The sequence below is a fragment of the Salvelinus alpinus genome, chromosome 1 (assembly GCF_045679555.1).
Source record: "Salvelinus alpinus chromosome 1, SLU_Salpinus.1, whole genome shotgun sequence".
NCBI lineage: Eukaryota > Metazoa > Chordata > Actinopteri > Salmoniformes > Salmonidae > Salvelinus > Salvelinus alpinus.
Genome location: NC_092086.1, coordinates 18,808,943 through 18,945,795, shown reverse-complemented (window position 1 = coordinate 18,945,795; position 136,853 = coordinate 18,808,943). Strand labels below are relative to the sequence as shown.

Sequence of the window (136,853 nt, the reverse complement as noted above, 5' to 3'; positions counted from 1 at the left end):
GTTGTTATTGAGTCAGTTGGACTAGCTCCATCCACAGCTACTGTTGTTGTTGTTGAGTCAGTTGGACTAGCTCCATCCACAGCTACTGTTGTTGAGTCAGTTGGACTAGCTCCATCCACAGCTACTGTTGTTATTGAGTCAGTTGGACTAGCTCCATCCACAGCTACTGTTGAAGTTGTTGAGTCAGTTGGACTAACTCCATCCACAGCTACTGTTGTTATGAGTCAGTTGGACTAGCTCCATCCACAGCTACTGTTGATGTTGTTGAGTCAGTTGGAATAGCTCCATCCACAGCTACTGTTGTTGTTGAGTCAGTTGGACTAGCTCCATCCACAGCTACTGTTGTTGTTGAGTCAGTTGGACTAGCTCCATCCACAGCTACTGTTGTTGAGTCAGTTGGACTAGCTCCATCCACAGCTACTGTTGTTGAGTCAGTTGGACTAGCTCCATCCACAGCTACTGTTGATGTTGTTGAGTCAGTTGGACTAGCTCCCTCCACAGCTACTGTTGATGTTGTTGAGTTAGTTGGACTAGCTCCATCCACAGCTGCTACTGTTGTTGAGTCAGTTGGACTAGCTCCATCCACAGCTACTGTTAATGTTGTTGAGTCAGTTGGACTAGCTCCCTCCACAGCTACTGTTGATGATGTTGAGTCAGTTGGACTAGCTCCCTCCACAGCTACTGTTGTTGTTATTGAGTCAGTTGGACTAGCTCCATCCACAGCTACTGTTGTTGTTGTTGTTGAGTCAGTTGGACTAGCTCCATCCACAGCTACTGTTGTTGTTGAGTCAGTTGGACTAGCTCCATCCACAGCTACTGTTGTTGTTGTTATTGAGTCAGTTGGACTAGCTCCATCCACAGCTACTGTTGTTGTTGAGTCAGTTGGACTAGCTCCATCCACAGCTACTGTTGTTGAGTCAGTTGGACTAGCTCCATCCACAGCTACTGTTGTTGAGTCAGTTGGACTAGCTCCATCCACAGCTACTGTTGATGTTGTTGAGTCAGTTGGACTAGCTCCCTCCACAGCTACTGTTGATGTTGTTGAGTCAGTTGGACTAGCTCCATCCACAGCTACTGTTGTTGAGTTAGTTGGACTAGCTCCATCCACAGCTACTGTTGTTGAGTCAGTTGGACTAGCTCCATCCACAGCTACTGTTGTTGAGTCAGTTGGACTAGCTCCATCCACAGCTACTGTTGATGTTGTTGAGTCAGTTGGACTAGCTCCCTCCACAGCTACTGTTGATGTTGTTGAGTCAGTTGGACTAGCTCCATCCACAGCTACTGTTAATGTTGTTGAGTCAGTTGGACTAGCTCCTCCACAGCTACTGTTGATGTGTTGAGTCAGTTGGACTAGCTCCATCCACAGCTACTGTTGTTGTTATTGAGTCAGTTGGACTAGCTCCATCCACAGCTACTGTTGTTGTTGTTGTTGCGTCAGTTGGACTAGCTCCATCCACAGCTACTGTTGTTGTTGCGTCAGTTGGACTAGCTCCATCCACAGCTGCTACGTTTGACTAGCTCCATCCACAGCTACTGTTGTTGTTGAGTCAGTTGGACTAGCTCCATCCACAGCTGCTACTGTTGTTGAGTCAGTTGGACTAGCTCCATCCACAGCTACTGTTGTTGTTGTTGAGTCAGTTGGACTAGCTCCATCCACAGCTACTGTTGTTGTTGTTGAGTCAGTTGGACTAGCTCCATCCACAGCTACTGTTGTTGTTGTTATTGAGTCAGTTGGACTAGCTCCATCCACAGCTACTGTTGTTGTTGAGTCAGTTGGACTAGCTCCATCCACAGCTACTGTTGTTGTTGTTGTTGAGTCAGTTTGACTAGCTCCATCCACAGCTACTGTTGTTGTTGAGTCAGTTGGACTAGCTCCATCCACAGCTGCTACTGTTGTTGAGTCAGTTGGACTAGCTCCATCCACAGCTACTGTTGTTGTTGTTGAGTCAGTTGGACTAGCTCCATCCACAGCTGCTACTGTTGTTGAGTCAGTTGGACTAGCTCCATCCACAGCTACTGTTGTTGTTGTTGAGTCAGTTGGACTAGCTCCATCCACAGCTACTGTTGTTGTTGTTGAGTCAGTTGGACTAGCTCCATCCACAGCTACTGTTGTTGTTGTTGTTGAGTCAGTTGGACTAGCTCCATCCACAGCTACTGATGTTGTTGTTGTTATTGAGTTAGTTGGACTAGCTCCATCCACAGCTGCTACTGTTATTGAGTCAGCTGGACTAGCTCCATCCACAGCTGCTACTGTTATTGAGTCAGTTGGACTAGCTCCATCCACAGCTACTGTTATTGAGTCAGTTGGACTAGCTCCATCCACAGCTACTGTTATTGAGTTAGTTGGACTAGCTCCATCCACAGCTGCTACTGTTATTGAGTCAGTTGGACTAGCTCCATCTACTGATGTTATTGTTGAGTCTTGTCTCTACGCTGCCAGCATCTCTCTGTTCTCCTTGTTCCTGGCTGGTCTTCTCTCTTGAGAACAAAGAAACCATGGTCAGGGACTGTATCTACAATGTGTCTCAGAGTAAGAGTGCTGATCTAGGATCAGGTCCCTCTGTCCATATAATCCTATTAATACATGACCTAAAAAGGCCAAACTGTTCCTAGATCAGCTTTTACTGTGAGACTGTCAATACTTACCACCATAATGATTGAGGTAATGTAACAGGGTAGACAGTACTACTACCACCATAATGATTGAGGTAGTGCAACAGGGTAAAGACAGTACTACTACCATCATAATGATTGAGGTAATGTAACAGGGTAGACAGTACTACTACTACCACCATAATGATTGAGGTAATGTAACAGGGTAGACAGTACTACTACTACTATCATAATGATTGAGGTAATGTAACAGGGTAGACAGTACTACTACTACCATCATAATGATTGAGGTAATGTAACAGGGTAGACAGTACTACTACTACCACCATAATGATTGAGGTAATGTAACAGGGTAGACAGTACTACTACTACCACCATAATGATTGAGGTAGTGCAACAGGGTAAAGACAGTACTACCATCATAATGATTTAGGTAATGTAACAGGGTAGACAGTACTACTACTACCACCATAATGATTGAGGTAGTGCAACAGGGTAAAGACAGTACTACCATCATAATGATTTAGGTAATGTAACAGGGTAAAGACAGTACTACTACTACCACCATAATGATTGAGGTAGTGCAACAGGGTAAAGACAGTACTATTACCACCATAATGATTGAGGTAATGTAACAGGGTAAAGACAGTACTACTACTACCATCATAATGATTGAGGTAATGTAACAGGGTAGACAGTACTACTACTATCATAATGATTGAGGTAGTGTAACAGGGCAGACAGTACTACTACCACCATAATGATTGAGGTAATGTAACAGGGTAAAGACAGTACTACTACTACCACCATAATGATTGAGGTAGTGCAACAGGGTAAAGACAGTACTACTACTACCATCATAATGATTGAGGTAATGTAACAGGGTAGACAGTACTACTACTATCATAATGATTGAGGTAGTGTAACAGGGTAGACAGTACTACTACTACCACCATAATGATTTAGGTAGTGCAACAGGGTAAAGACAGTACTACTACTACCACCATAATAATTGAGGTAATGTAACAGGGTAGACAGTACCGTTACCTGGCTCTGTCTCAGCTGGTTCTGGGACCTCTGGTAGAGGCTCAGTGGGGACCTCTGGAAGTTCTACATCTTCACCCTGCAGCAGTAGAGGGAGACAACGGTTACACAGGTTAAACAGGACTTGATCAGGTCAGGTCAGACCTGGGAAACCAGTTCAAGTGCAATTAACTACCAGGTGGAAAAGAAAACCAGAAGTGTTTTGGTCCTCCATGGCAGGTGTTGTTTCACCACCCTCTTCCTCTTCCTCCTGGTATTATACCCAGAGGAGACTGATGTAGCTCAGTATGATACACACCTGAGTGATCGTCTCCAGTTCAGATAACAGCCAGAGGAGACTGATGTAGCTCAGTATGATACACACCTGAGTGATCGTCTCCAGCTCAGATAACAGCCAGAGGAGACTGATGTAGCTCAGTATGATACACACCTGAGTGATCGTCTCCAGCTCAGATAACAGCCAGAGGAGACTGATGTAGCTCAGTATGATACACACCTGAGTGATCGTCTCCAGTTCAGATAACAGCCAGAGGAGACTGATGTAGCTCAGTATGATACACACCTGAGTGATCGTCTCCAGCTCAGATAACAGCCAGAGGAGACTGATGTAGCTCAGTATGATACACACCTGAGTGATCGTCTCCAGTTCAGATAACAGCCAGAGGAGACTGATGCAGCTCAGTATGATACACACCTGAGTGATAGCCTCCAGCTCAGATAACAGCCAGAGGAGACTGATGTAGCTCAGTATGATACACACCTGAGTGATAGCCTCCAGCTCAGATAACAGCCAGAGGAGACTGATGTAGCTCAGTATGATACACACCTGAGTGATCGGCTCCAGTTCAGATAACAGCCAGAGGAGACTGATGTAGCTCAGTATGATACACACCTGAGTGATCGTCTCCAGTTCAGGTAACAGCCAGAGGAGACTGATGTAGCTCAGTATGATACACACCTGAGTGATAGCCTCCAGCTCAGATAACAGCCAGAGGAGACTGATGCAGCTCAGTATGATACACACCTGAGTGATAGCCTCCAGCTCAGATAACAGCCAGAGGAGACTGATGTAGCTCAGTATGATACACACCTGAGTGATCGTCTCCAGTTCAGATAACAGCCAGAGGAGACTGATGTAGCTCAGTATGATACACACCTGAGTGATAGCCTCCAGCTCAGATAGCACAGCATCCTCATCCTCCTGAGTCAGGGAGCCTGACAGCATCTCATCTATTTGCTGTAGGATCAACCAGAGCAGAGCATGTCAGCTGGGCAGCAACAGGCAGCAACACACACTACACTGAAGAACTTGGGATGGATTAAGAGTTAGGACTGTAAAAAGGGGTATATCAAATTGATTGATGACACCATGGGAACAGAGAATCTCACCCTCTGGTATTCTATAGCATCCTGGGTCTCATCCATGATCCTCTCCACGTCCTCTAGTGACATGGCCTGAGAGGACGAGACAGGGACAATGTCAAGTTAGGAGCAGAAAGTCTTCTAGTTTACTTATTCTGTGTGTGTGTGTGTGTGTGTGTGTGTGTGTGTGTGTGTGTGTGTGTGTGTGTGTGTGTGTGTGTGTGTGTGTGAGAGAGAGAGAGAGATTAAACATTTTCTCTCTTAAAGAGAATAATTCTCTGAGCAGGTTGTGGCCAGACAGACAGACAGACAGCCAGACAGACAGACAGACAGCCAGACAGACAGACAGACAGACAGACAGACAGACAGACAGACAGACAGACAGACAGACAGACAGACAGACAGACAGTGTAACCCAGGATACGCAGCAGCAGTCACACCACTAGGCTCGCTGTAGTCAGGGATTTGGAACCTAATCCTTTAATCTTCAAACAATGTGCACAGTGACGCTAGTTAACACACAGTCTGTTTTTCTGGGGTGCAGATCACAAAAAAGAGGTTACATGCCAGTGGAGGGTTGATTCATGAACACTTAGGACACTGAGCTGAACGTCTTACACCTGTGTGAGTGTGTGTGCATGCCTAACCATACGTGAGTGTGTGTGCATGCCTAACCGCACGTGAGTGTGTGTGCATGCCTAACCATACGTGAGTGTGTGTGCATGCCTAACCGCACGTGAGTGTGTGTGCATGCCTAACCATACGTGAGTGTGTGTGCATGCCTAACCGCACGTGAGTGTGTGTGCATGCCTAACTGCACGTGAGTGTGTGACTGTGAATGTGGGCTTATTCTGTCATGTGATTCATTTGTATTCTGAGGAAGAGCAGATTCCCCCCATAGAAAACCGCGGACTAAGAAGCGAACCATACCCTACCTCATGCATACTCTTCAGACAGTCATTTCCAACCTTCAGCCCCTCAATGACTTTCATCTCGATCTGGACAAACTCAATGTCTTGAACCTGTGAAAACATATCAGTACGTTAAGTAAGATAGCGTTCACCATACAGAACATCCAAGATATACCCAGCCAGGACACCTTTTAGAAGAGAAGTTGGCTGTGCAAAACATTACATCAATGTAGTTACGTTGTATAAAAAGTCCCCATCGGACCCAAGAAGAGCCTCAGCCTCACCATGCGTTCCAGGTTTGATATCTGCTTCTCAGTCTTGTCTAGCAGTTGATCCTGATAACGCTTCTTCTTGAGAAGAACCAGTGCCTTCCTACGGAGTGGAAGAACAACACACTGCACAATAAACCAAGTCCTAACATAACTGTTTATTTTGCTTATCATCAAGCAGCTAGTCATGCATTGATCAGATTCAGTCAGTACACAATTCAAAGGTCAGATTCTGGTGATATACATGCATTGGTGATTTGACTAGACTTGATAAAGCTTCGTAGTCCCAGCTGTTTGCTAGTGTAATGGGACATTTAAGATGAATAACGTTCATATGCAGTTAAGTGGTTTAACACAATGTATTCTACTTTTTCATTCTGTAATACACCGGATTGTATTTGAGCAAGGTTGAATGTTATGGCCAGTTCTACGTGCTGATAGTGTGGGAGCCAGTCTAACGGTGCCAGTTCTATGTGCTGATAGTGTTGGAGCCAGTCTAAAGGTGCCAGTTCTACGTGCTGATAGTGTTGGAGCCAGTCTAACGGTGTCAGTTCTATGTGCTGATAGTGTGGGAGCCAGTCTAACGGTGCCAGTTCTATGTGCTGATAGTGTGGGAGCCAGTCTAACGGTGCCAGTTCTATGTGCTGATAGTGTGGGAGCCAGTCTAACGGTGCCAGTTCTACGTGCTGATAGTGTGGGAGCCAGTCTAACGGTGCCAGTTCTACGTGCTGATAGTGTGGGAGCCAGTCTAAAGGTGCCAGTTCTATGTGCTGATAGTGTTGGAGCCAGTCTAAAGGTGCCAGTTCTATGTGCTGATAGTGTGGGAGCCAGTCTAAAGGTGCCAGTTCTATGTGGTGATAGTGTGGGAGCCAGTCTAACGGTGCCAGTTCTATGTGCTGATAGTGTGGGAGCCAGTCTAAAGGTGCCAGTCAGTTCTATGTGCTGATAGTGTGGGAGCCAGTCTAAAGGTGCCAGTTCTATGTGGTGATAGTGTGGGAGCCAGTCTAACGGTGCCAGTTCTATGTGCTGATAGTGTGGGAGCCAGTCTAAAGGTGCCAGTTCTATGTGCTGATAGTGTGGGAGCCAGTCTAAAGGTGCCAGTTCTATGTGCTGATAGTGTGGGAGCCAGTCTAAAGGTGCCAGTTCTACGTGCTGATAGTGTTGGAGCCAGTCCAAAGGTGCCAGTTCTATGTGCTGATAGTGTTGGAGCCAGTCTAACGGTGCCAGTTCTATGTGCTGATAGTGTGGGAGCCAGTCTAAAGGTGCGAGTTCTACGTGCTGATAGTGTGGGTGCCAGTCTAAAGGTGCCATTTCTATGTGCTGATAGTGTTGGAGCCAGTCTAAAGGTGCCAGTTCTACGTGCTGATAGTGTTGGAGCCAGTCTAACGGTGCCAGTTCTATGTGCTGATAGTGTGGGAGCCAGTCTAAAGGTGCCAGTTCTACGTGCTGATAGTGTGGGAGCCAGTCTAACGGTGCCAGTTCTATGAGCTGATAGTGTGGGAGCCAGTCTAACGATGCCAGTTCTACGTGCTGATAGTGTTGGAGCCGGTCTAAAGGTGCCAGTTCTACATGCTGATAGTGTGGGAGCCAGTCTAACGGTGCCAGTTCTACGTGCTGATAGTGTTGGAGTCAGTCTAAAGGTGCCAGTTCTACGTGCTGATAGTGTTGGAGCCAGACTAACGGTGCCAGTTCTATGTGCTGATAGTGTGGGAGCCAGTCTAAAGGTGCCAGTTCTATGTGCTGATAGTGTGGGAGCCAGTCTAAAGGTGCCAGGTCTACGTGCTGATAGTGTTGGAGCCAGTCTAACGGTGCCAGTTCTATGTGCTGATAGTGTTGGAGCCAGTCTAAAGGTGCCAGTTCTACGTGCTGATAGTGTGGGAGCCAGTCTAACGGTGCCAGTTCTATGTGCTGATAGTGTGGGAGCCAGTCTAAAGGTGCCAGTTCTACGTGCTGATAGTGTGGGAGCCAGTCTAACGGTGCCAGTTCTATGTGTTGATAGTGTTGGAGCCAGTCTAAAGGTGCCAGTTCTATGTGCTGATAGTGTGGGAGCCAGTCTAAAGGTGCCAGTTCTATGTGCTGATAGTGTTGGAGCCAGTCTAAAGGTGCCAGTTCTACGTGCTGATAGTGTTGGAGCCAGTCTAAAGGTGCCAGTTCTACGTGCTGATAGTGTGAGAGCCAGTCTAACGGTGCCAGTTCTACGTGCTGATAGTGTTGGAGCCAGTCTAATGGTGCCAGTTCTATGTGGTGATAGTGTGGGAGCCAGTCTAACGGTGCCAGTTCTATGTGCTGATAGTGTGGGAGCCAGTCTAAAGGTGCCAGTTCTATGTGCTGATAGTGTGGGAGCCAGTCTAAAGGTGCCAGTTATACGTGCTGATAGTGTGGGAGCCAGTCTAAAGGTGCCAGTTCTATGTGCTGATAGTGTGGGAGCCAGTCTAAAGGTCCCAGTTCTACGTGCTGATAGTGTGGGAGCCAGTCTAAAGGTGCCAGTTCTATGTGCTGATAGTGTTGGAGCCAGACTAAAGGTGCCAGTTCTGAGGACACTGGTTATTATTGTTGTAACTGTAGACTGTGTGAGTCACTGCCTTGTCTTATGTCTTAGGTCATGTGTTTAGAGAACATATGTGATTAGAAATGGATGTAAGGGCCTGCTCAGAAACGGCTCGTTATTTTTGCTCTGCTTCTGTGCTGGAGGCGTCTCCCTGTTGCAACGTGTATTAACCCAGTGACTTCAACAACCGCGCCGGTCTTCATTTCACCTGGAAACACCCCATTACAACAAGACAGAACAAACAGATCTGGGACCTGGCTATAGCCTAGATGATGCCTGAACAAGTGAAGTATCCAGTCTCACTCTTTCTTTCCATCCTTCAGCAGCTGCTTGGCCAGACTCCTCTCCTTCTCCAGCTGCAGGGTGACTCTCTTCTGGTAATGCTTCAGTTTATCTCTCTGCTGTTTCAGTTGCTGGAGAGTTGAACATACACAACGGGACAATCAGACACCGTCTCTTTTCTGAACATTGTTTACCATGTAGATAGCTAGCTACCTACAATATAATTCTGCCATGAAAATAGTTAGCTGGCTACAGTCCCTAGCTAGTTAGCTATAAATACCTGTCACACCGTGTCATTTGCAGGCTCAGACACTGCTGATGCGATCACAACTGGCTAATCTAATAGTTAGCTGGCAACTGTTGATCACTTTGAGACGTCATGTCACAGTTTTAACAACTGTGACTGTCCCATGATCGCGCCTGGGTGTTGATAACTATCTAACGTCAGCTAGCAGGCATTGTTAGTGTGTAGATCAGACAGCTAGCTAACGTTAATCCAGGCCAGCAAGCTAGCTAGCATCGATACTATTGAAACAGGCTAGCAACAACAACTGACCAGAATCGCTCGGTCTTGTTCTGTAACTCGAGAAGGGCGACTCTTTCTCCCGAAAACGTTTCCCATAACGTAGCCACATCCCCGCCACGATCCTCTACTTTGATACAAATGCTATTTTTTCTTGGGGTAACATGTTTTTGTCATGATGCTTACAAGTCGTTGTTCTTAGCTAACACATTTTGGTAACGTAATTCGAAGCCACATCCTGTCCGGGTTTAGTACGGCATCCGGGACGGGTCCATGTATTCCAATGACGTATGTAAACCCTGGATTGCGCATGCTATGTATTGGCACTGAGAGCCTTTGAAACCACCTGTCGGCTATATTGGCACTCCCCAGTGGTGCACCCGATTAGCCACCAATCGCCCCATTAAAAGGTGGAAAAACCTTGCGTAGGAGCAGTCATCCATAGGACTGAATATAATTCTACAGTATTTCAATTAAATATATCAAGGAAAAAATTGTTGTAGTGGGGACACTTTCTAAGTCTTAGAAATAAACGTTATGTTTCACTATATTGGATCGCTCCAATATATTGGTATCCATCCGAGGTGAGGATTTACAGATTTACTCCCGTGTACACCTGTGTCACGGATGGATTCCGCCCCTATATATATACACCCGACACACGTTCTCTTTCATTTTCTCGGCAGACGTCCGTATGGTTTGAGGTACAAACTTTCTGAAGTTCGCTTGGTAAGTCAGTGGTAAGTGTAATATCTTGCGTGGAAGTATACTCACTAGTGGGAGGAGTGTGTCGCGTCCCCATGGGTGTTGTCCACAATGCTTGAGGGGTACCGACTCAATTCCGGCCCCTGTCCTTCAGGGGCCTTCGTGTCACCACGGTGGGCGACCGTAGTTTGTGACGCTGGACCTGAGGGATGCATATTTCCATGTTCCTGTTCACCCATCTCATTGGCAGTACCTCCGATTCGCTTTCGAAGGGAGTGCTTACGAATTCATGGTTCTTCCCTTCGGCCTCTCCTTGGCACCCGCTGTCCTGGCACCTCTCACTTACCGAGGGTTGTTGATCCTCAATTACCTGGACGATTGGCTGATTTGTGCACCAACCAGGACCCAGGTCCTGTCAGACAGAGACATGCTCCTGACCCACCGGGCTGGGTATTACTGTAGACGACGAGTCGTCATCTGATGCCAACCCAGAGGGTGGCCTTCATTGGCATGGAACTGGTCCCCACCAGAAGGGTTCAGGCGATCTTAACCTGCTTCAACCACTTTCGTCAGTGGCGGATGGTATCCGTCCTAACCTGCCAACGCCTGTTGGGCTTGCTGACGGCGCCCTCGTTGCTGACTCCCCTGGGCCTGTTCCATCTCCAGCCTCTTCAACGGTGGTTCAACTCCCACCGGCTGCACCCAAAGCGCCACCGTCACCGCCAGCTGTGGGTGACCTCACAGTGCCTCAGGGCATTGTTGAGGTGGCGCTGTCACTCCTGGAGATGCTGAGGATGTGCCGCCGGGAGCTGGTCAGCACAGACACCTCCCAGTTCGGCTGGGGGGGTGTGACCAAGGGCAGGTCGGCCAGCGGCTGTTGGCTACCCACTTGGAGCGGCAGGCACATCAATACACTAGAGCGCCGAGCTGTACTGCTGGTCCTGTGGTCTTTCCTTCCACATCTGAAGGGAAGACATGTCCTGGTGAGAACGGACAACACCACAGTGGTGGCTTACATCAACCATCAGGGTGGACTGAGGTCGCAATGCCTCCATCTTATCATTCAAACAGAGATGTCTCCATGGCAACCAGTGCTTATTTCCAAACTGTTTGTATATAATGACAATAAAATCTCAAAACTATGCTGTTATTCTTTTGTCCATTATTGAATTGTTTATTATATATGCTTAGCTTAATTACTGTTTATTAGTAGTTGCCATAAATCATAAATGGCATCATACAGGGTTCTCTATGGAACCATTTTGGCTCAGTGAAGAAGAACCTCTAGAGTTCTGAACAAAGACGGGTTCTATATAGAACATTTAGAGGTTCCATATATGAAGCAAGCGATGGGACACTTTGGTTTTATAAGGAACCTTTTTTTTCTAGGTGTATGGTGACACCATTTACCAGAATTCAGCCCTACTCTTAAATATTTGAATGCCGTCTACCATTACGCCCTTCGTCTTATCACAGGCGACAGTTTTCATATGCATCACTACATCCTGTATGAAAAGGTTGGCTGGTCCTCGTTGAAGTCCTGTAGATCACTTCACTATTCCCTTTTCTTTTTTTTTACTACACAAGTATAAAAACATGAGATACCAAACCTGTTCACAGGGTTGGTTAACTCTGGAGGTTCCTCGGGCTCCACCAAATTAGCTAAATCCACCTTCAGTTTTAAAGCTGCAATATGTAACTTTTTGGGTGACCCGACCAAATTCACATCATCGTGTGTGTTACGGATCTGTCATTCTCATTGAAAGCAAGTCTAAGAAGCGGTAGATCTGTTCTATGTGCACTATTTCTATGCTTCCTGTTATGTTTTCTCTGAAGATCGGAATTAGAAGGGCCTTATATGTACTTAATATAGCAAGAAATGCTGAGTGCCTTAAAATATAGAATGCTGTGTGCCTTACAATCTATAATGCTGTGTGCCTTAAAATCTATAATGCTGTGTGACTTACAATCTATAATGCTGTGTACCTTAAAATATATAATGCTGTGTACCTTAAAATATATAATGCTGTGTACCTTAAAATATATAATTATGTGTACCTTAAAATCTACAATGCTGTGTACCTTAAAATCTAGAATGATGTGTACCTTAAAATCTAGAATGATGTGTAGCCTTAAAATATATAATGATGTGTAGCCTTAAAATCTATAATGCTGTGTACCTTAAAATATATAATGCTGTGTACCTTAAAATCTATAATGCTGTGTACCTTAAAATATATAATGCTGTGTACCTTAAAATATATAATGCTGTGTACCTTAAAATCTAGAATCCTGTGTACCTTAAAATATATAATCCTGTGTACCTTAAAATCTACAATGCTGTGTACCTTAAAATCTATAATGATGTGTACCTTAAAATCTATAATCCTGTGTACCTTAAAATATATAATCCTGTGTACCTTAAAATATATAATCCTGTGTACCTTAAAATCTAGAATGATGTGTGCCTTAACTATAACTGTGGTTCCTGTTTTTGCAGGAACAAGCTTGTATCGGCTTCTAGTGGTTCCTGCTTTTCTATAAATAACAAGTACAAAGCCTCCCCGAGCCGGCTCGGCTACCCCAACAACATCAACCTGGTGGTGGGCCGGCTACCCCAACAACATCAACCTGGTGGTGGGCCGGCTACCCCAAGAACATCAACCTGGTGGTGGGCCGGCTACCCCAACAACATCAACCTGGTGGTGGGCCGGCTACCCCAACAACATCAACCTGGTGGTGGGCCGGCTACCCCAACAACATCAACCCGGTGGTGGGCCGGCTACCCCAAGAACATTAACCTGCTGGTGGGCCGGCTACCCCAAGAACATTAACCTGGTGGTGGGCCGGCTACCCCAAGAACATTAACCTGCTGGTGGGCCGGCTACCCCAACAACATCAACCTGGTGGTGGGCCGGCTACCCCAACAACATCAACCTGGTGGTGGGCCGGCTACCCCAACAACATCAACCTGCTGGTGGGCCGGCTACCCCAACAACATCAACCTGGTGGTGGGCCGGCTACCCCAACAACATCAACCCGGTGGTGAGCCGGCTACCCCAACAACATCAACCTGGTGGTGGGCCGGCTACCCCAACAACATCAACCTGGTGGTGGGCCGGCTACCCCAACAACATCAACCTGCTGGTGGGCCGGCTACCCCAACAACATCAACCTAGTGGTGGGCCGGCTACCCCAACAACATCAACCTGGTGGTGGGCCGGCTACCCCAACAACATCAACCTGGTGGTGGGCCGGCTACCCCAACAACATCAACCTGGTGGTGGGCCGGCTACCCCAACAACATCAACCTGGTGGTGGGCCGGCTACCCCAACAACATCAACCTGGTGGTGGGCCGGCTACCCCAACAACATCAACCTGGTGGTGGGCCGGCTACCCCAACAACATCAACCTGGTGGTGAGCCGGCTACCCCAACAACATCAACCTGGTGGTGGGCCGGCTACCCCAACAACATCAACCTGGTGGTGGGCCGGCTACCCCAACAACATCAACCTGGTGGTGGGCCGGCTACCCCAACAACATCAACCTGGTGTTGGGCCGGCTACCCCAACAACATCAACCTGGTGGTGGGCCGGCTACCCCAACAACATCAACCTGGTGGTGAGCCGGCTACCCCAAGAACATCAACCTGTCCACTAGGTGTCAGACTACACCACTTTTGTTACTGGCATGTCTTTCTTTGTGCTTCATGCCAGTTCATCTCTGTTTTACCACTTGGCTAGATACGTCAACTACACAGTGCTTGACACCTGCACTTGTCTTTTCTTACTATCAGTGACTGTGCTAATAGCTGCTTCATTGAGGGAAAGTTGTACTTACTATGACTGTAATATATGGTTGTATCACCTACAGTGGGGAGAACAAGTATTTGATACACTGCCGATTTTGCAGGTTTTCCTACTTACAAAGCATGTAGAGGTCTGTAATTTCTATCATGGGTACACTTCAACTATGAGAGACTGAATCTAAAACAAAAATCCAGAAAATCACATTGTATGATTTTTAAGTAATTAATTTGCATTTTATTGCATGACATAAGTATTTGATACATCAGAAAAGCAGATCTTAATATTTGGTACAGAAACCTTTGTTTGCAATTACAGAGATCATACGTTTCCTGTAGTTCTTGACCAGGTTTGCACACACTGCAGCAGGGATTTTGGCCCACTCCTCCATACAGATCTTCTCCAGATCCTTCAGGTTTCGGGGCTGTCGCTGGGCAATACGGACTTTCAGCTCCCTCCAAAGATTTTCTATTGGGTTCAGGTCTGGAGACTGGCTAGGCCACTCCAGGACCTTGAGATGCTTCTTACGGCGCCACTCCTTAGTTGCCCTGGCTGTGTGTTTCGGGTCGTTGTCATGCTGGAAGACCCAGCCACGACCCATCTTCAATGCTCTTACTGAGGGAAGGAGGTTGTTGGCCAAGATCTCGCGATACATGGCCCCATCCATCCTCCCCTCAATACGGTGCAGTCATCCTGTACCCTTTGCAGAAAAGCATCCCCAAAGAATGATGTTTCCACCTCCATGCTTCACGGTTGGGATGGTGTTCTTGGGGTTGTACTCATCCTTCTTCTTCCTCCAAACACGGCGAGTGGAGTTTAGACCAAAAAGCTCTATTTTTGTCTCATCAGACCACATGACCTTCTCCCATTCCTCCTCTGGATCATCCAGATGGTCATTGGCAAACTTCAGACGGGCCTGGACATGCGCTGGCTTGAGCAGGTGGACCTTGCGTGCGCTGCAGGATTTGAATCCATGACGGTGTAGTGTGTTACTAATGGTTTTCTTTGAGACTGTGGTCCCAGCTCTCTTCAGGTCATTGACCAGGTCCTGCCGTGTAGTTCTGGGCTGATAACTCACCTTCCTCATGATCATTGATGCCCCACGAGGTGAGATCTTGCATGGAGCCCCAGACCGAGGGTGATTGACCGTCATCTTGAACTTCTTCCATTTTCTAATAATTGCGCCAACAGTTGTTGCCTTCTCACCAAGCTGCTTGGCTATTGTCCTGTAGCCCATCCCAGCCTTGTACAGGTCTACAATTTATCCCTGATGTCCTTACACAGCTCTCTGGTCTTGGCCATTGTGGAGAGGTTGGAGTCTGTTTGATTGAGTGTGTGGACAGGTGTCTTTTATACAGGTAACGAGTTCAAACAGTTGCAGTTAATACAGGTAATGAGTGGAGAACAGGAGGGCTTCTTAAAGAAAAACTAACAGGTCTGTGAGAGCCGGAATTCTTACTGGTTGGTAGGTGATCAAATACTTATGTCATGCAATAAAATGCAAATTAATTACTTAAAAATCATACAATGTGATTTTCTGGATTTTTGTTTTAGATTCCGTCTCTCACAGTTGAAGTGTACCTATGATAAAAATGACAGACCTCTACATGCTTTGTAAGTAGGAAAACCTGCAAAATCGGCAGTGTATCAAATACTTGTTCTCCCCACTGTATCTAGTACATTCATCTTAAGGTAGCTAACTATAAGTCACTCTGGATAGAGTTACTCATATGTAATGATATGTAGTATTTGTGCAGTATAATATTGTGTAATCTCTAAATGACTGTATATCTTATACAGACAGTGTGTGTGCGCAAAATAGACAAACACAGAAACCTTTTTTTTTTAATGTAATTGATACACCTGGTCCAATACTTTAACAAACTTATAAAATATACAGCAGTTGACAGGTTTCAAACAAAGAAGAAAAGCATGACCACAACCAAGAATTCACACTGTACAATGATGGGTTGTCTGACTGTTAAGGGCCCCTGCAGTACTGTACAATGATGGGTTGTCTGACTGTTAAGGGCCCCTGCACAATGATGGGTTGTCTGACTGTTAAGGGCCCCTGCAGTACTTTTCTTTGACCATGTCTTAACCAATTATATGTACTGTATAAATCTATGGTCTTAACAGACCCAGGTGCATGCATTGTGCTTATAGCACATCTCACCAAATGTATATTTTGTCATTCAACATGGAACTGAAGGGATGGATGAATTGGGAGAATGACTGCCTTACTGTAATTCTGATTTCATATCAGTCACATTGTGTCTTACTGTGATTGTGTCCAACTCGTAATAAACAAACAAACATCCAATAAACGTGACACGAGTGATAATACTTACCAGTAATTCACCATCAACACCATTTCAGTTGTTGATGGTTTACTCTCCTCCTATCCAGGGAATGTTTAACATGCTAATGTACAGGCAGTAGGCCTATAGTCTAGAACCTAATTGTAATATTACTGTAATTCAGACGGCGCATCCCAATGCTCTCTCCATCTTCCTGAAGTGTGAACTCATTCACTACTCCCTACAAGTTCAAAAGCATTGGATTGGTGTAGAAACGGGTTAGAGGGACAGTCATTTCCTTTCTAATCCATGCAGGGAAGTGAACAAGTGAGAGATTATTGGAACACAGCCACAGATTCAAGTGACACAATAGTGAACCAGAGCAATATTCAGTTGAGATGCCAAGCTACGGGAAGCCCTCGGTGTTGTCCTGAAATGAACTGGCATGGAACCTAAACTGAATATCGCTTTGTTGTATTCCTTTCAATGATTCACTGACACAATAATGAAACGGACTGATATTCAGTCGGGAATCCAGGCTAGAATTGAGCAGGACACAGCATGCAGGATGACACAGCATGCAGGATGACACAGCATAGGAGAACAGAGAGAAACAGGTCAGAGGAAATAAAGGCTTTAGAAACATCGTCATGCATCCTTTCTCCTCAGTCCCCCTTACACATACATATAGAGTACACTCTTAGAAAACAGGGTTCTAAAAGGGTTCTTCGGCAGTCCCCATAGGAGAATCCCTTTCGGTTCCAGGTAGAACACTTTTGAGTTCCATGTAGAACCCTCTGTGGAAAGGGTTCTACATGGAACCTCAAAAGGTTCTACCTGGAACCAGAAGGGTTCTACTCGGAACCAAAACGGGTTATTCAAAGGGCTCTCCTATGTGGACAGCCAAAGAACCCTTTTAGGTTCTAGACAGCACCCTTTTCTCTAAAAGTATAGACATCACATGAAAATTATCTGTTTTCCAGTCACATTTAAAAATGAGTCCATTATATTTGCCATTCCTTGACATCAATGAATAACCTGAAAGTTAAGTGACAATACAGTATCCGTTTTCATCAAGTTTGACTCATCATTCTGAGGGAAGACATTATGAAGACTTTGGGTTGTGTCAAATGTGTAAGAGCTGTGTAGTCAAGTGTAAGAGGAGCTGAATGCTAGACTGGTTAGATGACACTTTGTAATAGTGATGACAGGTTGGGGAAGACTGAAGAGAGTTCATGTAATAACCATTTAACAGTCTATGGCTGTGAAGGAAATCAATCTGGTTATTTGTTGTCCCCTGAAATCCATCGAAGGTGACGTCACTCGCAGGAAAAAATATAAATGTTCAACTTGGTCCATAACAATCATGTCTTCTGATCTGGCTCGAGACGAACACTCACATTTGAAGAAAACACATAACTGAAGTGTCGGTGTGTTTGGGGAGAGATGCACTTTACACTCAGGGTTCTATGTAGTCTCCTGGTTTCTACACGTACAGTACAGGACTTTGAGAGCGTCAGTGTGTTCCTGAGCTGTTGTTGACCCCATACCTCCTGCATTTAAGTAACAGATGGCCAGGAGAGCAGGGTGAGACATCCATGGACAGGGTTATCTGTAAACTCTGCTTCCTCAGTACAGTGGTAGTCCCAGACAGACCCTTCCTGAGGGGGACCGGTAGGCCATAGTTGGGGGCTATACCTGCTGGAAGTTTGTCCCAAAGTGTCTGATCTGTGCCTCAGTCATAGACAGGTAGGTGGTTCTCATTCTGGGAGAATACTGTAGGACGAAGGAACAAAATACACATTAGATCCAATAACTGTGTGAAAGAAAAATTGTTTTTCTATCAATCAAACTTTGAAAAAAATTGCAGAAATTTTCAGACATTTGTTTTGATTAGGAGGTGCTAGGTGGTGGGTAGGTTAGAGAGTTGTGTGACTCAGTGTTCTGAACTACAGGGTCACGGGTGAAGGGCAGGCAGAGGTCAAAGGTGAGTGGTGTGTGGCCGAGTTTTGGGTTAGTGGCGGGAGGGCACATCACATGAAAAGTTCCACTCACAGGTTAACACACTGAGGGCACAACATCGCCGGAGGTCAGAGTTCACACAGCTGAGGTTAGAGGTTACAGAGCTTAGAGAGGTCACATTGTGGTCAGGACCAAACGAGCTGATTGGTTAATAATGGTCAGTCTCATTCCGGAGGTGTAGGGTTACAAGAGCAATAATTAGAACTAAGAATTAGAACTAGAACTAAGAATTACAAGTAAGACTTAGAACCACCTCTTATTAGATGGGCGGAAGGAGAATGAGAGCGGTACGACAAAGGAAAGTATTCTCCTTAACAAAGGAAAGGGTAGTGTAAAGGTACAGTAAGGTTGTGTGTAGTGCATCCTCCTTAACAAAGGAAAGGGTAGTGTAAAGGTACAGTAAGGTTGTGTGTAGTGCATCCTCCTTAACAAAGGAAAGGGTAGTGTAAAGGTACAGTAAGGTTGTGTGTAGTGCATCCTCCTTAACAAAGGAAAGGGTAGTGTAAAGGTACAGTAAGGTTGTGTGTAGTGCATCCTCCTTAACAAAGGAAAGGGTAGTGTAAAGGTACAGTAAGGTTGTGTGTAGTGTATCCTCCTTAACAAAGGAAAGGGTAGTGTAAAGGTACAGTAAGGTTGTGTGTAGTGCATCCTCCTTAACAAAGGAAAGGGTAGTGTAAAGGTACAGTAAGGTTGTGTGTAGTGCATCCTCCTTAACAAAGGAAAAGGTAGTGTAAAGGTACAGTAAGGTTGTGTGTAGTGTATCCTCCTTTACAAAGGAAAGGGTAGTGTAAAGGTACAGTAAGGTTGTGTGTAGTGCATCCTCCTTAACAAAGGAAAGGGTAGTGTAAAGGTACAGTAAGGTTGTGTGTAGTGCATCCTCCTTAACAAAGGAAAGGGTAGTGTAAAGGTACAGTAAGGTTGTGTGTAGTGTATCCTCCTTAACAAAGGAAAGGGTAGTGTAAAGGTACAGTAAGGTTGTGTGTAGTGCATCCTCCTTAACAAAGGAAAGGGTAGTGTAAAGGTACAGTAAGGTTGTGTGTAGTGCATCCTCCTTAACAAAGGAAAGGGTAGTGTAAAGGTACAGTAAGGTTGTGTGTAGTGTATCCTCCTTAACAAAGGAAAGGGTAGTGTAAAGGTACAGTAAGGTTGTGTGTAGTGTATCCTCCTTAACAAAGGAAAGGGTAGTGTAAAGGTACAGTACGGTTGTGTGTAGTGCATCCTCCTTAACAAAGGAAAGGGTAGTGTAAAGGTACAGTAAGGTTGTGTGTAGTGTATCCTCCTTAACAAAGGAAAGGGTAGTGTAAAGGTACAGTAAGGTTGTGTGTAGTGTATCCTCCTTAACAAAGGAAAGGGTAGTGTAAAGGTACAGTAAGGTTGTGTGTAGTGTATCCTCATTAACAAAGGAAAGGGTAGTGTAAAGGTACAGTAAGGTTGTGTGTAGTGCATCCTCCTTAACAAAGGAAAGGGTAGTGTAAAGGTACAGTAAGGTTGTGTGTAGTGTATCCTCCTTAACAAAGGAAAGGGTAGTGTAAAGGTACAGTAAGGTTGTGTGTAGTGTATCCTCCTTAACAAAGGAAAGGGTAGTGTAAAGGTACAGTAAGGTTGTGTGTAGTGTATCCTCATTAACAAAGGAAAGGGTAGTGTAAAGGTACAGTAAGGTTGTGTGTAGTGTATCCTCCTTAACAAAGGAAGGGGTAGTGTAAAGGTACAGTAAGGTTGTGTGTAGTGTATCCTCCTTAACAAAGGAAAGGGTAGTGTAAAGGTACAGTAAGGTTGTGTGTAGTGCATCCTCCTTAACAAAGGAAAGGGTAGTGTAAAGGTACAGTAAGGTTGTGTGTAGTGTATCCTCCTTAACAAAGGAAAGGGTAGTGTAAAGGTACAGTAAGGTTGTGTGTAGTGTATCCTCATTAACAAAGGAAAGGGTAGTGTAAAGGTACAGTAAGGTTGTGTGTAGTGTATCCTCCTTGACAAAGGAAAGGGTAGTGTAAAGGTACAGTAAGGTTGTGTGTAGTGTATCCTCCTTGACAAAGGAAAGGGTAGTGTAAAGGTACAGTAAGGTTGTGTGTAGTGTATCCTCCTTAACAAAGGAAAGGGTAGTGTAAAGGTACAGTAAGGTTGTGTGTAGTGCATCCTCCTTACTAAAGGAAAGGGTAGTGTAAAGGTACAGTAAGGTTGTGTGTAGTGCATCCTCCTTAACAAAGGAAAGGGTAGTGTAAAGGTACAGTAAGGTTGTGTGTAGTGTATCCTCCTTAACAATGGAAAGGGTAGTGTAAAGGTACAGTAAGGTTGTCTGTAGTGTATCCTCCTTAACAAAGGAAAGGGTAGTGTAAAGGTACAGTAAGGTTGTGTGTAGTGCATCCTCCTTAACAAAGGAAAGGGTAGTGTAAAGGTACAGTAAGGTTGTGTGTAGTGTATCCTCCTTAACAAAGGAAAGGGTAGTGTAAAGGTACAGTAAGGTTGTGTGTAGTGTATCCTCCTTAACAAAGGAAAGGGTAGTGTAAAGGTACAGTAAGGTTGTGTGTAGTGTATCCTCATTAACAAAGGAAAGGGTAGTGTAAAGGTACAGTAAGGTTGTGTGTAGTGCATCCTCCTTAACAAAGGAAAGGGTAGTGTAAAGGTACAGTAAGGTTGTGTGTAGTGTATCCTCCTTAACAAAGGAAAGGGTAGTGTAAAGGTACAGTAAGGTTGTGTGTAGTGTATCCTCCTTAACAAAGGAAAGGGTAGTGTAAAGGTACAGTAAGGTTGTGTGTAGTGTATCCTCCTTAACAAAGGAAAGGGTAGTGTAAAGGTACAGTAAGGTTGTGTGTAGTGTATCCTCCTTAACAAAGGAAAGGGTAGTGTAAAGGTACAGTAAGGTTGTGTGTAGTGTATCCTCCTTAACAAAGGAAAGGGTAGTGTAAAGGTACAGTAAGGTTGTGTGTAGTGCATCCTCCTTAACAAAGGAAAGGGTAGTGTAAAGGTACAGTAAGGTTGTGTGTAGTGTATCCTCCTTAACAAAGGAAAGGGTAGTGTAAAGGTACAGTAAGGTTGTGTGTAGTGTATCCTCATTAACAAAGGAAAGGGTAGTGTAAAGGTACAGTAAGGTTGTGTGTAGTGTATCCTCCTTGACAAAGGAAAGGGTAGTGTAAAGGTACAGTAAGGTTGTGTGTAGTGTATCCTCCTTGACAAAGGAAAGGGTAGTGTAAAGGTACAGTAAGGTTGTGTGTAGTGTATCCTCCTTAACAAAGGAAAGGGTAGTGTAAAGGTACAGTAAGGTTGTGTGTAGTGCATCCTCCTTACTAAAGGAAAGGGTAGTGTAAAGGTACAGTAAGGTTGTGTGTAGTGCATCCTCCTTAACAAAGGAAAGGGTAGTGTAAAGGTACAGTAAGGTTGTCTGTAGTGTATCCTCCTTAACAAAGGAAAGGGTAGTGTAAAGGTACAGTAAGGTTGTGTGTAGTGTATCCTCCTTAACAAAGGAAAGGGTAGTGTAAAGGTACAGTAAGGTTGTGTGTAGTGTACAACAGAACACTTACTGTTTCTAAATGTCTGCGAGTAAAAGAAAAAACAAAAATAAAGTTAGAAGCAAAATATGAGTTAGTTGTCCGGTTAGGATTGTAAAATAACAAACTGTTCTTTAGGACAGCATAAAGAGATATGTGAGGTTCTGGCCTATAGCCTATATGGTAGATGTAGAAAAACCAAAAGGCCAGTATGACTGGCACACAAAAAGGTTTTTGTCTCTGTCATTTGTACAAAAATAAAATATTTTTACAATATAAGATGGACAACTGCATATTGGCAACGGCTTAAAAACATCCAGTGGAAAATATAACGCTTCATAAATAAATAGGTTCCATTTATCCACATAAATCCACATCTGAATTGGATCTGTTTAAAAGACAGCTTCCTATCATCTAGTCCCACTTGTTTCCTGATGCCAGAGACTGACCCTGTGTGTCAGGGGTAGCATCTAGTCCCACTTGTTTCCTGATGCCAGAGACTGATCCTGTGTGTTAGCGGTAGCATCTAGTCCCACTTGTTTCCTGATGCCAGAGACTGATCCTGTGTGTTAGCGGTATCATCTAGTCCCACTTGTTTCCTGATGCCAGAGACTGACCCTGTGTGTTAGCGGTATCATCTAGTCCCACTTGTTTCCTTATGCCAGAGACTGACCCTGTGGGTTAGCGGTATCATCTAGTCCCACTTGTTTCCTGATGCCAGAGACTGACCCTGTGTGTTAGCGGTATCATCTAGTCCCACTTGTTTCCTGATGCCAGAGTCTGACCCTGTGTGTTAGCGGTATCATCTAGTCCCACTTGTTTCCTGATGCCAGAGACTGATCCTGTGTGTTAGCGGTAGCATCTAGTCCCACTTGTTTCCTGATGCCAGACACTGATCCTGTGTGTTAGCGGTAGCATCTAGTCCCACTTGTTTCCTGATGCCAGAGAATGATCCTGTGTGTTAGCGGTAGCATCTAGTCCCACTTGTTTCCTGATGCCAGAGACTGATCCTGTGTGTTAGCGGCATCATTTATTAAACAGAGGCTGACAGTGTAGCTGTTCAGTTGTAATAACACCACCACTGGGCCTCTCCTCTCATGGCAGGGTATACAGCACACCCTGTGTTCTGAACAAATGTACAACAACAAGCACTCTTGTCTTGACTTCTGTGCAGACTTAAGTGCTCTGTAGTTTCGCTTGCATGTGTGTGTGCATGTGTGTGTGTGTGTGTGTGTGTATGTGTGTGTGTATGTGTGTGCATGTGCGTGTGCGTGTGCATGTGCGTGTGTGTGTGTGTGTGTGTGTGTGTGTAAGAAGAGACTAAGTGTTCTGACTCTGACGAGTTTGATTCTCTCCCTGCACACAGCAGCACTAGAACAATGGTTCTGCTTCACAGCAACATACTGTAACATTACCAGTCAGGTCATACTGTAACATTACCAGTCAGGTCATCCTGTAACATTACCAGTCAGGTCATACTGTAACATTACCAGTCAGACCATACTGTAACATTACCTGTCAGGCCATACTGTAACATTACCTGTCAGGCCATAATGTAACATTACCAGTCAGGCCATGCTGTAACATTACCAGTCAGGCCATACTGTAGAACATACTGTAACATTACCAGTCAGGCCATACTGTAACATTACCTGTCAGGCCATACTGTAACATTACCAGTCAGGCCATACTGTAACATTACCTGTCAGGCCATCCTGTAACATTACCAGTCAGGTCATACTGTAACATTACCAGTCAGGTCATACTGTAACATTACCTGTCAGACCATACTGTAACATTACCAGTCAGGCCATACTGTAACATTACCAGTCAGGCCATACTGTAACATTACCAGTCAGGCCATCCTGTAACATTACCAGTCAGGTCATCCTGTAACATTACCAGTCAGGTCATCCTGTAACATTACCAGTCAGGTCATACTGTAACATTACCAGTCAGGTCATACTGTAACATTACCAGTCAGACCATATTGTAACATTACCAGTCAGGCCATCCTGTAACATTACCAGTCAGGTCATACTGTAACATTACCAGTCAGGTCATCCTGTAACATTACCAGTCAGGTCATCCTGTAACATTACCAGTCAGGTCATACTGTAACATTACCTGTCAGGCCATACTGTAACATTACCAGTCAGGCCATGCTGTAACATTACCAGTCAGGCCATACTGTAACATTACCAGTCAGGTCATCCTGTAACATTACCAGTCAGGTCATACTGTAACATTACCAGTCAGACCATACTGTAACATTACCAGTCAGACCATATTGTAACATTACCAGTCAGGCCATCCTGTAACATTACCAGTCAGACCATACTGTAACATTACCAGTCAGACCATACTGTAACATTACCAGTCAGGCCATACTGTAACATTACCTGTCAGACCATACTGTAACATTACCTGTCAGGTCATACTGTAACATTACCTGTCAGGTCATCCTGTAATATTACCTGTCAGACCATACTGTAACATTACCAGTCAGACCATACTGTAACATTACCTGTCAGGCCATCCTGTAACATTACCAGTCAGACCATACTGTAACATTACCTGTCAGGCCATACTGTAACATTACCTGTCAGGCCATACTGTAACATTACCAGTCAGGTCATCCTGTAACATTACCAGTCAGACCATACTGTAACATTACCAGTCAGGCCATACTGTAACATTACCAGACAGGTCATCCTGTAACATTACCAGTCAGGTCATCCTGTAACATTACCAGTCAGACCATACTGTAACATTACCAGTCAGCCCATACTGTAACATTACCAGTCAGGCCATCCTGTAACATTACCAGTCAGACCATACTGTAACATTACCAGTCAGGTCATACTGTTACATTACCAGTCAGACCATACTGTAACATTACCAGTCAGGTCATACTGTAACATTACCAGTCAGACCATACTGTAACATTACCAGTCAGACCATACTGTAACATTACCAGTCAGACCATACTGTAACATTACCAGTCAGGTCATACTGTAACATTACCAGTCAGACCATACTGTAACATTACCTGTCAGGTCATACTGTAACATTACCAGTCAGACCATACTGTAACATTACCAGTCAGACCATACTGTAACATTACCAGTCAGGCCATCCTGTAACATTACCAGTCAGGTCATCCTGTAACATTACCAGTCAGGTCATCCTGTAACATTACCAGTCAGGTCATACTGTAACATTACCAGTCAGACCATACTGTAACATTACCAGTCAGACCATATTGTAACATTACCAGTCAGGCCATCCTGTAACATTACCAGTCAGACCATACTGTAACATTACCAGTCAGACCATACTGTAACATTACCAGTCAGGCCATACTGTAACATTACCAGTCAGACCATACTGTAACATTACCAGTCAGGCCATACTGTAACATTACCAGTCAGGCCATCCTGTAACATTACGTGTCAGACCATACTGTAACATTACCAGTCAGACCATACTGTAACATTACCAGTCAGGCCATACTGTAACATTACGTGTCAGACCATACTGTAACATTACCAGTCAGACCATATTGTAACATTACCAGTCAGACCATCCTGTAACATTACCAGTCAGGCCATACTGTAACATTACCAGTCAGGTCATCCTGTAACATTACCAGTCAGGTCATACTATAACATTACCAGTCAGGTCATACTGTAACATTACCAGTCAGGTCATCCTGTAACATTACCAGTCAGGTCATCCTGTAACATTACCAGTCAGGCCATACTGTAACATTACCTGTCAGGTCATCCTGTAACATTACCTGTCAGGTCATACATTACAGTAGCATCTCTCTATGGTCAGTAGCAGGTTAGCCTCTCTCTAGGGTCATTAGCAGGCTAGCATCTCTCTACGGTCATTAGCAGGTTAGCCTCTCCCTAGGGTCATAGCAGGCTAGCATCTCTCTAGCATTAGCAGGTTAGCTCTCCCAGGGTCATTAGCAGGCTAGCATCTCTCTACGGTCATTAGCAGGCTACCATCTCTCTAGGGTCATTAGCAGGCTAGCATCTCTCTACGGTCATTAGCAGGCTACCACCTCTCTAGGGTCATTAGCAGACTAGCATCTCTCTATGGTCATTAGCAGGCTACCATCTCTCTAGGGTCATTAGCAGGCTAGCATCTCTCTACGGTCATTAGCAGGCTAGCATCTCTCTACGGTCATTAGCAGGCTACCACCTCTCTAGGGTCATTAGCAGACTAGCATCTCTCTATGGTCATTAGCAGGCTACCACCTCTCTAGGGTCATTAGCAGACTAGCATCTCTCTATGGTCATTAGCAGGCTACCATCTCTCTAGGGTCATTAGCAGGCTACCATCTCTCTAGGGTCATTAGCAGGCTAGCATCTCTCTACGGTCATTAGCAGGCTACCATCTCTCTAGGGTCATTAGCAGACTACCATCTCTCTAGGGTCATTAGCAGGCTAGCATCTCTCTATGGTCATTAGCAGACTACCATCTCTCTACGGTCATTAGCAGACTACCATCTCTCTAGGGTCATTAGCAGGCTAGCATCTCTCTAGGGTCATTAGCAGGCTAGCCTCTCTCTAGGGTCATTAGCAGGCTAGCATCTCTCTACGGTCATTAGCAGGCTACCATCTCTCTAGGGTCATTAGCAGACTAGCATCTCTCTATGGTCATTAGCAGGCTACCATCTCTCTAGGGTCATTAGCAGGCTAGCATCTCTCTATGGTCATTAGCAGGCTAGCCTCTCTCTAGGGTCATTAGCAGGCTAGCATCTCTCTACGGTCATTAGCAGGCTACCATCTCTCTAGGGTCATTAGCAGACTAGCATCTCTCTAGGGTCATTAGCAGGCTAGCATCTCTCTACGGTCATTAGCAGGCTAGCCTCTCTCGAGGGTCATTAGCAGGCTAGCATCTCTCTACGGTCATTAGCAGGCTACCATCTCTCTAGGGTCATTAGCAGGCTAGCATCTCTCTACGGTCATTAGCAGGCTACCATCTCTCTAGGGTCATTAGCAGGCTAGCATCTCTCTACGGTCATTAGCAGGCTACCATCTCTCTAGGGTCATTAGCAGGCTAGCCTCTCTCTAGGGTCATTAGCAGGCTAGCATCTCTCTAGGGTCATCTGCAGGCTAGCCTCTCTCTAGGGTCATTAGGGTTAGGGTTGCATCAGAGCATCAGGCCAAATAATGGCACAAGGGAGAAGAACTTGTACTGTTTTGTCTGTATTTCAGTCCATGACCAGCAGAGAGCAGTCTTTCACCATAATGTGCAGTGGAAGGGCCAATCCCAAATCGACCCCACAATAAACCCTAGTGGAAATCTGAGAGTATTTGAATTGGTATAAGCAATATGATGAAACGTCCAGATAGCCTATCAGATAGCAAGGTGGATCACAAGTGCATAGGGCACAGGTTTTAGGGGACAATTTAGGACTGGGCCAGACGCTCTTATCCAGAAAGATTTACAGGAGCAATTAGGGTTAAGTGCCTTGCTCAAGGGCACATCAACAGATTTTTCACCTAGTCAGCTCAGAGATTTGAACCAGTGACCTTACGGTTACTGACCCAACACTCTTAACCGCTAGGCTACCTGCTGTCCACAGGAGGTTTCTGTCAGGCTGTGGATACTGTATGGCCGACACAGTGAAGGCAGCAGGGTGTCTTGGAGAATGTCTGTGGTCCTTCAATACAATATGTGTTAGTGTTGATGCCATTATCTAACAAGGGACCTGTCTGGCCTCTGGCTCTACACACAGTAACTCTACATGAGTGTGTCTGTGGTCCTTCAGTACAATATGTGTTAGTGTTGATGCCATTATCTAACAAGGGACCTGTCTGGCCTCTGGCTCTACACACAGTAACTCTACATGAGTGTGTCTGTGGTCCTTCAGTACAATATGTGTTAGTGTTGATGCCATTATCTAACAAGGGACCTGTCTGGCCTCTGGCTCTACACACAGTAACTCTACATGAGTGTGTCTGTGGTCCTTCAGTAGAACGGAGCACTGTTAATGTTAATGTCAGTGACATCATCACACGAGGGACCTCCAGACCGAGAGACCTGACCAACGCACCGAGGGTGGCGGGGATCCCCTCCCGATCAGAGGAACGTTCTCATAACGAGGGTTCTCTCCAAACAGCATGGACTGATTCCTATAGGAGAGAGACATGGGGGGAGAGATAGAGATAGAGAGAGAAAGAGAGAGTGAGAGAGAGAAACAGACAGAGAGAGAGAGTGAGGGGGGGTGCAGAAAGAGAGAGAAAGAGAGACAGAGTGAGAGAGCGAGAGAAACAGACAGAGAGAGAGTGAGAGAGAAACAGAGAGAGAGAGAGAGAGAGAGAGAGAGAGAGAGAGAGAGAGAGAGAGAGAGAGAGAGAGAGAGAGAGAGAGAGAGAGAGAGAGTCAACTTATCTGATAAAACAGACACACACACATGGACACAGATACGGACAGGGATAGGGACACGCACACGGACAGGGACACACAGGCCGACACAGACACCCTACCGCACCTCCTCTCTCTACTTACATGTACTCTGAGGTGGGGAGGATGGCGGCAGTCTGTGGTGGAGGGTGTGGACTGGCCTGGCTGTCCAGACTGCTGCTGAAGCTACAGAAGCTGTGTACATGGCTGGCTCTACTGGGGTTGAAGGCCATATGACGGGCCTGGGGGTTAAACGGATCCTCCTCGTCGATGTCGTCATAGTCCCTGTCCCTGAGATCACCACAGGGGAGCACACAGTCAGTCAGAGCCAGGCTTTCTGTTACTTTCATTTCAAGGAAGGGCACAATGGTGCCCAAAGCAACATCCAGGCCCTCTAGCATCAACATCCAGGCCCTCTAGCATCAACATCCAGGCCCTCTAGCATCAACATCCAGGCCCTCTAGCATCAACATCCAGGCCCTCTAGCATCAACATCCCGACCCTCTAGCATCAACATCCAGGCCCTCTAGCATCAACATCCAGGCCCTCTAGCATCAACATCCAGACCCTCTAGCATCAACATCCAGGCCCTCTAGCATCAACATCCAGGCCCTCTAGCATCAACATCCAGGCCCTCTAGCATCAACATCCAGGCCCTCTAGCATCAACATCCAGGCCCTCTAGCATCAACATCCAGGCCCTCTAGCATCAACATCCAGGCTCTCTAGCATCAACATCCAGGCCCTCTAGCATCAACATCCAGGCCCTCTAGCATCAACATCCAGGCCCTCTAGCATCAACATCCAGGCCCTCTAGCATCAACATCCAGGCTCTCTAGCATCAACATCCAGGCCCTCTAGCATCAACATCCAGGCCCTCTAGCATCAACATCCAGGCCCTCTAGCATCAACATCCAGGCCCTCTAGCATCAACATCCAGGCCCTCTAGCATCAACATCCAGGCCCTCTAGCACACAGGAGGTTGGTGACACCTTAATTGGGGAGGACAGGCTCATAGTAATGGCTGGAGCGGAGTCGGTGGAATGGTATGAAATACATCAAACGCATGGTTTCCATGGTTTCCAGGTGTTTGATGCCATTCCATTGGTTCCGTTCCGGCCATTATTATGAGCCGTCCTCCCCTCAGCAGCCTCCACTGGTCTAACATCAACATTGTTCATTGAAACCAATAAACACAATAGAACCACTATAGCAAGCATCTTTTAGGCCGTGAATCTCCCAGTCCTTATTTGGTTAGGCTTAGGTGTAAAGGTCAAGGTCGGGGATGTGGTTACAGGTAGGTTGAACACACATAGACCAGATACAGTGTTACCAGTGCCTACCTGCTGGTGATGAGGGTCCATGCCCGGGGGATGGCACACAGCATGACACAGAAGGCACTGACCGACAGCAGAGAGAAGAGGCAGAGGTAGAGGAGACCCTCCACCCCGTCATAACACATCCCCATCAGACCATCCAGGTAGTTCTACAACACAACATACCCTCACTGTTATCATCACTGTTATCCTCACTGTTACACTCACTGTTACCCTCACAGTTACCCTCACTGTTACCCTCACTGTTACCCTCACTGTTACCCTCACAGTTACCCTCACTGTTACACTCACTGTTACCCTCACTGTTATCCTCACTGTTACACTCACTGTTATCCTCACTGTTACCCTCACTGTTACCATCACTGTTATTATCACTGTTACCATCACTGTTACCCTCACAGTCACCATCACTGTTACCCTCACAGTTACCCTCACTGTTAGTTACCCTCACTGGTACCCTCACAGTTACCCTCACTGTTACCATTACTGTTAAGATTCGAACTCCTTTTCTATTTCTGGTATAATCACAAAGTGGAGTGTTGTGAGATAATAGTTTTTGGGGGATTTCAAAGAACCTAAGAGCACCTTTTGTCTTTTCATTCAAGTGTCTCTGGGTATGTTCTCATTCTACAGACGCATTCAGACTGTAACCATGACGTGCTCTCGTGTCAGGGTAATCATCTCACCTTATGGAGCCCCCTGCAGTCTAGCAGGGCTGTTAACTGGTTCAGGTTGAACTCTGTAGAGTTCAGCAGGCGCTGGATGCCCAGAAGGTCTCTCTGTAGACAAGGTATGAAGATAGTGTGAGGAAAAACTCACTATGTATCCTCCTGTAACACTATGGGTTCTCCTATAACACTATGTATCCTCCTGTAACACTACGTGTCCTCCTGTAACACTATGTGTCCTCCTGTAACACTATGGGTTCTCCTATAACACTATGTGTCCTCCTGTTACACTATGTGTCCTCCTGTAACACTATGTGTCCCCCTGTAACACTATGTGTCTTCCTGTAACACTACGTGTCTTCCTGTAACACTATGTGTCCTCCTGTAACACTATGGGTCCTCCTGTAACACTATGGGTCCTCCTGTAACACTATGTGTCTTCCTGTAACACTATGGGTCCTCCTGTAACACTATGGGTCCTCCTGTAACACTATGGGTCCTCCTGTAACACTATGTGTCTTCCTGTAACACTATGTGTCCTCCTGTAACACTATGTGTCCCCCTGTAACACTATGTGTCCTCCTGTTACACTATGTGTCCTCCTGTAACACTATGTGTTCTCCTGTAACTCCATGTATCCTCCTGTAACACTATGCGTCCTCCTGTAACACTATGCGTCCTCCTGTAACACTATGCGTCCTCCTGTAACACTATGCGTCCTCCTGTAACACTATGCGTCCTCCTGTAACACTATGTGTCCTCCTGTAACACTATGTGTCCTCCTGTAACACTATGCGTCCTCCTGTAACACTATGTGTCCTCCTGTAACACTATGGGTCCTCCTGTAACACTATGTGTCCCCCTGTAACACTATGTGTCTTCCTGTAACACTATGTGTCCTCCTGTAACACTATGCGTCCTCCTGTAACACTATGTGTCTTCCTGTAACACTATGTATCCTCCTGTAACACTATGTGTCCTCCTGTAACACTATGCATCCTCCTGTAACACTATGTGTCCTCCTGTAACACTATGTGTCCTCCTGTAACACTATGTGTCCTCCTGTAACACTATGTGTCCTCCTGTTACACTATGTATCCTCCTGTAACACTATGTATCCTCCTGTAACACTATGTGTCCTCCTGTAACACTATGTGTCCTCCTGTAACTCTATGTGTCCCCCTGTAACACTATGTATCCTCCTGTAACACTATGTATCCTCCTGTAACACTATGTATCCTCCTGTAACACTATGTGTCCTCCTGTAACACTATGTGTCCTCCTGTAACTCTATGTGTCCTCCTGTAACACTATGTGTCCTCCTGTAACTCTATGTGTTCTCCTGTAACACTATGTATCCTCCTGTAACACTATGTGTCCTCCTGTAACTCTATGTGTCCTCCTGTAACACTATGTGTCCTCCTGTAACTCTATGTGTTCTCCTGTAACACTATGTATCCTCCTGTAACACTATGTATCCTCCTGTAACACTATGTGTCCTCCTGTAACAATATATGTCCTCCTGCAACACTATGTGTCCTCCTGTAACACTATGTGTCCTCCTGTAACACTATGTGTCCTCCTGTAACACTATGTGTCCTCCTGTAACACTATGTGTCCTCCTGTAACACTATGTGTCCTCCTGTAACTCCATGTGTCCTCCTGTAACACTATGTATCCTCCTGTAACACTATGTGTCCTCCTGTAACTCCATGTGTCCTCCTAGCTCCACTAGTCTAAGGATAACATTTCACTCTTCTATACACAGTGGCATAGAGCACTAATTAACCCTAACATGTTAAACAGACATGCAGGATTTGACCATTCATCTCCATGAGGGCTTTAACAGCGTTTTAACGCTCTGCCCGTACATGTTGAGAAGAGAACATTGTCACCATGAGCACCAGATGTTGAACTCCATAGAGATATATGTAGTGAATATAATAAATATAATCCTATTTCTATGTTGACGGCTGCTCCATCCACCCACCTCAGCAGTAGGGAAGACAGGTACAGAGAACTGTAGTAGTCCTTGTATCTGTCCCAGTCACTCACCTCAGCAGTAGGGAAGACAGGTACAGAGAACTGTAGTAGTCCTTGTATCTGTCCCAGTCACTCACCTCAGCAGTAGGGAAGACAGGTACAGAGAACTGTAGTAGTCCTTGTATCTGTCCCAGTCACTCACCTCAGCAGTAGGGAAGACAGGTACAGAGAACTGTAGTAGTCCTTGTATCTGTCCCAGTCACTCACCTCAGCAGTAGGGAAGACAGGTACAGAGAACTGTAGTAGTCCTTGTATCTGTCCCAGTCACTCACCTCAGCAGTAGGGAAGACAGGTACAGAGAACTGTAGTAGTCCTTGTATCTGTCCCAGTCACTCACCTCAGCAGTAGGGAAGACAGGTACAGACAACTGTAGTAGTCCTTGTATCTGTCCCAGTCACTCACCTCAGCAGTAGGGAAGACAGGTACAGAGAACTGTAGTAGTCCTTGTATCTGTCCCAGTCACTCACCTCAGCAGTTGGGACGACAGGTACAGACAACTGTAGTAGTCCTTGTATCTGTCCCAGTCACTCACCTCAGCAGTAGGGACGACAGGTACAGACAACTGCAGTAGTCCTTGTATCTGTCCCAGTCACTCACCTCAGCAGTAGGGAAGACAGGTACAGACAACTGCAGTAGTCCTTGTATCTGTCCCAGTCACTCACCTCAGCAGTAGGGAAGACAGGTACAGAGAACTGTAGTAGTCCTTGTATCTGGATCTGCATGGTGGTCAGAGACCTCTGGAAGATAGTCAGAGACTGATGCACACACACACACAAAAAAAATAATTGTAGAGTCAAAGCTGTGTAGAAACATGAGTGAAAATATGTCATAAAGTGTGTCATTATGGACGCTTAATGGAGGACATGTTCTTATCAGATGGAGGGACCCAGATTATCCAGATTACCCCACACACCCCAAAACCCCCTCCCCTCTCTGATCCCTAGCACAAACAACAGACAATATTTCCATTGGCTCAGCCATAAGAGGGCACATTATCTGTGTCTACTTAACAAGACATAACACAAAGCTTTAAATGGATACTGCTGTGTGTGTGTGTGTGTGTGTGTGCATGCGTTCTGTGTGTGTGCGTGCGTTCTGTGTGCGTGCGTTCTGTGTGTGTGCGTGTGTGTGTGCGTGCGTTCTGTGTGTGTGCGTGTGTGTGTGCGTGCGTTCTGTGTGTGCGTGTGTGTGTGTGTGTGCGTTCTGTGTGTGTGTGTGTGTGTATTTACTGGCCCTGAGGATGTATCTACTGCTTGTATATTACCTCAATACACGGACCATTAATGCTGCCCTTTAAGTACGTTATATCCCCGACATGGTAAATAAATACAAGGGATTTGTGGATGGAGGGGGGGAGTTGGTCTGTGTGTGTGTGTGTGTGTCTGTGTGTGTGTGTGTGTGTGTCTGTGCGTGTGTGTGTGGACTGTGTAGTCCTGGAGGCAGACTATACACACGGTCTATGTCTACACCCCACTAATTGTCTCCAAACCCCACTGATAACATGGACTTGGATCAAAGTGTATTGTTGTTGTGGTCTTGAAGTCATTACATTAGTAGTGCTGCTTGTTTTTATCCCCAGAAGCTCAACAACGTGTTCATTAACATCTGCTTCTGAACTAATCAAACTAATGAAGGTAAACTACTTTTAAAAGAAAAATATTATTAATGTGTGTGTGTGTGTGTTTGAAGGTGATTTCAGTACCTGTTGGAAAGGGTTGGGTAGACTCTGACTGCAATACAGGTAGTAGTGTGTCACTTCTGTTAGGAGGAGAGAGAGAGGAGAGAGAGGGGAGAGAGAGCAGAGAGCGAGAGGGGGGAGAGTGTGAGAGGAGAGAGAGGGTGGGAGAGAGAAAGGGGGGGAGAGAGAGAGGGGGAGACAAAGAGAGCGAGAGATGGAGGGAAGTGGAGAGAGAGAGGCGAGAGAGGGAGTGACAGGGAGAGAGACATAGAGAGGGGGGAGGGGGATAGAGAGAGAGGGAGAGAGAGAGAGAGGGGGGAGGGAGAGAGAGACCATGAGAGAATGAGAGGGACAGGAAGAGAACGGGACAGGGAGAGAGAGGGGGAGGGAGATTGGAGAGCATGAGAGAGAGCGGGAGAGGAGAGAGGGAGAGAGAGAGAGGAGAGAGAGAGGGAGGAAGGGGGGGCAGGGGGAGAGAGGGGGAGAGGAGAGCGCAAGTGAGAGAGCAGGAGAGGAGAGAGGGAGAGAGAGAGGAGAGAGAGAGGGAGGAAGGGGGGGGAGATGGGGAGAGAGGGGGAGAGGAGAGCGCAAGAGAGAGAGCGGGAGAAGATAGAGAGAGAGAGAGAGTCAAACAACCAAAGCTCATCCCAATGAAGATGAACCCAAACACATACTGTACTAATTATGTTCATTCGTTTTAGAAAGAAAAGACAACATAAACACATCTTAACATGTAGGATTTGTTCTGAAACAGTGATTCTATCTGGCCAGTGGTTCTATCTGACCAGTGGCTCTATCTGGCCAGTGATTCTATCTGACCAGTGATTCTATCTGACCAGTGATTCTATCTGACCAGTGATTCTATCTGACCAGTGATTCTATCTGCCCAGTGATTCTATCTGCCCAGTGGTTCTATCTGCCCAGTTGTTCTATCTGCCCAGTGGTTCTATCTGCCCAGTGATTCTATCTGCCCAGTGGTTCTATCTGCCCAGTTCTCTATCTGCCCAGTGGTTCTATCTGCCCAGTGGTTCTATCTGCCCAGTGGTTCTATCTGCCCAGTGGTTCTATCTGCCCAGTGGTTCTATCTGGCCAGTGATTCTATCTGACCAGTGTGGACTGTGAAGATAACTTGCATAAATCACTGCTATTAGTAAAACTTGAACTTGAACAGGAAGGTACCTCACCTGCACTGAGGAACTCCTTGGTCCTGTTTGCTATGAACTTGTCTGGAGACACACAGAAGTCACTGGTGCCCTGAAGGGAAAACAAGATAATATACCGTCAGAAGTTACTGGTGCCCTGAAGAGGAAACAAGATAATATACTGTCAGAAGTCACTGGTGCCCTGAAGGGAAAACAAGATAATATACCGTCAGATGTCACTGGTGCCCTGAAGAGGAAACAAGATAATATACCGTCAGAAGTCACTGGTGCCCTGAAGAGGAAACAAGATAATATACCGTCAGAAGTCACTGATGCCCTGAAGGGGAAACAAGATAATATACCGTCAGAAGTCACTGGTGTCCTGAAGGGGAAACAAGATAATATACTGTCAGAAGTCACTGGTGCCCTGAAGAGGAAACAAGATAATATACCGTCAGAAGTCACTGGTGCCCTGAAGAGGAAACAAGATAATATACTGTCAGAAGTCACTGGTGTCCTGAAGAGGAAACAAGATAATATACCGTCAGAAGTTACTGGTGCCTTGAACGGGAAACAGGACTCTATACAGTCAGAAGTTACTGGTGCCCTGCAGGGGAAACAGGTCATTATACAGGCAGAAGTTACTGGTGCACTGCAGGGGAAACAAGATAATATACCGTCAGAAGTTACTGGTGCCCTGCAGGGGAAACAGGACACTATACAGTCAGAAGTTACTGGTGCCCTGCTGGGGAAACAGGACACTATACATTCAGAAGTTACTGGTGCCCTGCAGGGGAAACAGGACACTATACAGTCAGAAGTTACTGGTGCCCTGCAGGGGAAACAGGACACTATACAGTCAGAAGTTACTGGTGCCCTGCAGGGGAAACAAGACACTATACATTCAGAAGTTACTGGTGCCCTGCAGGGGAAACAGGACACTATACAGTCAGAAGTTACTGGTGCCCTGCAGGGGAAACAGGACACTATACAGTCAGAAGTTACTGGTGCCCTGCAGGGTAAACAAGATAATATACCGTCAGAAGTTACTGGTGCCCTGCAGGGGAAACAGGACACTATATAGTCAGAAGTTACTGGTGCCCTGCAGGGGAAACAGGACACTATATAGTCAGAAGTTACTGGTGCCCTGCAGGGGAAACAGGACACTATACAGTCAGAAGTCACTGGTGCCCTGCAGGGGAAACAGGTCATTATACAGGCAGAAGTTACTGGTGCCCTGCAGGGGAAACGGGACACTATACAGTCAGAAGTTACTGGTGCCCTGCAGGGGAAACGGGACACTATACAGTCAGAAGTCACTGGTGCCCTGCAGGGGAAACAGGACACTATACAGTCAGAAGTTACTGGTGCCCTGCAGGGGAAACAGGACACTATACCGTCAGAAGTTACTGGTGCCCTGCAGGGGAAACAGGACACTATACAGTCAGAAATCACTGGTGCCCTGCAGGGGAAACGGGACACTATACAGTCAGAAGTCACTGGTGCCCTGCAGGGGAAACGGGACACTATACAGTCAGAAGTCACTGGTGCCCTGCAGGGGAAACAGGTCATTATACAGGCAGAAGTTACTGGTGCCCTGCTGGGGAAACAGGACACTATACAGTCAGAAGTTACTGGTGCCCTGCAGGGGAAACAGGACACTATACCGTCAGAAGTTACTGGTGCCCTGCTGGGGAAACAGGACACTATACAGTCAGAAGTTACTGGTGCCCTGCAGGGGAAACAGGACACTATACCGTCAGAAGTTACTGGTGCCCTGCAGGGGAAACAGGACACTATACAGTCAGAAGTCACTGGTGCCCTCAAGGGGAAACAAGATAATATACCGTCAGAAGTTACTGGTGCCCTGCAGGGGAAACAGGACACTATACTGTGCAGTGTTGGAGTCAACTATATTCGAAATGGACAGTGATTTTACAGAACAAAGAAAAGTGAGGACCCGTCATAAACACTTCAGCCTCAAATCCCTTCCCAGAATCTCAATGACTGTTTTGTTTTATTAGACAGTCGATGGAGGCTGTGACAGAAAATAACATCCTGTCCAAGTAAATCAACTATAGATCACACAAGAGGGCTGTTAGTTACAACAGTCTACACGCCTCTTTAACCTGTGCTGAACGTAGCAGAACCAACCCTGGCATACAGTCTGTGTGTGTGTGTGTGTGTGTGTGTGTGTGTGTGTGTGTGTGTGTGTGTGTGTGTGTGTGTGTGTGTGTGTGTGTGTGTGTGTGTGTGTGTGTGTGTGTGTGTGTGTGTGTGTGTGTGTGTGTGTGTGTGTGTGTGTGGAAGAGGAGAATGAGGAACGCAGGGAAAAAAACGAGGGAGTTGATAATGTTCCAGTGACAAGGTTTGATAATCCACTTTACTGCATCACAGTATCTGTGTCTTACTGCTAGGGATTGACCTCTACCCTAATCTCCATAGACCACATCACAGTATCTGTGTTTTACTGCTAGGGATTGACCTCTACCCTAATCTCCATAGACCACATCACAGTATCTGTGTTTTACTGCTAGGGATTGACCTCTACCCTAATCTCCATAGACCACATCACAGTATCTGTGTTTTACTGCTAGGGATTGACCTCTACCCTAATCTCCATAGACCACATCACAGTATCTGTGTTTTACTGCTAGGGATTGACCTCTACCCTGATCTCCATAGACCACATCACAGTATCTGTGTTTTACTGCTAGGGATTGACCTCTACCCTAATATCCATAGACCACATCACAGTATCTGTGTTTTACTACTAGGGATTGACCTCTACCCTGATCTCCATAGACCACATCACAGTATCTGTGTTTTACTGCTAGGGATTGACCTCTACCCTAATCTCCATAGACCACATCACAGTATCTGTGTTTTACTACTAGGGATTGACCTCTACCCTAATCTCCATAGACCACACCACAGTATCTGTGTTTTACTGCTAGGGATTGACCTCAACCCTAATCTCCATAGACCACACCACAGTATCTGTGTTTTACTGCTAGGGATTGACCTCAACCCTAATCTCCATAGACCACACCACAGTATCTGTGTTTTACTGCTAGGGATTGACCTCTACCCTAATCTCCATAGACCACACCACAGTATCTGTGTTTTACTGCTAGGGATTGACCTCTATCCTAATCTCCATAGACCACATCACAGTATCTGTGTTTTACTGCTAGGGATTGATCTCTACCCTGATCTCCATAGACCACATCACAGTATCTGTGTCTGGCTCCCAAATGGTACCCTATTATCTAACAAGGGGACTATGTAGGGAATAGGATGCCAGTTGGGACGCAGCCTACTGTATATCCTGACCCCCAACAGATACTGACTCTGCAATTACCAGCTGGAGAAGTGTGGCATGCTTACTGTGGCATCATGTTATTCTAGGTCAGAGGTCGTGTCATTATTCTAGGTCAGAGGTCGTGTCATTATTCTAGGTCAGAGGTCGTGTCATTATTCTAGGTCAGAGGTCGTGTCATTATTCTAGGTCAGAGGTCGTGTCATTATTCTAGGTCAGAAGGTCGTGTCATTATTCTAGGTCAGAGGTCGTGTCATTATTCTAGGTCAGAGGTCGTGTCATTATTCTAGGTCAGAGGTCGTGTCATTATTCTAGGTCAGAGGTCGTGTCATTATTCTAGGTCAGAAGGTCGTGTCATTATTCTAGGTCAGAGGTCGTGTCATTATTCTAGGTCAGAGGTCGTGTCATTATTCTAGGTCAGAGGTCGTGTCATTATTCTAGGTCAGAGGTCGTGTCATTATTCTAGGTCAGAAGGTCGTGTCATTATTCTAGGTCAGAGGTCGTGTCATTATTCTAGGTCAGAGGTCGTGTCATAATAACACAGACACAATGGTTTCTGTAGCTGGCTGGTTGTGGATCAACTGGTCAGTGATGTCAACATTGCATGCATTACTGTAATTCTGACTGTTGTTGTGATATTGTTGCAGTGTTTTTTCTGGTCAAATAAATGAAGACTCATGATTTCCTCATGTCACTCAATCCCTCCTCCTCTCTCCTCCCTCTCCCTCCAGCCTGCGTCAGAAGCACAGCTGCCCAGCCTCTGGATAATCCTAGTCCCACCATGCTGGCTCCTCTCTGGGATGGAGGGAGGGGGGAGAGGGATCCTGAATGGCCCTGTTATTAACAAAGTCTGCCAAATTAACCCCACTAAGACTAGACATTCTGTAGACACACATACACTACATGACCAGTATGTGGACACCTGCTCGTCAAACATCTCATTCCAAAATCATGAACATTAATATGGAGTTGGTCCCCCCTTGCTGCTATAACATCTTCCACTCTTCTGGGAGACTTTCCACTGCTGGAACATTGCTGTGGGGACTTGCTTCCATTCAGACACAAGAGCATTAGTGAGGCTGGGCGCTGATGTTAGGTGATTGGGCCTGGCTCGCAGTCAGCGTTCCAATTCATCCCAAAGGTGTTCAATGGGGTTGAGGTCAGGCTCTGTGCAGGCCAGTCAAGTTCTTCCAGCTTGTGTGGCCTACCACTTTGTGCCTGAGCCGTTGTTGCTCCTAGACGTTAGCCTTCACAATAACAGCACTTCAAGTTGACCAGGGCAGTGCTAGCAGGGCAGACATTTAATGAACTGACTTGGAGGAAAGGTATCATTCTATGACGGTGCCACATTGAAAGTCACTGAGCTCTTCATTAAATCCATTATACTGCCAATGTTTGTATATGGCGTATGTATGGATGTATGCTCGATTTTATACACCTGTCAGCAATGGGTGTGGCTGAACTACCTGAATACACTAATTTGAAAGGGTGTCCACATACTTTTGTATAGATAGTGTATGTGTAGGACAGGTCATAGTTTGGTTGTTATCTGGCCAGATAATCAGAATATAACCAGTGAAAGACTTTCAAAAAAACAATAATTTTGCAATCAGAACACAACCTGACCATGACGTCACAAAAGACATAAGAATGAGATCACTTGAATCAGTTTTTTAATTTGAGCATGTTTGGTGATGACGGGACAGAACAGACACTCACCACAGCAGTAGCAGTGCCTGCTCCAAGTGTTCCCCAGCTCAGGACCAGAGATATCACCCCAAACACCATGATCCTGAAACAGAGAGAGAGAGAGAGAGAGAGAGAGAGAGAGAGAGAGAGAGAGAGAGAGAGAGAGAGAGAGAGAGAGAGAGAGAGAGAGAGAGAGAGAGAGAGAGAGAGAGAGAGAGAGAGAGAGAGAGAGAGAGAGAGAGTGAGAGAGGGGGAGAGAGAGAGAGTGAGAGAGGGGGAGAGGTAGAGAGAGAAGACAGGAGGAGAAAGATAAATAGAGTGAGAAAGAAAAGGGCTCCCAGATGGTAGTAAAAATTCTGGGGATGGTTTCAGCTCCTATCTCTCTGGTAGTCTTACAGCAGCAGTAAAGTGGTTGAAAGCTCACGGTAATGAGCTAAGGGCATTAAGGGCATGGTAGTACACATACTGGAGAGCAGGCCGGTCGATAGACATTAGTGGACACCATCTGAGAGAAGACAAGAAGTCTTCAGCAGAATCGTTCAACAACACTGATACAGTCAGATACAGATACATATTAAAGGGGAAAGAGATATGAGGAGAATTACTGGGATGTTGTTGACTTGTTTTAACTCCACTGCTGGACACAGATATTGAATAGTGAGGTGTTTTCTTGTCAAGTTTTGTGTCAAGTCTATATAACTGGGCTTTTGTGTCCATTGTCCAGAGGGGGTAAGAAACCACCTCTACAGTAACTTACTGTATGTTGTTGGTAGTCGTCTCAGCTCTACAGTAACTTACTGTATGTTGTTGGTAGTCGTCTCAGCTCTACAGTAACTTACTGTATGTTGTTGGTAGTCGTCTCAGCTCTACAGTAACTTACTGTATGTTGTTGGTAGTCATCTCAGCTCTACAGTAACTTACTGTATGTGGTTGGTAGTCGTCTCAGCTCTACAGTAACTGTTACTGTATGGGGTTGGTAGTCGTCTCAGCTCTACAGTAACTTACTGTATGGGGTTGGTAGTCGTCTCAGCTCTACAGTAACTGTTACTGTACGTGGTTGGTAGTCGTCTCAGCTCTACAGTAACTGTTACTGTATGGGGTTGGTAGTCGTCTCAGCTCTACAGTAACTGTTACTGTACGTGGTTGGTAGTCGTCTCAGCTCTACAGTAACTTACTGTATGTTGTTGGTAGTCGTCTCAGCTCTACAGTAACTGTTACTGTATGTGGTTGGTAGTTGTCTCAGCTCTACAGTAACTTACTGTATGTGGTTGGTAGTCGTCTCAGCTCTACAGTAACTGTTACTGTATGTGGTTGGTAGTCGTCTCAGCTCTACAGTAACTGTTACTGTATGTGGTTGGTAGTCGTCTCAGCTCTACAGTAAATGTTACTGTATGTGGTTGGTAGTCACCTCAGCTCTACAGTAACTGTTACTGTACGTGGTTGGTAGTCGTCTCAGCTCTACAGTAACTGTTACTGTACGTGGTTGGTAGTCACCTCAGCTCTACAGTAAATGTTACTGTATGTGGTTGGTAGTCACCTCAGCTCTACAGTAACTGTTACTGTACGTGGTTGGTAGTCGTCTCAGCTCTACAGTAACTGTTACTGTACGTGGTTGGTAGTCACCTCAGCTCTACAGTAACGGTTACTGTATGTGGTTGGTAGTCGTCTCAGCTCTACAGTAACTGTTACTGTATGTGGTTGGTAGTCGTCTCAGCTCTACAGTAACTGTTACTGTATGTGGTTGGTAGTCGTCTCAGCTCTACAGTAACTTACTGTATGTGGTTGGTAGTCACCTCAGCTCTACAGTAACTGTTACTGTATGTGGTTGGTAGTCGTCTCAGCTCTACAGTAACTGTTACTGTATGTGGTTGGTAGTCACCTCAGCTCTACAGTAACTGTTATTGTACGTGGTTGGTAGTCATTTCAGCTCTACAGTAACTTACTGTATGTGGTTGGTAGTCACCTCAGCTCTACAGTAACTGTTACTGTATGTGGTTGGTAGTCACCTCAGCTCTACAGTAACTGTTACTGTATGTGGTTGGTAGTTGTCTCAGCTCTACAGTAACTGTTACTGTACGTGGTTGGTAGTCGTCTCAGCTCTACAGTAACTGTTACTGTACGTGGTTGGTAGTCGTCTCAGCTCTACAGTAACTGTCACTGTATGTGGTTGGTAGTCGTCTCAGCTCTACAATAACTGTTACTGTATGTGGTTGGTAGTTGTCTCAGCTCTACAGTAACTGTTACTGTACGTGGTTGGTAGTCGTCTCAGCTCTACAGTAACTGTTACTGTACGTGGTTGGTAGTCGTCTCAGCTCTACAGTAACTGTCACTGTATGTGGTTGGTAGTCGTCTCAGCTCTACAATAACTGTTACTGTATGTTGTTGGTAGTCGTCTCAGCTCTACAGTAACTGTTACTGTACGTGGTTGGTAGTCGTCTCAGCTCTACAGTAACTGTCACTGTATGTGGTTGGTAGTCGTCTCAGCTCTACAATAACTGTTACTGTATGTGGTTGGTAGTCGTCTCAGCTCTGCAGTAACTGTTACTGTATGTGGTTGGTAGTCACCTCAGCTCTACAGTAACTGTTACTGAACGTGGTTGGTAGTCGTCTCAGCTCTACAGTAACTTACTGTATGTGGTTGGTAGTCACCTCAGCTCTACAGTAACTGTTACTGTATGTGGTTGGTAGTCGTCTCAGCTCTACAGTAACTGTTACTGTACGTGGTTGGTAGTCGTCTCAGCTCTACAGTAACTGTTACTGTACGTGGTTGGTAGTCGTCTCAGCTCTACAGTAACTGTTACTGTATGTGGTTGGTAGTCGTCTCAGCTCTACAGTAACTGTTACTGTATGTGGTTGGTAGTCGTCTCAGCTCTACAGTAACTGTTACTGTACGTGGTTGGTAGTTGTCTCAGCTCTACAGTAACTGTTACTGTACGTGGTTGGTAGTCATTTCAGCTCTACAGTAACTTACTGTATGTGGTTGGTAGTCACCTCAGCTCTACAGTAACTGTTACTGTATGTGGTTGGTAGTCACCTCAGCTCTACAGTAACTGTTACTGAACGTGGTTGGTAGTCGTCTCAGCTCTACAGTAACTTACTGTATGTGGTTGGTAGTCACCTCAGCTCTACAGTAACTGTTACTGTATGTGGTTGGTAGTCGTCTCAGCTCTACAGTAACTGTTACTGTACGTGGTTGGTAGTCGTCTCAGCTCTACAGTAACTGTTACTGTACGTGGTTGGTAGTCGTCTCAGCTCTACAGTAACTGTTACTGTATGTGGTTGGTAGTCGTCTCAGCTCTACAGTAACTGTTACTGTATGTGGTTGGTAGTCGTCTCAGCTCTACAGTAACTGTTACTGTACGTGGTTGGTAGTTGTCTCAGCTCTACAGTAACTGTTACTGTACGTGGTTGGTAGTCATTTCAGCTCTACAGTAACTTACTGTATGTGGTTGGTAGTCACCTCAGCTCTACAGTAACTGTTACTGTATGTGGTTGGTAGTCACCTCAGCTCTACAGTAACTGTTACTGTACGTGGTTGGTAGTCGTCTCAGCTCTACAGTAACTGTTACTGTATGTGGTTGGTAGTCGTCTCAGCTCTACAGTAACTGTTACTGTATGTGGTTGGTAGTCACCTCAGCTCTACAGTAACTGTTACTGTATGTGGTTGGTAGTCACCTCAGCTCTACAGTAACTTACTGTATGTGGTTGGTAGTCGTCTCAGCTCTACAGTAACTGTTACTGTACGTGGTTGGTTGGTAGTCGTCTCAGCTCTACAGTAACTGTTACTGTATGTGGTTGGTAGTCGTCTCAGCTCTACAGTAACTGTTACTGTACGTGGTTGGTAGTCACCTCAGCTCTACAGTAACTGTTACTGTATGTGGTTGGTAGTCACCTCAGCTCTACAGTAACTGTTACTGTATGTGGTTGGTAGTCACCTCAGCTCTACAGTAACTGTTACTGTATGTGGTTGGTAGTCACCTCAGCTCTACAGTAACTTACTGTATGTGGTTGGTAGTCCCCTCAGCTCTACAGTAACTGTTACTGTACGTGGTTGGTAGTCACCTCAGCTCTACAGTAACTGTTACTGTATGTGGTTGGTATTCGTCTCAGCTCAACAGTAACTGTTACTGTATGTGGTTGGTAGTCGTCTCAGCTCTACAGTAACTTACTGTATGTGGTTGGTAGTCACCTAAGCTCTACAGTAACTGTTACTGTACGTGGTTGGTAGTCACCTCAGCTCTACAGTAACTGTTACTGTATGTGGTTGGTAGTCACCTCAGCTCTACAGTAACTGTTACTGTACGTGGTTGGTAGTCGTCTCAGCTCTACAGTAACTGTTACTGTATGTGGTTGGTAGTCACCTCAGCTTTACAGTAACTGTTACTGTATGTGGTTGGTAGTCACCTCAGCTCTACAGTAACTGTTACTGTATGTGGTTGGTAGTCACCTCAGCTCTACAGTAACTTACTGTATGTGGTTGGTAGTCGTCTCAGCTCTACAGTAACTGTTACTGTACGTGGTTGGTAGTCACCTCAGCTCTACAGTAACTGTTACTGTACGTGGTTGGTAGTCACCTCAGCTCTACAGTAACTGTTACTGTATGTGGTTGGTAGTCACCTCAGCTCTACAGTAACTTACTGTATGTTGTTGGTAGTTGTCTCAGCTCTACAGTAACTGTTACTGTATGTTGTTGGTAGTTGTCTCAGCTCTACAGTAACTGTTACTGTATGTTGTTGGTAGTTGTCTCAGCTCTACAGTAACTGTTACTGTACGTGGTTGGTAGTCACCTCAGCTCAGTACCAGTTACTGACACAGAGCAGAGTGGGTACCAGTTACTGGCACAGAACAGAGTGGGTACCAGTTACTGACACAGAGCAGAGTGGGTACCAGTTACTGACACAGAGCAGAGTGGGTACCAGTTACTGACACAGAGCAGAGTGGGTACCAGTTACTGGCACAGAGCAGAGTGGGTACCAGTTACTGACACAGAGCAGAGTGGCTACCAGTTACTGGCACAGAGCAGAGTGGGTACCAGTTACTGACACAGAGCAGAGTGGGTACCAGTTACTGACACAGAGCAGAGTGGGTACCAGTTACTTACACAGAGCAGAGTGGGTACCAGTTACTGACACAGAGCAGAGTGGGTACCAGTTACTGGCACAGAGCAGAGTGGGTACCAGTTACTGACATAGAGCAGAGTGGCTACCAGTTACTGACACAGAGCAGAGTGGGTACCAGTTACTTACACAGAACAGAGTGGGTACCAGTTACTTACACAGAACAGAGTGGGTACCAGTTACTGACACATAACAGAGTGGGTACCAGTTACTTACACAGAGCAGAGTGGGTACCAGTTACTTACACAGAGCAGAGTGGGTACCAGTTACTTACACAGAGCAGAGTGGGTACCAGTTACTGACACAGAGCAGAGTGGCTACCAGTTACTGACACAGAGCAGAGTGGGTACCAGTTACTGACACAGAGCAGAGTGGGTACCAGTTACTGACACAGAGCAGAGTGGGTACCAGTTACTGACACAGAGCAGAGTGGCTACCAGTTACTGACACAGAGCAGAGTGGCTACCAGTTACTGACACAGAGCAGAGTGGGTACCAGTTACTGACACAGAGCAGAGTGGGTACCAGTTACTGACACAGAGCAGAGTGGGTACCAGTTACTGACACAGAGCAGAGTGGGTACCAGTTACTGGCACAGAGCAGAGTGGGTACCAGTTACTGACACAGAGCAGAGTGGGTACCAGTTACTGACACAGAGCAGAGTGGGTACCAGTTACTGACACAGAGCAGAGTGGGTATCAGTTACTGGCACAGAGCAGAGTGGGTACCAGTTACTGACACAGAGCACAGTGGCTACCAGTTACTGACACAGACCAGAGTGGGTACCAGTTACTGACACAGAGCAGAGTGGGTACCAGTTACTGACACAGAGCAGAGTGGGTACCAGTTACTGACACAGAGCAGAGTGGGTACCAGTTACTGACACAGAGCAGAGTGGCTACCAGTTACTGACACAGAGCAGAGTGGGTACCAGTTACTGACACAGAGCAGAGTGGGTACCAGTTACTGACACAGAGCAGAGTGGGTACCAGTTACTGACACAGAGCAGAGTGGGTACCAGTTACTGACACAGAGCAGAGTGGGTACCAGTTACTGACACAGAGCAGAGTGGGTACCAGTTACTGACACAGAGCAGAGTGGGTACCAGTTACTGACACAGAGCAGAGTGGGTACCAGTTACTGACACAGAGCAGAGTGGGTACCAGTTACTGACACAGAGCAGAGTGGGTACCAGTTACTGACACAGAACAGAGTGGGTACCAGTTACTTACACAGATCAGAGTGGGTACCAGTTACTGACACAGAGCAGAGTGGGTACCAGTTACTGACACAGAGCAGAGTGGGTACCAGTTACTGACATAGAGCAGAGTGGGTACCAGTTACTGACACAGAGCAGAGTGGGTACCAGTTACTGACACAGAGCAGAGTGGGTACCAGTTACTGACACAGAGCAGAGTGGGTACCAGTTACTGGCACAGAGCAGAGTGGGTACCAGTTACTGACACAGAGCAGAGTGGGTACCAGTTACTGACACAGAGCAGAGTGGGTACCAGTTACTGACACAGAGCAGAGTGGGTACCAGTTACTGGCACAGAGCAGAGTGGGTACCAGTTACTGACACAGAGCAGAGTGGCTACCAGTTACTGACACAGAGCAGAGTTGGTACCAGTTACTGACACAGAGCAGAGTGGGTACCAGTTACTGACACAGAGCAGAGTGGGTACCAGTTACTGACACAGAGCAGAGTGGCTACCAGTTACTGACACAGAGCAGAGTGGCTACCAGTTACTGACACAGAGCAGAGTGGGTACCAGTTACTGACACAGAGCAGAGTGGGTACCAGTTACTGACACAGAGCAGAGTGGGTACCAGTTACTGACACAGAGCAGAGTGGGTACCAGTTACTGGCACAGAGCAGAGTGGGTACCAGTTACTGACACAGAGCAGAGTGGGTACCAGTTACTGACACAGAGCAGAGTGGGTACCAGTTACTGACACAGAGCAGAGTGGGTACCAGTTACTGGCACAGAGCAGAGTGGGTACCAGTTACTGACACAGAGCACAGTGGCTACCAGTTACTGACACAGAGCAGAGTGGGTACCAGTTACTGACACAGAGCAGAGTGGGTACCAGTTACTGACACAGAGCAGAGTGGGTACCAGTTACTGACACAGAGCAGAGTGGCTACCAGTTACTGACACAGAGCAGAGTGGCTACCAGTTACTGACACAGAGCAGAGTGGGTACCAGTTACTGACACAGAGCAGAGTGGGTACCAGTTACTGACACAGAGCAGAGTGGGTACCAGTTACTGACACAGAGCAGAGTGGGTACCAGTTACTGACACAGAGCAGAGTGGGTACCAGTTACTGACACAGAGCAGAGTGGGTACCAGTTACTGACACAGAGCAGAGTGGGTACCAGTTACTGACACAGAGCAGAGTGGGTACCAGTTACTGACACAGAGCAGAGTGGGTACCAGTTACTGACACAGAGCAGAGTGGGTACCAGTTACTGACACAGAGCAGAGTGGGTACCAATTACTGACACAGAGCAGAGTGGCTACCAGTTACTGACACAGAGCAGAGTGGGTACCAGTTACTGACACAGATCAGAGTGGGTACCAGTTACTTACATGGTGAGTAGCCACCGGGACTGCTTTGCCACCCCCAGACAGGCCACCAGGCATATAACCAGATCTAGGATCAGCAGTAACAGGTAGGTCAGCCACCTAGAGAACAGAGAGGGCACAGTGTTACAGATCTAGGATCAGCAGTAGCAGGTCTGTGTGTTTGTGTGTGAGTGTGTGTGTGTGTGTGTGTGTGTGTGTGTGTGTGTGTGTGTGTGTGTGTGTGTGTGTGTGTGTGTGTGTGTGTGTGTGTGTGTGTGTGTGTGTGTGTGTGTGTGTGTGTGTGTGTGTGTGTGTGTGTGTGTGTGTGTGTGTGTAGCCTCTTAGTTAGATCTCATCTGCAGCAGGTCATTTCCAGTATGTTAAGTTAATAATTGAACAGGACAAATCCATGGACATAGATAATACATGTCCTACAGTGTCTTCTACAGGAACTAACCTCTGTTTCTCTCTCTACCTCTCTCTACCTCTCTCTGTTTCTCTGTTTCTCTCTCCCTCAAAATTTAATTCAAGGGGTTTTATTGGCATGGGAAACATATGTTAATGTTGCCAAAGCAAGTAGATAATATACAAAAGTGAAATAAACAATAAAAATGAACAGTAAACATTACACTCACAGAAGTTCCAAAAGAATAAAGACATTACACATGTCATTGTATGTCTATATACAGTGTTGTAACGATGTGCAAATAGTTAAAGTACAAAAGGGAAAATAAATAAACATAAATATGGGTTGTATTTACAAGGGTGTTTGTTCTTCACTGGTTGCCCTTTTCTTGCGACAATGGGTCACAAATCTTGTGATGGCACACTGGTATTTCACCCAGTAAATATGGGAGTTTATCAAAATCGAGTTTGTTTTCTAATTCTTTGTGGATCTGTGTAATCTGAGGGAAATATGTGTCTCTAATATGGTCATACATTTGGCAGGAGGTCAGGAAGTGCAGCTCAGTTTCCACCTCATTTTGTGGGCAGTGTGCACGTAGCCTGTCTTCTCTTGAGAGCCAGGTCTGCCTACAGTCTGCCTGCTATTGCCTTTCTCAATAGCAAGGCTATGCTCACTGAGTCTGTACATAGTCACAGTTTTCCTTAAGTTTGGGTCAGTCAGTGGTCAGGTGTTCTGTCACTCTGTATTCTCTGTTTAGGGCCAAATAGCATTCTAGTTTGCTCTGTTTTTTTGTTAATTCTTTCCAATGTGTCAAGGAATTATCTCTCTGTCTCTCTCTCTCTCTGTCTGTCTCTCTGTCTCTCTCTCTCTCTGTCTGTCTCGCTCTCTCTTTCTTCTATGTAAATGTGTATTTGCAGTATGTGTGTGTGTGTGTGTGTGTGTGTGTGTGTGTGTGTGTGTGTGTGTGTGTGTGTGTGTGTGTGTGTGTGTGTGTGTGTGTGTGTGTGTGTGTGTGTGTGTGTGTGTGTGTGTGTGTGTGTGTGTGTGGAGTCTACATAAAGCCACGTTTCCACTGCACTGGCCCCTGTGAAAAAATCATGACGCTTCTAGCTTTGAATAAGAGGGATATTGAGGTCAAAGTGCAAACCTACGGTCACCTCTAGTGCAATAGTGACATCATACTTGGCGAACTAGGGAAGAATCCATAGTGTGAGAGTCTTGAAACGGCCATTTGGAATGGAATGTATTGGATTGAAATGGCTTGGAATGGGCCCCAAACCACTTATCTGTTTGGTAACCCCACACCACGATAGCCTGTAGTAAATTGACCAAAACATATCTTTATAGAGAAGAGACTGGGTGGGTGAGGAGTAGCACTAAGCGATCGCTATGCTATTACATTTGTCTAGATAAATGTCTGTATAAATGCAGACAAATGTGTTCTAATGAAAGGAAGTAAAGGAGAGAGGGAGAGAGAGAGAGAGAGAGAGCCTTCCATCCCCCTCTGCCCTCAGTGAAACAACACCTCTTCATCATACTGCATCCTCCACTGGCACAGTACCCCCTCTAGCAGTCACTTCATAACACACTGACTCACCAGCCTTGGAAAACCAATATATATACAGTGGGGAGAACAAGTATTTGATACACTGCCGATTTTGCAGGTTTTTCTACTTACAAAGCATGTAGAGGTCTGTAATTTATATCATAGGTACACTTCAACTGTGAGAGACGGAATCTAAAACAAAAATCCAGAAAATCACATTGTATGATTTTTAAGTAATTAATTTGCATTTTATTGCATGACATAAGTATTTGATCACCTACCAACCAGTAAGAATTCCGGCTCTCACAGACCTGTTCGTTTTTCTTTAAGAAGCCCTCCTGTTCTCCACTCATTACCTGTATTAACTGCACCTGTTTGAACTCGTTACCTGTATAAAAGACACCTGTCCACACACAATCAAACAGATTCCAACCTCTCCACAATGGCCAAGACCAGAGAGCTGTGTAAGGACATCAGGGATAAAATTGTAGACCTGCACAAGGCTGGGATGGGCTACAGGACAATAGGCAAGCAGCTTGGTGAGAAGGAAACAACTGTTGGCGCAATTATTAGAAAATGGAAGAAGTTCAAGATGACGGTCAATCACCCTCGGTCTGGGGCTCCATGCAAGATCTCACCTCGTGGGGCATCAATGATCATGAGGAAGGTGAGGGATCAGCCCAAAACTACACGGCAGGACCTGGTCAATGACCTGAAGAGAGCTGGGACCACAGTCTCAAAGAAAACCATTAGTAACACACTACGCCGTCATGGATTAAAATCCTGCAGCGCACGCAAGGTCCCCCTGCTTAAGCCAGTGCATGTCCAGGCCTGTCTGAAGTTTGCCAATGACCATCTGGATGATCCAGAGGAGGAATGGGAGAAGGTCATGTGGTCTGATGAGACAAAAATAGAGCTTTTTGGTCTAACTCCACTCGCCGTGTTTGGAGGAAGAAGAAGTATGAGTACAACCCCAAGAACACCATCCCAACCGTGAAGCATGGAGGTGGAAACATCATTCTTTGGGGATGCTTTTCTGCAAAGGGGACAGGACGACTGCACCGTATTGAGGGGAGGATGGATGGGGCCATGTATCGCGAGATCTTGGCCAACAACCTCCTTCCCTCAGTAAGAGCATTGAAGATGGGTCGTGGCTGGGTCTTCCAGCATGACAACGACACGAAGCACACAGCCATGGCAACTAAGGAGTGGCTCCGTAAGAAGCATCTCAAGGTCCTGGAGTGGCCTAGCCAGTCTCCAGACCTGAACCCAATAGAAAATCTTTGGAGGGAGCTGAAAGTCCGTATTGCCCAGCGACAGCCCCGAAACCTGAAGGATCTGGAGAAGATCTGTAGGGAGGAGTGGGCCAAAATCCCTGCTGCAGTGTGTGCAAACCTAGTCAAGAACTACAGGAAACGTATGATCTCTGTAATTGCAAACAAAGGTTTCTGTACCAAATATTAAGTTCTGCTTTTCTGATGTATCAAATACTTATGTCATGCAATAAAATGCAAATTAATTACTTAAAAATCATACAATGTGATTTTCTGGATTTTTGTTTTAGATTCCGTCTCTCATAGTTGAAGTGTACCTATGATAAAAATTACAGACCTCTACATGCTTTGTAAGTAGGAAAACCTGCAAAATCGGCAGTGTATCAAATACTTGTTCTCCCCACTGTAGGTGTCAGATTACACCAGTCAGTCAGGCCGGAGTAACAGGCCCAGTCTAGAGCCTTGACTACAGTGAGAGAAGACACATAGACTGGCTGGTAGTCACGATGAGGACGTCAATTATAATAGACATAGGTCAGTGACAGCAGCACTGTCTGCCTGCCTGTCTGCATATCTGTCTCCCTGTCTATCTGCCTGTCTGCATACCTGTCTCCCTGTCTATCTGCCTGTCTCCTCTTCTCACCTGTAGTACTCTACGTAATCTGTCTGATCAGCGATGGCCGACAGGTCCACCTTGGCCTTGCTGAGGTCCGGCATGGCGGTCAGCTGTCTGATGATGTTGTCAGCCATCAGATCCATGAACCTCAAGGCCTGGACATAGTCTCCCCGCGTAGCAAAGATCTCATCCAGACGATCCAGGTGCTGCTTCAGACCCACCTCCATACTGCCCAGAGAACTGGAGACCTGAGAGAGAGAGATGAGATAGAGAAGGTGGAGGGAGAGAGAGAGAGATGAGATAGAGAAGGGGTCGAGAGAGATATGGAGAAGGGAGAGAAAGGGAGAGAGAGAGATGGAGAAGGGAAGAGAGGGAGAGAGGGAGAGAGAGAGATGAGATAGAGAAGGGGGAGAGAGAGAGAGATGGAGAAGGGAGAGAAAGGGAGAGAGAGAGATGGAGAAGGGAAGAGAGGGAGAGAGGGAGAGAGAGAGGTGAGATAGAGAAGGGGGAGAGAGAGAGAGATGGAGAAGGGAGAGAAAGGGAGAGAGATGAGATAGAGAAGGGGAGGGAGAGAGAGAGATATGGAGAAGGGAGAGAAAGGGGGAGAGAGAGATAGAGAGATAGAGAGAGAGAGAGAGAGAGAGAGAGAGAGAGAGAGAGAGAGAGAGAGAGAGAGAGAGAGAGAGAGAGAGAGAGAGAGAGAGAGAGAGAGAGAGAGAGAGATGGAGAAGGGGAGAGAGAGAGAGATATGGAGAAGGGGAGAGAAAGGGGGAGAGAGAGATATGGAGAAGGGGAGAGAGGGAAAATGGGAGAAAGAGAGAGAGATGGAGAAGGGAAGAGAGGGAGAGATATGGAGAAGGGGAGAGATGGAAAATGGGAGAAAGAGAGAGAGATGGAGAAGGGGAGCGAGAGGGAGAGATATGGAGAAGGGGAGAGAGAGGGAGAGATATGGAGAAGGGGAGAGAGAGGGAGAAGGGAGAAAAAAGGAGAGAGAGAGAGAGAGAGAGGTTATTAACAACATCTCATTCAGGTCTTTTAGATGCTGCTGCAGAACCACTTCCATACTACTCAGAGAGGAGCTGACCTGATGGGAGAGGAGGGGGGAGTGGAGGTTATTTAGAAGAGCTCATCCATACTACTCAGAGAGGAGCTGACCTGATGGGAGAGGAGGGGGGAGTGGAGGTTATTTAGAAGAGCTCATCCATACTACTCAGAGAGGAGCTGACCTGATGGGAGAGGAGGGGGGAGTGGAGGTTATTTAGAAGAGCTCATCCATACTACTCAGAGAGGAGCTGACCTGATGGGAGAGGAGGGGGGAGTGGAGGTTATTTAGAAGAGCTCATCCATACTACTCAGAGAGGAGCTGACCTGATGGGAGAGGAGGGGGGAGTGGAGGTTATTTAGAAGAGCTCTTCCATACTACTCAGAGAGGAGCTGACCTGATGGGAGAGGAGGGGGGAGTGTAGGTTATTTAGAAGAGCTCTTCCATACTACTCAGAGAGGAGCTGACCTGATGGGAGAGGAGGGGGGAGTGGAGGTTATTTAGAAGAGCTCATCCATACTACTCAGAGAGGAGCTGACCTGATGGGAGAGGAGGGGGGAGTGGAGGTTATTTAGAAGAGCTCATCCATACTACTCAGAGAGGAGCTGACCTGATGGGAGAGGAGGGGGGAGTGGAGGTTATTTAGAAGAGCTCATCCATACTACTCAGAGAGGAGCTGACCTGATGGGACAGGAGGGGGGAGTGGAGGTTATAGACACCAGAGGAGAGGAGGGGGGAGTGTAGGTTATAGACACCAGAGGAGAGGAGGGGGGAGTGGAGGTTATAGACACCAGAGGAGAGGAGGGGGGAGTGGAGGTTATAGACACCAGAGGAGAGGAGGGGGGAGTGGAGGTTATAGACACCAGAGGAGAGGAGGGGGGAGTGTAGGTTATAGACACCAGAGGAGAGGAGGGGGGAGTGGAGGTTATAGACACCAGAGGAGAGGAGGGGGGAGTGGAGGTTATAGACACCAGAGGAGAGGAGGGGGGAGTGGAGGTTATAGACACCAGAGGAGAGGAGGGGGAGTGGAGGTTATAGACACCAGAGGAGAGGAGGGGGGAGTGTAGGTTATAGACACCAGAGGAGAGGAGGGGGGAGTGGAGGTTATAGACACCAGAGGAGAGGAGGGGGGAGTGTAGGTTATAGACACCAGAGGAGAGGAGGGGGGAGTGGAGGTTATAGACACCAGAGGAGAGGAGGGGGGAGTGGAGGTTATAGACACCAGAGGAGAGGAGGGGGGAGTGGAGATTATAGACACCAGAGGAGAGGAGGGGGGAGTGGAGGTTATAGACACCAGAGGAGAGGAGGGGGGAGTGGAGGTTATAGACACCAGAGGAGAGGAGGGGGGAGTGTAGGTTATAGACACCAGAGGAGAGGAGGGGGGAGTGTAGGTTATAGACACCAGAGGAGAGGAGGGGGGAGTGGAGGTTATAGACACCAGAGGAGAGGAGGGGGGAGTGTAGGTTATAGACTTCAGAGGAGAGGAGGGGGGAGTGTAGGTTATAGACACCAGAGGAGAGGAGGGGGGAGTGGAGGTTATAGACACCAGAGGAGAGGAGGGGGGAGTGTAGGTTATAGACACCAGAGGAGAGGAGGGGGGAGTGGAGGTTATAGACACCAGAGGAGAGGAGGGGGGAGTGTAGGTTATAGACACCAGAGGAGAGGAGGGGGGAGTGGAGGTTATAGACACCAGAGGAGAGGAGGGGGGAGTGGAGGTTATAGACACCAGAGGAGAGGAGGGGGGAGTGGAGGTTATAGACACCAGAGGAGAGGAGGGGGGAGTGGAGGTTATAGACACCAGAGTGGTGGTCTTCCCCAGGTGGTTGGTGTAAAAGAAAATGTGTTCTCAATCAACTTACCAGGTGAAATGAGGGTGTAGTGGCTAGGTTCTAACATCTATAGATCTATAGATATAGCCACTTCTAGAGATGCTTCAACCGGCACGGTTCAATTTTGAGTTTGCGTCCCAATATTACACTTTATATACATCACAGAAGATTGAAATATAACAAAACTGTTTGACATAGAAATACCGGATTTTCATTAAAAAAAAGAAAAGTGTATTAATTATGAAATTATGAAAAATATTATCAACATTCCACCCATGAGGACACCAGAGGGAGATTTGGTCATTTGACGACAGGAAAGGGCAACCAGAATATAACGTTTTAAAAGGGATATTTTCACTGGATAGTTACTTAAAAACGTTTTCTCTCAGCTTCATGGCAAAATGTGAACATTAGCATGAGATGAGCTATAATACAGCAAATGTTTCACTCTGCCCCATGACAAAATGTCTAGAATTGCAAAAAATGTGCTTTAAAACTGCCACATTTTCTCTCAGACTCATGACAAAATGCGTAGAATTTTTTCTCTCAATGTACAAATTTTTCTGCCAATGTACAAATGTGTTGAAATGTTTTTCTAAAATAAAAATCTGGGGGGTTGGGGGCATTCCAGTTATCCTTCCACTTATCCTTCCACTTATCCTTCCACTTATCCTTCCACTTATCCTTCCACTTATCCTTCCACTTATCCTTCCACTTATCCTTCCACTTATCCTTCCACTTATCCTTCCATTGATACTGTTTTCAAATTACCCCTCCATATACAGTACTTCTCAAAATACCCCTCAAGAGAGGCATATAACAGTAAGACATGTCAAACTGTTTAGAATAGCAGGAAATGCATTTTTTTTTTAAATGTTCCCAAAACAATTCAGGGTGAGGACCCCCCGTCTACTGTTCTTCCTCCCCAATATCTACACCACAATTTTGCCCTTGCCCTTTACAGACACAGATTTAGACTTAGAGCAAAATGTTACATAAACCTCATTATAATCTTACAGAGTGATTTCTGTTTTTAAAATGTTCTTCATCAATGTGCGTTATAAGGAGGCGATTATTTACCTTTAGTTTAGTAACCTGAGAAATACATAAGTAACCCTAACCATTTTAAATGTAGTTGAAGAAAACTTTTAAATTGGAAAGAACATCATATCTTTGCAACCCTCATAAGATGCAGAATCTTCAAACCACAAACTTTAAAATAGCACTTGTTTTTCATCATCAGCTTCATATTTTTATCTGTGGTATTTTACCACCTCTGCTAGCTCTGCTCTGACACTTCAGTCCTCCAGCTACTCAGAGGAAACCAGATCTTATCAGAGTACTGCTAGATGTTATCTAGGGATCTATGGGCTCTGGTCAAAAGTATTTAGGGAATAGGGTGCCATTTGGCATACCTATAACATGCTAATGTAGCTATGGTGAAGGGAGAGAGTAGTAACAACAAGATGAGAGATGTCTGCCTGTCTGTCTGCCTGTCTGTCTGCCTGCCTGTCTGTCTGTCTGTCTGTCTGTCTGTCTGTCTGTCTGTCTGTCTGTCTGTCTGTCTGTCTGCCTGCCTGCCTGCCTGCCTGCCTGCCTGCCTGCCTGCCTGCCTGCCTGTCTGTCTGTCTGCCTGTCTGTCTGTCTGTCTACAGACCAAGAGTTACCATAGCAGCCACCAGAACAAGCAGAACTCTCCTATGTCTAGTACTGGCCTCTAGCAGAACTCTACTATGTCTAGTACTGGTCGCTAGCAGAACTCTACTATGTCTAGTACTGGCCTCTAGCAGAACTCTACTATGTCTAGTACTGGTCTCTAGCAGAACTCTACTATGTCTAGTACTGGTCTCTAGCAGAACTCTCCTATGTCTAGTACTGGTCGCTAGCAGAACTCTACTATGTCTAGTACTGGCCTCTAGCAGAACTCTACTATGTCTAGTACTGGTCGCTAGCAGAACTCTACTATGTCTAGTACTGGTCTCTAGCAGAACTCTCCTATGTCTAGTACTGTCCGCTAGCAGAACTCTCCAATTCCATGCTCCACCCAACTGTTAAATGCACACACCATATAGCCCAGGGGCCTAATAAATGCCAACCGAAGAACATTATTAGAGCCAATGTCTTAAATCTTCCACCCCAAGTATTGTTGCTGTAGTACATACCGTACCAGTCAAAGGTTTGGACACATCTACTCATTCAAGGGTTTTTCTATCTTTTTAAAAACTATTTTCTACATTGTAGAATAATAGTGAAGACATCAACACTTAGAAATAACACAAATCTTAGACTAGGCTATGTTGACAGTATCAAAACCAATCCTAGTTCAGCTAGTATCTTAGATTAGGCTATGTTGACAGTATCAAAACCAATCCTAGTTCAGCTAGTATCTTAGACTAGGCTATGTTGACAGTATCAAAACCAATCCTAGTTCAGCTAGTATCTTAGACTAGGCTATGTTGACAGTATCAAAACCAATCCTAGTTCAGCTAGTATCTTAGACTAGGCTATATTGACAGTATCAAAACCAATCCTAGTTCAGCTAGTATCTTAGACTAGGCTATATTGACAGTATCAAAACCAATCCTAGTTCAGCTAGTATCTTAGACTAGGCTATGTTGACAGTATCAAAACCAGTCCTAGTTCAGCTAGTATCTTAGACTAGACTATGTTGACAGGATCAAAACCAATCTTCAGTAAACAATCCAGTTATGTGCCAGTAAATTGCATCACCATACTTCAGTCTCCACCTTGGTGTTGTTGACACTCTCCTCAGGCCCCCTCAGTTTCCTGAATGAGTTCCAGTAGTAAGCTAGTGTTGTAACCCCTCAGTTTCCTGAATGAGTTCCAGTAGTAAGCTAGTGTTGTAACGCCTCAGTTTCCTGAATGAGTTCCAGTAGTAAGCTAGTGGTGTAACGCCTCAGTTTCCTGAATGAGTTCCAGTAGTAAGCTAGTGGTGTAACGCCTCAGTTTCCTGAATGAGTCCCAGTAGTAAGCTAGTGTTGTAACGCCTCAGTTTCCTGAATGAGTTCCAGTAGTAAGCTAGTGTTGTAACGCCTCAGTTTCCTGAATGAGTTCCAGTAGTAAGCTAGTGGTGTAACGCCACAGTTTCCTGAATGAGTTCCAGTAGTAAGCTAGTGGTGTAACGCCTCAGTTTCCTGAATGAGTCCCAGTAGTAAGCTAGTGTTGTAACGCCACAGTTTCCTGAATGAGTTCCAGTAGTAAGCTAGTGGTGTAACGCCACAGTTTCCTGAGTGAGTTCCAGTAGTAAGCTAGTGTTGTAATGCCTCAGTTTCCTGAATGAGTTCCAGTAGTAGGCTAGTGGTGTAACGCCACAGTTTCCTGAATGAGTTCCAGTAGTAAGCTAGTGTTGTAACGCCTCAGTTTCCTGAATGAGTTCCAGTAGTAAGCTAGTGTTGTAACGCCTCAGTTTCCTGAATGAGTTCCAGTAGTAAGCTAGTGTTGTAACGCCTCAGTTTCCTGAGTGAGTTCCAGTAGTAAGCTAGTGTTGTAACGCCTCAGTTTCCTGAATGAGTCCCAGTAGTAAGCTAGTGTTGTAACGCCTCAGTTTCCTGAATGAGTCCCAGTAGTAAGCTAGTGTTGTAACGCCTCAGTTTCCTGAATGAGTCCCAGTAGTAAGCTAGTGGTGTCTAGTACTGGTCTCTAGCAGAACTCTACTATGTCTAGTACTGGTCTCTAGCAGAACTCTCCTATGTCTAGTACTGGTCTCTAGCAGAACTCTACTATGTCTAGTACTGGTCTCTAGCAGAACTCTACTATGTCTAGTACTGGTCTCTAGCAGAACTATCCTATGTCTAGTACTGGTCTCTAGCAGAACTCTCCTATGTCTAGTACTGGCCTCTAGCAGAACTCTCCTATGTCTAGTACTGGTCTCTAGCAGAACTCTACTATGTCTAGTACTGGCCTCTAGCAGAACTCTACTATGTCTAGTACTGGTCTCTAGCAGAACTCTACTATGTCTAGTACTGGTCTCTAGCAGAACTCTACTATGTCTAGTACTGGCCTCTAGCAGAACTCTACTATGTCTAGTACTGGTCTCTAGCAGAACTCTCCTATGTCTAGTACTGGTCGCTAGCAGAACTCTACTATGTCTAGTACTGGTCTCTAGCAGAACTCTACTATGTCTAGTACTGGCCGCTAGCAGAACTCTACTATGTCTAGTACTGGTCTCTAGCAGAACTCTACTATGTCTAGTACTGGTCTCTAGCAGAACTCTACTATGTCTAGTACTGGTCTCTAGCAGAACTCTACTATGTCTAGTACTGGTCTCTAGCAGAACTCTACTATGTCTAGTACTGGTCGATAGCAGAACTCTACTATGTCTAGTACTGGTCGATAGCAGAACTCTACTATGTCTAGTACTGGTCTCTAGCAACTCTACTATGTCTAGTACTGGCCTCTAGCAGAACTCTACTATGTCTAGTACTGGTCTCTAGCAGAACTCTACTATGTCTAGTACTGGTCTCTAGCAGAACTCTACTATGTCTAGTACTGGCCTCTAGCAGAACTCTACTATGTCTAGTACTGGTCGCTAGCAGAACTCTACTATGTCTAGTACTGGTCGCTAGCAGAACTCTACTATGTCTAGTACTGGTCGCTAGCAGAACTCTACTATGTCTAGTACTGGTCTCTAGCAGAACTCTCCTATGTCTAGTACTGGTCTCTAGCAGAACTCTACTATGTCTAGTACTGGCCTCTAGCAACTCTACTATGTCTACTACTGGTCGCTAGCAGAACTCTACTATGTCTAGTACTGGCCTCTAGCAGAACTCTCCTATGTCTAGTACTGGTCTCTAGCAGAACTCTACTATGTCTAGTACTGGCCTCTAGCAACTCTACTATGTCTAGTACTGGTCGCTAGCAGAACTCTACTATGTCTAGTACTGGCCTCTAGCAGAACTCTACTATGTCTAGTACTGGTCTCTAGCAGAACTCTCCTATGTCTAGTACTGGTCGCTAGCAGAACTCTCCAATTCCATGCTCCACCCAACTGTTAAATGCACACACCATATAGCCCAGGGACTTAAGTAATGCCTACCGAAGAACATTTTTAGAGCCAATGTCTTAAATCTTCCTCCCCAAGTATTGTTGCTGTAGTATATACCGTACCAGTCATAGGTTTGGACACATCTACTCATTCAAGGGTTTTTCTATCTTTTTAAAAACTATTTTCTACATTGTAGAATAATAGTGAAGACATCAAAACTTAGAAATAACACAAATCTTAGACTAGGCTATGTTGACAGTATCAGAACCACTCCTAGTTCAGCTGGTATCTTAGACTAGGCTATGTTGACAGTATCAAAACCAGTCCTAGTTCAGCTAGTATCTTAGACTAGACTATGTTGACAGGATCAAAACCAATCTTCAGTAAACAATCCAGTTATGTGCCAGTAAATTGCATCACCATGCTTCAGTCTCCACTTTGGTGTTGTTGACACTCTCCTCAGGCCCCCTCAGTTTCCTGAATGAGTCCCAGTAGTAAGCTAGTGTTGTAACGCCTCAGTTTCCTGAATGAGTTCCAGTAGTAAGCTAGTGGTGTAACGCCTCAGTTTCCTGAGTGAGTTCCAGTAGTAAGCTAGTGGTGTAACGCCACAGTTTCCTGAATGAGTTCCAGTAGTAAGCTAGTGGTGTAACGCCTCAGTTTCCTGAATGAGTTCCAGTAGTAAGCTAGTGGTGTAACGCCTCAGTTTCCTGAGTGAGTTCCAGTAGTAAGCTAGTGGTGTAACGCCTCAGTTTCCTGAGTGAGTTCCAGTAGTAAGCTAGTGGTGTAACGCCACAGTTTCCTGAATGAGTTCCAGTAGTAAGCTAGTGGTGTAACGCCTCAGTTTCCTTGAGTGAGTTCCAGTAGTAAGCTAGTGTTGTAACGCCTCAGTTTCCTGAATGACTTCCAGTTGTAAGCTAGTGGTGTAACGCCTCAGTTTCCTGAGTGAGTTCCAGTAGTAAGCTAGTGGTGTAACGCCACAGTTTCCTGAATGAGTCCCAGTAGTAAGCTAGTGTTGTAACGCCACAGTTTCCTGAATGAGTTCCAGTAGTAAGCTAGTGTTGTAACGCCTCAGTTTCCTGAATGAGTCCCAGTAGTAAGCTAGTGTTGTAACGCCTCAGTTTCCTGAATGAGTCCCAGTAGTAAGCTAGTGTTGTAACGCCTCAGTTTCCTGAATGAGTCCCAGTAGTAAGCTAGTGTTGTAACGCCTCAGTTTCCTGAATGAGTTCCAGTAGTAAGCTAGTGGTGTAACGCCTCAGTTTCCTGAATGAGTCCCAGTAGTAAGCTAGTGTTGTAACGCCTCAGTTTCCTGAATGAGTTCCAGTAGTAAGCTAGTGTTGTAATGCCTCAGTTTCCTGAATGAGTTCCAGTAGTAAGCTAGTGTTGTAACGCCTCAGTTTCCTGAATGAGTTCCAGTAGTAAGCTAGTGTTGTAACGCCTCAGTTTCCTGAATGAGTTCCAGTAGTAAGCTAGTGTTGTAACGCCTCAGTTTCCTGAATGAGTCCCAGTAGTAAGCTAGTGTTGTAACGCCTCAGTTTCCTGAATGAGTCCCAGTAGTAAGCTAGTGTTGTAACGCCTCAGTTTCCTGAATGAGTCCCAGTAGTAAGCTAGTGTTGTAACGCCTCAGTTTCCTGAGCTGCATAACACACACACTGACGCACACACACACAAAATACCATACCATACCATACATACAGTACCAATCAAATGTTTGGACACACCTACTCATTCAAGAGTTTTTCTGTACTTGTATTATTTTTTCTACATTGTAGAATAATAGTGAAGACATCAAAATTATGAAATAACACATATGGAATCATGTAGTAACCAAGAAAGTGTTAAAAAAATCTAAATCCATTTTAGATTTTAGATTCTTCAAAGTAGCCACCCTTTGCCTTGATGACAGCTTTGCACACTCTTGGCATTCTCTCAACCAGCTTCATGAGGTAGTCACCTGGAATGCATTTCAATTAACAGGTGTGCCTTGTTAAAAGTTAATTTGTGGAATTTCTTTCCTTCTTAATGCGTTTGAGGCAATCAGTTGTGTTGTGACATGGTAGGGGTGGTACACAGAAGATAGCCCTATTTGGTAAAAGACCAAGTCCATATTATGGCAAGAACATCTCAAATAAACAAAGAGAAACGACAGTCCATCATTACTTTAAGACAGAAAGTTTCTTCAAGTGCAGTCGCAAAAACCCTCAAGTGCAATGTAGAAAATAGTAAAAATAAAGAAAAACCCTTGAGTAGGTGTGTCTAAACTTTTGATTGGTGCTGTATATACAGTATATAGTACTATTGTTCCCGCCGTATGGGTCAACAGTAGTGAAATTCATAGGGAATAGAGTACCAATTGGAACACAGTAACCTGACAGTATGGAGCCAGAGAGCACAGCTATGTGGTAAGACAGTAAGGACACTATGTAACACATCCTCCTCTCCTCCCCAGGTCCCTAGGGAAGGTCTGATTGCCAGGAAACTGCTCTGATGCCCTGCCCCCACCACCTGCCGCCTAACGTTCATCTTTCACCCCAGTCCGACCAACAGGAAGGAGAAGTGGGACCCTGACAGCCCATAGGTCTGCCTGGCCTGGAAGGAGAGGTGGAAGCCTCACAGCCTCTTGGTCTACCTGGCCTGGAAGGAGAGGTGGAAGCCTCACAGCCTATAGGTCTGCCTGACCTGGAAGGAGAGGTGGACGCCTCACAGCCTATAGGTCTGCCTGGCCTGGAAGGAGAGGTGGAAGCCTCACAGCCTATAGGTCTACCTGGCCTGGAAGGGGAGAGGGAAGCCTCACAGCCTATAGGTCTGCCTGGCCTGGAAGGAGAGGTGGAAGCCTCACAGCCTATAGGTCAGGGGCCACAGTCTCAGTCTCTCACCACAGAGAGAAGAGGCTGCCAGCACAGTCACACAGTGACAGACACAGGTTGTGTCTCAAGTGGCACTCCATTCCCTATATAGTGACCAGGCTGGTCCAAAGTAGTGCACTATATAGGGTATAGAGTGTCATTTGGGACACAAGACAGAGAGCTGCTGGAACCACTGTTCATTTAAGAGGGGGGATTTGACCAGACAACACGCCTCAGCGTCATCAAACCAGATAAGCTGGGTTGAATTGGGGAACATTTGAGGAGACATCTTAGGAACTGTGGGGAGTTTCCAACACTCTACCTCGGTGCATTTACACTGCCACAAATGGTATTTATAAAACATGTTAGTTACTACTTCCTGTTCTGGTTTAAATAAGGAAGTCTCTGTTTGTTTCCCTGGAGGACTGCTCACTACAATCAATACCAGCATAGCTTGCAGGCCCCGGGAATCACATTGGAATACCATGGGAAACTCCCGGTACATAAAACATCCTGGAGGTACAATCGTTCAAAAGATTGGGGTCACTTAGAAATGTCCTTGTTTTTGAAAGAAAATGAATTTTTTGTCCATTATAATAACATCAAACTGATCAGAAATACAGTGTAGACATTGTGAATGTTTTAAATGAATATTGTAGCTGGAAACAGCTGATTTTTTATGGAATATCTACATAGGCGTACAGAGGCACATTATAAGCAACCATCACTCCTGTGTTCCAATGGCATGTTGTGGCATGTTGACTATTACTACCTTCTGACTAACAGACCCTCTACTACCCCAGACTGTTACTACCTTCTAACAGACCCTCTACTACCCCAGACTATTACTACCTTCTGACTAACAGACCCTCTACTACCCCAGACTATTACTACCTTCTAACAAACCCTCTACTACCCCAGACTATTACTACCTTCTGTCTAACAGACCCTCTACTACCCCAGACTGTTACTACCTTCTAACAGACCCTCTACTACCCCAGACTGTTACTACCTTCTGTCTAACAGACCCTCTACTGCCCCAGACTGTTACTACCTTCTAACAGACCCTCTACTACCCCAGACTATTACTACCTTCTGTCTAACAGACCCTCTACTACCCCAGACTATAACTACCTTCTGTCTAACAGACCCTCTACTGCCCCAGACTGTTACTACCTTCTAACAGACCCTCTACTGCCCCAGACTATAACTACCTTCTGTCTAACAGACCCTCTACTACCCCAGACTATTACTACCTTCTGTCTAACAGACCCTCTACTACCCCAGACTATTACTACCTTCTAACAAACCCTCTACTGCCCCAGACTGTTACTACCTTCTAACAGACCCTCTACTACCCCAGACTGTTACTACCTTCTGACTAACAGACCCTCTACTGCCCCAGACTATTACTACCTTCTGACTAACAGACCCTCTACTACCCCAGACTGTTACTACCTTCTGTCTAACAGACCCTCTACTGCCCCAGACTGTTACTACCTTCTGACTAACAGACCCTCTACTGCCCCAGACTATTACTACCTTCTGACTAACAGACCCTCTACTACCCCAGACTGTTACTACCTTCTGACTAACAGACCATCTACTACCCCAGACTGTTACTACCTTCTGTCTAACAGACCCTCTACTACCCCAGACTGTTACTACTTTCTGTCTAACAGACCCTCTACTACCCCAGACTATTACTACCTTCTGACTAACAGACCCTCTACTACCCCAGACTGTTACTACCTTCTAACATACCCTCTACTACCCCAGACTGTTACTACCTTCTGACTAACAGACCATCTACTACCCCAGACTGTTACTATCTTCTAACAGACCCTCTACTACCCCAGACTGTTACTAGCTTCTAACAGACCCTTTACTACCCCAGACTGTTACTACAATTGATCATTAGAAAACCCTTTTGCAAATATGTTAGCACAGCTGAAAACTGTTGTTCTGATTAAAGAAGCAATAAAACTGGCCTTCTTTAGACTAGTTGAGTATCTGGAGCATCTGGAGTGTGTGTGCGTGGTATGAGTGTGCGTGGTGTGTGTGCGTGGTGTGTGTGCTTGGTGTGTGTGCTTGCGTGGTGTGCGTATGTGCGTGTGTGTGTGTGTGCATGTGTATATCCTGGATGTTTAGAGGGAGATATGAGAGTAACGTGTCCAGAAACACTGAAAGGAGCTGAACCACCATTAGTACAGACAGATGGAGAGATAATCCCTGTTCTACTGACTAACAGACCCTCTACTGCCCCAGACTGTTACTACCTTCTAACAGACCCTCTACTACCCCAGACTGTTACTACCTTCTGTCTAACAGACCCTCTACTACCCCAGACTGTTACTACCTTCTAACAAACCCTCTACTACCCCAGACTATTACTACCTTCTAACAGACCCTCTACTGCCCCAGACTATTACTACCTTCTAACAGACCCTCTACTACCCCAGACTATTACTACCTTCTAACAGACCCTCTACTACCCCAGACTGTTACTACCTTCTAACAAACCCTCTACTACCCCAGACTGTTACTACCTTCTAACAAACCCTCTACTACCCCAGACTGTTACTACCTTCTGACTAACAGACCCTCTACTGCCCCAGACTATTACTACCTTCTAACAGACCCTCTACTACCCCAGACTGTTACTACCTTCTAACAGACCCTCTACTACCCCAGACTGTTACTACCTTCTAACAGACCCTCTACTACCCCAGACTATTACTACCTTCTAACAGACCCTCTACTACCCCAGACTGTTACTACCTTCTAACAGACCCTCTACTACCCCAGACTATTACTACCTTCTAACAGACCCTCTACTGCCCCAGACTATAACTACCTTCTAACAGACCCTCTACTACCCCAGACTATTACTACCTTCTAACAAACCCTCTACTACCCCAGACTATTACTACCTTCTAACAGACCCTCTACTACCCCAGACTATTACTACCTTCTAACAGACCCTCTACTGCCCCAGACTATAACTACCTTCTAACAGACCCTCTACTACCCCAGACTATTACTACCTTCTGTCTAACAGACCCTCTACTACCCCAGACTATTACTACCTTCTAACAAACCCTCTACTACCCCAGACTATTACTACCTTCTGTCTAACAGACCCTCTACTACCCCAGACTGTTACTACCTTCTAACAGACCCTCTACTACCCCAGACTGTTACTACCTTCTGTCTAACAGACCCTCTACTGCCCCAGACTATTACTACCTTCTGTCTAACAGACCCTCTACTACCCCAGACTATTACTACCTTCTAACAGACCCTCTACTACCCCAGACTGTTACTACCTTCTGACTAACAGACCCTCTACTACCCCAGACTATTACTACCTTCTGTCTAACAGACCCTCTACTACCCCAGACTGTTACTACCTTCTAACAGACCCTCTACTACCCCAGACTGTTACTACCTTCTAACAGACCCTCTACTACCCCAGACTATTACTACCTTCTGTCTAACAGACCCTCTACTACCCCAGACTATTACTACCTTCTAACAAACCCTCTACTGCCCCAGACTGTTACTACCTTCTAACAGACCCTCTACTACCCCAGACTGTTACTACCTTCTAACAGACCCTCTACTACCCCAGAATATTACTACCTTCTAACAGACCCTCTACTACCCCAGACTGTTACTACCTTCTGTCTAACAGACCCTCTACTACCCCAGACTGTTACTACCTTCTAACAGACCCTCTACTACCCCAGACTATTACTACCTTCTAACAGACCCTCTACTACCCCAGACTGTTACTACCTTCTGTCTAACAGACCCTCTACTACCCCAGACTGTTACTACCTTCTAACAGACCCTCTACTACCCCAGAATATTACTACCTTCTAACAGACCCTCTACTACCCCAGACTATTACTACCTTCTAACAGACCCTCTACTACCCCAGAATATTACTACCTTCTAACAGACCCTCTACTACCCCAGACTGTTACTACCTTCTAACAGACCCTCTACTACCCCAGAATATTACTACCTTCTAACAGACCCTCTACTACCCCAGACTGTTACTACCTTCTGACTAACAGACCCTCTACTACCCCAGACTATTACTACCTTCTAACAGACCCTCTACTACCCCAGACTGTTACTACCTTCTAACAGACCCTCTACTACCCCAGAATATTACTACCTTCTAACAGACCCTCTACTACCCCAGACTGTTACTACCTTCTAACAGACCCTCTACTGCCCCAGACTATAACTACCTTCTAACAGACCCTCTACTACCCCAGACTATTACTACCTTCTAACAAACCCTCTACTACCCCAGACTATTACTACCTTCTGTCTAACAGACCCTCTACTACCCCAGACTGTTACTACCTTCTAACAGACCCTCTACTACCCCAGACTATTACTACCTTCTGTCTAACAGACCCTCTACTACCCCAGACTATTACTACCTTCTGTCTAACAGACCCTCTACTACCCCAGACTGTTACTACCTTCTAACAAACCCTCTACTACCCCAGACTATTACTACCTTCTGTCTAACAGACCCTCTACTACCCCAGACTGTTACTACCTTCTAACAGACCCTCTACTACCCCAGACTGTTACTACCTTCTGTCTAACAGACCCTCTACTACCCCAGACTATTACTACCTTCTAACAGACCCTCTACTACCCCAGAATATTACTACCTTCTAACAGACCCTCTACTACCCCAGACTGTTACTACCTTCTGTCTAACAGACCCTCTACTACCCCAGACTATAACTACCTTCTGTCTAACAGACCCTCTACTGCCCCAGACTATTACTACCTTCTGTCTAACAGACCCTCTACTACCCCAGACTATAACTACCTTCTGTCTAACAGACCCTCTACTGCCCCAGACTATTACTACCTTCTGTCTAACAGACCCTCTACTACCCCAGACTATAACTACCTTCTGTCTAACAGACCCTCTACTACCCCAGACTATAACTACCTTCTGTCTAACAGACCCTCTACTACCCCAGACTATAACTACCTTCTGTCTAACAGACCCTCTACTACCCCAGACTATAACTACCTTCTGTCTAACAGACCCTCTACTACCCCAGACTATAACTACCTTCTGTCTAACAGACCCTCTACTACCCCAGACTATAACTACCTTCTGTCTAACAGACCCTCTACTGCCCCAGACTATTACTACCTTCTGTCTAACAGACCCTCTACTACCCCAGACTATTACTACCTTCTGTCTAACAGACCCTCTACTACCCCAGACTATAACTACCTTCTGTCTAACAGACCCTCTACTACCCCAGACTATTACTACCTTCTGACTAACAGACCCTCTACTACCCCAGACTATTACTACCTTCTGTCTAACAGACCCTCTACTACCCCAGACTGTTACTACCTTCTAACAGACCCTCTACTACCCCAGACTATTACTACCTTCTAACAAACCCTCTACTACCCCAGACTATTACTACCTTCTGTCTAACAGACCCTCTACTACCCCAGACTGTTACTACCTTCTAACAGACCCTCTACTACCCCAGACTATTACTACCTTCTGTCTAACAGATCCTCTACTACCCCAGACTATTACTACCTTCTAACAAACCCTCTACTGCCCCAGACTGTTACTACCTTCTAACAGACCCTCTACTACCCCAGACTATTACTACCTTCTGTCTAACAGATCCTCTACTACCCCAGACTATTACTACCTTCTAACAAACCCTCTACTGCCCCAGACTGTTACTACCTTCTAACAGACCCTCTACTACCCCAGACTGTTACTACCTTCTGACTAACAGACCCTCTACTACCCCAGACTATTACTACCTTCTAACAGACCCTCTACTACCCCAGACTGTTACTACCTTCTAACAGACCCTCTACTACCCCAGAATATTACTACCTTCTAACAGCCCCTCTACTACCCCAGACTGTTACTACCTTCTGTCTAACAGACCCTCTACTACCCCAGACTGTTACTACCTTCTAACAGACCCTCTACTACCCCAGACTGTTACTACCTTCTGACTAACAGACCCTCTACTACCCCAGACTATTACTACCTTCTAACAGACCCTCTACTACCCCAGACTGTTACTACCTTCTAACAGACCCTCTACTACCCCAGAATATTACTACCTTCTAACAGACCCTCTACTACCCCAGACTGTTACTACCTTCTAACAGACCCTCTACTACCCCAGACTATTACTACCTTCTGTCTAACAGACCCTCTACTGCCCCAGACTGTTACTACCTTCTGTCTAACAGACCCTCTACTACCCCAGACTGTTACTACCTTCTAACAGACCCTCTACTGCCCCAGACTGTTACTACCTTCTGTCTAACAGACCCTCTACTACCCCAGACTGTTACTACCTTCTGACTAACAGACCCTCTACTACCCCAGACTGTTACTACCTTCTAACAGACCCTCTACTACCCCAGACTGTTACTACCTTCTGTCTAACAGACCCTCTACTACCCCAGACTGTTACTACCTTCTAACAGACCCTCTACTACCCCAGAATATTACTACCTTCTAACAGACCCTCTACTACCCCAGACTATTACTACCTTCTAACAGACCCTCTACTACCCCAGAATATTACTACCTTCTAACAGACCCTCTACTACCCCAGACTGTTACTACCTTCTAACAGACCCTCTACTACCCCAGAATATTACTACCTTCTAACAGACCCTCTACTACCCCAGACTGTTACTACCTTCTGACTAACAGACCCTCTACTACCCCAGACTATTACTACCTTCTAACAGACCCTCTACTACCCCAGACTGTTACTACCTTCTAACAGACCCTCTACTACCCCAGAATATTACTACCTTCTAACAGACCCTCTACTACCCCAGACTGTTACTACCTTCTAACAGACCCTCTACTGCCCCAGACTGTTACTACCTTCTGTCTAACAGACCCTCTACTACCCCAGACTGTTACTACCTTCTGACTAACAGACCCTCTACTACCCCAGACTGTTACTACCTTCTAACAGACCCTCTACTACCCCAGACTGTTACTACCTTCTGTCTAACAGACCCTCTACTACCCCAGACTGTTACTACCTTCTAACAGACCCTCTACTACCTCAGAATATTACTACCTTCTAACAGACCCTCTACTACCCCAGACTATTACTACCTTCTAACAGACCCTCTACTACCCCAGAATATTACTACCTTCTAACAGACCCTCTACTACCCCAGACTGTTACTACCTTCTAACAGACCCTCTACTACCCCAGAATATTACTACCTTCTAACAGACCCTCTACTACCCCAGACTGTTACTACCTTCTGACTAACAGACCCTCTACTACCCCAGACTATTACTACCTTCTAACAGACCCTCTACTACCCCAGACTGTTACTACCTTCTAACAGACCCTCTACTACCCCAGAATATTACTACCTTCTAACAGACCCTCTACTACCCCAGACTGTTACTACCTTCTAACAGACCCTCTACTACCCCAGACTATTACTACCCTCTGTCTAACAGACCCTCTACTGCCCCAGACTGTTACTACCTTCTGTCTAACAGACCCACTACTACCCCAGACTGTTACTACCTTCTAACAGACCCTCTACTGCCCCAGACTGTTACTACCTTCTGTCTAACAGACCCTCTACTACCCCAGACTGTTACTACCTTCTGACTAACAGACCCTCTACTACCCCAGACTGTTACTACCTTCTAACAGACCCTCTACTACCCCAGACTGTTACTACCTTCTAACAGACCCTCTACTACCCCAGACTGTTACTACCTTCTAACAGACCCTCTACTGCCCCAGACTGTTACTACCTTCTAACAGACCCTCTACTGCCCCAGACTGTTACTACCTTCTAACAGACCCTCTACTACCCCAGACTGTTACTACCTTCTGACTAACAGACCCTCTACTGCCCCAGACTGTTACTACCTTCTGACTAACAGACCCTCTACTGCCCCAGACTGTTACTACCTTCTAACAGACCCTCTACTACCCCAGACTGTTACTACCTTCTGACTAACAGACCCTCTACTGCCCCAGACTATTACTACCTTCTGACTATCAGACCCTCTACTACCCCAGACTATAACTACCTTCTAACAGACCCTCTACTGCCCCAGACTGTTACTACCTTCTAACAGACCCTCTACTACCCCAGACTGTTACTAACTTCTAACAGACCCTCTACTGCCCCAGACTATAACTACCTTCTAACAGACCCTCTACTGCCCCACACTATTACTACCTTCTGACTATCAGACCCTCTACTGCCCCAGACTGTTACTACCTTCTAACAGACCCTCTACTACCCCAGACTATTACTACCTTCTAACAGACCCTCTACTACCCCAGACTATAACTACCTTCTGTCTATCAGACCCTCTACTGCCCCAGACTGTTACTACCTTCTAACAGACCCTCTACTACCCCAGACTGTTACTACCTTCTAACAGACCCTCTACTGCCCCAGACTATAACTACCTTCTAACAGACCCTCTACTGCCCCAGACTGTTACTACCTTCTAACAGACCCTCTACTGCCCCAGTTAATTACTACCTTCTAACAGACCCTCTACTACCCCAGACTGTTACTACCTTCTAACAGACCCTCTACTGCCCCAGACTGTTACTACCTTCTAACAGACCCTCTACTGCCCCAGACTGTTACTACCTTCTAACAGACCCTCTACTACCCCAGACTGTTACTACCTTCTAACAGACCCTCTCCTGCCCCAGACTGTTACTACCTTCTAACAGACCCTCTACTACCCCAGACTATAACTACCTTCTAACAGACCCTCTACTGCCCCAGACTATTACTACCTTCTAACAGACCCTCTACTGCCCCAGACTGTTACTACCTTCTAACAGACCCTCTACTACCCCAGACTATTACTACCTTCTAACAAACCCTCTACTGCCCCAGACTATTACTACCTTCTGTCTAACAGACCCTCTACTACCCCAGACTATTACTACCTTCTGTCTAACAGACCCTCTACTACCCCAGACTATAACTACCTTCTAACAGACCCTCTACTACCCCAGACTATTACTACCTTCTAACAGACCCTCTACTACCCCAGACTATAACTACCTTCTAACAGACCCTCTACTACCCCAGACTGTTACTACCTTCTGTCTAACAGACCCTCTACTACCCCAGACTATTACTACCTTCTAACAGACCCTCTACTACCCCAGACTATTACTACCTTCTAACAGACCCTCTACTACCCCAGACTATTACTACCTTCTGACTAACAGACCCTCTACTACCCCAGACTATTACTACCTTCTGACTCCACTTCCTCACCTGCTCCCCTAACTCCATACCCCTCCCTCATATCCTCACCCTCTGTTACTGCACCTCACCCCTCTACCACTCCTCTATTCATCACCCTGTTACTGCACCTCACCTGTCTACCACTCCTCTATTCATCACCCTGTTACTGCACCTCACCCCTCTACCACTCCTCTATTCATCACCCTGTTACTGCACCTCACCCCTCTACCACTCCTCTATTCATCACCCTGTTACTGCACCTCATCCCTCTACCACTCCTCTATTCATCACCCTGTTACTGCACCTCACCCCTCTACCACTCCTCTATTCATCACCCTGTTACTGCACCTCACCCATCTACCACTCCTCTATTCATCACCCTGTTACTGCACCTCACCCCTCTCCCACTCCTCTATTCATCACCCTGTTACTGCACCTCACCCCTCTACCACTCCTCTATTCATCACCCTGTTACTGCACCTCACCCCTCTACCACTCCTCTATTCATCACCCTGTTACTGCACCTCACCCCTCTCCCACTCCTCTATTCATCACCCTGTTACTGCACCTCACCTGTCTACCACTCCTCTATTCATCACCCTGTTACTGCACCTCAACCCTCTACCTCTCCTCTATTCATCACCCTGTTACTGCACCTCACCCCTCTCCCACTCCTCTATTCATCACCCTGTCACTGCACCTCACCCCTCTACCACTCCTCTATTCATCACCCTGTTACTGCACCTCACCCCTCTACCTCTCCTCTATCCATCACCCTGTTACTGCATCTCACCCCTCTCCCACTCCTCTATTCATCACCCTGTTACTGCACCTCAACCCTCTCCCACTCCTCTATTCATCACCCTGTTACTGCACCTCACCCCTCTACCTCTCCTCTATTCATCACCCTGTTACTGCCTCTCACCCCTCTACCACTCCTCTATTCATCACCCTGTTACTGCACCTCACCCCTCTACCACTCCTCTATTCATCACCCTGTTGCTGCACCTCTCCCCTCTACCACTCCTCTATTCATCACCCTGTTACTGCACCTCACCCCTCTACCACTCCTCTATTCATCACCCTGTTACTGCACCTCACCCCTCTACCACTCCTCTATTCATCACCCTGTTACTGCACCTCACCCCTCTACCACTCCTCTATTAATCACCCTGTTACTGCACCTCAACCCTCTACCTCTCCTCTATCCATCACCCTGTTACTGCACCTCACCCCTCTCCCACTCCTCTATCCATCACCCTGTTACTGCACCTCACCCCTCTCCCACTCCTCTATCCATCACCCTGTTACTGCACCTCACCCCTCTACCACTCCTCTATTCATCACCCTGTTACTGCCTCTCACCCCTCTACCACTCCTCTATTCATCACCCTGTTACTGCACCTCACCCCTCTACCACTCCTCTATTCATCACCCTGTTGCTGCACCTCACCCCTCTACCACTCCTCTATTCATCACCCTGTTACTGCACCTCACCCCTCTCCCACTCCTCTATTCATCACCCTGTTACTGCACCTCACCTGTCTACCATTCCTCTATTCATCACCCTGTTACTGCACCTCACCCCTCTACCACTCCTCTATTCATCACCCTGTCACTGCACCTCAGCCCTCTACCACTCCTCTATTCATCACCCTGTTACTGCACCTCACCCCTCTCCCACTCCTCTATTCATCACCCTGTTACTGCACCTCACCCCTCTACCACTCCTCTATTCATCACCCTGTTACTGCACCTCAACCCTCTACCACTCCTCTATTCATCACCCTGTTACTGCACCTCACCCCTCTCACACTCCTCTATTCATCACCCTGCTACTGCACCTCACCCCTCTACCACTCCTCTATTCATCACCCCATTACTGCACCTCACCCCTCTACCTCTCCTCTATCCATCACCCTGTTACTGCACCTCACCCCTCTCCCACTCCTCTATCCATCACCCTGTTACTGCACCTCACCCCTCTCCCACTCCTCTATTCATCACCCTGTTACTGCACCTCACCTGTCTACCACTCCTCTATTCATCACCCTGTTACTGCACCTCACCCCTCTACCACCCCTCTATTCATCACCCTGTCACTGCACCTCACCCCTCTACCACTCCTCTATTCATCACCCCATTACTGCACCTCACCCCTCTACCTCTCCTCTATCCATCACCCTGTTACTGCACCTCACCCCTCTACCTCTCCTCTATTCATCATCCTGTTACTGCCTCTCACCCCTCTACCACTCCTCTATTCATCACCCTGTTACTGCACCTCACCCCTCTACCACTCCTCTATTCATCACCCTGTTACTGCACCTCACCCCTCTACCACTCCTCTATTCATCACCCTGTTGCTGCACCTCACCCCTCTACCACTCCTCTATTCATCACCCCATTACTGCACCTCACCCCTCTACCTCTCCTCTATCCATCACCCTGTTACTGCACCTCACCCCTCTACCACTCCTCTATTCATCACCCTGTTACTGCACCTCACCCCTCTACCACTCCTTTATTCATCACCCTGTTACTGCACCTCACCCCTCTCCCACTCCTCTATCCATCACCCTGTTACTGCACCTCACCCCTCTACCTATCCTTTATTCATCACCCTGTTACTGCACCTCACCCCCACTACACCCCCCACTTCCATTCCATCCACCCCCTCTAAACCCCCACTTCTATTCCATCACCCCCCCACCCCCTACCACACTCCACGGGCTGGAAGCAGGTCACCACCAGAAGGGACCAGGCCCAGGACTGGGGGATCATAAGGGGATAGAGGCCCCCCGGGGCGTGTGATTTTACTGGGACAGATGATGAACCCTCCATTAACAAAGGAAACCTTTGTTTCCTTTGTAAACTAAGCTTGTAGTTGTTATTTACCGAACTGGATAACAACATACCACTACAGTCATATTTACAGAGTCCATAACAACATACCACTACAGTGATATTTACAGAGTCCATAACAACATACCACTACAGTCATATTTACAGAGTCCATAACAACATACCACTACAGTCATATTTACAGAGTCCATAACAACATACCACTACAGGGATATTTACAGAGTCCGTAACAACATACCACTACAGTCATATTTACAGAGTCTACTGAGCTGTGTCCTGGGATCTTACCAAGCTGTTGATGCCACCCAGAGTGTGGTTGGCATTGTGGAGGGAGTAGGTCAGCTGGTACACCCCGTCATTGGTCTGACTGTTACCATAGAAACCCACTCCAACAGCAGAGCTGCAACAGAAGAAATAAACATTAAAAACAGAGAACCTTTTTAATTTCTTCATGTTCACATTGGAACTAAATCTGGGTCCAAATCAAGTATCAAACAAAATAGTTGTGGAAAGATTTGAGGGGCGGGGCACTTTGTTTCATCTTCATCTGTAACTCAATCAAACCAATAAAACGGCGGAATCAAAGGCACAAAGAGAGTGCTATTGAACTGAGATGTCTCCCACAATACTGCCTGTCTGCCATATGCAGCCCATTGCAGTACAGCTAACTATAGGAAGAAGAGAGGTCTCTGAAGGGTGATTACAGCTCTCGCCTTTCCTTCTCTCTTTCCTCCAATATCTCCTCCTTCTTTCCTTCCTTCCGCTCATCTGTCTCCTCACCCCGTCTCTAGACTTCACACTTAGCATCATTTGTCATTGTGTCGTTGTGACGCATTGGTTAAATATATCCTCTTTCTCTGTAGAGGAAACATCTACAGTGGGGAGAACAAGTATTTGATACACTGCCGATTTTGCAGGTTTTCCTACTTACAAAGCATGTAGAGGTCTGTCATTTTTATCATAGGTACACTTCGACTGTGAGAGACGGAATCTAAAACAAAAATCCAGAAAATCACATTGTATGATTTTTAAGTAATTAATTTGCATTTTATTGCATGACATAAGTATTTGATCACCTACCAACCAGTAAGAATTCCGGCTCTCACAGACCTGTTAGTTTTTCTTTAAGAAGCCCTCCTGTTCTCCACTCATTACCTGTATTAACTGCACCTGTTTGAACTCGTTACCTGTATAAAAGACACCTGTCCACACACTCAATCAAACAGACTCCAACCTCTCCACAATGGCCAAGACCAGAGAGCTGTGTAAGGACATCAGGGATAAATTGTAGACCTGTACAAGGCTGGGATGGGCTACAGGACAATAGCCAAGCAGCTTGGTGAGAAGGCAACAACTGTTGGCACAATTATTAGAAAATGGAAGAAGTTCAAGATGACGGTCAATCACCCTCGGTCTGGGGCTCCATGCAAGATCTCACCTCGTGGGGCATCAATGATCATGAGGAATGTGAGGGATCAGCCCAGAACTACACGGCAGGACCTGGTCAATGACCTGAAGAGAGCTGGGACCACAGTCTCAAAGAAAACCATTAGTAACACACTACGCCGTCATGGATTAAAATCCTGCAGCGCACGCAAGGTCCCCCTGCTCAAGCCAGCGCATGTCCAGGCCCGTCTGAAGTTTGCCAATGACCATCTGGATGATCCAGAGGAGGAATGGGAGAAGGTCATGTGGTCTGATGAGACAAAAATAGAGCTTTTTGCTCTAAACTCCACTCGCCGTGTTTGGAGGAATAGAAGGATGAGTACAACCCCAAGAACACCATCCCAACCGTGAAGCATGGAGGTGGAAACATCATTCTTTGGGGATGCTTTTCTGCAAAGGGGACAGGACGACTGCACCGTATTGAGGGGAGGATGGATGGGGCCATGTATCGCGAGATCTTGACCAACAACCTCCTTCCCTCAGTAAGAGCATTGAAGATGGGTCGTGGCTGGGTCTTCCAGCATGACAACGACCCGAAACACACAGCCAGGGCAACTAAGGAGTGGCTCCGTAAGAAGCATCTCAAGGTCCTGGAGTGGCCTAGCCAGTCTCCAGACCTGAACCCAATAGAAAATCTTTGGAGGGAGCCGAAAGTCCGTATTGCCCAGCGACAGCCCCGAAACCTGAAGGATCTGGAGAAGGTCTGTATAGAGGAGTGGGCCAAAATCCCTGCTGCAGTGTGTGCAAACCTGGTCAAGAACTACAGGAAACGTATGATCTCTGTAATTGCAAACTAAGGTTTCTGTACAAAATATTCAGTTCTGCTTTTCTGATGTATCAAATACTTATGTCATGCAATAAAATGCAAATTAATTACTTAAAAATCATACAATGTGATTTTCTGGATTTTTGTTTTAGATTCCTTCTCTCACAGTTGAAGTGTACCTATGATAAAAATTACAGACCTCTACATGCTTTGTAAGTAGGAAAACCTGCAAAATTGTCAGTGTATCAAATACTTGTTCTCCCCACTGTATCTCTCTCAAGTACAGGACACTCTGATACCCTGTTTCACACTACTGAGCCAAACTGAGCTGCACTGGCATGGTTACCGAGCCACCTTGCTGAAACTGACTGTTCTGTAATAGGACAACTTGGGTCATTATGCCCAGAGGACCTCTATACCAGGCGGTGTCAGAGGACCTCTATACCAGGCAGTGTCAGAGGACCTGTATACCATGCGGTGTCAGAAGACCTGTATACCAGGCGGTGTCAGAGGACCTGTATACCAGGCGGTGTCAGAGGACCTCTATACCAGGCGGTGTCAGAGAACCTTTACCCCAGAATGGACAGGCTGCTCTGACATAGATAATGACTCCAGTACATCACTGGGGCCCAGCTCCCTGCCATCCAGGACCTCTATACCAGGCGGTGTCAGAGGACCTGTACCCCAAAATGGACAGGCTGCTCTGACATGGATAATGACTCCAGTACATCACTGGGGCCCAGCTCCCTGCCATCCAGGACCTCTATACCAGGCGGTGTCAGAGGACCTGTACCCCAGAATGGACAGGCTGCTCTGACATGGATAATGACTCCAGTACATCACTGGGGCCCAGCTCCCTGCCATCCAGGACCTCTATACCAGACGGTGTCAGAGGAAGGCCCTAAAAATAGCTAAAGACTCTAGCCACCCAAGTCATAGACGGTTGTCACTGCTACCGCATGGCAAGCGGTACCGATGCACCATATATATAGTGCATTCGGAAAGTATTCAGACCCCTTCCCTTTTTCCACATTTTGTTATATTACAGCTTTATTCTAAAATAGATTAAATACATTTTTCCCTCATCAATCTACACACAATACCCCATAATGACATCACAACACCCCATAATGACATCACAATACCCCATTAAGAACAAAGCGAAAACCTTTTTTTTTTTTAGAATGGTACATTTTTTGGTATCCTTCCCCAGATCTGTGCATCAACACAATCCTGTCTCGGAGCTCTACGGATAATTCCTTCGACTCCGTGGCTTGGTTTTTGCTCTGACATACACTGTCAACTGTGGGACCTCATAGAGACAGGTGTGTGCCTTTCCTAATCATCATGTCCAGTCAACTGAATTGACCATAGGTGGACTCCAATCAAGTTGTAAAAACAAAATAAGTGTTCTAATCACACCGGTTTGAGCGAACACTGCGGAGACCACTGTTGAATGATCACACTCGTGTGTTCGTACGTGTCAAAGGTTAAATCAACCCAAATCCCAAACACCACAGCCCCATGGGACGAGACACAGGCAGAAACCTGTCTGGCACCATGCATTCTCAACGTTCCTTTAGGCTGTGCTGTAACAGGACACGTTTGCCTAGACATTACAATGCTACTACCTCCCAGTAGACCTGTACTCATGTCCCCCACTAATAATGATACTCGTCCATCACATCTGGTACCAGTGAGCTCATTCTGTTAGAGGTCACAGGTCAGACACACTGGGACAGGTTTTAGGGAGGTTCTGTGCCCCTGAGGATGTAAGTCATCAATCACTGTATTGGACAGAGCAGACCAGGATCTCTGTCATGGTGCACCAACCCCATCCCACCCTGTATATACACTGACCTTCATATCCTTCAGTCATTCACTAGCTGCCAATGTTCTAGTCTGGTCACTAACTAACTGCACATGTTCTAGAGCCTGGTCACTAACTAACTGCCAATGTTCTAGAGTCTGGTCACTAACTAATTGACAATGTTCTAGAGTCTGGTCACTAACTAACTGCCAATGTTCTAGAGCCTGGTCACTAACTAATTGACAATGTTCTAGAGTCTGGTCACTAACTAACTGCCAATGTTCTAGAGTATGGTCACTAACTAACTGCCAATGTTCTAGAGTCTGGTCACTAACTAACTGCCGATGTTCTAGAGTCTGGTCACTAACTAACTGCCAATGTTCTAGAGTCTGGTCACTAACTAACTGCCAATGTTCTAGAGTCTGGTCACTAACTAACTGCCGATGTTCTGGAGTCTGGTCACTAACTATCGGCCAATGTTCTAGAGTCTGGTCACTAACTAACTGCCAATGTTCTAGAGTCTGGTCACTAACTAACTGCCAATGTTCTAGTCTGGTCACTAACTAACTGCCAATGTTCTAGAGTCTGGTCACTAACTAACTGCCAAAGTTCTAGAGCCTGGTCACTAACTAACTGCCAATGTTCTAGAGTCTGGTCACTAACTAACTGCCAATGTTCTAGAGTCTGGTCACTAACTAACTGCCGATGTTCTGGAGTCTGGCCACTAACTAACTGCCAATGTTCTAGAGTCTGGTCACTAACTAACTGCCAATGTTCTAGAGTCTGGTCACTAACTAACTGCCGATGTTCTGGAGTCTGGTCACTAACTATCGGCCAATGTTCTAGAGTCTGGTCACTAACTAACTGCCAATGTTCTAGAGTCTGGTCACTAACTAACTGCCAATGTTCTAGTCTGGTCACTAACTAACTGCCAATGTTCTAGAGTCTGGTCACTAACTAACTGCCAAAGTTCTAGAGCCTGGTCACTAACTAACTGCCAATGTTCTAGAGTCTGGTCACTAACTAACTGCCAATGTTCTAGAGTCTGGTCACTAACTAACTGCCGATGTTCTGGAGTCTGGCCACTAACTAACTGCCAATGTTCTAGAGTCTGGTCACTAACTAACTGTGAAGTTCTGGAGTCTGGTCACTAACTAACGGCCAATGTTCTAGAGTCTGGTCACTAACTAACTGCCAATGTTCTAGAGTCTGGTCACTAACTAACTGCCAATGTTCTAGAGTCTGGTCACTAACTAACTGTGAAGTTCTGGAGTCTGGTCACTAACTAACGGCCAATGTTCTAGAGTCTGGTCACTAACTAACTGCCAATGTTCTAGAGTCTGGTCACTAACTAACTGCCAATGTTCTAGAGTCTGGTCACTAACTAACTGTGAAGTTCTGGAGTCTGGTCACTAACTAACGGCCAATGTTCTAGAGTCTGGTCACTAACTAACTGCCAATGTTCTAGAGTCTGGTCACTAACTAACTGCCAATGTTCTAGAGTCTGGTCACTAACTAACTGCCAATGTTCTAGAGTCTGGCCACTAACTAACTGCCAATGTTCTAGAGTCTGGTCACTAACTAACGGCCAATGTTCTAGAGTCTGGTCACTAACTAACTGCCGATGTTCTGGAGTCTGGTCACTAACTATCGGCCAATGTTCTAGAGTCTGGTCACTAACTAACTGCCGATGTTCTGGAGTCTGGTCACTAACTAACTGCCGATGTTCTGGAGTCTGGTCACTAACTAACTGCCTATGTTCTAGAGTCTGGTCACTAACTAACTGCCAATGTTCTAGAGTCTGGTCACTAACTAACTGCCGATGTTCTAGAGTCTGGTCACTAACTAACGGCCAATGTTCTGGAGTCTGGTCACTAACTAACTGCCGATGTTCTGGAGTCTGGTCACTAACTAACTGCCGATGTTCTGGAGTCTGGTCACTAACTAACTGCCGATGTTCTGGAGTCTGGTCACTAACTAACAGCCAATGTTCTAGAGTCTGGTCACTAACTAACTGCACATGTTCTAGAGTCTGGTCACTAACTAACTGCACATGTTCTAGAGTCTGGTCACTAACTAACTGTGATGTTCTGGAGTCTGGTCACTAACTAACGGCCAATGTTCTGGAGTCTGGTCACTAACTAACTGCCAATGTTCTAGAGTCTGGTCACTAACTAACTGCCAATGTTCTAGAGTCTGGTCACTAACTAACGGCCAACGTTCTAGAGTCTGGTCACTAACTAACGGCCAATGTTCTGGAGTCTGGTCACTAACTAACTGCCGATGTTCTGGAGTCTGGTCACTAACTAACTGCCAATGTTCTGGAGTCTGGTCACTAACTAACTGCCAATGTTCTAGAGTCTGGTCACTAACTAACTGCCAATGTTCTGGAGTCTGGTCACTAACTAATGGCCAATGTTCTAGAGTCTGGTCACTAACTAACTGCCAATGTTCTAGAGTCTGGCCACTAACTAACTGCCGATGTTCTAGAGTCTGGTCACTAACTAACTGCCAATGTTCTAGAGTCTGGTCACTAACTAACTGCCAATGTTCTGGAGTCTGGTCACTAACTAACTGCCAATGTTCTGGAGTCTGGTCACTAACTAACTGCCAATGTTCTGGAGTCTGGTCACTAACTAACTGCCAATGTTCTAGAGTCTGGTCACTAACTAACTGCCAATGTTCTGGAGTCTGGTCACTAACTAACTGCCAATGTTCTAGAGCCTGGTCACTAACTAACTGCCAATGTTCTAGAGTCTGGTCACTAACTAACTGCCAATGTTCTAGAGTCTGGTCACTAACTAACTGCCGATGTTCTGGAGTCTGGCCACTAACTAACTGCCAATGTTCTAGAGTCTGGTCACTAACTAACTGTGATGTTCTGGAGTCTGGTCACTAACTAACTGCCAATGTTCTAGAGTCTGGTCACTAACTAACGGCCAATGTTCTAGAGTCTGGCCACTAACTAACTGCCAATGTTCTAGAGTCTGGTCACTAACTAACGGCCAATGTTCTAGAGTCTGGTCACTAACTAACTGCCGATGTTCTGGAGTCTGGTCACTAACTAACGGCCAATGTTCTAGAGTCTGGTCACTAACTAACTGTGATGTTCTGGAGTCTGGCCACTAACTAACTGCCAATGTTCTAGAGTCTGGTCACTAACTAACGGCCAATGTTCTAGAGTCTGGCCACTAACTAACTGCCAATGTTCTAGAGTCTGGTCACTAACTAACTGCCAATGTTCTAGAGTCTGGTCACTAACTAACGGCCAATGTTCTAGAGTCTGGTCACTAACTAACTGCCGATGTTCTGGAGTCTGGTCACTAACTAACTGCCGATGTTCTGGAGTCTGGTCACTAACTAACTGCACATGTTCTAGAGTCTGGTCACTAACTAACTGCCAATGTTCTAGAGTCTGGTCACTAACTAACTGCCAATGTTCTAGAGTCTGGTCACTAACTTAACTGCCAATGTTCTAGAGTCTGGTCACTAACACCCTGACGATGTTCTGGAGTCTGGCCCAGGAATACTGAGAGAGCGAGAGTAGCAGAGCAGAGACATGTGTGATTCAACACATTTAAATCATTGTTACTAGGTAGAACACTTCTGATGTAAATGCCTACATTTCTGGTTTAATACGTTCAATGAACCACTTGTGGAGTATGCTGCAATAAAAGCATGATATTATAGTCCACAAAACAGAATGAATATAAGACACCTTTAAACAGATGCAGGCGGCCAGATGGACAGAGCAAGCATACTGTTATCACCCCCCACCAGAGAGCCAGAGGCAGGGAGATGTTATGACGGAAACACATCCTGTAAGTGTGTGTGTGTGTGTGTGTGTGTGTGTGTGTGTGTGTGTTTGTTTGTGTGTGTATGTGTGTGTGAGAGAGAGAGTATGTACCACTGTGCACCGTGTCTATGAAGCATCAATACCATGATTGATACCAGAGTCTGTATCTGTATCTCCACCGTCCATTACTCCAGAACCCTGAGACTAGGATGGTCCTGTATCTCCACCGTCCATTACTCCAGAACCCTGAGACTAGGATGGTCCTGTATCTCCACCGTCCATTACTCCAGAACCCTGAGACTAGGATGGTCCTGTATCTCCACCGTCCATTACTCCAGAACCCTGAGACTAGGATGGTCCTGTATCTCCCCCGTCCATTACTCCAGAACCCTGAGACTAGGATGGTCCTGTATCTACACCGTCCATTAATCCAGAACCCTGAGACTAGGATGGTCCTGTATCTCCACCGTCCATTACTCCAGAACCCTGAGACTAGGATGGTCCAGTATCTCTACCGTCCATTACTCCAGAACCATGAGACTAGGATGGTCCTGTATCTCCCCCGTCCATTACTCCAGAACCCTGAGACTAGGATGGTCCTGTATCTCCCCCGTCCATTACTCCAGAACCCTGAGACTAGGATGGTCCTGTATCTACACCGTCCATTACTCCAGAACCCTGAGACTAGGATGGTCCTGTATCTCCACCGTCCATTACTCCAGAACCCTGAGACTAGGATGGTCCTGTATCTCCACCATCCATTACTCCAGAACCCTGAGCCCAGGATGGTCCTGTATCTCCACCGTCCATTACTCCAGAACCCTGAGACTAGGATGGTCCTGTATCTCTACCGTCCATTACTCCAGAACCCTGAGACTAGGATGGTCCTGTATCTCCACCGTCCATTACTCCAGAACCCTGAGACTAGGATGGTCCTGTATCTCCACCGTCCATTACTCCAGAACCCTGAGACTAGGATGGTCCTGTATCTACACCGTCCATTACTCCAGAACCCTGAGACTAGGATGGTCCTGTATCTACACCGTCCATTACTCCAGAACCCTGAGACTACGATGGTCCTGTATCTCCCCCGTCCATTACTCCAGAATCCTGAGACTAGGATGGTCCTGTATCTACACCGTCCATTACTCCAGAACCCTGAGACTAGGATGGTCCTGTATCTCCACCGTCCATTACTCCAGAACCCTGAGACTAGGATGGTCCTGTATCTCCACCGTCCATTACTCCAGAACCCTGAGACTAGGATGGTCCTGTATCTCCACCGTCCATTACTCCAGAACCCTGAGACTAGGATGGTCCTGTATCTCTACCGTCCATTACTCCAGAACCCTGAGACTAGGATGGTCCTGTATCTCTACCGTCCATTACTCCAGAACCCTGAGACTAGGATGGTCCTGTATCTCCACCGTCCATTACTCCAGAACCCTGAGACTAGGATGGTCCTGTATCTACACCGTCCATTACTCCAGAACCCTGAGACTAGGATGGTCCTGTATCTCCACCGTCCATTACTCCAGAACCCTGAGACTAGGATGGTCCTGTATCTCCACCGTCCATTACTCCAGAACCCTGAGACTAGGATGGTCCTGTATCTCTACCGTCCATTACTCCAGAACCCTGAGACTAGGATGGTCCTGTATCTCCACCGTCCATTACTCCAGAACCCTGAGACTAGGATGGTCCTGTATCTACACCGTCCATTACTCCAGAACCCTGAGACTAGGATGGTCCTGTATCTCCACCGTCCATTACTCCAGAACCCTGAGACTAGGATGGTCCTGTATCTACACCGTCCATTACTCCAGAACCCTGAGACTAGGATGGTCCTGTATCTCCACCGTCCATTACTCCAGAACCCTGAGACTAGGATGGTCCTGTATCTCCACCGTCCATTACTCCAGAACCCTGAGACTAGGATGGTCCTGTATCTCCACCGTCCATTACTCCAGAACCCTGAGACTAGGATGGTCCTGTATCTCCCCCGTCCATTACTCCAGAACCCTGAGACTAGGATGGTCCTGTATCTCCACCGTCCATTACTCCAGAACCATGAGACTAGGATGGTCCTGTATCTCCACCGTCCATTACTCCAGAACCATGAGACTAGGATGGTCCTGTATCTCCCCCGTCCATTACTCCAGAACCCTGAGACTAGGATGGTCCTGTATCTCCACCGTCCATTACTCCAGAACCCTGAGACTAGGATGGTCCTGTATCTCCACCGTCCATTACTCCAGAACCCTGAGACTAGGATGGTCCTGTATCTCCCCCGTCCATTACTCCAGCATGCCCTAGCATTATCACGCCTGATTCCAGTAGTCAAAGGTTTGATGATGAGTTAGTGGAATCAGGTGTGTAAAAAGTGCCCCCTCTGTGTCCCCAGGACAAGGGTTAAATAACACTGAGCTGTAGAGTTACAGTGCGGCTACACACATGACTTCAAAGTGGTTGTTTTCTTCCAGCTGTACTTGATCAGGATTGCCTCGTTGGCACAATGTAACCAATGGAATAGTCCCAAAAGTTTAAACCAAGCACATGCAGGCTTTATGAAATACAATTTGTACCCTGATAGCATTACTGTGCTCCACTACACACACTGCTAGACCACGTGCTCCAGCGCTCTCTCTCTCCGTCTCTCTCTGCTCTCGCTCTGTCTCTCTCCGTCTCTCTCTGCTCTCGCTCTGCTCTCTCCGTCTCTTTCCATCACTCTCTCTCTCCGTCTCTCTCTGCTCTCGCTCTGTCTCTCTCCGTCTCTCTCTGCTCTCGCTCTGCTCTCTCCGTCTCTTTCCATCACTCTCTCTCTCCGTCTCGCTCTGCTCTCGCTCTGCTCTCTCTCTGTCTCTCTCCGTCTCTCTCTCCATCTCTCTCTCTCTGTCTCTCTCTCCGTCTCTCTCTCCGTCTCTCTCTCTCTCTCTCTCTGTCTCGCTCTGCTCTCTCTGTCTCTCTCCGTCTCTTTCCGTCACTCTCTCTATCTCTCTCTCTCTCTCTCAGATCTGCATACAAAAGCTGCACTAAGATCTCTACTGAAGGAAGACACCTCAGCATACTTAGATCCATAAATGACAGTCATTTATTTGCCAAGCGTTCGGTCACACCTTCGTCAGAGAGAGCAAGTCACTTATCTAACTGCACCTTAGCTACTTCGTTGTGTTGGGTGCAGATTTCTGTATTTCCTGCATGAGGGAGGATCTCTCTTTGCATCCCAAATGCCAACCCATTTCCTATATAGTGTACACAGGGCTCTGGTCTAAAGTAGTGCACTGTATAGGGAATAGGGTGCCATTGGCCATAGGGCTCTGGTCTAAAAGTAGTTTACTATTTCAAGGCTATAACCTACAATGAAATACATTATGAAGCATTAGCGAGTGGGACACAATAGGCTGGTAGGGACATAAAGCTCTCAGCATGTAAATAACATTTAGTTGTATTAAATCATTATAGTCTATAAGTTGTGACTTATTTAGAATTAAATACAAATTAAAAGAAAAATGCCTTATTAGGCTCAGTCTACAGTGCCTTTGAATTCATTTTGAGAAACATGAGATGGGCCAGTCTGTGGCGTCATGCTCATGCAATGGTTTCTGGAGAGCCGGCCAGCAGCGGAGAATATCCTCCCTACACTGGCAGGGCCAATGGGGATGCTCAACACCCCAGGCTGGGCAGAGATAGTTTATTTATTTTTTACATACAGTAGGTCGGCCTAAAAGGTTTTTAGGCTAAATAACCCAATCAAAATGGAAAGCTCCTTGAAAATGGAAATATGCCAGGCCTATTGAGCCACAATCAATTACGACCTATTGTATAAATAATAAACAAAAACGAATTAAACTTTTAAGAGATCAGATTTTTTGTTTATAAATACTTTGCTACAATGACACAGTTATCTACACACCTCATTCCTTTCTTTTAGCATGTGCACGTAGTAAGTATCCCATCATGCTTTTGGGATACGTGTCTTTTCAGATTCCACAATGAATCTTTAGTTGTGGACACTTGTCACGTTGGCAGGAAGGATCGGGAGACAGCCACAGGAAGGATCGGGAGACCGCCACAGGAAGGATCGGGAGACAGCCACAGGAATGATCGGGAGACAGCCACAGGAAGGATCGGGAGACAGCCACAGGAAGGATCGGGAGACAGTCACAGGAAGGATCGGGAGACAGCCACAGGAAGGATCGGGAGACAGCCACAGGAAGGATCGGGAGACAGCCACAGGAAGGATCGGGAGACAGCCACAGGAAGGATCGGGAGACAGCCACAGCAAGGATCGGGAGACAGCCACAGGAAGGATCGGGAGACCGCCACAGGAAGGATCGGGAGACAGCCACAGGAAGGATCGGGAGACAGCCACAGGAAGGATCGGGAGACCGCCACAGGAAGGATCGGGAGACAGCCACAGGAAGGATCGGGAGACCGCCACAGGAAGGATCGGGAGACAGCCACAGGAAGGATCGGGAGACAGCCACAGGAATGCGTAGTAGTTTTTTTATTAAGCCTAAATTACGGCGCGCCGTGTAAAGGCACGGGGACGAAGACCAAACAAACATGTCACAAAACACAGGGTAGAAACCCAAAACAAAAGAGCGAGGAGTACCTTGAATAAATAACACACGCGCACAATAATTAACACACGGGACGAGACCCGTAATCATCTGCGCAATCCACAAGGGCACGAAAGCCAAAACACACAGCACAGGTACTCACACGCACCAACGGACATAGTAACAATAATCTACCGCCCAATGGAAACCAGAGGGCACATATATACAACTACAATCAGTGGGAACAGGGGACAGGTGTGTGTAATGAAAGTTCTGGAGGGATCCGTGACAACACCTCACTCTCTTGGTCCTCATCTTTGTAAGTCACCTTGATTTAGCACCTTTGTGTTTTATCAGTTTCTTTATGAAAATATTTAGTGAACTCCACAAACGTAGCTAAAGCAAGGGGCTATAGCAGCACATAAATGCATGCTGGGCCGGGCATGCCCTGAGCTTGTGAACTGAGCGGTACTGGAGCGAGTGAGAAGAGCTCTGCACTCCAGTCAAATTGGGCACGCTCCACTCCTTGCTCCAGCTCCACTCCGCTCCTCACTCCTGCTCCACTCCGCTCCACTCCGCTCCTCGCTCCAGCTCCACGTTCCAGCTACAGGCTCCAGCTCCGCCCTCACTCCAGCTCCACTCTGCTCCACTCCACGTTCCAGCTACAGGCTCCACTCCGCTCCAGCTCCACTCCGCTCCTCGCTCCAGCTCCGCTCCTCGCTCCAGCTCCACTCCGCTCCTCGCTCCAGCTCCACTCCACTCCTCGCTCCACTCCGCTCCTCACTCCAGCTCCACTCCGCACCTCGCTCCAGCTCCACTCCGCTCACATACTCTGACTCAATGATACAACAGGCACTACCTCCACCCATACCATCTAACATGTTAGGCCTGGTTGAATGATCTGAAAGGAATTTTATAATATCTGTACATTACAATTCTACCTGTGATTACAAAAGTACAATGATTAATGCTTTGCTTCAGCTTGAGATTAAAAATCAGTGGTAGACTTTGCAAGTGCATTAAGAGGTCAACTGTAGAAAAGTCATATACCTGCTTGTTGAAACAATACTTTCAGAGGTAGCTAAAGCAAGGGGCTATAGCAGCACATAAATGCATGCTGGGCCGGGCATGCCCTGAGCTTGTGAACTGAGCGGTACTGGAGCGAGTGAGAAGAGCTCTGCACTCCAGTCAAATTGGGCACGCTCCACTCCTTGCTCCAGCTCCACTCCGCTCCTCACTCCTGCTCCACTCCGCTCCGCTCCTCGCTCCAGCTCCACGTTCCAGCTACAGGCTCCAGCTCCGCCCTCACTCCAGCTCCACTCTGCTCCACTCCACGTTCCAGCTACAGGCTCCACTCCGCTCCAGCTCCACTCCGCTCCTCGCTCCAGCTCCGCTCCTCGCTCCAGCTCCACTCCGCTCCTCGCTCCAGCTCCACTCCACTCCTCGCTCCACTCCGCTCCTCACTCCAGCTCCACTCCGCACCTCGCTCCAGCTCCACTCCGCTCACATACTCTGACTCAATGATACAACAGGCACTACCTCCACCCATACCATCTAACATGTTAGGCCTGGTTGAATGATCTGAAAGGAATTTTATAATATCTGTAAATTACAATTCTACCTGTGATTACAAAAGTACAATGATTAATGCTTTGCTTCAGCTTGAGATTAAAAATCAGTGGTAGACTTTGCAAGTGCATTAAGAGGTCAACTGTAGAAAAGTCATATACCTGCTTGTTGAAACAATACTTTCAGTTCCTGTTGATACGATGTTCCAGTCTTACTTCTGCTAGCACATGATAGCAATAGGAGGAAGAAGGATTGGGAAACTAACTGCAAATAACAATAAGCTGAACTCCGCCTAGCAGAAACATCTTTGGTATTAGCAACTATTCATTATTAGTTTATATTGTATTAAAGTTAAGGGATGTCACCCTGGGCGGGGTGAACCATAGAAGGGGGTATAAAGGGAAAACACCATCTTGAGAACTGAGTGTCTTGTTTGTAAATTGCTGTAAGTGTAAACTCCGGGTTTCAAACCTTATTAAACAAACTAACCTCTGATCAAAGAAGTTTCCTGTGGTCACTTGTATGAACATAGGGCTGAATTCCCTTACAGATCCAACACTACCTCCACCCACACCATCTAACATGTTAGACCTGGTTGAATGATCCAACACTACCTCCACCCATACCATCTAACATGTTAGGCCTGGTTGAATGATCACACACTACCTCCACCCATACCATCTAACATGTTAGGCCTGGTTGAATGATACAACACTACCTCCACCCATACCATCTAACATGTTAGGCCTGGTTGAGTGATCCAACACTACCTCCACCCATACCATCTAACATGTTAGGCCTGGTTGAATGATCACACACTACCTCCACCCATACCATCTAACATGTTAGGCCTGGTTGAATGATCACACACTACCTCCACCCATACCATCTAACATGTTAGGCCTGGTTGAATGATACAACACTACCTCCACCCATACCATCTAACATGTTAGGCCTGGTTGAATGATCCAACACTACCTCCACCCATACCATCTAACATGTTAGGCCTGGTTGAATGATCACACACTACCTCCACCCATACCATCTAACATGTTAGGCCTGGTTGAATGATCCAACACTACCTCCACCCATACCATCTAACATGTTAGGCCTGGTTGAATGATCCAACACTACCTCCACCCATACCATCTAACATGTTAGGCCTGGTTGAATGATCACACACTACCTCCACCCATACCATCTAACATGTTAGGCCTGGTTGAATGATCCAACACTACCTCCACCCATACCATCTAACATGTTAGGCCTGGTTGAATGATCCAACACTACCTCCACCCATACCATCTAACATGTTAGGCCTGGTTGAGTTATACAACAGTCACTACCTCCACCCATACCATCTAACATGTTAGGCCTGGTTGAATGATCCAACACTACCTCCACCCATACCATCTAACATGTTAGGCCTGGTTGAATGATACAACACTACCTCCACCCATACCATCTAACATGTTAGGCCTGGTTGAGTTATACAACAGTCACTACCTCCACCCATACCATCTAACATGTTAGGCCTGGTTGAATGATCCAACAGTCCAAGTTAATCAGAATGATATATTCCAAGTAGAGAAGGTAATAGAATGATATATTCCAAGTAGAGAAGGTAATAGAATGATATATTCCAAGTAGAGAAGGTAATAGAATGATATATTCCAAGTAGAGAAGGTAATAGAATGATATATTCCAAGTAGAGAAGGTAATAGAATGATATATTCCAAGTAGAGAAGGTAATAGAATGATATATTCCAAGTAGAGAAGGTAATAGAATGATATATTCCAAGTAGAGAAGGTAATAGAATGATATATTCCAAGTAGAGAAGGTAATAGAATGATATATTCCAAGTAGAGAAGGTAATAGAATGATAACAGGTAATAGAATGGAATAACATATGATGTAACATGAAACTGTTGGGTGACATCATCTAATCATAAAAACCCTGTGACTCATAAAACAAAGGACAGAGAAATAAAAAGACAGGTTATTGGATTAAAGTCTTCGGGTTATAATAAAACCATTAGACAACAGAAAATCACCAGGCTATCCGTGGGCACTAGTCCCGGGGGCTGCAACGGGCATTGCACACTTTTGTTCCAGACCAGCACTAAACTCTACTAGCTATAGCGAATCAAGGACACCGTTTCCCTCCAAGTCAACGTTCAAACATCTTTCAATAGAAGTCTCCTGTCCAACAACTCAGCCTCCAGATGAGAGGAGCTACAGCAGACAAACGACTGTTATTGAGAGCTTGTTGATTTATGGAAGACCACATCTGAAAATAACCTTGTACAGGAAACCAAACCACATTCCCAAATCACATTAACAAGAACAGGACCTCATTTAAGACCAGAACAGAGCGTCCAGTCACACAGGCCCTTGTGGACAAGGTAAGTAGCTGAGAGGTGAAGGACGGAGATCATTAAGGTGTTAGTGTCACTAGGGTTTTCCCCTATTACAGCAACCACATGGACAATTACAGAAACCAAATCAAATTGTATTGGTCACATGCGCCGAATAAAACAGGTGTAGAATTCACAGTGAAATGCTTACTTAAATAAACACCATAAAACACATTCCAAAAGTTACATGACAAGGTTCCAGGTTGGCTTGGCTGTAGAAAAGGGAAACTGATATTCGCCCAAAAGTCCAGGCACAAATCTTATAGTTGTATTTTATTTCCTACAGTAGTAGGTAACTGAAAGCTGTGAGCCTGTTTAGTTATATCACAACAACAGTAGAGGTTTTACTAGACTAGCTGTACTGAGGAAAGGTGAAAGCCACCCAGAACCCAGACAGAAAAGGTTTAACACAGCACTTGTTGGTTAAATAAACATTTTATTATGCATTTCAAAATAAGATAAGATAGTATTTCCTATATGGGTAGTAAGCTGAATGCTCTGTGATCCTGTTAAGTTACAACACAAAGTCACGTTTGCAGTCTGGCCCCAGACAGTGAAGGGTTAACACATGTCATATCATAATACTAAGATAGTATTTCCTACAGGGGGGTAGGTTGCTGAACTGTGTGAGCTTTAAAATGTAAATGAAGTGACGTTTCCATAGGAAACAGAGAGCCGTTCGGAGCCCAGACATTCAAGAGTTCACACAGTGCTCCTTGGTCAGGCTAAGTAGCATCATGCCATAGCACTTAGCACAACAATAGGTTTGGTGTAAGAAAGACCAATCAGTGCTGGGCTGCCCCTCCCCCTGGAATGTTATCAGCTAACTAACTCAATTACCTTCAGCACTTAGAGCTCTGTCACAAGATTAAGCTCAACACAGTGCCAACTCAATCATGCACTTTGGGAGGAGGACTCATTTGATGTTCTCTTTCATTCGGAGGAGGAATCATTTGTTGTTCTCTTTCATTGGGAGGAGGAATCATTTGTTGTTCTCTTTCATTCGGAGGAGGAATCATTTGTTGTTCTCATTCATTCGGAGGAGGAATCATTTGTTTTTCTCTTTAATTGGGAGGAGGAATCATTTGTTGTTCTCTTTCATTCGGAGGAGGAATCGTTTGTTGTTCTCTTTCATTCGGAGGAGTAATCATTTGTTGTTCTCTTTCATTCGGAGGAGGAATCATTTGTTGTTCTCTTTCATTGGGAGGAGGAATCATTTGTTGTTCTCTTTCATTCGGAGGAGGAATCGTTTGTTGTTCTCTTTCATTCGGAGGAGTAATCATTTGTTGTTCTCTTTCATTCGGAGGAGGAATCATTTGTTGTTCTCTTTCATTGGGAGGAGGAATCATTTGTTGTTCTCTTTCATTCGGAGGAGGAATCGTTTGTTGTTCTCTTTCATTCGGAGGAGTAATCATTTGTTGTTCTCTTTCATTGGGAGGAGGAATCATTTGTTGTTCTCTTTCATTCGGAGGAGGAATCATTTGCAGGTCCTATAGTGATGAGGTGGGCAGGTCCTATAGTGATGAGGTGGGCAGCCCTACAGGTCCTGAAGTGATGAGGTGGGCAGCCATACAGGTCGTATAGTGATGAGGTGGGCAGCCATACAGGTCCTATAGTGATGAGGTGGGCAGCCATACAGGTCCTATAGTGATGAGGTGGGCAGGTCCTATAGTGATGAGGTGGGCAGGTCCTATAGTGATGAGGTGGGCAGCCATACAGGTCCTATAGTGATGAGGTGGGCAGCCATACAGGTCCTATAGTGATGAGGTGGGCAGCCCTACAGGTCGTATAGTGATGAGGTGGGCAGCCCTACAGGTCCTATAGTGATGAGGTGGGCAGGTCCTATAGTGATGAGGTGGGCAGGTCCTATAGTGATGAGGTGGGCAGCCCAACAGGTCCTATAGTGATGAGGTGGGCAGGTCCTATAGTGATGAGGTGGGCAGGTCCTATAGTGATGAGGTGGGCAGGTCCTATAGTGATGAGGTGGGCAGCCCAACAGGTCCTATAGTGATGAGGTGGGCAGGTCCTATAGTGATGAGGTGGGCAGTCCTACAGGTCCTATAGTGATGATGAGGTGGGCAGCCCTAGAGGTCCTATAGTGATGAGGTGGGAAGCCCAACAGGTCCTATAGTGATGAGGTGGGAAGCCCTACAGGTCCTATAGTGATAAGGTGGGCAGGTCCTATAGTGATGAAGTGGGCAGGTCCTATAGTGATGAGGTGGGAAGCCCTACAGGTCCTATAGTGATGAGGTGGGCAGGTCCTATAGTGATGAGGTGGGAAGCCCTACATGTCCTATAGTGATGAGGTGGGCAGGTCCTATAGTGATGAGGTGGGAAGCCCTACAGGTCCTGTAGTGATGAGGTGGGCAGGTCCTATAGTGATGAGGTGGGCAGGTCCTATAGTGATGAGGTGGGCAGCCCTACAGGTCCTATAGTGATGAGGTGGGCAGGTCCTATAGTGATGAGGTGGGAAGCCCTACAGGTCCTGTAGTGATGAGGTGGGCAGGTCCTATAGTGATGAGGTGGGCATGTCCTATAGTGATGAGGTGGGCAGCCATACAGGTCCTATAGTGATAAGGTGGGCAGGTCCTATAGTGATGAGGTGGGCAGGTCCTATAGTGATGAAGTGGGCAGGTCCTATAGTGATGAGGTGGGAAGCCCTACATGTCCTATAGTGATGAGGTGGGCAGGTCCTATAGTGATGAGGTGGGAAGCCCTACAGGTCCTGTAGTGATGAGGTGGGCAGGTCCTATAGTGATGAGGTGGGCATGTCCTATAGTGATGAGGTGGGCAGCCCTACAGGTCCTATAGTGATGAGGTGGGCAGGTCCTATAGTGATGAGGTGGGAAGCCCTACAGGTCCTGTAGTGATGAGGTGGGCAGCCCTACATGTCCTATAGTGATGAGGTGGGCAGGTCCTATAGTGATGAGGTGGGAAGCCCTACAGGTCCTGTAGTGATGAGGTGGGCAGGTCCTATAGTGATGAGGTGGGCAGCCATACAGGTCCTATAGTGATGAGGTGGGCAGGTCCTATAGTGATGAGGTGGGCAGCCCAACATACAGATCCAAAAAGGGACTTTCTGCTTGTGGCAGTGAGACAATGCACAACTGCACATTGTGAATGTTGCAAACCACAATCTCAGAAGACAAAGGATAACGCCTCAATGGACACTGTTCTGTGCACACCCAGGACACGTGAATAGATAGTGTAGTGTAATGTAGTGTAGTGATAGTGTAGGGTAGACAGTGCATAGTGTAGTCTGCTTTCGACACAATGGTCAGTCACAGTGACCTCAGTCTACAACATCCTGCATCAAAGTGGGTCAAGCCAAAAGTGACCATCTTGTCTCTCTCTCTCACCACCATAGCAGCATGTCAGCCTCTGTGTGTGAGTTAATGAGGTCAGAGGTCAACTCCTGAATGTCAAAGATCACATCAAAGCCTTTTCCAAGAACACAGGAGGGTGGTCTAGGGTTGTCCAATTCCCCTCCTGGAGTTTCACTCCAAACCTAAACACTTTATTTGACTAATTAGCTACCGGCCAGGACCTTGATTAGCTAGCTGTGTTACCTCACTATCACAGAACCAGAGTTGTAGAACCCTGATCTAGACACTAAAGGAGCCCCACATACTAGATTTGGTTTGCTTCTAGTGGAACTTGGCTAGGTGAAGGGAACGTCTGTGCCTTGTATACTCCCTTAAAAGACCTTGGCTTGTAATTCTGTAATATAAGATAACACCTCTAACCACACCCGGGACAGACTGAAGAAAGGCCCCTGTAACACTAATACTGTAGTACACTACTGTTAGATACAAACAGTTCCAGTGATACTACTCACCATAGGATGAGTCCAGTGATGACAGCGGTCCAGGAGACACAGCAGGAGTCAGGCCTCTTGGTCTCCTCCTCCTCCTCCTTCCTGCAGCAGCACACACTGGTCAGGTAGACAGACAGCAGCAGGAGGCTCAGGACTAGTCCAGCAGCTGATATACAGGCTAGGAAGACCAGAGACTGGGGGAGGACGGGGAGGGAGGGAGAGAGGGAGAGGAGAGGGAGGGAAGGGGAGGAATGGAGAGGGAGAAACAGAGAGATGAGCATGTTATAATGCATTTGTTATTGACTAATAAGAGGACAAATACAACTGTCACACTTAGAGAACTCATTTGCAAAGCACCATTTCTTCAGACAACCAGTATATATTATCATGTCAGGTCCTGAGTTGATACAAGCCCTGTGATTGGTTACTGTGTAGAGTGAACCCACTCTGACGGAAAGGGAGACACTGGAATCAAGTGAGACTAATATGAAAAGATATACTGGGTCAAAAGTCATGTTTGTTTCATCAGTCATCATCACTAGCAGGTCTCTGTGTGAAGCCAGAGATAGGGAGAGAGAGGAGGGGAGGGAGAGAGAGATGGGGGAGGGGAGAGAGAGATAGAGACAGAGAGACAGAAAGAGAAAGAGAGTGAGAGTGAGAGACAGAGAGAGAGAGACAGAAAGAAAGAAAGAGAAAGAGAGAGAGAGAGAGAGAGAAAGAAAGAAAGAGAAAGAGAGACAGAGAGAGAGAGAGAGAGACAGAGAGAGAGAGAGATGGGGAGAGGGGAGGGGGCAGGCTCACTGAATACACCCCAGGATCGTGTTCAGTAGGGCACAAAGTAGCAAGTATTAAAAATAAAAAAATGAACATGAAGGTTTCTCATTGGACAAGTCTAGGTATTCCTTCTCTGTGTTATCAGTTTGGTGTTTAATGAACATGAAGGTTTCTCATTGGACAAGCCTAGGTATTCCTTCTCTGTGTTATCAGTTTGGTGTTTAATGAACATGAAGGTTTCTCATTGGACAAGTCTAGGTATTCCTTCTCTGTGTTATCAGTTTGGTGTTTAATGAACATGACCTGGAGTTGCTGGTTTGAGAGATACCTGGGGTCTATTGGACTACTACTATTAACATTTGTCATTCAACAGACACTTTTATCCAAAGCAACTTACAGTCATGCTCGCCAACATGCATCCATTGTACGTATGGGTGAGCCCGGGTATCTGACCCACAACCCTGGTGGTTAAAGCACCACGCTCTACCAGCTGATCCACACAGGAGTTGGGGTGTTAGGGGGGGAAACAGTAATGATCAGAGGCTGATGGAGTTACAGCTCAACGTCAGGTGACAAAGCGGCCTCCCTCCAATCTTGTGATTCCCAGACTGAGGTTACCCTCAGAGCATGAATGATGAAGGAATAGCCAGGGTAGGAAAGGAGAGAGAGCGAGAGAGAGAGCGAGGGAGCAAGCGAGAGCGAGAGAGAGAGAGAGAGAGAGAGAGAGAGAGAGAGAGAGAGAGAGAGAGAGAGAGAGAGAGAGAGAGAGAGAGAGAGAGAGAGAGAGAAAGCAGAACACGGGGGGTCTACTGTAGCCATATGTCTTTGTTTTTGAGATTAGGTACGCCTGAAGTTTGTACCTTTCATTTTGATGAATGGTGATGAAAGCGATCAAACATAGTGTACTACACAAGTACAACTACACACATAGCCATTTACAGAAGTACAACTACACACACAGCCATTACCAGAAGTACAACTACACACACAGCCATTTACAGAAGTAGACAAAAGTTCAGCCCGTGGTTTGGAGTGTTGAGGAGTTCAAAATTCAAGAAGTGAAATCAAAGCCAAGTGAAAGCATGGGATTTTGGCCAAATATGGTTGCCTCTCAAATGGCACCCTATTCCCTATAATAGTGCACTACTTTTGACCAGAGCCCTATTCCCTATAATGCACTACTTTAGACCAGAGCCCTATTCCCTATATAGTGCACTACTTTTGACCAGAGCCCTATTCCCTATATAGTGCACTACTTTTGACCAGAGCCCTATGGGCCCATGTTGTTTCTCCACACTCCTACCTGGCATGGTTTCATGACTCTAATAAGGTGCTGTTTGTCTCAACAGGCCTTATCAGGAAGCTACCTTCTATTTTCCTGACTCAATTTGACTGATCAAGTTATGGGTTCTGGCATCATGTTCGGACCGCGGTCTTGACCAAGGTTGCAGACTCAGACAGGGCCGAGCAGCGGAAACTAAAGACGCATGTATTATTTCTCATCCAACCAGTGTCTAAATCAATGTAACTACCTGTATTTGGGGCTCCCGCGTGGCGAAGTGGTCTAAGGCCCTGCATCTCAGTGCTAGAGGCATCACTACAGACACCCTGGTTCCATTCCAGGCTGTATCACAACCGGCCGTGATTGGGAGCCCCATAGGGCGGTGCACAATTGGCCCCGTGTCATCCGGGTTTGGCCGGTGTAAGCCATCATTGTTAATAAGAATTTGTTCTTAACTGACTTGCCTAGTTAAATATATTAAATGTAACCATGTAAGTCATTGAGAACACATTCTCTTTCACAACAATGACGTGGAAAGTAAGATGAAACCGCTATTCAAACTCATGTGGTAAACTTCTGGACTCAAACAGAGTTCAACTGTACCAAGTCATTAAAGTGATCATATTCTGGGCTCTGTCCTCAATCCCACCTCTCGATCTGAAATGGTCCCGTTGTTCCAGAAGGATGTGCCAGCAGGAGGAAGGTCCACATTGTTCAGAACTGCTTTTGAAGATAATCTGACAGTGTTACACATCATGTCGTCTTAATCACAGAGGACAGACTACGGTGTTACACATCATGTAGTCTTAATCACAGAGGACAGACTACGGTGTTACACATCATGTAGTCTTAATCACAGAGGACAGACTACGGTGTTACACATCATGTAGTCTTAATCACAGAGGACAGACTACGGTGTTACACATCGTGTAGTCTTAATCACAGAGGACAGACTACGGTGTTACACATCATGTAGTCTTAATCACAGAGGACAGACTACGGTGTTACACATCGTGTAGTCTTAATCACAGAGGACAGACTACGGTGTTACACATCGTGTAGTCTTAATCACAGAGGACAGACTACGGTGTTACACATCGTGTAGTCTTAATCACAGAGGACAGACTACGGTGTTACACATCGTGTAGTCTTAATCACAGAGGACAGACTACGGTGTTACACATCATGTAGTCTTAATCACAGAGGACAGACTGCGGTGTTACACATCGTGTAGTCTTAATCACAGAGGACAGACTACGGTGTTACACATCGTGTAGTCTTAATCACAGAGGACAGACTACGGTGTTACACATCGTGTAGTCTTAATCACAGAGGACAGACTACGGTGTTACACATCATGTCGTCTTAATCACAGAGGACAGACTACGGTGTTACACATCATGTAGTCTTAATCACAGAGGACAGACTACGGTGTTACACATCGTGTAGTCTTAATCACAGAGGACAGACTACGGTGTTACACATCGTGTAGTCTTAATCACAGAGGACAGACTACGGTGTTACACATCATGTCGTCTTAATCACAGAGGACAGACTACGGTGTTACACATCATGTAGTCTTAATCACAGAGGACAGACTACGGTGTTACACATCATGTAGTCTTAATCACAGAGGACAGACTACGGTGTTACACATCGTGTAGTCTTAATCACAGAGGACAGACTACGGTGTTACACATCGTGTAGTCTTAATCACAGAGGACAGACTACAGTGTTACACATCATGTAGTCTTAATCACAGAGGACAGACTACGGTGTTACACATCATGTAGTCTTAATCACAGAGGACAGACTACGGTGTTACACATCGTGTAGTCTTAATCACAGAGGACAGACTACGGTGTTACACATCGTGTAGTCTTAATCACAGAGGACAGACTACAGTGTTACACATCGTGTAGTCTTAATCACAGAGGACAGACTACGGTGTTACACATCATGTAGTCTTAATCACAGAGGACAGACTACGGTGTTACACATCGTGTAGTCTTAATCACAGAGGACAGACTACAGTGTTACACATCGTGTAGTCTTAATCACAGAGGACAGACTACGGTGTTACACATCGTGTAGTCTTAATCACAGAGGACAGACTACGGTGTTACACATCATGTAGTCTTAATCACAGAGGACAGACTACGGTGTTACACATCATGTAGTCTTAATCACAGAGGACAGACTACGGTGTTACACATCATGTAGTCTTAATCACAGAGGACAGACTACGGTGTTACACATCATGTAGTCTTAATCACAGAGGACAGACTACTGTGTTACACATCATGTAGTCTTAATCACAGAGGACAGACTACGGTGTTACACATCATGTCGTCTTAATCACAGAGGACAGACTACGGTGTTACACATCGTGCAGTCTTAATCACAGAGGACAGACTACGGTGTTACACATCATGTAGTCTTAATCGCAGAGGACAGACTACGGTGTTACACATCATGTAGTCTTAATCACAGAGGACAGACTACGGTGTTACACATCATGTAGTCTTAATCACAGAGGACAGACTACTGTGTTACACATCATGTAGTCTTAATCACAGAGGACAGACTACGGTGTTACACATCGTGTAGTCTTAATCACAGAGGACAGACTACGGTGTTACACATCGTGTAGTCTTAATCACAGAGGACAGACTACGGTGTTACACATCGTGTAGTCTTAATCACAGAGGACAGACTACGGTGTTACACATCATGTAGTCTTAATCACAGAGGACAGACTACGGTGTTACACATCATGTAGTCTTAATCACAGAGGACAGACTACGGTGTTACACATCGTGTAGTCTTAATCACAGAGGACAGACTACGGTGTTACACATCGTGTAGTCTTAATCACAGAGGACAGACTACGGTGTTACACATCATGTAGTCTTAATCACAGAGGACAGACTACGGTGTTACACATCGTGTAGTCTTAATCACAGAGGACAGACTACGGTGTTACACATCGTGTAGTCTTAATCACAGAGGACAGACTACGGTGTTACACATCGTGTAGTCTTAATCACAGAGGACAGACTACGGTGTTACACATCGTGTAGTCTTAATCACAGAGGACAGACTACGGTGTTACACATCGTGTAGTCTTAATCACAGAGGACAGACTACGGTGTTACACATCGTGTAGTCTTAATCACAGAGGACAGACTACGGTGTTACACATCATGTAGTCTTAATCACAGAGGACAGACTACGGTGTTACACATCATGTAGTCTTAATCACAGAGGACAGACTACGGTGTTACACATCATGTAGTCTTAATCACAGAGGACAGACTACGGTGTTACACATCGTGTAGTCTTAATCACAGAGGACAGACTACGGTGTTACACATCGTGTAGTCTTAATCACAGAGGACAGACTACGGTGTTACACATCGTGTAGTCTTAATCACAGAGGACAGACTACGGTGTTACACATCATGTCGTCTTAATCACAGAGGACAGACTACGGTGTTACACATCATGTAGTCTTAATCACAGAAGACAGACTACGGTGTTACACATCGTGTAGTCTTAATCACAGAGGACAGACTACGGTGTTACACATCGTGTAGTCTTAATCACAGAGGACAGACTACGGTGTTACACATCATGTCGTCTTAATCACAGAGGACAGACTACGGTGTTACACATCATGTAGTCTTAATCACAGAGGACAGACTACGGTGTTACACATCATGTAGTCTTAATCACAGAGGACAGACTACGGTGTTACACATCGTGTAGTCTTAATCACAGAGGACAGACTACGGTGTTACACATCGTGTAGTCTTAATCACAGAGGACAGACTACAGTGTTACACATCGTGTAGTCTTAATCACAGAGGACAGACTACGGTGTTACACATCATGTAGTCTTAATCACAGAGGACAGACTACGGTGTTACACATCGTGTAGTCTTAATCACAGAGGACAGACTACGGTGTTACACATCGTGTAGTCTTAATCACAGAGGACAGACTACAGTGTTACACATCGTGTAGTCTTAATCACAGAGGACAGACTACGGTGTTACACATCATGTAGTCTTAATCACAGAGGACAGACTACGGTGTTACACATCGTGTAGTCTTAATCACAGAGGACAGACTACAGTGTTACACATCGTGTAGTCTTAATCACAGAGGACAGACTACGGTGTTACACATCGTGTAGTCTTAATCACAGAGGACAGACTACGGTGTTACACATCATGTAGTCTTAATCACAGAGGACAGACTACGGTGTTACACATCATGTAGTCTTAATCACAGAGGACAGACTACGGTGTTACACATCATGTAGTCTTAATCACAGAGGACAGACTACGGTGTTACACATCATGTAGTCTTAATCACAGAGGACAGACTACTGTGTTACACATCATGTAGTCTTAATCACAGAGGACAGACTACGGTGTTACACATCATGTCGTCTTAATCACAGAGGACAGACTACGGTGTTACACATCGTGCAGTCTTAATCACAGAGGACAGACTACGGTGTTACACATCATGTCGTCTTAATCACAGAGGACAGACTACGGTGTTACACATCATGTAGTCTTAATCGCAGAGGACAGACTACGGTGTTACACATCATGTAGTCTTAATCACAGAGGACAGACTACGGTGTTACACATCATGTAGTCTTAATCACAGAGGACAGACTACTGTGTTACACATCATGTAGTCTTAATCACAGAGGACAGACTACGGTGTTACACATCGTGTAGTCTTAATCACAGAGGACAGACTACGGTGTTACACATCGTGTAGTCTTAATCACAGAGGACAGACTACGGTGTTACACATCGTGTAGTCTTAATCACAGAGGACAGACTACGGTGTTACACATCATGTAGTCTTAATCACAGAGGACAGACTACGGTGTTACACATCATGTAGTCTTAATCACAGAGGACAGACTACGGTGTTACACATCGTGTAGTCTTAATCACAGAGGACAGACTACGGTGTTACACATCGTGTAGTCTTAATCACAGAGGACAGACTACGGTGTTACACATCATGTAGTCTTAATCACAGAGGACAGACTACGGTGTTACACATCGTGTAGTCTTAATCACAGAGGACAGACTACGGTGTTACACATCATGTAGTCTTAATCACAGAGGACAGACTACGGTGTTACACATCGTGTAGTCTTAATCACAGAGGACAGACTACGGTGTTACACATCGTGTAGTCTTAATCACAGAGGACAGACTACGGTGTTACACATCGTGTAGTCTTAATCACAGAGGACAGACTACGGTGTTACACATCGTGTAGTCTTAATCACAGAGGACAGACTACGGTGTTACACATCATGTAGTCTTAATCACAGAGGACAGACTACGGTGTTACACATCGTGTAGTCTTAATCACAGAGGACAGACTACGGTGTTACACATCGTGTAGTCTTAATCACAGAGGACAGACTACGGTGTTACACATCGTGTAGTCTTAATCACAGAGGACAGACTACGGTGTTACACATCATGTCGTCTTAATCACAGAGGACAGACTACGGTGTTACACATCATGTAGTCTTAATCACAGAGGACAGACTACGGTGTTACACATCGTGTAGTCTTAATCACAGAGGACAGACTACGGTGTTACACATCGTGTAGTCTTAATCACAGAGGACAGACTACGGTGTTACACATCATGTCGTCTTAATCACAGAGGACAGACTACGGTGTTACACATCATGTAGTCTTAATCACAGAGGACAGACTACGGTGTTACACATCATGTAGTCTTAATCACAGAGGACAGACTACGGTGTTACACATCGTGTAGTCTTAATCACAGAGGACAGACTACGGTGTTACACATCGTGTAGTCTTAATCACAGAGGACAGACTACAGTGTTACACATCATGTAGTCTTAATCACAGAGGACAGACTACGGTGTTACACATCATGTAGTCTTAATCACAGAGGACAGACTACGGTGTTACACATCGTGTAGTCTTAATCACAGAGGACAGACTACGGTGTTACACATCGTGTAGTCTTAATCACAGAGGACAGACTACAGTGTTACACATCGTGTAGTCTTAATCACAGAGGACAGACTACGGTGTTACACATCATGTAGTCTTAATCACAGAGGACAGACTACGGTGTTACACATCGTGTAGTCTTAATCACAGAGGACAGACTACAGTGTTACACATCGTGTAGTCTTAATCACAGAGGACAGACTACGGTGTTACACATCGTGTAGTCTTAATCACAGAGGACAGACTACGGTGTTACACATCATGTAGTCTTAATCACAGAGGACAGACTACGGTGTTACACATCATGTAGTCTTAATCACAGAGGACAGACTACGGTGTTACACATCATGTAGTCTTAATCACAGAGGACAGACTACTGTGTTACACATCATGTAGTCTTAATCACAGAGGACAGACTACGGTGTTACACATCATGTCGTCTTAATCACAGAGGACAGACTACGGTGTTACACATCGTGCAGTCTTAATCACAGAGGACAGACTACGGTGTTACACATCATGTAGTCTTAATCGCAGAGGACAGACTACGGTGTTACACATCATGTAGTCTTAATCACAGAGGACAGACTACGGTGTTACACATCATGTAGTCTTAATCACAGAGGACAGACTACTGTGTTACACATCATGTAGTCTTAATCACAGAGGACAGACTACGGTGTTACACATCGTGTAGTCTTAATCACAGAGGACAGACTACGGTGTTACACATCGTGTAGTCTTAATCACAGAGGACAGACTACGGTGTTACACATCGTGTAGTCTTAATCACAGAGGACAGACTACGGTGTTACACATCATGTAGTCTTAATCACAGAGGACAGACTACGGTGTTACACATCATGTAGTCTTAATCACAGAGGACAGACTACGGTGTTACACATCGTGTAGTCTTAATCACAGAGGACAGACTACGGTGTTACACATCGTGTAGTCTTAATCACAGAGGACAGACTACGGTGTTACACATCATGTAGTCTTAATCACAGAGGACAGACTACGGTGTTACACATCGTGTAGTCTTAATCACAGAGGACAGACTACGGTGTTACACATCGTGTAGTCTTAATCACAGAGGACAGACTACGGTGTTACACATCGTGTAGTCTTAATCACAGAGGACAGACTACGGTGTTACACATCGTGTAGTCTTAATCACAGAGGACAGACTACGGTGTTACACATCGTGTAGTCTTAATCACAGAGGACAGACTACGGTGTTACACATCGTGTAGTCTTAATCACAGAGGACAGACTACGGTGTTACACATCATGTAGTCTTAATCACAGAGGACAGACTACGGTGTTACACATCATGTAGTCTTAATCACAGAGGACAGACTACGGTGTTACACATCATGTAGTCTTAATCACAGAGGACAGACTACGGTGTTACACATCGTGTAGTCTTAATCACAGAGGACAGACTACGGTGTTACACATCGTGTAGTCTTAATCACAGAGGACAGACTACGGTGTTACACATCGTGTAGTCTTAATCACAGAGGACAGACTACGGTGTTACACATCATGTCGTCTTAATCACAGAGGACAGACTACGGTGTTACACATCATGTAGTCTTAATCACAGAAGACAGACTACGGTGTTACACATCGTGTAGTCTTAATCACAGAGGACAGACTACGGTGTTACACATCGTGTAGTCTTAATCACAGAGGACAGACTACGGTGTTACACATCATGTCGTCTTAATCACAGAGGACAGACTACGGTGTTACACATCATGTAGTCTTAATCACAGAGGACAGACTACGGTGTTACACATCATGTAGTCTTAATCACAGAGGACAGACTACGGTGTTACACATCGTGTAGTCTTAATCACAGAGGACAGACTACGGTGTTACACATCGTGTAGTCTTAATCACAGAGGACAGACTACAGTGTTACACATCGTGTAGTCTTAATCACAGAGGACAGACTACGGTGTTACACATCATGTAGTCTTAATCACAGAGGACAGACTACGGTGTTACACATCGTGTAGTCTTAATCACAGAGGACAGACTACGGTGTTACACATCGTGTAGTCTTAATCACAGAGGACAGACTACAGTGTTACACATCGTGTAGTCTTAATCACAGAGGACAGACTACGGTGTTACACATCATGTAGTCTTAATCACAGAGGACAGACTACGGTGTTACACATCGTGTAGTCTTAATCACAGAGGACAGACTACAGTGTTACACATCGTGTAGTCTTAATCACAGAGGACAGACTACGGTGTTACACATCGTGTAGTCTTAATCACAGAGGACAGACTACGGTGTTACACATCATGTAGTCTTAATCACAGAGGACAGACTACGGTGTTACACATCATGTAGTCTTAATCACAGAGGACAGACTACGGTGTTACACATCATGTAGTCTTAATCACAGAGGACAGACTACGGTGTTACACATCATGTAGTCTTAATCACAGAGGACAGACTACTGTGTTACACATCATGTAGTCTTAATCACAGAGGACAGACTACGGTGTTACACATCATGTCGTCTTAATCACAGAGGACAGACTACGGTGTTACACATCGTGCAGTCTTAATCACAGAGGACAGACTACGGTGTTACACATCATGTCGTCTTAATCACAGAGGACAGACTACGGTGTTACACATCATGTAGTCTTAATCGCAGAGGACAGACTACGGTGTTACACATCATGTAGTCTTAATCACAGAGGACAGACTACGGTGTTACACATCATGTAGTCTTAATCACAGAGGACAGACTACTGTGTTACACATCATGTAGTCTTAATCACAGAGGACAGACTACGGTGTTACACATCGTGTAGTCTTAATCACAGAGGACAGACTACGGTGTTACACATCGTGTAGTCTTAATCACAGAGGACAGACTACGGTGTTACACATCGTGTAGTCTTAATCACAGAGGACAGACTACGGTGTTACACATCATGTAGTCTTAATCACAGAGGACAGACTACGGTGTTACACATCATGTAGTCTTAATCACAGAGGACAGACTACGGTGTTACACATCGTGTAGTCTTAATCACAGAGGACAGACTACGGTGTTACACATCGTGTAGTCTTAATCACAGAGGACAGACTACGGTGTTACACATCATGTAGTCTTAATCACAGAGGACAGACTACGGTGTTACACATCGTGTAGTCTTAATCACAGAGGACAGACTACGGTGTTACACATCGTGTAGTCTTAATCACAGAGGACAGACTACGGTGTTACACATCGTGTAGTCTTAATCACAGAGGACAGACTACGGTGTTACACATCGTGTAGTCTTAATCACAGAGGACAGACTACGGTGTTACACATCGTGTAGTCTTAATCACAGAGGACAGACTACGGTGTTACACATCGTGTAGTCTTAATCACAGAGGACAGACTACGGTGTTACACATCGTGTAGTCTTAATCACAGAGGACAGACTACGGTGTTACACATCATGTAGTCTTAATCACAGAGGACAGACTACGGTGTTACACATCGTGTAGTCTTAATCACAGAGGACAGACTACGGTGTTACACATCGTGTAGTCTTAATCACAGAGGACAGACTACGGTGTTACACATCATGTCGTCTTAATCACAGAGGACAGACTACGGTGTTACACATCATGTAGTCTTAATCACAGAGGACAGACTACGGTGTTACACATCATGTAGTCTTAATCACAGAGGACAGACTACGGTGTTACACATCGTGTAGTCTTAATCACAGAGGACAGACTACGGTGTTACACATCGTGTAGTCTTAATCACAGAGGACAGACTACAGTGTTACACATCGTGTAGTCTTAATCACAGAGGACAGACTACGGTGTTACACATCATGTAGTCTTAATCACAGAGGACAGACTACGGTGTTACACATCGTGTAGTCTTAATCACAGAGGACAGACTACGGTGTTACACATCGTGTAGTCTTAATCACAGAGGACAGACTACAGTGTTACACATCGTGTAGTCTTAATCACAGAGGACAGACTACGGTGTTACACATCATGTAGTCTTAATCACAGAGGACAGACTACGGTGTTACACATCATGTAGTCTTAATCACAGAGGACAGACTACGGTGTTACACATCGTGTAGTCTTAATCACAGAGGACAGACTACGGTGTTACACATCGTGTAGTCTTAATCACAGAGGACAGACTACGGTGTTACACATCATGTAGTCTTAATCACAGAGGACAGACTACGGTGTTACACATCATGTAGTCTTAATCACAGAGGACAGACTACGGTGTTACACATCATGTAGTCTTAATCACAGAGGACAGACTACGGTGTTACACATCGTGTAGTCTTAATCACAGAGGACAGACTACAGTGTTACACATCGTGTAGTCTTAATCACAGAGGACAGACTACGGTGTTACACATCGTGTAGTCTTAATCACAGAGGACAGACTACGGTGTTACACATCATGTAGTCTTAATCACAGAGGACAGACTACGGTGTTACACATCATGTAGTCTTAATCGCAGAGGACAGACTACGGTGTTACACATCATGTAGTCTTAATCACAGAGGACAGACTACGGTGTTACACATCATGTAGTCTTAATCACAGAGGACAGACTACTGTGTTACACATCATGTAGTCTTAATCACAGAGGACAGACTACGGTGTTACACATCATGTCGTCTTAATCACAGAGGACAGACTACGGTGTTACACATCGTGCAGTCTTAATCACAGAGGACAGACTACGGTGTTACACATCATGTCGTCTTAATCACAGAGGACAGACTACGGTGTTACACATCATGTAGTCTTAATCGCAGAGGACAGACTACGGTGTTACACATCATGTAGTCTTAATCACAGAGGACAGACTACGGTGTTACACATCATGTAGTCTTAATCACAGAGGACAGACTACTGTGTTACACATCATGTAGTCTTAATCACAGAGGACAGACTACGGTGTTACACATCGTGTAGTCTTAATCACAGAGGACAGACTACGGTGTTACACATCGTGTAGTCTTAATCACAGAGGACAGACTACGGTGTTACACATCGTGTAGTCTTAATCACAGAGGACAGACTACGGTGTTACACATCATGTAGTCTTAATCACAGAGGACAGACTACGGTGTTACACATCATGTAGTCTTAATCACAGAGGACAGACTACGGTGTTACACATCATGTAGTCTTAATCACAGAGGACAGCCTACGGTGTTACACATCGTGTAGTCTTAATCACAGAGGACAGACTACGGTGTTACACATCGTGTAGTCTTAATCACAGAGGACAGACTACGGTGTTACACATCATGTAGTCTTAATCACAGAGGACAGACTACGGTGTTACACATCGTGTAGTCTTAATCACAGAGGACAGACTACGGTGTTACACATCGTGTAGTCTTAATCACAGAGGACAGACTACGGTGTTACACATCGTGTAGTCTTAATCACAGAGGACAGACTACGGTGTTACGCATCGTGTAGTCTTAATCACAGAGGACAGACTACGGTGTTACGCATCGTGTAGTCTTAATCACAGAGGACAGACTACGGTGTTACACATCATGTAGTCTTAATCACAGAGGACAGACTACGGTGTTACACATCGTGTAGTCTTAAACACAGAGGACAGACTACGGTGTTACACATCGTGTAGTCTTAATCACAGAGGACAGACTACAGTGTTACACATCATGTAGTCTTAATCACAGAGGACAGACTACGGTGTTACACATCGTGCAGTCTTAATCACAGAGGACAGACTACGGTGTTACACATCGTGTAGTCTTAATCACAGAGGACAGACTACGGTGTTACACATCATGTAGTCTTAATCACAGAGGACAGACTACGGTGTTACCTACTTACACAAACAAACTAAACGCAGAGACAGACACAGACACAGACAGACAGTTTCCCAGTTTGGCCGGAGAGAGAGAAGTGAATCTGTTAGCATCACACTACCTCCATTGACCTGTCTATTCAGCAACACAGGTCAATGTCACAATGTAAAGTAGTATAGAAGTACGACAACACACAACAGCAGCATTCACAAACACCCCCCACACAGAGAAGTGATGCTGCATGCTCACACAATCACCAGGCTGTGAATGATAACAGCTTAGAACATGTGGTTTACAATATCAGTCAGTAAAGAGGTGTTTTATGACAAGTTTAGACTCATTTCTTTCCCACCTGTTGACATCAAATGGAACTTTTGTGTTTAGCTTTGAGGTACATGGAGAGAACTCGAGCTGAAGTTATTGTCAAATAGGCACTTAGAGATGCCAAAAGCATTTGACAAACTCTACAATACATACAAATCACAAGACAAAATCTAATCAAGGCAATGCAAAACCAACTAAATTACTGCACAATACATACATTCTAGAAAAACAGCCACATTCCTCAGAAAGTAGTTCCCCAATCAGTATTTTAAATTGCAATTGGACGCTATGGGACTTTAATGAGGACCAGCCAACCTTTTTGATACAGGAAGCAGTGATCCATATTAAAACTGTCGCCTGTTATAAAGTGAAGGGCGCCGTGCTAAAATATTTAAGAGTAGTGGCTGCTGCAATCTGGTAAATAGTGTCACCATAGTCAAGAACTGGCAGGTAAATTGACTGTACAATCTGCTTCCTGCTGTTTAGGGAGAGGCAATATCTATTTCTAAAAGAGAAGCCTACTTTAAATCATAGCTTTTTAACTTGCTCATCCGTATGTTTCTTAAACATGAAGTCTTTGTCAATCAAAATGCTCAGATATACAGTATATAGATGGGAACCTGATCGATGGGAGAACCATCCAATGAATAAATACGTCGTCCATCTGACATTTGTGGAGAGAGAATTAGAGAACAACATGTCTTTAGTCTTGCCCGCAATAAGTACAAGTTTTAAACCAACCAGGGCTTTCTGTAAGGTAACACGGTCAGATTGCAGCTCTAACATAGCCAGGCCAACAGTTGGGGGTTGGGGTCAATGGCATATTTATTTTTATTTTTTTTTTTTAACCTTTATTTAACCAGGTAGGCAAATTGAGAACACGTTCTCATTTACAATTGCGACCTGGCCAAGATAAAGCAAAGCAGTTCGACACATACAACAACACATAGTTACACATGGAGTAAAACAAACATATAGTCAATAATACAGTGAAAAAAAATAAGTCTATATACAATGTGAGCAAGTGAGGTGAGATAAGGGAGGTGAAGGCAAACAAATATATGTATAAATAAATAAAAATATAAAAAGGCCATGGTGGCGAAGTAAATACAACACAGCAAGTAAAATAAAAACTAAAAACACTGGAATGGTTGGTTTGCAGTGGAAGAAAGCGCAAAGTAGAGACAGAAATAATGGGGTGCAAAGGAGCAAAATAAATAAATAAATACAGTAGGTAAAGAGGTAGTTGTTTGGGCTAAATTATAGATGGGCTATGTACAGGTGCAGTAATCTATGAGCTGCTCTGTATATACACTATATAACAGTGTTGTCTGCATACAGATGAATATTACAAGTTAACAGATCAATATTATGTATATAAATAGTCAAGATACCAGGTCCCAGTATCGACCCCTGCGGTACACCTTTTGTAATATCCAGGAAACTAGACTTAACACCATCAGAAATCCCACATTGAGTCCTGTCTGACAGATCATTGCCAAAGCCAGAAGGTTTGGAGAGAAAGCAGTTGTGCATGTGTTGGAGGTTTGTCTCTGGTCTGGAGTGTAGTGGTAACCAGTGTTATGTAGTGGTAACCATTGGTAACCCGTGTTATGTTGTGGTAACCAGTGTTATGTTGTGGTAACCAGTGTTAAACAGTGGTCCCATGTGGTTCAGTTGGTAGAGCATGGCACTTGCAATGCCAGGGTTGTGAGTTCGATTCCCATGTATGCAATCACTACTGTAAGTTACTCTGGATAAGAGCGTGTATTTTTTTAACCAGTTTTATGTAGTAGTAACCAGTGTTACGTACTTATAACCAGTGTTATGTAGTGGTAACTAGTCTTATGTAGTGGTAACCAGTGTTATGTCGTGATAACCAGTGTTATGTAGCGGTAACCAGTGTTATGTAGTGGTAACTAGTGTTATGTAGCGGTAACCAGTGTTATGTAGTGGTAACCAGTGTTATGTAATGGTAACCAGTGTTATGTAGTGGTAACTAGTCTTATGTAGTGGTAACCAGTGTTATGTCGTGGTAACCAGTGTTATATAGTGGTAACCAGTGTTATGTAGTGGTAACTAGTCTTATGTAGTTATAACCTGTGTAATTTATTTATTTATTTTTATTTCACCTTTATTTAACCAGGTAGGCCAGTTGAGAACAAGTTCTCATATACAACTGCACACTGGCCAAGATAAGCCTATATAGTGTTATATAGTGGTAACCAGTGTTATGTAGTGGTAACCAGTGTTATGTAGTGGTAACCAGTGTTATGTAGTGGTAACCAGTGTTATGTAGTGATAACCAGTGCTATGTAGTTATAGTCAGTGTTATGTAGTGGTAACCAGTGTTATGTAGTGGTAACCAGTGTTATGTAGTGGTAACCGGTGTTATGTAGTGGTAACCGGTGTTATGTAGTGGTAACCAGTGTTATGTAGTGGTAACCAGTGTTATGTAGTGGTAACCAGTGTTATGTAGTTATAGTCAGTGTTATGTAGTGGTAACCAGTGTTATGTAGTGGTAACCAGTGTTATGTATTGGTAGCCAGTGTTATGTAGTGGTAACCAGTGTTATGTAGTGGTAACCAGTGTTATGTAGTGGTAACCAGTGTTATGTAGTGGTAACCAGTGTTATGTAGTGGTAACCAGTGTTATGTAGTGGTAACCAGTGTTATGTAGTGGTAACCAGTGTTATGTAGTGGTAACCAGTGTTATGTAGCGGTAACCAGTGTTATGTAGCGGTAACCAGTGTTATGTAGTGGTAACCAGTGTTATGTAGTGGTAACCAGTGTTATGTAGTGGTAACCAGTGTTATGTATTGGTAGCCAGTGTTATGTAGTGGTAACCAGTGTTATGTAGTGGTAACCAGTGTTATGTAGTGGTAACCAGTGTTATGTAGTGGTAACCAGTGTTATGTAGTGGTAACCAGTGTTATGTAGTGGTAACCAGTGTTATGTAGTGGTAACCAGTGTTATGTAGTGGTAACCAGTGTTATGTAGTGGTAACCAGTGTTATGTAGTGGTAACCAGTGTTATGTAGTGGTAACCAGTGTTATGTAGTGGTAACCAGTGTTATGTCTTAATAACCAGTGTTATGTAGCGGTAACCAGTGTTATGTAGTGGTAACCAGTATTATGTAGTGGTAACCAGTGTTATGTAATGGTAACCAGTGTTATGTAGTGGTAACCAGTGTTATGTAGTGGTAACCAGTGTTATGTAGTGGTAACCAGTGTTATGTAGTGGTAACCAGTGTTATGTAGTGGTAACCAGTGTTATGTAGTGGTAACCAGTGTTATGTAATGGTAACCAGTGTTATGTAGTGGTAACCAGTGTTATGTAGTGGTAACCAGTGTTATGTAGTGGTAACCAGTGTTATGTAGTGGTAACCAGTGTTGTGTAGTGGTAACCAGTTTTATGTAGTGGTAACCAGTGTTATGTAGTGGTAACCAGTGTTATGTAGTGGTAACCAGTGTTATGTAGTGGTAACCAGTGTTATGTAGTGGTAACCAGTGTTATGTAGTGGTAACCAGTGGTATGTAGTGGTAACCAGTGTTATTTAGTGGTAACCAGTGTTATGTAGTGGTAACCAGTGTTATGAGGTGGTAACCAGTGTTATGTAGTGGTAACCAGTGTTATGTAGTGGTAACCAGTGTTATGTAGTGGTAACCAGTGTTATGTAGTGGTAACCAGTGTTATGTAGTGGTAACCAGTGTTATGTAGTGGTAACCAGTGTTATGTAGTGGTAACCAGTGTTATGTAGTGGTAACCAGTGTTATGTAATGGTAACCAGTGTTATGTAGTGGTAACCAGTATTATGTAGTGGTAACCAGTGTTATGTAGTGGTAACCAGTGTTATGTAGTGGTAACTAGTCTTATGTAGTGGTAACCAGTGTTATGTAGTGGTAACCAGTGTTATGTAGTGGTAACCAGTGTTATGTAGTGGTAACTAGTCTTATGTAGTGGTAACCAGTGTTATGTAGTGGTAACCAGTGTTATGTAGTGGTAACCAGTGTTATGTAATGGTAACCAGTGTTCTGTAGTGGTAACCAGTGTTATGTAGTGGTAACCAGTGTTATGTAGTGGTAACCAGTGTTATGTAGTGGTAACCAGTGTTATGTAGTGGTAACCAGTGTTATGTAGTGGTAACTAGTCTTATGTAGTGGTAACCAGTGTTATGTAGTGGTAACCAGTGTTATGTAGTGGTAACCAGTGTTATGTAGTGGTAACCAGTGTTATGTAGTGGTAACCAGTGTTATGTAGTGGTAACCAGTGTTATGTAGTGGTAACCAGTGTTATGTAGTGGTAACCAGTGTTATGTCTTAATAACCAGTGTTATGTAGCGGTAACCAGTGTTATGTAGTGGTAACCAGTATTATGTAGTGGTAACCAGTGTTATGTAATGGTAACCAGTGTTATGTAGTGGTAACCAGTGTTATGTAGTGGTAACCAGTGTTATGTAGTGGTAACCAGTGTTATGTAGTGGTAACCAGTGTTATGTAGTGGTAACCAGTGTTATGTAGTGGTAACCAGTGTTATGTAATGGTAACCAGTGTTATGTAGTGGTAACCAGTGTTATGTAGTGGTAACCAGTGTTATGTAGTGGTAACCAGTGTTATGTAGTGGTAACCAGTGTTGTGTAGTGGTAACCAGTTTTATGTAGTGGTAACCAGTGTTATGTAGTGGTAACCAGTGTTATGTAGTGGTAACCAGTGTTATGTAGTGGTAACCAGTGTTATGTAGTGGTAACCAGTGTTATGTAGTGGTAACCAGTGGTATGTAGTGGTAACCAGTGTTATTTAGTGGTAACCAGTGTTATGTAGTGGTAACCAGTGTTATGAGGTGGTAACCAGTGTTATGTAGTGGTAACCAGTGTTATGTAGTGGTAACCAGTGTTATGTAGTGGTAACCAGTGTTATGTAGTGGTAACCAGTGTTATGTAGTGGTAACCAGTGTTATGTAGTGGTAACCAGTGTTATGTAGTGGTAACCAGTGTTATGTAGTGGTAACCAGTGTTATGTAATGGTAACCAGTGTTATGTAGTGGTAACCAGTATTATGTAGTGGTAACCAGTGTTATGTAGTGGTAACCAGTGTTATGTAGTGGTAACTAGTCTTATGTAGTGGTAACCAGTGTTATGTAGTGGTAACCAGTGTTATGTAGTGGTAACCAGTGTTATGTAGTGGTAACTAGTCTTATGTAGTGGTAACCAGTGTTATGTAGTGGTAACCAGTGTTATGTAGTGGTAACCAGTGTTATGTAATGGTAACCAGTGTTATGTAGTGGTAACCAGTGTTATGTAGTGGTAACCAGTGTTATGTAGTGGTAACCAGTGTTATGTAGTGGTAACCAGTGTTATGTAGTGGTAACCAGTGTTATGTAGTGGTAACTAGTCTTATGTAGTGGTAACCAGTGTTATGTAGTGGTAACCAGTGTTATGTAGTGGTAACCAGTGTTATGTAGTGGTAACCAGTGTTATGTAGTGGTAACCAGTGTTATGTAGTGGTAACCAGTGTTATGTAGTGATAACCAGTGTTATGTCTCAATAACCTGTGTTATGTAGTTATAGTCAGTGTTATGTAGTGGTAACCAGTGTTATTTACATTTACATTTAAGTCATTTAGCAGACGCTCTTATCCAGAGCGACTTACAAATTATGTGGTGGTAACCTCTGTGTGAACATCTCTGTGTGTGCCCCTGATCTCTGACACTGTGGCTACGTTCCAGGACGTCTTTCTGCAGTCACACTGCACATCTCACATCTCAGAACACTGCTATGGTGTGTAATGTGGCTATTGACAGGATAAACACTGTGTGGTGTAGTGAGATATGGGGCTGTGTCTAGCAAGTGTCCTGGAGCAGGAGTACTGATCTATATAGGATCAGTTTTGCCCCTTAGATCACAATGAATAGGATTACATGGACAGGACGGGGGGCTGATCCTAGATCAGCAATCCTATTCTGAGAAGCTTAACACATATTCATCTGTGGAGCACTACTGCAATAAAGAAGATAACCAGGAACATGCCCAGACTCAGACACTGAAGGCTAACACTTTTTAGCTAACATTCCACTCCTTCCCACTAATTTGCCAAAGACAGGAGCGGCAAGGAGTGGAATGTAATAGCTTAACAGAGAATGCAACCAGGCTAGATAGGCACACTCATTCTTTGCAGCTGGAGATGTCAATACTAAAACGGATGTGATTTCATGTGATGATGTGTCCACTCTGCTCATAACTTTATTTTGCTACGTCCTATTGAACATGCCACAGTGATGATAGCAGAGAATAGAGAGAATAAAGTGTGTTCACTTCATTAAACTGTGCAGAGTTGGTGCGGATGGAAATACATCCTATAGCAATGTGGGAAATTACAAGAAAATTTTAAACATTCTTCAGCTAAAGACAAATTATGTCTTTTATTTTCCAAATAAATTGTTAAATCTTTGACCAACAAAGTCGTTTTCAGATCATTTGCCTAGATATGTGGGCTGTCAGTGAAGGTCTTTCAGTGAGCCCTCTCTCTAGTCTAGAAGAGAAACGTGGCCGCGCTTTACGCGCAGTGGGTAGTAGGTACCAACCTGCTGGTAGCTCGTCTCCCCGGGTCTGAAGGTGTTATCAACGGGCTGGAAGGTGAAGTTGAAGTGGGGGAAATTGTGCAGCCAGTAGGTCCACCATGGAGCGATATAGTCCAGCCGTGCCGTGGCCATTCCTTATTACAAAAAGTGCTTCTGGACCCCTAAAATCTCATCCGAGAACTCGAGACCCCGTCAGTATCCTAATCCTCGGTTCTGTACAAAAACAAATCATGAATCCGCGACTTCTTGTCGGAAAACACTTTACAGTGTAGAGCAGGAGAATAAACAATACAAAACTACTTCCTTGGACTCTTTGCTCTCAGAACAAAGCATAACAACAGCATTATCTCGGTGGTCCCGTGTCGTGTTCTGCAGCTAGACAGCTGTTTTAACTTCTCGGAGGCGCGCTCACGGGTAAGCTCGTTCCAGTAGAAGCCGCTTCTTCTGACTGGACCGCGCGACGCGCACTCATCCAAAGCACGAGACTGACTGACGATAGCGCCCTTCAATACACAGTGCGTGACCGGTTTTAAACCATTTACAGCTGCGGTCAAGAAAGTATAACCTAGTGGGAAAGGAAATGGCTACAGTGAAGACGATGCGGTTAATACATTCAGGTCATGAAATTAAATATATAATGATGATGGTGGTATTAGAATAAAACCCATAGGCTATCTTATATCTGGTATAAAACTGCTGGTTATCAGAGCAGAATTTATCTCATGTAATCCGACGGCTAAAGCTGGATAGAGCACTACAGTAGTGAACCATTCATGAAAGGCTGTGTGTGTGAGTGTAGGTTCTGATAATGCCTGTAAGGCTGGCCCAGCACTAGGAGGCTTGCAAGCATTTGAACGGAGGCAGCGCTAGGCCTAAACGTGCTACGTGGTCAATCTGTCGTCTGTATTGGCCGTGCAGTATTTACGGTGATAATTGTGTTTTTTTATTTAACTAGGCAAGTCAGTTAAGAACAAATTCTTATTTACAATGACGCATACCCCGGGCAAACCCGGAACACGCGCGCTGGGCCAATTGTGCGCCACCCTATGGGACCCCCAATCACTGTGATACATGTGATACAGCCTGGATTCGAGGATTCGAACCAGGGACTGTAGTGACGCCTCTAGAACAGAGATGCAGTGCCTCGGGCGCCACTCGGGAGTCCGTAATATGGCCTCTACAGAAGTCAGGACCCTCATACTTATTGCGCTTCGCAGAGCGAAGCAACAAATTCAACGGAGCTGTTGTGAAGGAAGTTGTCAAGGAAGTGAGTTTGTGTGTATACAGGACCTCCCGGCAGCCCCCACCTACCGTCAAACAATCACACCAATGCGACCCTATATGGAGCCCACCGCATTGTTACAACATTTGGGAGGCTCATGGCGATGCGGTACAGAGTTCAAGTTGGCCTCTGCAGTATAAGTTGGCTTTCAGTTACATTGGTTTATTTTACAAAATAATAGAATTCTGTTTCGTAGCCCATGTGGGAATTATTTAACAGCGCCATGTCAGGACAAAACAAAAAAAGGACATATTGGAAAAAAACGAGGCTGCATCCATTTGATTTGGGCCCTAAAAGGTTTCATGTGCCACGCACCAGATGTTTCCCAGGGTCTGCTAACTGCCAACCTCGTTGTGGTTATGGGCCATTCATGTGCTCATGGGGAAAGTGGGAAACGGTGAAGTCGGAAGCAATAAATTCAACAAAATGAATGCACCAGTAGCCCATTCACGATTTATTTGACTATTTAAAAACCCAATTCAACCCACGTGTGGAAGCAATGCATTTAAAATCATTGAGGATAACACAAAAACCCGTTTAACAAAGTATTTCCATTGGGATCCTCTTGCAGGCCTGCTATAAACATGACCATGGAGTAAAGTGTATGGATGCATGGATCGTGTGTGTAGTGCTGATAGTACTAAGGAAAGTAGACCGTTACACACATGTTATCTGATGTGTGCTGGCACGATGTTACTCAGATGAACATGCATGAATGACTAGGCCTGTGTTTGTGTATAGGCCTATCGCCGTGTCAGTGCGTCTTACTCCGTAGGGCACGGAGTAGATATTGCACAGAGTAGATATTGTCATTTTCATGTGAGCTGTTTTACAGCTCAATGTAGGCTGATGTCTAGGCTATCAGCCACTTGATTCATCTTGATAACTGATAAGATGCCTCCTGACATCAGTAACGTAATGCCTTATAGGCCTGCACCTGCTCTGGAATCCATAGGAAGTCCGGGGAAACTACAGCTGTACTGTAGTATCTATCTATCTACTCTAATCCTCATTTGATTGGGTAGTGGAGAATCTATTTCACTTCACATTAGTAATCCTATTATTAAAACATACACAAACATTTTCTGGGTTTCTGAGGTCAATGAGATCAGGCCCACCATTAGACCTACAACAGAGCCAGAGAGAGAGAGAAGGTGTGTGTGTGAGAGAGAGAGAGAGAGACAGACAGACAGACAGACAGACAGACAGACAGACAGACAGACAGATGTAGTTGAAGCCTGACCTCTGGTGGAGATTAAAGAGAAGTGCAGCAAACAGATATGAGTTGATTAATGTCTCTCTCTTTCTCTCTTAGAGACTGACAAGGAGAGAATGAACCAGAAGGTGGCAGCACAAGATAGCTCATGTAACCTAGTTCAGAGAGAGAGAGCGAGAGAGGGAGAGAGAGCAAGAGAGAGCAAGAGAGAGAGAGGGAAAGAGAGGACTGGAGAGAGAGAGAGAGAGAGAGAGAGAGAGAGAGAGAGAGAGAGAGAGAGAGAGAGAGAGAGAGAGAGAGAGAGAGAGAGAGAGAGAGAGAGAGAGAAAGAGAGGACTGGAAAGAGAGGACTGGAGAGAGAGGACTGGAGAGAGAGAGTGGGGGCAGTCAAGCATCCCTGCCTCTCTCCATCCATCAGAGTAATGTAGCAGAGAATTCCCATCCTATTCCAGTGTTATTGTATCTGAGAAGAATTATATTCCTGAACACCTCATCCTAAGTGCTCCTCTCTCTCTCTGTGTGTGTGTGTGTGTGTGTGTGTGTGTGTGTGTGTGTGTGTGTGTGTGTGTGTGTGTGTGTGTGTGTGTGTGTGTGTGTGTGTGTGTGTGTGTGTGTGTGTGTGTGCATTATACCGCCTGTGAAGTTAGATCTAATCCCAATGAACTGTAGCTTATCATGAATAATGGCATCTGGGACATAACCAAAGGGTCTCTGGGGGCAGCAGAGCAAAGCAGAACACTGGAGCTAATTTAGTGTTGGAGCAGATACAACATCATGAAAGAAGTCTTTGAAGTAGACCTCTGTCTATGGTCCTGTGTCTATGGTCCTGTGGTGTCTATGGTCCTGTGTCTATGGTCCTGTGGTGTCTATGGTCCTGTGGTGTCTATGGTCCTGTGTCTATGGTCCTGTGGTGTCTATGTTCCTCTGTCTATGGTCCTGTGGTGTCTATGGTCCTGTGGTGTCTATGGTCCTGTGGTGTCTATGGTCCTGTGGTGTCTATGGTCCTGTGGTGTCTATGGTCCTGTGTCTATGGTCCTGTGGTGTCTATGGTCCTGTGTCTATGGTCCTGTGGTGTCTATGGTCCTGTGGTGTCTATGGTCCTGTGGTGTCTATGGTCCTGTGTCTATGGTCCTGTGGTGTCTATGGTCCTGTGGTGTCTATGGTCCTGTGGTGTCTATGGTCCTTGTGTCTATGGTCCTGTGGTGTCTATGGTCCTGTGGTGTCTATGGTCCTGTGGTGTCTATGGTCCTGTGTCTATGGTCCTGTGTCTATGGTCCTGTGTCTATGGTCCTATGTGGCTCAGTCAATAAGATCAGGGCACAGGCAACAGTTAATGTGTTGTACAGTATGGTTGTGTTTTACAGAAGAGGAGTTGAGGAAGCTACCCAGCTAACAATTCTAGGAAGAGATAATGTTTTTGTAATGTCACACGTAATGTTCCCTGAATGTTTGAGTGTCCAGTTTTCCATTAGTTAGGGGAACATTCTATCTATGTTAGAAAAAACCTTCTGAGAACCTTTTGAGCAATTTTTGGAGAACATTACCTTAATATCAAACAGAACATACCCAGAATGTGGTTACCATGTTATCAGAGAACAAGGAACAGTCTCTTGGAAACATTCCTTTCACATCACAGGAACATTCCTGTGGAAACGTTAGTAAATGACCTAATGAGACTTCCTCTTTGGGAAAGGTGAGGCGCTAGCACCCCATCTCGACAACACGGTGAAATTGCAGAGTGCGAAATTCAAAATACAAAAATCGTAATATTAAACATTCATGAAAATACAAGTGTCATACATCATTTAAAAGCTTAACTTCTTGTTAATCCAGCCGCTTTGTCAGATTTAAAAAAGGCTTTACGGCAAAAGCATACCATGCAATTATCTGAGGACAGTGCCCCGCGTAAAAAAGCATTAAAAACATTTTCCAAAAGTCACAAAAGTCAGAAATAGCGATAAAATAAATAACTTACCTTTGAAGATCTTCCTCTGTTTGCAATCCCAAGAGTCCCATCTACACAACAAATGGTCATTTTGTTCAACAAAGTCCTTCTTTATATCCCAAAAAAGTCAGTTTGGTTGGCACGCTTGATTCAGTAATCCACCTGCATACATAGGAATCTCAAAAGTTACCAATAAACTTCGTCCAAACAAGTCAAACAATGTTTCTAATCAATCCTCAGGTACCCTAATATGTAAGTAAACTATTCAATTTAAGATGGAGAATAGTGTGTTCAATAAACTGAGATAAATAATGAAGTCCGCGCCCTCATCCACGCGCGTCACAAGACTACAGTCCAAATGAGAGCCACCTTGAAAAACTACAAATTCTAGCTAATTTTTCAAAAAACAAGTCTGAAACCCTTTCTAAAGACTGTTGACATCTAGTGGAAGCCATAGGAACTACAATCTGGGACTATTTCCTTTGAATTTCCCATAGACAAGCATTTCAATGGGTGGTCACCTCAAAAAATTTATTTTCCGGATGGATTCTCCTCAGATTTTTGCCTGCCATATCAGTTCTGTTATACTCATAGACATTATTTTAACAGTTTTAGAAACTCCTGAGTGTTTTCTATCCAATACTATCAATTATATGCATATCCTAGCTTCTGGGCCTGAGTATCAGGCAGTTTACTTTGGGCACGTCAGTCATCCGAACTTCCGAATACTCCCCCTTATCCCTATTACGGGAACGTACTCTAAGTTGTGGGAACGTTTGTTGTTCGCTGGGTAAGAGAGGTTACCAACTTGGAGAAGATAAAGGAAGAGCTGGATAGAGAGAGAGATGGGGGAGGCTCGACCTTCAACTATAGATGAACACGGTTCTAAAGTCCAGGTGGGTGACAGAGAGACAGAGAGACACAATATTGTGGGTTCAATTTCATCTGGGATCACCAACACATACTAAAAACGTATGCCATCTTTGCACTGGGTAACAGGATCTCTGTGACACTCCAACCTTGACCTGATTGGTTAACAGGATCTCTGTAACGCTCCAACCTTGACCTGACTGGTTAACAGGATCTCTGTGACACTCCAACCTTGACCTGACTCGACCAGGGCCCGCAGGGTGCCTCGACCAGGGCCCGTAGGGTACCTCAACCAGGGCCCGTAGGGTACCTCGACCAGGGACCGTAGGGTACCTCGACCAGGGACCGTAGGGTGCCTCGACCAGGGCCTGTAGGGTACCTCGACCAGGGACCGTAGGGTGCCTCGACCAGGGCTCGTAGGGTACCTCGACCAGGGCCCGTAGGGTGCCTCGACCAGGGCTCGTAGGGTACCTCGACCAGGGACCGTAGGGTGCCTCGACCAGGGCTCGTAGGGTACCTCGACCAGGGACCGTAGGGTGCCTCGACCAGGGCCCGTAGGGTACCTCGACCAGGGCTCGTAGGGTACCTCGACCAGGGCTCGTAGGGTACCTCGACCAGGGCCCGTAGGGTACCTCGACCAGGGCTCGTAGGGTACCTCGACCAGGGCCCGTAGGGTGCCTCGACCAGGGCCCGTAGGGTGCCTCGACCAGGGACCGTAGGGTGCCTCGACCAGGGCCCGTAGGGTGCCTCGACCAGGGCCCGTAGGGTGCCTCGACCAGGGCCCGTAGGGTGCCTCGACCAGGGCTCGTAGGGTGCCTCGACCAGGGCCCGTAGGGTGCCTCGACCAGGGCCCGTAGGGTGCCTCGACCAGGGCTCGTAGGGTGCCTCGACCAGGGCCCGTAGGGTGCCTCGACCAGGGCCTGTAGGGTGCCTCGACCAGGGCCCGTAGAGTACCTCAACCAGGGCCCGTAGGGTACCTCGACCAGGGCTCGTAGGGTGACTCGACCAGGGCCTGTAGGGTGCCTCGACCAGGGCCCGTAGAGTACCTCGACCAGGGCCCGTAGGGTGCCTCGACCAGGGCCAGAAAGGAGTACCTCGACCAGGGCCCGTAGGGTACCTCGACCAGGGCTCGTAGGGTGACTCGACCAGGGCCTGTAGGGTGCCTCGACCAGGGCCCGTAGAGTACCTCGACCAGGGCCCGTAGGGTGCCTCGACCAGGGCCCGTAGAGTACCTCGACCAGGGCCCGTAGGGTGCCTCGACCAGGGCCCGTAGGGTGCCTCGACCAGGGCCCGTAGGGTGCCTCGACCAGGGCCCGTAGGGTACCTCGACCAGGGACCGTAGGGTGCCTCGACCAGGGCCCGTAGGGTACCTCGACCAGGGCTCGTAGGGTACCTCGACCAGGGACCGTAGGGTGCCTCGACCAGGGCTCGTAGGGTGCCTCAACCAGGGCTCGTAGGGTACCTCGACCAGGGCCTGTAGGATGCCATTTGTGATGCACACATTATCTGACTGGAGTCCTAGCAAGGTTAAGAATAGAAAACATGCAGAATCTCTTTTTGTATTGTAGTTGAAGGGTATTTGACTTTCCAATCAACTCAACAACTTCCTGTGTGAGTCGTTAGGTCGAAAGAACAACAAGTCCTGCAGACAAAACAATCAATGAACAACAAATAGATGTATCGTATTGTACCTCGTATGAGCGGCATTGTCAGAATCATACACTTGTTAATGCACATACATACGGCCCCTGGACTGAAAAGCATTCTCAATGGAGAATTTCCCTAATGTTTGTTAGTTCAGGACCAGGCTTAATTTGTGTCTGGGAAACCAGCCCCTTCCATGATGACTGGAGATTATTTGATTCGTTTACTGTTTAGGAGGACCACCACAAATCCTATCTCCATTAGTTATTTTCCTGTAGGCTTCATTCATGCCTTCATAGCCAGTCAATGTTCAGTGGTATGTGTCGGAAATATAAAGCTACGTCCCAAATAGCACCCTATTCCCATTCTAGTCCAAATGGCACCCTATTCCATTTACAGTCCAAATGGCACCCTATTCCCATTCTAGTCCAAATGGCACCCTATTCCATTTACAGTCCAAATGGCACCCTATTCCATTTCTAGTCCAAATGGCACCCTATTCCATTTCTAGTCCAAATGGCACCCTATTCCATTTATAGTCCAAATGGCACCCTATTCCCTTTCTAGTCCAAATGGCACCCTATTCCCTTTCTAGTCCAAATTGTACCCTATTCCATTTATAGTCCAAATGGTACCCTGTTCCATTTACAGTCCAAATGGTACCCTATTCCATTTATAGTCCAAATGGTACCCTATTCCATTTCTAGTCCAAATACCACCATATTCCCTTTATAGTCCAAATGGCACCATATTCCCTTTCTAGTCCAAATGGCACCATATTCCCTTTCTTGTCCAAATGGCACCCTATTCCCTTTCTAGTCCAAATGGCACCTATTCCCTTTATAGTCCAAATGGCACCATATTCCCTTTCTAGTCCAAATGGCACCTATTCCCTTTAGTCCAAATGGCACCATATTCCCTTCTAGTCCAAATTCCCTTTCTAGTCCAAATGGCACCCTATTCCCTTCATAGCACCCTATTCCCTTCATATTCTCCACTACATTTGACCAGGGCCCATAGGGAATAGGGTGCCATTTTGGGACGCATCCATACTTTTATTTTTCTCCCTCCTTCATGGTTATTGCTATTTGGGATTTTCATCGACTTAAATCCTCTTTGCTCTATATTGAGAGACTTATACATATGAATGAAGGATGTGCATCCTAAATTACACCCTAGTCCCTATATAGTGCACTACATTCGACCAGGGCCCATAGGGAATAGGGTGCCATTTGGGATGCTGACCAGGTTTATGGCTCAACGTAGGGGTGTTATCCAATCAGACCGCCTCGCTCTGTGACTCCTGAGATTGTGTTAAAGTTTAATATTATGAAATCCTCTGGGATATTGTCTGTGTGTGTGTGTGTGTGTGTGTGTGTGTGTGTGTGTGTGTGTGTGTGTGTGTGTGTGTGTGTGTGTGTGTGTGTGTGTGTGTGTGTGAGAGAGAGAGTTTGTCTGTGTGTGTTTGTGTGTGTGTGTGTGTGTGTGAGAGTTTGTGTGTGTGTGTCTCTAATTGTGTGTGTGTGTGTGTTTGTGTGTGTGTGTGTGTGTGTGTGTGTGTGTGTGTGTGTGTGTGTGTGTGTGTGTGTGTGTGTGTGTGTGTGTGTGTGTGTGTGTGTCTACATTGTGTGTAAGTATACGTGCTTGCTTGAGGTCCACCGCCATCATATTCTGTGGTCTTACAGTGTGATCTAGGGGATTTGTCTGTTTAGGTCATGATTCATTGACAGAGGGGATTTGTCTGTTTAGGTCATGTTTCATTGACAGAGGGGATTTGTCTGTTTAGGTCATGTATCATGGAAAAGCTGCCAGTGAGATCGACTGCTGCGTAATGAATGAATGGGGACGTTGCTTGCGTCCCAAATTACATCCTATTCCCTATATAGTGCACTATTTTTCAGCAGGGCGCATAGGACACTCTTTTAAGGAAGTGCACTATATAGAGAATAGATGCCATTTGGGATGCAGACTATGCGTTCTGAGGGAAACAATTAAAAAGGCAGTAGGTGTACAATTATTTTTCAGCGATATGCAGGGAAATGAGTCTCAGACAGACCTCATTTTGACAGTGTTATTACTACGTTTTAAATTAGTATTGATTTTGGGGATGATTAAACTGCACTAATCAAACATATTCCTCTTTTTGAATTGTTCATTACTTTTCTAATCAAGGGCACACAGAACGTTTACTTAGGCCAACACACACACACACACACACACACACACACACACACACACACACACACACACACACACACACACACACACACACACACACACACACACACACACACACACACACACACACACACACACACACACACACACACACACACACACACACACACATCATTACAAATGGTGTCTGATGGTCATAATTGCAGCAGCTTGTTATTGATCTACTGCAGAGGAGGGATAGAAAAACTCTGCCTCCCTGGGCTTTGGTCAAATGTAGTCTACTATATAGGGAATAGGGTGTCATTTGAGACGCAACCATAATAAGTCAACTTCATTGGCTATATTGGATTGCTTGTTTGTTTTTCGTGGCTTTGAGATGTACCAGTGAAGCATTGAGGAAACAACCAGCAAGCTTTAGGTTGTATTACCTGGCTGATGGCATTGAGATATGACACAGCAGGCTTTAGGTTGTTTTACCTGGCTGATGGCATTGTGATATGACACAGCAGGCTGTAGGTTGTATTACCTGGCTGGTGGCATTGAGATATGACACATGGCAGGCTGTAGGTTGTATTACCTGGCTGATGGCATTGTGATATGACACAGCAGGCTTTAGGTTGTTTTACCTGGCTGATAGCATTGAGATATGACACAGCAGGCTGTAGGTTGTTTTACCTGGCTGATGGCATTGTGATATGACACAGCAGGCTGTAGGTTGTATTACCTGGCTGATAGCATTGTGATATGACACAGCAGGCTGTAGGTTGTTTTACCTGGCTGATAGCATTGAGATATGACACAGCAGGCTGTAGGTTGTATTACCTGGCTGATAGCATTGTGATATGACACAGCAGGCTGTAGGTTGTATTACCTGGCTGATGGCATTGTGATATGACACATGGCAGACTGTAGGTTTTATTACCTGGCTGATAGCATTGAGATATGACACAGCAGGCTGTAGGTTGTATTACCTGGCTGATGGCATTGTGATATGACACAGCAGACTGTAGGTTGTATTACCTGGCTGATAGCATTGTGATATGACACAGCAGGCTGTAGGTTGTATTACCTGGCTGATGGCATTGTGATATGACACATGGCAGACTGTAGGTTGTATTACCTGGCTGATAGCATTGTGATATGACACAGCAGACTGTAGGTTGTATTACCTGGCTGACGGCATTGTGATATAACACAGCAGACTGTAGGTTGTATGACCTGGCTGATAGCATTGTGATATGACACATGGCAGACTGTAGGTTGTTTTACCTGGCTGATAGCATTGTGATATGACACAGCAGGCTGTATGTTGTATTACCTGGCTGATGGCATTGAGATATGACACAGCAGGCTGTATGTTGTTTTACCTGGCTGATAGCATTGTGATATGACACAGCAGGCTGTAGGTTGTTTTACCTGGCTGACAGCATTGTGATATGACACAGCAGGCTGTAGGTTGTTTTACCTGGCTGATGGCATTGTGATATGACACAGCAGGCTGTAGGTTGTATTACCTGGCTGATGGCATTGTGATATGACACAGCAGACTGTAGGTTGTATTACCTGGCTGATGGCATTGTGATATAACATAGCAGACTGTAGGTTGTGTTACCTGGCTGATAGCATTGTGATATGACACAGCAGACTGTAGGTTGTATTACCTGGCTGACGGCATTGTGATATAACACAGCAGACTGTAGGTTGTATTACCTGGCTGATAGCATTGTGATATGACACAGCAGGCTGTAGGTTGTATTACCTGGCTGATAGCATTGTGATATGACACAGCAGGCTGTATGTTGTATTACCTGGCTGATAGCATTGTGATATGACACAGCAGGCTGTATGTTGTATTACCTGGCTGATAGCATTGTGATATGACACAGCAGGCTGTATGTTGTATTACCTGGCTGATAGCATTGTGATATAACACAGCAGACTGTAGGTTGTATTACCTGGCTACAGTGATACTGATCTAGGGCAGTTCCCATACAGTTATGTTCTTTTCATGTTAATCAGTGTCGACCTCAGAAAGCTATTTATAGAAATGTCCAGATCAACTAGCCCATGTCAGCTAACGTTTTTTAGTTGTAATGTCTGAGTCATTGAAATATCACATGAACATACATAAGATATGGCAAAATGTGGAGAATTGCAGGAAATAAGCTTTTAACCTGCAACATTTTCTCTCCGCTTAACGAGAGGGGTGTGAACAGTTTGTTGTCATGAACAGTTCTTGTACCCATAAAAGTAGACGTGGTGCGCCCTCAACCCAGAGGGGGGACACTGGATGTTCCCCAATGCTGGAAGGGGCCCTGAGTGATAAGGTTTGGGAACCCATAATCTATGGTTAGTTTCAGTCTAGTTGTATATCTGACTCCATAATATAGTGAAGAGGACCTCCTGTCCTGATGAGTATCTAGTTGTATATCTGACTCCATAATATAGTGAAGAGGACCTCCTGTCCTGATGAGTATCTAGTTGTATATCTGACTCCATAATATATATAGTGAAGAGGACCTCCTGTCCTGATGAGTATCTAGTTGTATATCTGACTCCATAATATAGTGAAGAGGCCCTCCTGTCCTGATGAGTATCTAGTTGTATATCTGACTCCATAATATAGTGAAGAGGACCTCCTGTCCTGATGAGTATCTAGTTGTATATCTGACTCCATAATATAGTGAAGAGGACCTCCTGTCCTGATGAGTATCTAGTTGTATATCTGACTCCATAATATAGTGAAGAGGACCTCCTGTCCTGATGAGTATCTAGTTGTATATCTGACTCCATAATATAGTGGAGGACCTCCTGTCCTGATGAGTATCTAGTTGTATATCTGACTCCATAATATAGTGAAGAGGACCTCCTGTCCTGATGAGGATCTAGTTTATTTAACAAAATTAGATGTGGAGAAAGTTATCTCCTTCATGTGTCAATGTTTGATCCTGTCAGACTGCATGTTGACTAAGCTGACTGTGATACGATGGGTTGTGTCCAGAATGGCACCCTATTCCCTACGTAGTGTACTACTTTAGACCAGGGCCCTATGGGTCCTAGTGTACCCTATATGTCCTAGGGAATTGTATGGGGTCTAGTGCACCCTATGAGGTCTAGTGCACCCTATGAGGTCTAGTGCACCCTATAAGGTCTAGTGCACCCTATTGGTCCTAGTGCACCCTATTGGTCCTAGTGCACCCTATGAGGTCTAGTGCACCCTATGGGTCTAGTGCACCCTATGAGGTCTAGTGCACCCTATGAGGTCTAGTGCACCCTATAAGGTCTAGTGCACCCTATTGGTCCTAGTGCACCCTATGAGGTCTAGTGCACCCTATGGGTCCTAGTGCACCCTATTGGTCCTAGTGCACCCTCTGGGTCCTAGTGAACCCTATGAGGTCTAGTGCACCCTATAAGGTCTAGTGCACCCTATTGGTCCTAGTGCACCCTATGAGGTCTAGTGCACCCTATGGGTCCTAGTGCACCCTATTGGTCCTAGTGCACCCTCTGGGTCCTAGTGCACCCTATGGGTCCTAGTGCACCCTATTGGTCCTAGTGCACCCTATGGGTCCTAGTGCACCCTATGGGTCCTAGTGCACCCTATGGGTCCTAGTGCACCCTATGAGGTCTACTGCACCCTATGAGGTCTAGTGCACCCTATGGGTCCTAGTGCACCCTATTGGTCCTAGTGCACCCTATGGGTCCTAGTGCACCCTATGAGGTCTACTGCACCCTATGAGGTCTAGTGCACCCTTAGGGTCTAGTGCACCCTCTGGGTCCTAGTGCACCCTATGAGGTCTAGTGCACCCTATGAGGGCTAGTGCACCCTATTGCACCCTATTGGTCCTAGTGCACCCTATTGGTCCTAGTGCACCCTCTGGGTCCTAGTGCACCCTATGAGGTCTAGTGCACCCTATGAGGTCTAGTGCACCCTATAAGGGCTAGTGCACCCTATTGGTCCTAGTGCACCCTCTGGGTCCTAGTGCACCCTATGGGTCTAGTGCACCCTATGGGTCCTAGTGCACCCTATGGGTCCTAGTGCACCCTATGGGTCTAGTGCACCCTATGGGTCCTAGTGCACCCTATGAGGTCTAGTGCACCCTCTGGGTCTAGTGCACCCTATGAGGTCTAGTGCACCCTATGAGGTCTAGTGCACCCTATAAGGGCTAGTGCACCCTATTGGTCCTAGTGCACCCTCTGGGTCCTAGTGCACCCTATTGGTCCTAGTGCACCCTATGGGTCTAGTGCACCCTATGGGTCCTAGTGCACCCTACGAGGTCTAGTGCACCCTATGAGGTCTAGTGCACCCTATGAGGTCTAGTGCACCCTATGAGGTCTAGTGCACCCTATGAGGTCTAGTGCACCCTATGAGGTCTAGTGCACCCTATGGAGTCTAGTGCACCCTATGAGGTCTAGTGCACCCTATGAGGTCTAGTGCACCCTCTGGGTCTAGTGCACCCTATAAGGGCTAGTGCACCCTATAAGGGCTAGTGCACCCTATTGGTCCTAGTGCACCCTCTGGGTCCTAGTGCACCCTATTGGTCCTAGTGCACCCTATGGGTCTAGTGCACCCTATGGGTCCTAGTGCACCCTACGAGGTCTAGCGCACCCTATGAGGTCTAGTGCACCCTATGAGGTCTAGTGCACCCTATGAGGTCTAGTGCACCCTATGAGGTCTAGTGCACCCTATGAGGTCTAGTGCACCCTATTGGTCCTAGTGCACCCTATTGGGCCTAGTGCACCCTCTGGGTCCTAGTGCACCCTATGAGGTCTAGTGCACCCTATGAGGTCTAGTGCACCCTATAAGGGCTAGTGCACCCTATTGGTCCTAGTGCACCCTCTGGGTCCTAGTGCACCCTATTGGTCCTAGTGCACCCTATGGGTCTAGTGCACCCTATGAGGTCTAGTGCACCCTATAAGGGCTAGTGCACCCTATTGGTCCTAGTGCACCCTCTGGGTCCTAGTGCACCCTATGGGTCCTAGTGCACCCTACGAGGTCTAGTGCACCCTATGAGGTCTAGTGCACCCTATGAGGTCTAGTGCACCCTATGAGGTCTAGTGCACCCTATGAGGTCTAGTGCACCCTATAAGGGCTAGTGCACCCTATTGGTCCTAGTGCACCCTCTGGGTCCTAGTGCACCCTATTGGTCCTAGTGCACCCTATGGGTCCTAGTGCACCCTATGAGGTCTAGTGCACCCTACGAGGTCTAGTGCACCCTATGAGGTCTAGTGCACCCTATTGGTCCTAGTGCACCCTCTGGGTCCTAGTGCACCCTATGAGGTCTAGTGCACCCTATGAGGTCTACTGCACCCTATGAGGTCTAGTGCACCCTATAAGGTCTAGTGCACCCTATGAGGTCTAGTGCACCCTATAAGGTCTAGTGCACCCTATGGGTTCTAGTGCACCCTATGGGTCTAGTGCACCCTATGGGTCCTAGTGCACCCTATTGGTTCTAGTGCACCCTATGGGTCCTAGTGCACCCTATGAGGTCTAGTGCACCCTACGAGGTCTAGTGCACCCTATGAGGTCTAGTGCACCCTATTGGTCCTAGTGCACCCTCTGGGTCCTAGTGCACCCTATGAGGTCTAGTGCACCCTATGAGGTCTAGTGCACCCTATGAGGTCTAGTGCACCCTATGAGGTCTAGTGCACCCTATGGAGTCTAGTGCACCCTATGAGGTCTAGTGCACCCTATGAGGTCTAGTGCACCCTCTGGGTCTAGTGCACCCTATAAGGGCTAGTGCACCCTATAAGGGCTAGTGCACCCTATTGGTCCTAGTGCACCCTCTGGGTCCTAGTGCACCCTATTGGTCCTAGTGCACCCTATGGGTCTAGTGCACCCTATGGGTCCTAGTGCACCCTACGAGGTCTAGTGCACCCTATGAGGTCTAGTGCACCCTATGAGGTCTAGTGCACCCTATGAGGTCTAGTGCACCCTATGAGGTCTAGTGCACCCTATGAGGTCTAGTGCACCCTATTGGTCCTAGTGCACCCTATTGGTCCTAGTGCACCCTCTGGGTCCTAGTGCACCCTATGAGGTCTAGTGCACCCTATGAGGTCTAGTGCACCCTATAAGGGCTAGTGCACCCTATTGGTCCTAGTGCACCCTCTGGGTCCTAGTGCACCCTATTGGTCCTAGTGCACCCTATGGGTCTAGTGCACCCTATGAGGTCTAGTGCACCCTATAAGGGCTAGTGCACCCTATTGGTCCTAGTGCACCCTCTGGGTCCTAGTGCACCCTATGGGTCCTAGTGCACCCTACGAGGTCTAGTGCACCCTATGAGGTCTAGTGCACCCTATGAGGTCTAGTGCACCCTATGAGGTCTAGTGCACCCTATGAGGTCTAGTGCACCCTATAAGGGCTAGTGCACCCTATTGGTCCTAGTGCACCCTCTGGGTCCTAGTGCACCCTATTGGTCCTAGTGCACCCTATGGGTCCTAGTGCACCCTATGAGGTCTAGTGCACCCTACGAGGTCTAGTGCACCCTATGAGGTCTAGTGCACCCTATTGGTCCTAGTGCACCCTCTGGGTCCTAGTGCACCCTATGAGGTCTAGTGCACCCTATGAGGTCTACTGCACCCTATGAGGTCTAGTGCACCCTATAAGGTCTAGTGCACCCTATGGGTCTAGTGCACCCTATAAGGTCTAGTGCACCCTATGGGTTCTAGTGCACCCTATGGGTCTAGTGCACCCTATGGGTCCTAGTGCACCCTATTGGTCCTAGTGCACCCTATGGGTCCTAGTGCACCCTATGAGGTCTAGTGCACCCTATGAGGTCTAGTGCACCCTATGAGGTCTAGTGCACCCTATTGGTCCTAGTGCACCCTCTGGGTCCTAGTGCACCCTATGAGGTCTAGTGCACCCTACGAGGTCTAGTGCACCCTATGAGGTCTAGTGCACCCTATGGGTCTAGTGCACCCTATGAGGTCTAGTGCACCCTATGAGGTCTAGTGCACCCTATGAGGTCTAGTGCACCCTATGAGGTCTAGTGCACCCTATGAGGTCTAGTGCACCCTATGAGGTCTAGTGCACCCTATGAGGTCTAGTGCACCCTATGAGGTCTAGTGCACCCTATGAGGTCTAGTGCACCCTATGGGTCTAGTGCACCCTATGGAGTCTAGTGCACCCTATGGGGTCTAGTGCACCCTATGAGGTCTAGTGCACCCTATGGAGTCTAGTGCACCCTATGAGGTCTAGTGCACCCTATAAGGGCTAGTGCACCCTATTGGTCCTAGTGCACCCTCTGGGTCCTAGTGCACCCTATTGGTCCTAGTGCACCCTATGGGTCTAGTGCACCCTATGAGGTCTAGTGCACCCTATAAGGGCTAGTGCACCCTATTGGTCCTAGTGCACCCTCTGGGTCCTAGTGCACCCTATGGGTCTAGTGCACCCTACGAGGTCTAGTGCACCCTATGAGGTCTAGTGCACCCTATGAGGTCTAGTGCACCCTATGAGGTCTAGTGCACCCTATGAGGTCTAGTGCACCCTATGAGGTCTAGTGCACCCTATGGGTCTAGTGCACCCTATGGAGTCTAGTGCACCCTATGAGGTCTAGTGCACCCTATGAGGTCTAGTGCACCCTATGGAGTCTAGTGCACCCTATGAGGTCTAGTGCACCCTATAAGGGCTAGTGCACCCTATTGGTCCTAGTGCACCCTCTGGGTCCTAGTGCACCCTATTGGTCCTAGTGCACCCTATGGGTCTAGTGCACCCTATGAGGTCTAGTGCACCCTATAAGGGCTAGTGCACCCTATTGGTCCTAGTGCACCCTCTGGGTCCTAGTGCACCCTATGGGTCTAGTGCACCCTACGAGGTCTAGTGCACCCTATGAGGTCTAGTGCACCCTATGAGGTCTAGTGCACCCTGTGAGGTCTAGTGCACCCTATGAGGTCTAGCGCACCCTATGAGGTCTAGTGCACCCTATGAGGTCTAGTGCACCCTATGGAGTCTAGTGCACCCTATTGGTCTAGTGCACCCTATGGTTCCTAGTGCACCCTATGAGGTCTAGTGCACCCTATGGGTCCTAGTGCACCCTATGAGGTCTAGTGCACCCTATGAGGTCTAGTGCACCCTATGGGTCCTAGTGCACCCTATGAGGTCTAGTGCACCCTATGAGGTCTAGTGCACCCTATGGGTCCTAGTGCACCCTATGAGGTCTAGTGCACCCTATGGGTCCTAGTGCACCCTATGAGGTCTAGTGCACCCTATGGGTCCTAGTGCACCCTATGAGGTCTAGTGCACCCTATGAGGTCTAGTGCACCCTATGGGTCCTAGTGCACCCTATGAGGTCTAGTGCACCCTATGAGGTCTAGTGCACCCTATGGGTCCTAGTGCACCCTATGGGTCTAGTGCACCCTATGAGGTCTAGTGCACCCTATGGGTCCTAGTGCACCCTATGAGGTCTAGTGCACCCTATGAGGTCTAGTGCACCCTATGGGTCCTAGTGCACCCTATGAGGTCTAGTGCACCCTATGAGGTCTAGTGCACCCTATGGGTCCTAGTGCACCCTATGAGGTCTAGTGCACCCTATGGGTCCTAGTGCACCCTATGAGGTCTAGTGCACCCTATGAGGTCTAGTGCACCCTATGGGTCTAGTGCACCCTATGAGGTCTAGTGGACCCTATGAGGTCTAGTGGACCCTATGAGGTCTAGTGCACCCTATGAGGTCTAGTGCACCCTATGAGGTCTAGTGCACCCTATGAGGTCTAGTGCACCCTATGAGGTCTATTGCACCCTATTGGTCCTAGTGCACCCTACGAGGTCTAGTGCACCCTATGGGGTCTAGTGCACCCTATGAGGTCTAGTGCACCCTATTGGTCCTAGTGCACCCTACGAGGTCTAGTGCACCCTATGAGGTCTAGTGCACCCTATGAGGTCTAGTGCACCCTATGAGGTCTAGTGCACCCTATGAGGTCTAGTGCACCCTATGGAGTCTAGTGCACCCTATGAGGTCTAGTGCACCCTATGAGGTCTAGTGCACCCTATGAGGTCTAGTACACCCTATGAGGTCTAGTACACCCTATGAGGTCTAGTGCACCCTATGAGGTCTAGTGCACCCTATGGGTCCTAGTGCACCCTATGGGTCTAGTGCACCCTACGAGGTCTAGTGCACCCTATGAGGTCTAGTGCACCCTATGGGTCGTAGTGCACCCTATGAGGTCTAGTGCACCCTATGAGGTCTAGTGCACCCTATGGGTCCTAGTGCACCCTATGGAGTCTAGTGCACCCTATGGAGTCTAGTGCACCCTATGGAGTCTAGTGCACCCTCTGAGGTCTAGTGCACCCTATTGGTCCTAGTGCACCCTATGGGTCCTAGTGCACCCTATGGGTCCTAGTGCACCCTATGGAGTCTAGTGCACCCTCTGAGGTCTAGTGCACCCTATTGGTCCTAGTGCACCCTATGGGTCCTAGTGCACCCTATGGGTCCTAGTGCACCCTATGGAGTCTAGTGCACCCTATTGGTCCTAGTGCACCCTATGGGTCCTAGTGCACCCTATGGGTCCTAGTGCACCCTATGGGTCCTAGTGCACCCTATTGGTCCTAGTGCACCCTATGAGGTCTAGTGCACCCTCTTATGAGGGAGTGAAATGAGTTTTAGGAAAAAGTGATTTTAGGAATATTTTTCAAATACAATCTTCAAATGTCTAAACTCAGATAGGAGTCACACAATAACATGGTCTCTGTGGTGGAACGTTTATTCTGAATCAAGTGGCCTGATTTCAGATGGAAACTCTTCTTGCAAAGCTTGTAAACGTCTTTAAACTAACTATTATATTAATCTGACTACCCACAACAATCGTGTTATTGTGCGCATGCAACCGTTTACTCATTGAGAATAGGAGTGTTATCCATCCGTGTGTGTGTGTGTGTGTGTGTGTGTGTGTGTGAGTGAAACCATCCACAGGTCACATAAAGTACAAGCTACAGTACATGATACCTGTATGTAGTGATCTGGACAAAGTGTAGACAGGAGAGCATGTGGAGGTGAATGGCCTTGATGATGTGTTTGTATTTCAGACATTCCTCCTGTCTGTCTATATGGATGAATCCTTGTTGGGTAGACGGAGTCAGACTGTGTTCCAAATGGCACCATATTCCCTATATAGTGCAAAGCTTTTGACCAGGGCCCAGGTAATATATTCCCTATATAGTGCACTGCTTTTGACCAGGGCCCAGGTAATATATTCCCTATATAGTGCACTGCTTTTGACCAGGGCCCAGGTAATATATTCCCTATATAGTGCACTGCTTTTGACCAGGGCCCAGGTAATATATTCCCTATATAGTGCACTGCTTTTGACTAGGGCCCAGGTAATATATTCCCTATATAGTGCACTGCTTTTGACCAGAGCCCAGGTAGCATATTCCCTATGTAGTGCCCTGCTTTTGACCAGGGCCCAGGTAGCATATTCCCTATGTAGTGCCCTGCTTTTGACCAGGGCCCAGGTAGCATATTCCCTATGTAGTGCCCTGCTTTTGACCAGGGCCCAGGTAGAGAAGGAGGGGTATGACGTGAAATGAATGGGAAGAGGAGGACTCATTGTTGAATCAGTTAACATTGATCACACACACACACACACACACACACACACACACACACACACACACACACACACACACACACACACACACACACACACACACACAATACAAAACCCCCCTGGTTTTGAGGGTTGTCAATACGTTATGTTTCCTGGACAGTGAGGCCTTATTTTCATGTCATCCAACAAAATCTAAAACGCCTGGAGTTTCCTAAACGGCGTTGGCACTTGGATTGGTCAGATGACATAAAAATAGAACTCTTTGGCCACGCCCACCAGTGGTGGGTTTGTTGTCTGAAGAAAGATTCATATGCAGAACAGAACCACATACCTACTGTAACAACATGGGGGTGGATCTTTGATGTTATGGGGCTATTCTGCTTCCACTGGTCCTGGGGCATCATAGACTTGATGCCTGTCCTGTCTGCCTGTCCCGTCTGTCCTTCCTGTCATTCCTTCCTGCCTGCCTGCCTGTCTGCCTGCCTGCCTGCCTGTCTGTCTGTCTGTCTGTCTGTCTGTCTGTCTGTCTGTCTGTCTGTCTGTCTGTCTGTCTGTCTGTCTGTCTGTCTGTCTGTCTGTCTGTCTGTCTGTCTGTCTGTCTGTCCTGTCCTGTCTGTCCTTCCTGTCCTTCCTGTCTGTCCTTCCTGTCTGTCCTTCCTGTCCATCTGTCCGTCTGTGTCTGTCTATCCTTCCCGTCTGTCTATCCTTCCTGTCTGTCTATCTATCTATATCCTTCCTGTCTGTCCTGTCTGTCCTTCCTGTCTGGTAACACACCGCTGTCTCTGCTGATTTTGGTTGTATTTTCACCTTGATGATGCAGTTGCTGGAGGATGGAAGTGTCAGAGTAGAGTTAGCAGACGTGGTAAAATACCACACATAAAAACAGCAGTGTTTGGAAAGAGGTCAGTGTTTAGAAAGAGGTCAGTGTTTGGAAGGAGGTCAGTGTTTGGAAGGAGGTCAGTTTTTTTTAGTGGGACTTGTTAAGCAAGTCACACTTCTTCTTCTTCTTCTGCCCACTACTCCTCTTTCACCGTCTCAGGTAGAAACACCTTTCAAACTTTAAAATATGTAGAACAGTCTGGAATAGTGTGCTTACATTTAACTCTTTGATAGCTTTTATACTTTTGAAGTTACATATTTTTTGGTCTATCTTCATTCACTTTATTGGGACTTGTTTCAACATTCTAAAGCTCCCCATTGTGACATCATGACTTCCAACATTCACTGTAAACAACAATATCACTTTTGACACAAATCAGCTGCTTTGACCTTTTTCCCAACAACCACACAGCTGTTTTAGTCACCGCATCAACAACGTTGTCCCATATATTTGAAACAACTGCTGTTTTGACCACTTTCACAGAGCATATGACATCTACTTCTCTGCTATTCAAATCTAACATAAGAACATAAATATCTACTACCCATCAAGAGGTATGTCAGAGAAATTCTATAGGAGGAGAGGCTGCCGATTCTTTCAAACAACAATTTTGTTCTAAGCTTTATAAAAATTAACCCGT

The 136,853-nt window shown here is 45.9% G+C and overlaps 2 protein-coding genes across 3 annotated transcripts; both read right to left on the bottom strand.

Moving 5' to 3' along the window:
* Positions 1-1,561: 1,561 nt before the first annotated feature.
* Positions 1,562-9,816, bottom strand: LOC139570910 (charged multivesicular body protein 6-like). 2 transcript variants are annotated; one of them, XM_071393229.1, is made up of 8 exons: positions 9,586-9,816; positions 9,051-9,160; positions 6,215-6,302; positions 5,955-6,041; positions 5,047-5,112; positions 4,814-4,894; positions 3,655-3,736; positions 1,562-2,478 (listed from the first exon to the last, which is right to left on the bottom strand). In XM_071393229.1, exons 1-8 carry the CDS (start codon positions 9,649-9,651, stop codon positions 2,429-2,431), a joined length of 630 nt encoding a protein of 209 aa, XP_071249330.1. In that variant the 5' UTR covers positions 9,652-9,816; the 3' UTR covers positions 1,562-2,428. The 2 variants fall into 2 exon arrangements, with proteins under 2 accessions (XP_071249330.1, XP_071249340.1); XM_071393239.1 differs by having other exon boundaries at positions 3,661-3,736; positions 9,586-9,815.
* A 6,082-nt stretch (positions 9,817-15,898) lies between these two features.
* On the bottom strand, positions 15,899-116,090 carry LOC139570896 (protein tweety homolog 2-like). The gene is made up of 14 exons (XM_071393204.1): positions 115,663-116,090; positions 94,813-94,985; positions 74,896-75,007; positions 51,727-51,947; positions 47,882-47,977; positions 40,201-40,273; positions 35,202-35,271; positions 34,042-34,097; positions 33,002-33,094; positions 30,315-30,407; positions 29,635-29,777; positions 28,398-28,583; positions 27,943-28,021; positions 15,899-18,141 (listed from the first exon to the last, which is right to left on the bottom strand). Exons 1-14 carry the CDS (start codon positions 115,789-115,791, stop codon positions 18,058-18,060), a joined length of 1,608 nt encoding a protein of 535 aa, XP_071249305.1. The 5' UTR covers positions 115,792-116,090; the 3' UTR covers positions 15,899-18,057.
* Between the last annotated feature and the right edge of the window lie 20,763 nt (positions 116,091-136,853).

Excerpts from the sequence above, each read along its gene's own strand:
- LOC139570896 (XM_071393204.1), bottom strand. The coding sequence starts at position 115,791 with ATGGCCACGGCACGGCTGGACTATATCGCTCCATGGTGGACCTACTGG. Across the intron at positions 35,272-40,200 it reads CAGGCACTGCTACTGCTGTG|GGCACCAGTGACTTCTGTGT; the intron begins GTGAGTGTCTGT and ends TTTTCCCTTCAG. Across the intron at positions 28,022-28,397 it reads CTCCCCACCTCAGAGTACAT|GAATCAGTCCATGCTGTTTG; the intron begins GTAAGTAGAGAG and ends TCTCTCCTATAG.
- LOC139570910 (XM_071393229.1), bottom strand. The coding sequence starts at position 9,651 with ATGGGAAACGTTTTCGGGAGAAAGAGTCGCCCTTCTCGAGTTACAGAA. Across the intron at positions 6,042-6,214 it reads TATCAAACCTGGAACGCATG|GTTCAAGACATTGAGTTTGT; the intron begins GTGAGGCTGAGG and ends ATGTTTTCACAG. Across the intron at positions 4,895-5,046 it reads ATGCTATAGAATACCAGAGG|CAAATAGATGAGATGCTGTC; the intron begins GTGAGATTCTCT and ends TTGATCCTACAG.